This window comes from Lampetra fluviatilis, chromosome 13 (genome assembly GCF_964198595.1).
Source record: "Lampetra fluviatilis chromosome 13, kcLamFluv1.1, whole genome shotgun sequence".
Taxonomy (NCBI): domain Eukaryota; kingdom Metazoa; phylum Chordata; class Hyperoartia; order Petromyzontiformes; family Petromyzontidae; genus Lampetra; species Lampetra fluviatilis.
This window is the reverse complement of record NC_136287.1, coordinates 12,773,128-12,908,178: the sequence shown is the minus strand read 5'-3', so window position 1 is coordinate 12,908,178 and position 135,051 is coordinate 12,773,128. Positions and strand designations below refer to the sequence as shown.

The window sequence follows — 135,051 nt, the reverse complement described above, 5'->3', positions numbered from 1 at the left end:
AATCCAGACAACGATTAAACTGGGTTCTCACGTGTAGTGAGTTGATGGTCCCAAGCCAGTCACCATTTAACGCACACCAACAATCTTAACCTGACTAAATTCCAGGTCCGAAAATAAAACGTTTCGGTTTTTCACTGTCACGTGATGGACATTGCAGAAATCTCATTGGCAGAGTGGGCAAGGAAGTGCTGCCCCCTACCGTGTCGTGCAGAATGTCAATTGAAGGGATCTCGGAAGAAGCTCTGTGATGTCCAGCTCCGTGGGCCATTCTCGAGCACGTGGACTTGCACTCTGCTCTGACGAAATGTGAACGATCCAAATGGTGATTGTGGCCCCTTGACTTACAGCTGAGAGCACAATCGGAATACAAGTGGGGGATCAGATACATAATATGACAAAATAGATGACGAACTCTTAATTTCTTGGTATACACGCACATGATGAATGCATGCTTTAAGCTATCGGTAAAGTCTTTTGTAGTTGCAGTTCAATGGTATTTCTCTGTCTCTACGGAAAATGATGTTGCAACAGGAGCACACGGTATGTTTCCCATGTCGTGCGTTCTTCCTGTCTCCTTACTCAGAACAAGGCGTTAGTAATGCATTTCAAAAGGAGAGGTCATTGCGTCCTGAGTTGAATCTACGGCCAAACATATCAATGCCAACATGTTATGCTAATGAAGGGCATGAGTTATATTAAATACCAAAAGTCTACTTTGCTACAATGAGAAATGTAGTAAAAAAGAAATTTTATTACAATAGTTAATGGTCCGTTTCACCGATTGTTCAATTCAATGATTATTGTGTGTGTGTGTGTGCGCAGAGTGGTAGTTTTAGCGGTTGCTGTGCTGCGCTACAAACCCGGTGACCCGAGTTCGATATCCGGCTCACGTCCAACACCTGTGATGATTATATGAACCGCTCCTGGGCCTCCCGTAGGTTGACTCAGCCCAAAAAGAGTACCTGCTGCGGTGTGTAAACATCAGCACTAGGGAGACAAAGGCGGCCGGGCGTGGTGCTGGCCACCAACCCCCTACGTGGGCCGTGCCGGCCTTCATAGGTGCTGCTCACGAACAGCACTTGCCCCAACAGTTTGTTAAGGCTATACGGGAGATCTTTGTACTTGTCTTCTTATGGAGATATGTAGTAGAGCTTATGTAACCGGTTGGGTGGAGTTGTGGTTTGGGGGCTTAATTCACAATCTGGATATTGCACGCTGAAATACGCGACGAACCCGCCCCCTTGAGTTCGATTCCTGGCCAAGGCGAACATCACTGACGAGCGACATCTGAATCTATTCTGGGCTCCTCACCCCTTCACTGACCTACGCTGACCAGTGTGGTGAAGTATGGTCAAACAAACCCCCGTGACTGACACGGCGTGGGGAGGGCTTAATCCATCAGTGGATTGTAAAAGTGCTGTAAATTATAAATATGTAATTCACATAATCTGATTTCGATTTAGACTCTGTCTTCTCGACAGACCTGTTCTCCACCTGAGGACGGCTGCTTGCGTTGTGGCCGAAACGTCGTGAGAATTATTTTATTATGTTTTATTTTTATTATTTTATTATTTCCATTCTACGTGACTTTACCGAAAGAACCAAGAAGATCACATAATCTGTTTTATATATTAACCTAGCCTGTTGTCATAATTCTGGGGCTGATAAAATTAATTGCACTTTGCATAAAACCAACGGTGTTTATTCTACAAAAAAACTGATCCCGGCCATAGCAATGTGGAATTTCCACCACAGGCTCAGGGCACCTCATTTCTCATTCCACCGAATAAAAAAAAAACATAGTATCGGCACACTTGGAAGATTGTTGCAATGCACAGAGTGATCCAACAGTTTATCAAGGTTTGAGTCGCGCTTGGTCGCGTGAGGCTGACAGGTCGACTGCGGCAACTCGGGGCGAGGATGAGACTTGGCGGAGAAGCTTTAGCGAAGGCCCGGCAGACGATCGAACCGGAGGAAACAACGAGATGAAAAACCGGCACGGAGTGGAACTAATCGCTGACTGGGCAAGGAACGCAAAATGTAAAAAAACTGAGTACACAACAACAACAACAAAACCCCAGTGGCGCTGAAATTGGACGGGACAGAATTTGGATGGCGGGATTCAAAGAATGGGATGGACAAGCAGCTACGCTGAGACTAAATAATATGCAGTCGGATCGAATTACTGTATCGAGCCAACATCATCACCACCACCACCACCACAATAAGAGCAGTATGGATGAAGGGCGCAGCGTAAACTGAAACCCACGGGCAGCTGTATCAACTCGAGCAGACGCGATAATGGAATACGAATCGACTTATAAACAACTGGAGGGAGCCAATACATCGATGTTGCTTGTGCAATAACCGCAAACAACAGAGACGAATAGCGGAAGTGAACCCTTCCCATCAGCAACCGTGAAATAACTCGCCGGGATGCAGAATGGGTTACGGGACAGCAGGGTTTATTTACATTCCTCAAAATACAGAGTTCCGGGGGTTGTCCGTCAACCCCCCCACAGTCTTCACAAAACGAAACGAGACTGAGTCCGAGTTGTACATTAAAATGAAATGCATCGACAGCGCGTATACAAGAGCCCGGGGAGTTTCAAATTCCGACTTAATCACTCTGCTACCACTGGCAGCTTCCCATTAGCCACGACCGCAAACAGCAACCAGATCACGAGGTCTTACCCCCCCCCCTACTTACAAAGATTCCGTATGGTTGTAGCTTGCTGCGAGCTCGTTTACAACGGATATTTATTTAACAATAAACTACAATCCTCGCATCGGCGTATTCGTTGTGCAACTTGTGGCAACCAACAAAAGAGTTGGTAACGAACTGCAATGACTGAGTTTTTTTGAATTTCCCGCCTCGAGCCCTGTGAGTGCCGACGTCTGGGATGAAATTCGCGCACCCGGGCACCGTTAGGATGGAGCGCCGCTTTGTCCCACCGCTCGGAGTTGTTTGTGATGCTATCGATCGAGGAGCCGGCGTCTACGATCCTACAGCTCGCCCCGCATGCTCGGACGCTCCTCGTGAGAGTGGCACACCCGGTGGGCCAGTGAACAGCACGTCCCAGGATCAACTGTCGTGACCTCCAGCGCTCACAGACACTCTGCATGTGTGTTGAACTTCCTGCGCACGGTACGTAGCCAGACTGTGCTGATCGGAGGTGCGGGGGGAAGGACAATAAACGAAACACAATGATGGACGCACGTCAGGAATGCAGGACAGTAGTCATCCAAACCTTTTGGAGGAAAGCGAACAATAGTTTAAAATTAAACACAAGCCGGAAATACAAAAAAAAACCTCCTGTCTTGCGATTGATATGAAATGTTTGTTTGAGAAATTTCACGAGCATCAATAGTGCTGTTGAGCGTGTCATTTTATGACACGGAAAGAAACGACGAGGGTATGATCAGAAAACTTACGCAAAATGTGACTCAAGCACAGCACGGAGCCCGCTGAGAAAAATGTCGCGCAACGGGAATCATGGCGGAAGCTGTAATTCTATTGCCGGTCAGTGGAAAGGAAAAAAAAATTGCTGCATCGCAGGAAATAGTGGCACAAAACATTCCACACTTATTTACCCGAAACCTGAATTGCAACGTGTCGAGTCCACGCATTCCACGTGGAGTCACGCCGCTCGCTAGCCGGCACGAGGGCAGAGTTGAAGCACACAAGGCGCCCTTTAGAATTTCCCCTAAATTCGCGATCCGTGTATCACGCAACAGAAATGTGTGGACAGCCGTCCCACGGTATTGACGGAGATGAGCAACAGACGCACTCCTAGAACATGCCAGAGATTTGCAATGTTAGCACACTGCTGTCTGAAGTCACCGGAGTTCTATTCCGGGCCACGGATAATCATGAGCGGTGAATATTATCTGAACCGGTCCTGGCCTCTTCCTTCGCCAACTCGAACAAATCAGCCCGGTAAAGTTATGGCCAATAAACCCCCACGAGCGACAGGGTGTAGAGAGACTTTCAACCAGCAGTGCTTTGACAAAGGACATTACATTTGGGCGCCGCGGTGGCGAGATGCAAGGAGGTCGTGGGTTCGATCCCGACTCTGAGCTTGGGCCTTACCTGGTTAAAAAAAGTTACTTCATCTGTTTGTATCGAATTGTTAGAGGGGCCTCCTACAATGTTTAGCCATACGCGGCGTGTTCATGAAATCTAAGTTTTCTGCAATGAGCACGGCAATATTGACCGTTGGAATCGTATCTGAATTTATATTTATAAAGCGCCTTTGATCACGGCGCTTAACATAATAGTAAAAAACTGTATGAACAAAGTAATTATTAAGATGGCAAGGGCGTGCATGGGATGAGGGAAAGGGTGGTCACGATAGAGGGGTGCGTGGGGGTGAGGGGAGAGGATAAATAGAGGGGCGGGAAGAGAGAAGAGGAAGAGAATGGGCGATAGAGAAGAGGTGGAGGCTTTAAGAGAGGGGCGGAACGAGGTCTTGTGACCCCCATTTAATTATCTAAAACGTCATTTGTTTAGAAGTAAGGTTTATTTAAAACAGAAGTGAATATGCAAAAGAAAAACATGTTCGGGTTAAATCAATTGGGGGGGGGGGGGGGGAGGGGGTCGCAAGACATCTGGACCACCCATTACAAGTTCATTCCAGTGGAGGGGTGCAAGGAGGGAGGACTGGAAACGAGATTGAGCACACGGAGAAGAAGGGACAGTTCAAGTTCATTTATTAGGTATAGCCCTGTGAGCCATTCGGCTCTTGAATCGGGTGCAACCGCAACAAACAAAAAACAAAAACATGAACAAAAAAACATCTTAAAGTGAATATGTGACTAAGTGCAAACAGAAAATCCAAGAAAAGACAGCAAAATATTGCAGAAAACAATCACCGTACACCAACACTGTGTGCAAACATCCCAGTGGGATGCAAGTCAAACAACCAACAACAGCCACAAGACAACTTAGATTAAGGCCATCAGTCTAACTCTGTACTACAACAAACAAACATGGCTAAACCAATACACTTTTCGAAATCACCAAAATAAAGCCATGAAAGCAATGAAACAGTGACAGAGAGAGAGAGAGAGGAGAGAGAGACACACACAGAGAGAGAGGGTTGGGAATGAAGATGGCAAGACGGAGCATAGAAGGAGACGAGAGTTGCACACTGAGGTGGGGCAAGGCCATGGAGCGATTTCAAGACGAGAGTCGGGTGTTTGAAGAGACAGCGGTGTCAGGAGACGAGAGGCCGGGGGAGTTGAAGGAGGACAGGAGAAGTGCGACACCACGTGTCTACGCTCTCGTTGTGGTCTTCGTCGTCGTCCACAATTTGAAACCCAAATTTCGTTCCCAAAGCAGGGGAATCACATGCCGTGTCAACCCATTACGGGTTACCCCGCAATCTTGTACAGCGAGTTTTCTGGTCCATACGGCGTACAGCCGTTTCAATACGGGCACAAAAAAAGTGTTTGTGTTTCTCTCTCGTGATGTGGCTTTGTAGGATTAACGTTGAGACTGATAAGGAGCACGGGGTGATCAATAAGGTCTGAATTGTTCTGTAACATGGTAGGCACTGATAAGGGGTTGACAGCTATGGAATTATATTTCCAGAGTATGAAACAACGTATCACATCCCCTCCTTAGAATGCAAAGGTAATGTCAATCTTGATGTGAAGCTTTCGTGACTGCAGGAATCCATATTCTTTGGTTCTTTCGGTAAAGTCACGTAGGTTTTAAAATTAAAAAAAAGTAGTTTTTGTTTTATTTTATCATTTTTTGTTTTATTTTATTTTTCTACGTACGTCAATTTACATTTATTTAATTTTATTTTTTGTTTTATTTTATTTTTCTACGTACGTGACTTTACCGAAAGAACCAAAGGGTAAAGGTAATGTTCTAAGCAATGGGCCTTCTTCGGAGCATTCAGGGCAGTGTCTCCATGACGGAGACGAGCAGTTTATTTTTTGGGAAATTAAAGCAGCGTTTGATGGACGTCATATTCTTTGGTTCTTTCGGTAAAGTCACGTAGGTAGAAAATTCAAATAAAATTAAAATAAAATTATCAGGCGGAGAAGACCGCTTGTGTTGCGATCGAAACGTCGTGGGTTTTTTGCTTTTATTTTAAATTTTATTTAATTTTAATTTAATTATTATTTTCTATCTACGTGACTTTACCGAAAGAACCTGCAGTCACGAAAAGTTTTAAGTCAAAATTGGATGTAGTACGCGAAGAGCGGTGCACGATGCGAGAGCGCCACCCAGTGGCCGATGGTTGAAGAGTCGACGGCATCGAAAGGTTTTGACGTTAAAGTTGTCATTGTATTTCGCAAACGGGATGACATACAACCCGCTTCTCGGGGCATACCCCAAGCGGTACGTTTGTGTTTAATTCGCCACGCTGATGCTTCCGTTTGGCCGGTGTCACTGCTGTTGTAGCACGGGAGATGCGTCTCGTGACAGCGCACCCCGCCACGCAGACGTGCCCTGCCGATATATATGTACTGTATTTGGTTGTCTAGCTTCGTGTGCATGTGAGCTCAGCGTTTGGCACGCGCCGTGCTGCCGACTGCTGCAGATTCAAAGCGTCGGTGGATAAACGAGACCACGTGACCGCAGTTTCGCGATTGCTTGGCTTGCTCCCAATCCGGTCCCGGGTCGATTTCAAGGTGGCAGTCACGACTGCCCAACTTCCCCCTCTCATCGCACTCTAACCCCCTCCCCCACACACTCTCCTGCCTCTCCCCTCTCATCTCACTCTACCCCCCCCCACGCACTCTCCTGCCTCTCCCCTCTCATCTCACTCTACCCCCCCCCACGCACTCTCCTGCCTCTCCCCTCTCATCTCACTCCCCCCCCCCCACGCACTCTCCTGCCTCTCCCCTCTCATCTCACTTCCCCCCCCCACGCACTCTCCTGCCTCTCCCCTCTCATCTCACTCACCCCCCCACGCACTCTCCTGCCTCTCCCCTCTCATCTCACTCTACCCCCCCCACGCACTCTCCTGCCTCTCCCCTCTCATCTCACTCTACCCCCCCCCCACGCACTCTCCTGCCTCTCCCCTCTCATCTCACTCCCCCCCCCCCACGCACTCTCCTGCCTCTCCCCTCTCATCTCACTCCCCCCCCCACGCACTCTCCTGCCTCTCCCCTCTCATCTCACTCCCCCCCCCCACGCACTCTCCTGCCTCTCCCCTCTCATCTCACTCCCCCCCCCCACGCACTCTCCTGCCTCTCCCCTCTCATCTCACTCTACCCCCCCCACGCACTCTCCTGCCTCTCCCCTCGCATCTCACTCTACCCCCCACACACATACTATCCAACCTCTCCCCTCTCATCTCACTCTACCCCCCCACGCACTCTCCTGCCTCTCCCCTCTCATCTCACTCCCCCCCCCCCCACGCACTCTCCTGCCTCTCCCCTCTCATCTCACTCCCCCCCCCCACGCACTCTCCTGCCTCTCCCCTCTCATCTCACTCCCCCCCCCCCACGCACTCTCCTGCCTCTCCCCTCTCATCTCACTCTACCCCCCCCACGCACTCTCCTGCCTCTCCCCTCTCATCTCACTCTACCCCCCCCCACGCACTCTCCTGCCTCTCCCCTCTCATCTCACTCCCCCCCCCCACGCACTCTCCTGCCTCTCCCCTCTCATCTCACTCCCCCCCCCCACGCACTCTCCTGCCTCTCCCCTCTCATCTCACTCCCCCCCCCCCACGCACTCTCCTGCCTCTCCCCTCTCATCTCACTCCCCCCCCCCACGCACTCTCCTGCCTCTCCCCTCTCATCTCACTCCCCCCCCCACGCACTCTCCTGCCTCTCCCCTCTCATCTCACTCCCCCCCCCCACGCACTCTCCTGCCTCTCCCCTCTCATCTCACTCTACCCCCCCCACGCACTCTCCTGCCTCTCCCCTCGCATCTCACTCTACCCCCCACACACATACTATCCAACCTCTCCCCTCTCATCTCTCTCTACTCCCCTCCACGCACTCTCCTGCCTCTCCCCTCTCGTCTCACTCTACCCCCCCCACGCACTCTCCTGCCTCTCCCCTCTCATTTCACTCCCCCCCCCACGCACTCTCCTGCCTCTCCCCTCGTTAATTGTTTTGCTGTTTCTGGTTCGGTTTGTCATTTGTAATTTCTTGAAGCAACTATTTTTGTCACGTATTTATTTGCCGTTTAATAGCTGTAATTACTGTGTTTTTGTGTTTTACTCTGTGATTTTCGGTCAGACGTAGCTCTGTTAGTTTTTGTTATTTCTGCCTTTCTTGATGCAGTAAAATCCTGGAAGGGAAGGAGCCGATCCTTGTGGTGCCGCGCAGCTACCTGAAGAGACGGGACACGGAATGGGGTTCGTGCCCGGGCCAGATCGGCGCGGCTCGGTGTCGTTTTACAATCGTTTTTTGGAAATCGGAACACAAATTGCCGAGCTTTGTATTTCAGTGGGCGCGCAATGTCAGGCGATTCCTGGAAAATGCTGGGCACGTGCACTGCGCGTGTGCACTTTGCTGGTGTTAACCGAGCAGAACATAAACACGGACGGATAAAACTGTAAGCGGCATCCTGTTGCGATAGTTTTGTTCGCACGAAAGAGGAGGCGCACAATAAATGCATCCCGGTCTCAACATATTCGAGATAACAGGCGTTATAGATATATAAAAATACACATGAATATTTTAAAAAATATATGATTTGAAAATGTTAAACCAACCGTGTCACCATTCAATGTAACTGCTTATTATATTTAATATTTTACTTAGTTTATACTGTAGATATATCTGCCTATGTTTTGCTTCGTGATCGTTTTTATATATGCACCGTAAATATTACTGTTACTTTAGTTCTTTATACAATGGTGCCAGGTTCCAATTGTTCTGTGCACGTTTCCTGAAAAGGTAACGACACCCTCGTGGAAAATAACGGAATCGGACACGCACAAGCCAAAGAGAAACGGCGACCCGAAATGTTTCCACCGTGGCTTTAATAATGCAGCACGCCTCCCAACATCCTACAAAACAAGCCACGCCGGTGGTCGGCATGGTGGCCGTCCATGCTAGAAGCAAGTGAATCGATGGTACATAGTTGTAAACACATGTGTTGTTTTAACCCCCGCTGCGAGACAAGTGCTGATCAAGCTGCAGCGTTCAGCTCGGCGAGGAGTGAGGCTACCGCACAAACAGCGATCGGTCAGCATATTTCTTTGCAACCTCAAGCATTTTTTGTTGTTGTTGGTAATTCCTCCTAAAGGTCAAACAAGTTCCGTAACCAACCGTGGTGGAAATGCGCGCAGAAATACCCTTTTGGTACCGTCCACCCGGCCGTCTAAATGCGTGCTACACAGGTCGGCAGGTTACGTTTGGTGGCGTAAAGTGTTGGTCCACTCCCAGGTCTTCCAAGACGTATGAGCCAGGATGGAAAAGTAGGCCAAATACTCTGTAGAGGGGCTCTCTAGAACGTCTCCTAGCAGATGGTTTTCTGTCAGCAGTGGTGTAAACATGGATTTGCAGGGCTGTACCTTTCATATGTTCCACCACCTTATGTCAATCGCACTGCATTGTAACGGAACAATAGATAGCTATTCATGCTAGGGAAACCGTCCTATTTCGGTGCTGTGAGGACAGCTGGCATTGGTGACTTATACATCACCTGCGGACCGTACACTAATTTGCGTCGTGTCTTGAAACACTATAACCACTGGGAATTCCAAAATGCAGGGAAATGGTTAACATTTCGCGTGTCACCTACGTGTAAAGTCAAGTTATAAAATTAGATATGTTATAACATCGAAACAAGGTCGGATGGACTTTCCATAAATAATGTGCAATATTTAATATATCAAAGTCAGCGTCTTCCCGTGAAAACACCCTCTGATGGAGGGCATGCGCATATCTAGCAACACTGCAGAAAGTGCTGCTCGCGTCGTTTAACAACACTCAGTCAATCCACTGCTACACGAACACCTCACCCACTGAAATGTTTATAATAGTTGTAAACGGATTTTTTTTTCTTTCATCCCATCTTTTTTGCTTGATAATTGTTTCTGAATGGTTGGGGATTGATGGCCACGTCAGTCAGGAGCAGCCAGTAAAAGCCACTTTGATCTCCGTTGAGGATGTGGGTCAGGAATGGGAGGTCATCATAAAACCAAACCAGATGGACGGGGCGTTATCTCGGAAACCGCCAACTCGTTTAGTCATCTTACAGCCATGCGATCTTGGTTGAATGACATCATCGCGTTATTCTTAGCCAGCCAATGTCATGAGGCCCAATCGGTCGTGCGACGGTGTTGGGCGTTTTCGTATTTGAAAATTAGTAAATTACGTAGGACACTTAAACTTTAACTCGGTAAACAGTTACATGACCCTTTAAATGTAGACCTGGGACCACTCCTGCTTCTGTACAACGCCCTCGGCCCAATATATTCTGAGATGTATTTATTTGTGATTGCTTTGACAATACTGTACGCTGTTGCTATAAAGTCACTAAATCTAGTGGACAAAATCGCATAAATTGGCAAAATTGCGCGAAGCGGTGTTGGTAGGGAGTGTGCTCGGATGGACGACCACCACGATTAACAGTAGCAGCAGGTCGCTATCGACTGCCACTGAGCTCCCGCCATCGGCAGATGGCAGTGCAGCAAAATCCACTGTGCTCAGTGCACGGGACTTGTTGACTTCCCTCCTCCCGCCTGCACCAAACCAGCATTGGCCGGCGTGGCTTGACATGGCCAAAGAACGCACAGGGCATACAGGGAGGGGAGGAGATTCCTGAATTGTTCACACAAACCCAACAGTGTCCCCTTGTGCCGACACACTGGTTCCACCCTTGCTCATGTCAATGTGTGCAGGAGCTAATGTCGAGGTCTGCTGCTTGTCGCGACGAGAGGGGCTTCGGGACGGGAGAGTTCGTGGAGTTTTGCTATGCCTCCGTTGTAGGAGCGCAGGCTCCTTCAAACGGTCCATAGTTTGGGTTGCAGAGGCCACAATCGCACTACTGTGGCTTGTCTTTAATCTTCCGTTTAAGATGTCTGCATCGGGGTGTTGATGTTGGCCGTCTGGAACGCTCTTCTTCCAACATATATGGAATCCACTACGGGCTATGCACTTTGAACTCATCTAGCTTGAAAACGCATCTCTTTAGAACTGAGTGATCTGTCTTTAGAACTGCTTTTAGTGTTTCAGTGTGTCGTCCTTCCCCTGCACCTCCAATTACCACGGTTGGCTACGTACGGTGCTAAAGAAGTTCAAAATACATCGACCAGTGTATTTGAGGAGGAATGTCAAACCTAGGAGGTTTGTGATGTTTGGGTTCGAAATTAGGTTTTTTTTTAAATCAGGACGTCCGCGTTGTTCGTGGTTGGGGAGCGGTGGCGCAGTGATTACAACCGACCCACCTGAGTTCCAACGGATAACATCGGTGTGGCAGCGAGTGATATTGTAATCGAGACTGGTCCGTCATGGGTCCTCCCCTAAGTTGACTCAGTCTTAAATGAGTAGTCGGCACGGTGTCTAAAATAACAGTCGTGGAGAAAGAGACAAATGCGGCCGGGTGGAGTTCTGAACACACCAATCACCTCGTTACGTAACCACCAGAAGCGTGCATTTAGATTGATTTGCTGCTACACCTCTCCATATACAATAAGTGACTTTGTTCAGCTGTCATTTGTGGCCAGGTCGCTTCTGAAAAATAAGTTAATACCTCAGTGGGCTTTACCTGGTAATATAGAAACACTGGTTTAGTTTTACTTGTACATTGTTTTGAGTGTTCTGTTTGTCTTTCCTGTACTTTGCCGTCTTGCTGTGTGTTTTTTTTATATTGTTTGTCGTTTTAACGTTCTGACCCGCCCCTACTGGGCATCTGTGAAAAAAAATTGCTTTATAGCGCATCGGATTCCTCCAGTACATAAATATGCATTTTAATGATAGGTGCTTCGCTAACAGCACTTGCCCCATCGGCCTGTGTACGCTACACCCGTGGGAGGGGATCCTTTGTCTATACTCTTAGGTTTTTTCGGTAAAGTCACGTAGGTAAAAAAAGATGTATATAATAAAAATAATAGAAATAATAATAGAAGTAAAATAATTATAAAATAATTATAAAATAATTATTTTATTTTTACTAAATAATTATAAAAGAAATATTTTCTTTACATTATTATTTTTTTTATTTTACCTACGTGACTTTACCGAAAAAAACCTAAGAGTATGAATCCTTGCAGTCACGAAAGCTTCAAATCTCGATCCTTTGTCTGTTCTGGAGCAGTCTGAGACGCCAGCTCATCAGCGGCGGCGCTTCCGCTCCAGGGCTCGCGCGAAACCGCGGAATCACGGATCTCGGAGCGGAGTTGCGGATCACGGAGCGGCGATTGCTTTGCCAAACACAATCCCGATCCTCCGATCCGGAAATCCACGCCGCGTCTTTTGCTGTGTGCGTCCGTTAACTCTTCTCGAGGCTTTAACGCGCAATGGGCGACGCTGAGTAACTTGGCGACGATTTGTGGGAACGACCATCACGGAGATGGGACGACGAGATTAGTTCTTATTCTTCTTCTGTCGTACGGCACATTGTGGAAATGCAAAGGTGGTTCATCGTGGTCCACGCAGTGTGAGGACTTCAGCGATACCGCCAGGATGTGCATGGATGAGAGATCAATTCCGATGGACTGTGGTTGGAGGCCATTCATCCAGCAGTGAATAGTCACTGTGTGAACTGCGTTGCAACACAGGGACACGTCCCGTGCCAACATGCTTGATCCGCCGTTGGATGTCGATTCACTTCGAGCGTGGAAGAGTAGGCCAAAAGCCCCATGAGAGAGGATTTCTCGAGCTCCCCTCGATGGCGGAGGCCCTTATCCGCCAGCAGTAGCCCGAGGAAGCAATTTCAGGGCTGCACCTTTAACTTTCTCCCTGTACCATTGTACAGTTAATCATTGTCAATTATGGTTGCTTCAAGCCATCTTGTATCTTTTACTGAACACATTGACATTGTTAACACATTGTCAAAGGTTCGCACGGGGTACAGCAAATACGCTGGACTTCTTTCGCACCGTACATACCCAACCGTGGCTGATCGGAGGGTGTGGGGGAGGGACACAACTAAATACATACACAAAAGCAGTTCTAAAGAAATTAATTTAAAAAAAACATTTAGATTTCAAAGTGCAGAGCTACCAGTGGCTTCCTAATATCGGACACCAGTTTTATGGGGAGCGGTTTGCGGACACAATCGGACACAAGTCTTTTGACTTTGATTCCCAAACACGGCTCTCCCTCTCCCCCAATCTGTACTGAAGCATCATCATCATCAGCCATTGTCATACCACTCCTGGATGAAGGCCACTCGCAATCCAGCAATGCGATCATCCGCCAAAAGCACACCAGACGAACGATTCCATGGCTCCATCTCCACGCTCGCGTTCTTCGTTTCCCTGCTTATTATTCTCTAGTACAAACAAAAAGGCACGGTAGTTTGCTCAGCCTTTGGATGACCAGTACCTGTTGCTGTGCGCAAACATCGCCACTGGGGAGACAAAGGCAGCCGGGCTCACAACACTTTCGCAAACGGCATTGGCCCCAAACAGCCTGGCGTGGTTAGAGGCTATTCGTGGGATTTTCCTCCCTTTTGCTTCTTCTTCTTGTTGTTGTTGTTTGTGTATTAGCATTAGTGACGTCGCCTCGACAGAGAGGGCGTGCTACACTCTCTCTCTTCCCTCCTCTCCCGCACACACACACAGACCGGACCCATCACGCTTCACACGCCCCGCCCTCTCGCTCACACACCAAACTCCACCGTTGCTCGGCTTCAGAAACAAAAACGGTGGTTCATCCTCCCCTCCATCCTTATTCAACCATCATCATCGTCTTCATCGTCCTGCACCGCCGTTGAACCATGGTGTCGCGCCGGGCCCGCGCCTTGTACGACTTCCAGAGCGAGAACGAGGGCGAGATCTCCATCAGGGAGCGAGAGGTCCTCACGGTTTTCAACGAGGGCGTCGGCGACGGATGGTTCGAGGGCACCAACATCCGAGGCGAGAGAGGTCTCTTCCCGGCCACGTACGTGGAGTTTTTGCCCGACGACAACGACGAAGGTGACGGTGGTGGCTGTGGTGGTGTCAGGGATGTGGCCGGGAGCCAGCGAGGTGGAGTGGCCTCATCGGCTCGCGATGGGAGCCTGGCGCAGACCTCCGCCACCACCACCGCCACCGCTGCAGCCTGGAGCGCCAGCAACCAGCAGCAGTCGCACAATTTCAAGACTTTTTACAACCAGGTGAGATACAGAGAGAGAGACCGAGAGATAATGATAATAATAATGTGTTTGGGATTTGCGACGTTGGATGTGGATTTTTTTTCCTTTCGGGTCTTTTTTTGTTTGTTAAAATGATCAACTCCGATGTTTGAATTGGTGGCAGCAGCAGCAGCAGCAGCGCTGAGTTCAGTGACGAAGATCTTCAACCCAGCAGTGGATAGACACCGGCTCAATGGTGTGGCCATGCAATGGGTTAGAACACGCAAGCACGTGGAGCAGTCAAGTGCACACGCCGGCAGTCTTGTCAATACACTGCCGGGTGTGGGGCTTGACCATACTTCACCAAACTGGTCAGTGTGGATTTGGGAAGGTTTGGTGCATAGCGATGGCTGTTAGCCGCGTCCTCTTCTGTCCACAACGCCTATTGCAGCCCTGCGTGTTTACGAACGTGGTGATTGCAAATCTAAAAAGGACTATCCAGGCTTAAAACCCTGCTTAGATTCTTACAACACCCGGGCGCTGTCCGGGTAAAGTGTTCGTCGGCAGATAAGACGGCAAGCACCAGCACCATGGCGCCTACATCATGGCAGTACTTAAACAGGACTGTGCACATGCAGTGTAAGGATCTTCGTCACGGCGTCCCGAGTTGTGTAACTAACGGAGTTGAGTCACTAACGGAGTTGAGTCACTAACGGAGTTGAGTCACTAACGGAGTTGTATAACTAACTCCGGCATTTATGACCGAGAGTTGTCATCGGTAAAGCCGTGAACGAATATTATCACCGTGCTGATCTTAATAACTGGTTATATATTTTAAAAACTCTTGCAAGAACCCTCTCTGCCCCGTCTTTTGAGTTGAGAAGCTGCTGGGAAGCGTTTAAAAAAAATCTGGATGCAGTAAAACTTAATCCATATGTTTGTTTTAGTCTAAAATGTGTGTGTTTCAGTGTCTTTGTGTGTGTGTGTGCTGACTTAAGTGTTTCTATCTCGCAGAATATGCTCCAACAACAACGCTAGGCTTCAGAGGATCCGTTGTCTTTGTTGTCTCTGTGCGGGGAGTGGTGGTGCAGTGGTTTGGGGAGTGGTGGTGCTGTGGTTTGGGGAGTGGTGGTGCTGTGGTTTGGGGAGCGGTGGTGCTGTGGTTTGGGGAGCGGTGGTGCAGTGGTTTGGGGAGCGGTGGTGCAGTGGTTTGGGGAGCGGTGGTGCAGTGGTTTGGGGAGCGGTGGTGCAGTGGTTTGGGGAGCGGTGGTGCTGTGGTTTGGGGAGCGGTGGTGCTGTGGTTTGGGGAGCGGTGGTGCTGTGGTTTGGGGAGCGGTGGTGCTGAGGTTTGGGGAGCGGTGGTGCTGTGGTTTGGGGAGCGGTGGTGCTGTGGTTTGGGGAACGGTGGTGCTGTGGTTTGGGGAGCGGTGGTGCTGTGGTTTGGGGAGCGGTGGTGCAGTGGTTTGGGGAGCGGTGGTGCAGTGGTTTGGGGAGCGGTGGTGCAGTGGTTTGGGGAGCGGTGGTGCAGTGGTTTGGGGAGCGGTGGTGCAGTGGTTTGGGGAGTGGTGGTGCAGTGGTTTGGGGAGTGGTGGTGCAGTGGTTTGGGGAGTGGTGGTGCTGTGGTTTGGGGAGTGGTGGTGCAGTGGTTTGGGGAGCGGTGGTGCAGTGGTTGGGGAGTGGTGGTGCTGTGGTTTGGGGAGTGGTGGTGCAGTGGTTTGGGGAGTGGTGGTGCTGTGGTTTGCACACCGCCGATGCGAAAGTGCCGTGTGTCTATACCATTTATTTTCCTCCTCTAGGTCGACTCAACGTTAAATAACGTGCTATTAAAAGAGGGCCAATGGCTCAAAACTTTACATGTTCTTTTGAGGCAGTGTTATTGCCGAACGTATTGAATATTTTGTTATTTGTGCTCGTGCACCTCTGCCCATGCAGTATCGCCAATCATTGTAACTTGAATTGAGTCCCTGGTGTATAGAACAAATAGCTCAGCATTGGTGATGCAAAGGCGGCCGTGAGTGGCGCTGGCGATATCAGGACCTGCCCCGAAAGTTTGTTCAAGGCCACGTGGGAGATATTTGTGATTTCGGTCTGTGTGTAAGGGCTGGGAGATTCACTACTACAGAATGTTGGTATATGAGGGTGGGAGGGGAATTCACTCGTGACATTTCATGGGCAATTTCTAGTTGGGGTACTGTAATGAAATTGGTTTTAACATGGAGGGAACCTTGTTAAAGATACTCAATGTAATGTCTTTCCACTGCAACCAGATGCGATACCATTGACAAGTTTTCATTTGCAAAATTTAGAGGGTCACGAGGTTGGTAGACTTGTAAAAAAATAACGTATTTTAGACATAAAATTGGTGGATTTTACTTTGAAGAGAACAGCTGATATTTTAATAATAAAAACAAATTTCGTGGTATTCATGAATGTTATGATGGCAACATGTTTAAAGTTTTGCGACCGTGAAAGTAGATGACGTATCCAAACCGCCATCGTCGTGCTGTTGTGCATATCATCAGCAACAAGCTCCAGCAGGCACGTGGCCCCAGCAGCCCGCAGAGCAGGACCAGGACGACTGGGATGCAGACTGGGACGACAACTCGTCCACCGTGGACAGCAGCAGCACCCACGGCCAGTTCGGGGCCAACGGCACGGTCACCTCCGCCCTGGGCGTCTCGTCGCTGTCTCGCTACGTGAAGGCCGGCGGCGAGGCGTTCATCTCGGGCGACGTGACGGGCTGCACCGTCAACGTGGGTGACCGCGTCCGCGTCGACATCACGGACCGCGGGCCGGCGTGGCCCGACAACCCGTTCCCATTCACCTGCTCCATCGAGGACCCCACCAAGCAGACCAAGTTCAAAGGCATGAAGAGCTTCATCTCCTACCGCCTGACGCCCACGTTCACGGGGAGGGCGGTGAGCCGTCGTTATAAGCACTTCGACTGGTTGTACGGTCGCCTGGTGCAGAAGTTTCCCGTGGTGTCGGTGCCCCACCTGCCCGAGAAGCAGGCGACCGGGCGCTTTGTGGAGGACTTTGTTCAGAAGCGCAGGCGGGGCCTCATCCTCTGGATGAATCATATGACGGGCCATCCGGTGCTCGCGCAGTGCGACGCCTTCCAGCACTTTCTCACGTGCACCGACGAGAAAGCGTGGAAGCAGGGCAAGCGAAGGGCTGAGAAAGATGATGCCGTGGGAGCCAAGTTCTACCTGACCATCAGTGCACCGCCAACGTCACACCTGGACCTGCAGGACGTCGAGGCACGGACCGAATCTTTCAGAAGCTTCTCCAAAAGAATGGATGAAAGTGTGGTCCTGCTCAATGGCACGGCTGGGGAGATGGCACGCAAACATTGCATTGACTACAAGCGCGACTTTCAGAAGATGGGCCAGGTGTTCGAGAATCTCGGACAGTCGTTTGAGCAGGATGACCAGCACTATTCGGACAACCTCACCAAAGCAATCGCCCACACAGGCAACACCTACGTGGCAATCGGGGAGCTATTTGCACAACAGCCACAGCAGGACCTCCAGCCCCTGATGGACGTGACGTGCCTCTACCAAGGACTGCTCGCCAATTTCCCAGACATCATTCACATACAAAAAGGTGTAGATTGTTTACGTCAAATCTTTTCATATACAGTAGCTGGCATTGGCGTGAAGAGAATAACCTAAAATGCTGCTGTGATATTTTTCTATTGTTTAGGTGCCATCAATTTTAGAACCCTGTCAAATTGGTACTGCGTTGTCCCAGTATAGCAGTGTTCGTCATTTGTCACGTGTAATGTGATAACTCTCGTCTAATCTACCATGTGCTGTTGCTAGGCAGACACTTGGAACAAAGGGAATACATTTGCTTATATAGTTTGAATCTTAAACTTCATGTGAGGCCTAACTCAAATAACTATATTGTAATAGTTATCATGACAAGCTTGCCTAAATATGTATAAACTAAAGTATTTTATAAACACCATTTTAGGAATTATAATATATTTCGTCAGGCTTAACAGCACATCATAGTTGAGATTTCTACCAGCTTGAGCAGTATTTCTCCACTCCAGTCCTCGTTTATCCCTCGCTGGCTACTCGTCTGTGAATACCAATTATTTATATTCACATGCAAATGATGCCACTGCACACTGCAGGAACCTCACGGCATTGGCGGAAGTTGCATCATGCCCCCGATGGTGCAACTTGCAAGAGGCCTACAATTAATAAACACTGGACTACAGTTTAGTTTCCTCTCCTTGAAGCCCATTATATAAGTTCTAGCCAGTGGTAGAACATTCCAAATGTATTCTATATAGCAACATTTTACATATTTTTATTGTCTTTTTCGTTCACTTTATGATTTTAAAACAAGGCATGACTATTTAATGATTTATTGACATGAAAGGTGCACTGTACCACACATTTGTTGTAAAAGTTATCTGACCCTCTTAAAGCACCTATAACATACGTAGCTCACGACTCAAAAAGGGCGTTTTATTTACTAAATGCTAAAAATACAAAAAAGTTAACATTGCAGTTCATCATAACCATGGCAACCGGATGACATTTGAAAAAAAGCAATGTCCTTTTCACTTAAGAATATCAACATGTGAAGTGGATAATAATTAGAGATATTTTATAATTCAGCGCAATCGTTTCTCCGTGTGGCCAACAGGTGCTGTGGCTAAGGTCAAGGAGAGCCAGCGGGCAGCCGACGAGGGCAAGATGGATGCCGGTCAGCTGACGGAGGTTCAAACGCGGACCAACACGGTGTCACACGCGACCCTAGCGGAGTTCAACCACTTTCACTGCACGCGCGTGAAGGACTTTGGGCAGATCATGCAGCTCTACCTCCAGCAACAGATTGCGTTCTACCAGGCCATCGCCGGTCGCCTGGATGATTCCTTACAGAAGTACAAAAATCTGTGACGGAGCATTGTTGGCGAGGACCCTGCTCACAGTGGAGGTTTGTGACGAACGCTGCGGACTTCCGTTTCGAATTTTCTGCGGTGCCTTTGTGGACAAGGTGTCCTGAAAACAGGTTTAAACTTGGACACGCACTGACACGTACTTTTGTGCCTATTGTAGGACCTGAAAGCCTTCGAGTTGAAAATGTTTCGTAGGCGAGATTTTCAAAGCTGTTGTTTGCCAACGGAAGATTAAAGAAAGAAAGAAGAATCAATGAAGTAGTAGAAATCAAGCATGTAGTTAGGGTTTCCTTACCCCTGTTGCGCGTGACAAATGATGCATGAAACAGTTAAGCAAAAGCATGTATTCTGGACGTATTTAATGCCATATTTAGTGTCGCATCGTACATTTATCACGGGTTATGAAATACGCAGGCGTTTTTGTGAAATGGCTCTTTGTAGAAGGATAAGTCAGCTGTTGCATACTAAGCTGTCCCTCCACCCACCCCCCTCAAACAGCAGATGACCCAGGGAACATGTTACGGTATTTCTGATTTTTCAGTCGATGTGGAAAATTGCAGCCGTTTTGCGCCTTTTTAAAAAAATGAAAGTAATGTCTTAGCACAAGTCGAGGCTGCTTCTTCGGTCCGCCTGTGTTGCTCAGGTCACGTTGACCGCAAAGAATGTAAGAGGGGGGCGATTTTAATCGCTCCGCGTGTCACGGGACGTTTGCAGTCTTTGACCCCCTCCTCGGCTTTTCCTTGGAAAGAAGAGGTGAGGAAAACACGGTGTGCTTCAAGCTCGCCTGCGTCACAGTGGAGTCTGCGATGTTCAAATATCGACCCCCCCCCTCTCCGCCCACTTACAGGCAATGAATTTCAAATGACTTGAGTGTCCGCAGTAAATTGAAAATACAAACTCTCAGATACTGAAATATTATAACGGAATGTGCATACGAGTTATCATTTTTTTTCTCTCTCAACATTCTGTGCTGTACTTATTTTAATACTCGTCTAGTGCACGTGACTCCACACATACTCCCACCCACCCATTAAAGTGACGATTCCATGTAATTCCTAAGACGCTTGAGATTTAAAGGGGGTTCCGTGTTCGCCCCTGGCAATGTGCAGTCTCGTTGCCGGGGTAACACAGAGACAACACACCAACTCTGCGTGTTCTCATGCGGGTAACTTTGGCATCTTGTTGTAAAACTGCAAGTTTTCTCACTGATAAACCAAAATAGCTGATGACAGTTACAAAAATATGACTTTTAAAACACGGTGTTCTAAAGCCTTATATAACCTGAGCCTCGTCACATATCTTTTTTGCTGTACTAAGCACCTTTAGATCGCCGTTAGCGGCCACACTACTACTACATTGATGCCTTCTTTGCTCTTACACAATCAATACATGTTTTAATTCAGTATAGCGCACTTCACGAACAAAAACCCACAGCATAACGGAAATCAAATTCCGTCGATAACTATGCGGCAGTAATAAGTGATGAAAACATTCATCACAGAGATTAATTTAAAATGCAATGCTATAGAGTGTAAAACAAGTGAACGATAGCTCGCGTAAGCGTCTTAATCGAGCTTTAAAAACCGAAACCTTTGGCAACTCCCATACGGAAACAGGCAGCAGCAGAGTTCATCATTTGGGGGTGGGGGGGGGCGAATAGCTGAATGCACCACCACCTTTGTGTTTTTTTAAACCCTTAGGGTAAGTGAGCAATCCTGCATCCTGGTCGCGTTGGTATATATACAGAGTTAAAAATATTTACATATGAATGGGCCAAGCCGTTTAATGCTAGGTAATAAGTGTGACCTTAAAATCTATCCTAAATCTCACAGGAAGCAAACTTCGGGCTGCCAATACCGGCGTGATGTAATCATGTCTTCCTGTTAAATCCCCAGGAGCGGAGTTTTTCACAAGCCGCAGTCGGGTCTCGCACATTTCCGTGAATGCCAGAAAACAAAGCATTGCTATAAGCAAGGATTGGATGTTATGAAGGCGTCAATCTCTCTGCATATTCCATGGAAAGAAAGCATAGAAAAATCTCAAGTAGAAAATACGTCTTGACACAATTTAGTGGGAACGGTATGAAGCACATGTAGTTAATTTTGTCCCAACAACTAAATAGATCAGATCAAGCTGGCTAATAGAAGCAAAAACTTCAAAGATATGATCTGCTTTCACATGGCCTGAGTAGCTTTATGGCTATTACAGAACTTATCATCTAGGTAGAGTCTTTTATCTGATATGATTTCTAATATGAATATAAAGTCATCACAACCCGCTGGTAATTGTGTATTTATGTAGAACTCCAGCTTATTAGTTTAGCGATCGTTTTAAATAGAACACAAGGATGATTCTTATATGTTTATACCATAGTTGATGATCTATCTGAAGACAGAGCAGCTTTATATTTAATCAGATTTTTTTTTCAGGTGAGATATAAGAACTGTAATTGAGTAATTTTTCTCCATTCACGTTCGAGCTTACAGCCCGCACGGTTAAGCTCCCGAGCTGTATCATGAAACCACCGGGATGACCTTTTGAATTTATGTTTTGTTCTTGTAAGGGGTGCCTCGATATCCAAAATAGTACTTAGGGTGGAGCTGTTGAAATGTCTGCGAGTACACTACATTAAATAGGAACTGAAGTGGAGAAAGCTTCCAAGAATTTCCCAGCAGTGGAAGAATTGGGACTTGTGTTTTCATACAATAGTCTTGGGGGTTTATTTAGGCGAGGTATTATTCGAAAGTAATAACAAAATAGACTGAGGTTGCAAGAATCGCTGATAAGACAAATTCTGGGTGTCAAGACCACGAGTGATAATTAGATCAAGTGGGCGACCGTGAATGTGCATCGCGGGGGCTTCATACGTGTTCAACAAAACCAACAGTGCTCAAAAAAACTCATGAAATCCTTTCCAAGGGGATCTCCGTCCACGTCAATATGCACATTGAACTCGCCAAGAACCATAATTCTATAATGCTTGACAGCGAGCATTGACAAGAGTTCACAACAATAGAGAGTTTGGTCTTTGTCGCTGATAAACAATTCCACCTTAAGCAAGCAAGCAAGCAGGTCAGCTGGCCAGCAGCTCGGGCACGCAGGCAGGCGTGGCAGCTGCGGCAGGCAAACAGTCAGGCGAGCAGCCCAGATAGGCACGCGGAGAACACAGGCAACCAAGCAGGCAGGCAGATAGACAGGCAGGCAGGCAGGCAGATAGACAGACAGGCAGGCAGGCAGATAGGCAGGCAACCAAGCAGGCAGGCAGACAGGCAGGCAGATAGACAGGCAGGCAGACAGGCAGGCAGATAGGCAGGCAACCAAGCAGGCAGGCAGATAGACAGGCAGGCAGCCAGACAGGCAGGCAGATAGACAGACATGCAGGCAGGCAGATAGACAGGCAACCAAGCAGGCAGGCAGATAGACAGACAGGCAGGCAGATAGACAGGCAGGCAAGCAGACAGGCAGGTCAGCAGCCCAGGCAAGCAGGCAGACATGGCAGCTTAGGTTGGCTGGCAGGTAACCCAATTCCTGCCGATTCCTCCGATGTCCCTCCAGCTGGTGGCTGAGCGCATTGTTCCCACAGGGATTGCTCGGTGAGCCCCGTACCCCCAGCAACGCCCTCAAGTCTCCGCTGGAAAATATATCCATGCATCGTCCTTCTTCCCCTCGCAGTGTCCGAAGCGGTCTCTTTTGTGACGAGCGTGTTGAGTCCATCATGCACGGCATAGAAATGTGCGGCGCACTTGTGCACGTCTCCTCGATGACCTCCGGGGCCCAGCTCAAGGTCGGCATCTGCCGGTGGTCTCAACATTCATTGCTTGGCGTTGTCAAAGATGGGGCAGTGGGGCTCACCGTAGCCCCCCCCCCCCCCGTGCCCCCCCGTGCCCCCCCGTGCCCCCCCGTGCCCCCTCCAATGAGCCGTCTTGTTGAACATCGCGGTGCTGTTGTGGAAGTGAACGTGACCTTGGCAGCCAGCTTGCCGTCGTCTTCGTGGTTACAGAAGATTGCTGTGCGCGAGGGTGCCGGGGATCGCGTGACGGCTGACCGACCGTGAGGGAACCAGGGTTTTTTGCGGAAGGAAACAAATGTATTGACTGTGCTGCGTGGGTCCATCAGCGAAGAGCTGTCGTCTCGCAGCCAGGCGTGTCACGCAGCCCGTGTCTTTATTGTACGAGCTTTTGTAAACGGAAGTCTCGGTGTGTGTTTGGCAGTCGCAGAAGGTAAGCTTTGTATGGCTGATCATGCCCCCCACGTCCTGTCGGGGTCCTTCTTGGAAGGTGTCGGCTTGAACTCGATGCACACCTCTACTGTTATGAGAGCGGCAGCGATTAATTACTCTGAGAAAGCCTCACCGATGCACCTGGCTCAGGAGTCATGGTTTTTGATGATTGGCCAAATACGAGTTTGCTTGTATTTGTAAATAATAAGGAATGCAGTAAATATGGGGAGGGGGGATAATCAAACAAGGGAACAACATTCAAGACGTCACGAAAATATTGTCGGTGGCCAAGAAGCTCCTGTTGGTGCTTTCGGCATCTTTCCAAATGAACTTGCTTGCCCCCTAAAGTGGTTCTCGCCGTACATTGGCTCAATCTCTCCTTGGTCCCCCCCCCCTGCCCCTCTCCTTGGCCTGCTCGTGATTGTTCGTGCATCATCACGTTTGGCAACGGCTCCCAATCGGCGCCCCCCTTCGCAAAGCGGCTACACCATCATCTGCATTTTGCACAATTGCTGTGTGTGTGTGTGAGAACAGAAAGCCCTCGTGGGGTCCGCGCTTTGAGGTCGCCACCGGATTTCATTGCCATCCTGAACCCCCAATTCTGTTGTGGAAATGCCACCCATCCCAGCAGGCTGGCAGGGAGGGCAAGACACACAGCGGCTAATAATCCAAACTAAATGTAGGTCAACGTGTAATGGAGTTAACACGCTTTTGTTACGGTGGTTTGAAGGTTTTAGCAAAGTGACGAAGGACACAACACTCTGTTGTGAGAATGCGATAGTTTGGGACGTGTCGTTAACAGGTTCTACGAGTATATTGACAGAAAACGTTCTGGAATGTGGCGAACATTTGGCAAGTAATATCTGAACCAGTCCTGGGTCCGTCTGCTCCTTCACCGATTCACACTGACGACCGTGGTGAAGTATGGTCGAACAACCGTCACGACTGACATGTCCGTGGGGAGCCCATGTGAGTTGGCCAGCAGTGGGATGTTGGAGAAGGGCTCTAAGTTTGTTTAATTAAGTAAACAAATCTATGCATTGTGGTTTACTGTATACAGTATTACTGTTCTTTGATACAGGCCATTGTACAGTTTACTACAAACATTACTGTACTGTACAGTTCTGTATGATTCATACAATTGTATATTTACATTACGTGTAGTAGTAGTAGTACAACGCTGTGTGCATGCCTGCTGCTAGGATGGCTTTACTATTGCAGATGCTGCAGTCGGAGTGTGTGCAATGGGATTTGAAGTGGGACCCCTTTTCTCGGTATACTGAACCCTTTTGTCCAATGCTTGTCCTGTGTACATTATTTCCCCGTTAAGTCCGCTCTGTGATGCATTGCTTGCACGCTTGCAGATTTTGAAACAAGTTCTCCCATTCTCAAGTTATTGCCTACACGGCAACATAGGTTGGTGGCTTTTATTGCGCCCTGAGCCACGAGAGTGATAATTATACTATCATGAGCGCAGTAAAATATTTCAATTCGTATTTTTCTGGATCCAATTGGGGGGGGGGGGGGGGGTTTCAGTGAAGATATTCAGCAAGTTACAGTGGTACAAGCTGCGTGAGCCATTCCTTGACTCGTTATTTTGACTATTTGGCTGCCTATTGTGGGGGGGATAATCTGGCGCCCTGGAAAATATTCCCTGGGAATGTTAAGCCCTGGCTAAGACCAACAACAATGTTTTATATCATCGCATGAGAGACGTCTTAACTCTCAATTGGGACTTGCGCCATCCCTATTTTAGGACATTTGACGCCATCGAATCGCCATTCGAACTCGAGTGGAGATGTGGCCCTTGCATTGTGGGCATTTACACAGACACACACATCCAATTTATATTCAGAGTCAAATCAGAATGTATTCATACTGGAGGTATCCGATGAGTTATAACACTTTTTTTTATAACAGATATCTAGTGGGAGCAGGTAAGAACGTCACAACACCAATACAAAACATGATAGGAGTGGAAAGGTAAAAAATCTCCCAAACACATACAAACACAACACTAAGCTATCCCCATCCTACCAGATGAAGCCCACCGAGGTATTAACTTACTTTTCAAAAGTGGACCTGGCTACAAATGATAGGTGAACGAGGTGGCCTTGTCAGTTGGACATTTATAGCAGCAGAATAATCTCATTAGTTAAAACGTGCGTTCCTATCGGAAGTAAGAGTAGACGTGTAACGGATGTCGTCAACTCATTGGATGTCGATGCCCTGGGCCCTTGGTGGTACTCACAAGGAAGACTTCAGATTTGTTCATTAGGTTAGAAAAAATACGGTTTATATTAAAGACCTATCCAGTTGAGGTTTTTTTCCCCCCCCACCCCCCACCTAACACATTGCTATAACATTAGATTGTATTTAAAGTAATCCCACCTGGTGTCTTGTTACAAATGCTGTCACTGTTACATCAGTTCTTGGATTTGAGTGGGCACTTGCAAACACTATACCACGGCGTGTGTGCGTTGTAGCTCTCCAACGCGTTGTAGCTCTCCAACGCGTTGTAGCTCTCCAACGCGTTGTAGCTCTCCAACGCGTTGTAGCTCTCCAACGCGTTGTAGCTCTCCAACGCGTTGTAGCTCTCCAACGCGTTGTAGCTCTCCAACGCGTTGTAGCTCTCCAACGCGTTGTAGCTCTCCAACGCGTTGTAGCTCTCCAACGCGTTGTAGCTCTCCAACGCGTTGTAGCTCTCCAACGCGTTTGTAAAATTGTACCGCCTGCCGTTGAACAAGACGCCTGGCATATTTTTTCCACGTGCCTCTGAGCTTGTTCGGGAGGGGAGCTCCATTCAGTTCTTCTTTCTATTTTATGAAAATGTAATATTTCAGTTCTTGGATAAGTTCCCGGCACGTGGAGCGAAACGTCGGACATCACGCGGAATAACACGCGGTACAATCCGAAAAAATCCACGAGGAAGTCGTTGCCAAGTGCTTGTCGTCCTGGTATCGCGATACATTGCCGGCTGTGCTTGAGTGGTCAGAACCTAGGCAAGTTGTAAATAAGTCTTCTCGGAGTTTGCAGGAGAGTTGTTTGTATGACTGTCACATGAATTAAGTGGAGAACTTAACAATAATCTCGTGTTATCGGAATAAGATAAACTGTCTGCCTTTCAGAATATCTGTCTTTTCAAGTAACCGATTCTGTTAATGCCCTTTTGTCCGGGTTTTTTTCTCGTATTACATATTTAGATTTTTTAAAAAGATAAAAGTGCAATTTTTTATTGCATTGTGCAAGTCACAATGGATTTTTTTTCTTGTGTTAATATTAAAACCATTTCTATAAATATATAATCATGTTACAATTTCCTACTTATGTGATTTTTTTTTTGACACAGGGTTGTGTAACTGCATGCTGTTTCAATGAGTTGAAATAAAGAGATGTGTATACCACGCGTGCATATTTTAACTGCAGTATGTGCCTGATGTGCACGTGTACAATAATTATTGTTGTGACTTTCCCGAACATGTAATTTTGCTTCATGCAAAAAAGATCGAAGGCGAATAAATTCTGTAAAAAAAAAAGCAGAAACGTCTCGGGGTGTTGTGTAGAGACATGGGAGGGAAAAAGGTGAAATACAACGATGAGAACGAGGATCGATTATGCTATAAAGATGAAAATATGGTAACAGTGCTACAAGAACACTGGATGAGGATGAAATATGCCAGGAAAATAGGAAGGTAATTATCAAGGACTTACTGCTGCTTATTATTTTACCAGGTTAGGCCCACTGAGCTCAATCGATCTTTCTTCAGAAGCGACCTGGCGATAGCAAATGATAGCTCAACGAAGTGGTTTATCGCAGTGTGGAAATGTATAACAGCCAAATACTCTTAACGCACGTTGATTCTAAATGGTGGAGGGAAAACCCGTATATAAAAAAATCCAAGCGACCACGGGGAAAGAGACGTGAAAACTCTAAATAAACAGCAGGCATCAGGGTCAGGACCGAACCCAGGCCCTGCTTGCATACCAGGCGAGGGAGTTAACATCCTGCCATCGCTGGCGGCACCGTATCGGTTGATGGGTTGATGCTGTGCTCGCTGATCCACGACAATCCCTGTCATTCTCATTCAGTAATGTATCACTCTTATCGCTTCGACCACCAGTCATCGTTACATGAACTCTACGTGAAGGACTCACTTTGACTGTTTCCTCTGGTCCGTACTGTGTTCAACTATTGCACCTCATTGTAAGCTGCAACATTTGTCTTTCCTGAAACTGAGTGATTTGACTATGCTATACCAGCATCCCTTTTGGCCGTTTCGTCTTGCGCGTACAGTACTGTGTTCAACTACCATATTTGTAGGGAGCAAAATATCCCTTCCCTCCTGTCCTCGAATTGATGGATGTTGGAACTACTTTCCTCCACTTCCTCTGAATAAACATTCTTATCTGCTGTGTTGTCGTCGTGTGTGCCCTCCTCCTGCCTTGCCGCGGTTGATAGGCCCTTCTATTTGGCAACCGTGGTAAAAAAAAGTGCGTCGTGTTTAATTCCTTAATTTGGACGTGAATAGTGAATATTGGTAAACGGAATATCTACTATTGCAAGAAAGTAGCTGTGCAATAGTTTTCCACCACAGGATTCGCCCAAACGCCTTTGCCATATGTGGAATGCATTCTGTCTCCGCTTGCATTCCACACCGTGGAATAAGATCTAAGGTGGGTGGGACGAGGGCTCAGCCGGGGAAACGTCAAGAGAGAGGCGCAATTACACCTGCAAATCATGTTCCACATTCCGCATTTGAATTGACAGCCAAGTGGGGAGAGGTAATTGGAAGTGGTTGGAATTTTATACTGTTTTCAGGGTGCCACCCAGCAGCACAACCCACTCCAAAGTGAAAGAAACTTTGCAAAGAATGTCTACCTGGTTTGCCCTCTTGAGAGTGGCGTTCCTCGGAGGGATTGGCGCATTCTGTTATCTCCGTTCCCTTTGCTTGAAAAAAACACGTGGACTTCCCTTACAGTAACATCTGCACTAGCAAGATAGAGAAAAGGTAACGTCGGAATTTATTTTAATGAATGAATATAAAGTATAGTTGTACAAATTTGACAAGTACATCAATTCCCGCCAATATGTCAACACCAAATGCAAACTTGGGGCAAGGCTGCAAAACAATAACAACAACAGTCTAAGACAACACTCCCTCAATTACATTGCACATTACAATTTAACAATCGATACACGTTTATTCTAGATTTGAAGTTTTCGTGACTGCAAGGATTCATATTCTTAGGTTTTTTCGGTAAAGTCACGTACGTAAAAAAATTAAATTAATAAAAGTAAAATAAAATAAAAATCACGACGTTTCGGAGGCAACACAAGCTAAGAATATGAATCGATACACGGGTAAATTTCAACGTTACAAATCACGTTTGCGTTGAAAGTCAAACCATCTTGTTTCCCAGCTGCTGCAGAAACACAATAAACGTGGAGCTCACGGTCAAGCTGATAACGCAGCATTCGGGCCAAAAGGAGTGAGCAGATCAAAGCGAATGTGGTCTCCCACGCTGGGGAGTGGTGCTGTCACGGTTCGTGCGCTTCACCACGAGTCCGGCCAACACCAGTGACGATTATTTGAACCGGTCCTGGGAAATCAGCCTCAAATGAGTACCTGGTGCGGTGTGCAAACATCGCCACTAGGGAGACAAAGGCGGCCGGGCGTGGTGTTGGCCACCCACCCCCTCGTGTGCCGTTCCGGAATTCGGAGGTGCTCGCTAACAACGCTTTCCCAAGAGTCTGTGAAGGCTATATGGGGGATCTTTGTCTTTGCCACTTGGTCACACATGCAAATGTATACGAAGCATGCAGAACTCACATTTGACTTCGAGAAAACATGATCTCAGTTACTGGCGTGCATGTGGCTGTGTTCAAAAATGTGCTTCTTTCCTCTGATGCCCATGCAGGTTTCTATAGAAGTGTCGGTTCTATGTGTGTACGACAAATGTAATTTACACTGAAAAGGACAAGTCAAAAGATGTGGTTCTTTTATATTCTTGGTTCTTTCGGTAAAGTCACGTAGATAGAAAATACATTTTTTTTAATAAAATGTAATAAATAATATAAAAATGCAATTATTTTGAATTTTTATTTTAGTTTTATTTTCTATCTCCGTGACTTTACCCAAAGAACCAAAAATATGAATTCCTGCAGTTACAAAAGTTTTAAGTCAAAATGTACGTGGTTCTTTGTTTCCTGATGCACCTATATCCACCATTGTATTAAACTATTGCAAGCATCCACATTTACAACATAAACTAGTCAAGAATGGTATTGTTTTTGTGAGATACTTTAATGCTGAAAATAAAGCCGTACAGTCGCATAAATTAGACACGTGTTGTAAGCTAAATACAAGCCACAATTTTTGCTTCTTAATAAAAAAAATTAAACCTCTGGCCGGTGAAATGTGTTTTGCTCATGTGATGAATGCCTATTGTGGAAAGGAGGTTTCCATTCGGGTGAGTGTAGAGCTGGCGAGTTTCCTGGTTTTACATGGATGCGCCTGCCAGCGGTCATATTCCCATTGCCAAGAAGCGTCCAAGTGAAGGGCTGCAGGCAAGATATTTGCTTGCATTGCATCGCACAGGGGAGTACATTTGTCATTCCTGAGATTATTTGTAGCTGAACCAAAAAAAAGCATGAAAACGAACCGAGCGTGAGCCAATGTGCCACGAGAAAACTATGTAAGGGTTTGCAAAACAGGCCGGGGAAGGCATTTATATTTACAGTACTTCTCTTCATACACCATGGGATATGAGGCTACGGGAAGGCATATACCCGAAGGTTATACTGGTAGAAACCTCCTGGTTACACCAGCCCACAGGGGATTATTGTGTCCGTCCGTCCGTCGTGCAGGGAGGGGCTGCGTGGGGAGGGAGGGGCTGGGTGGGGAGGGTGGGGAGGGTGGGGAGGGGCTGGGTGGGGCTGGGTGAGGAGGGTGGGGAGGGTGGGGCTGGGTGGGGGGTAGGAGGGGTTGGGCTGGGTGGGGAGGGGCTGGTCACTCCGTGGTGCCCTTATAAAACTCAACGTTTAACCTACTCACGCCGGCTTGTGCCCGCCCTCACAGTCGGGCATATTTGCGGAATACACCACGCCGCCGTTGACCCTGGCCATTGACCGAGCAACCCAACGTTCCTACCAGCTCCCTCTGCAGGAATGTGTTAGACATCGCGTTGACCGTGGGGGGGGGGGGGGGAGTAAGCTGGCTTCGTTCGGACAGGACACGTCGCGAGAGAGTCACTACCGAGCGAGCGGCAGACAAACGTGTGCTGGTGCCGCGAGGGACAGTGACACTTCGGGGAGATCTTTTTTTTCCAGCAGTGGGAAGGATCACGGCTGATGATGATGATGAAATCACATTGACGGCGCAACGTAAAGACCAGCATCATTCAGGATCTGCAGTCTGATGTTGGAAATACTGCATATAAATTATCCATGAAGTTACTGTGTTTTTTTTTTACATCGAAGTGTGCTGAAAAGATTAGGCAAAGTAATTTTGCAGTGTAATGATGGGGGGCCGGTCGTGGCGGTGCTGTTAGCAACACTGCGTCATGAACTCAATTATCTCAATTGAATTCCCAGCTAGGGCGAAATCTGAACCGGGTGGCCGGGCCTTCTTCACCGACCCACGCAGGCCAGCGTGGGGACGTATGGCCAAACAAGCCACGCGGCGTAAAAGATGATGTTGGGAGGCCTTCACGTAGCATTCCATTGACAAAGGGCTGTGAATTATTTGAAAACAAACCGTGTGAGTGCCACAGTGGTGTTATGGGTGGGAGAGAGGGGTGGGAAGTGTGGGATGAGGCCTGAGGAGGTATCGAGCTGCCGCAAGTTTCTGTTTTCATTTCTTTAGAACTGCTTCTTGTTGTGTTTCGTCTGTTGTCCTTCCCCCGCATCTCCGATTAGCACGGTTGGCTACGTACGGTGCGAAAGAAGTTCAACATACTGACATAACTGTTTGAGGAGGAGAATGATGTTTACGCAAGAGCAGCCATGCACCATCTTGTAAGCACACAGGAAATCGCATGACTGGACTGAATAATATTTACAACTTCAGAAATTCCAAAGTGTTGATCATCAGCAGGTGAAGAACCGATCTCCTTCAGAGCACGTCGTCAAAAGGCGAACCTTACAGTGCAGACTGTAGAAGTCTAAGCCAGGAGTGGGCAATCGAAATAACAAAAAGAGTAATTTTGTTTCGAATTCGGTAGAAGAAAAAAGAAAACCCATCCCAATATTTCAGGAGCCGCAATGCGCGTGAATATAAGATGGTGGTCCTCCTTCATAAACGACGTAACGAAGCAGGAGTCCTTAAAGGGCCGCAGATTGCCAACTTCTGGTCCAGGTCATCGCACACATCCCAACACCGCCTCACCCTGGGGCAGTTCCTTAAGTTTGGCTGCTCATTTCAGATAGTACTTTAATACTGGTAGGAACCTCCTGGTTACACCAGTCCACAGGGGATTATTGTGCCCGTCGTGCAGGGAGGGGCTGGGTGGAGAGGGAGGGACTGGGTGGGGAGGGGAAGGTGGGGAGGGGCTGGGTGGGGTGGGGCTGGGTGGGGAGGGGCTGGGTGGGGGGCTGGGTGGGGAGGGGCTGGTCACCCCGTGGTGCCCTTATAAAACTCAACATTTAACCTACTCACACCGGCTTGTGCCCGCCCTCACAGTCGGGCATATTTGCGGAATACACCACGCCGCCGTTGACCCTGGCCATTGACCGAGCAACCCAACGTTCCTACCAGCTCCCTCCGCAGGAATGTGTTATGTGTCTGCCTTCGTCACGTCGATTGTGAAAGTGCGCTAACATACCAAGCAGCATTGGCTTATACTAAAAGTTAATGATAAATCCAACAAGTCATTGAGGAATCATCGGAAGGCTTACAGTGTAACGCTACTTTTCAACTGACACAAGTTAAAGGACTCGTGATGAAAATTAATACCCAGTTGATTTCCCGTCCTGGCATTTACAAGGATTCTTTTGATCCATTTAAAGCAATCTGAAACAATGAAATAGGCGAGCAGCACAAACTGTAATGTGGACCCAGGGCACTCGAGATGATGCAATTCGAAAGCTTTCTCCAATAAACCTTTTGCACACACTGCCATATGTTGCACTCAGTCAATCGAGGGCGTTTGGGGCGGTGACGTGGCCTACCGGTAGTGCCTTTTTCCATTAGGCGTAGAGGCTTGCGGTTCGAGCCAGGAAACCAAACCCGGTTAACAAAGCAGTAGCGTCAACCAAAAAAACTATGTAGTCAACCGTGCTAAATCGGAGGCTTGACTCGAAAAAAAAAAGATTTCGAAAGGTTATTCCAAAAAAAGAGTAGACCATCTGTGCCAGAGTCGTGGTCCAAACTGTCTAAATTCAAAGACTACTCATGAAAATACCTACTTGAGTTAAAGCACCCAGCAACATTTCACCTCCTTATTGTGAAGCTCCTGCCGACTGTACTCGTCTGTGAAGCGTAGCGCATTCACGATATAGCCTTGCACTAGAACGTTGGCGTGAATACCGAATGTGGCAATGGTTGATTTGGCTGAATACAGTTTGTCATGAAAATATTCAACCAAATTAATAGCACGTGTATGTTAATTATTTTCCGTGTCCTTTCTAATGGATGTTATATTTGTTTAATGTCATATTTTGTCTGTGTTGAGACGTACGCTTAATTTTAAAGTGATACCTGGGTCTCGAGAATGAAAAGAACCCCCGGTGTGATTAAAATGTGAGTCAACGTAGAAATAGTAATGATTAAACAGTAGTGGTCTGAATGGAACATTCAAGATAACCCACAGTGCGATTGTGGCCATGCATTCCAATCTATGGACCAAAAACGAAACCACTATCGCCTGGGCTCTTTCAACCGAGGAGGAATAACAAAACAACACAACCACTCTCCTGTAGCCCTCTCATTGTGGCTAACAGACCGCGACGCCGGTATTTAGCTCCCGAACATATCTCCATACGCAAGATTAGGAGAGTGGTTTAGAAATGGAACCACTGCCACTAAAATACAAAACTATGCTTCTGCACTGTCACGACAGCATCTGCAAACATGCCAAGGAGAGAACTGGCTTGCCTTACACAAATTCACGATCGCAGATCCTTCATTCGCACCTCCGATGAGCACGCTTGGCTACGTATAGTGTGAAAGAAGTTCTACATACGTACATTCATTTTTGGAGATAATGGGCACACGTTGAGACACCACATAATGGGGAAGTCAACAGTGGTTGTCCTATGGATAGACCTGTCCCTGCCATAGAAAGTGGAAATTTCACCGCTGGCTCCGGGCTGTAAACAAGAGATGAGCAACGCCTACATGGTCATTTGAGCCGGAAGACACTCGGAATGGTCACACACTGCAGTAGACACCTAAGAATTTTTGAAACCACAATGGATGTAACAGTGAAGTGTTGACGAATGTAAGAAGTATGTCCTACATACACACTCAACAACCAATGATTACGAATAATAGTCTTGATACAATGGTGCCGTTGAGTCATCGTGTACCCAAAACCTCTTCCTCCCACCTCTCGCCCAAACCTCAAAGACCGCTATTCGCTCTGTTCCATTTCCTTTCCTTTTGGTTGAGAACAGCAGGAATATATTTTGACTTTCTGCTGTGATGAATATGTTTAATTCTAGGTTCAGAGCGGCATCTGCAGAGCTGGTCTGTAAGACACTCTGGGCCCCATTCGTGTGGAGTTTTTGGCAATCATTGTGCTTCGTTTTTGTGGAACGATGGCAGTTTTTGTGGAAAAATCGGCTCCTTTATGCAATTCCAACAACACTGACATCAAATTCTCCAAATTAAAGCATATTTTTTTGCCACTCCCAAGTCTGCACTTTCAGAATGGCTTAAAGTCGACAGGATCGTGGTGTGTGGATCGAATTGAGCCAGGCGATTGCAGAAATGTTATGCTAAAGGGCCGATACTTTATGGAACCACTGCAGTGAAATTAGAGTAAACCTAATCTTTTTTTGGGACGTAATTTTTATTTATTTATTTGGCCAATGAAACCGGCACAGAGTGACCAAGTGTTGTGCATGGTTACACAGGGTGTTACACAACCACTGTATGGCATACAGAACTTAGGTAATGCTGCGTCATGGACATTACTAAGCTGTGGCTGAAATCTGTACACTGTGAAAATAATGTGTGCACTGTGAAACACGGTGATGACAACATTGCCCAGGAGGCTCTCTGGTCACGGTAGCCGCCTGTCCCGGTATTCCCAGGGTCGCCCTCATGTTGAGGTACAGTTAGCTGCTGCCACGGGAAATCTTTCGCTCAGTCTTCCCGGGAAGACATTAACATTCCTGGTTTCTGTCGGTTGTGTAAAAAAAGAAAAGTATACACCACTCAAGACAATGCACGTATATCTAAGTTCGCCACTCTTCCGGTATGTTGAACTTCTTTCGCACAGTACGTAGCTAAACGTGCTAATCGGAGGTGCGGGGTAGGGCCCAACAAACTAAACACAAAAAGACCGTTTAAAAGAAATTTGTTTATTCTTTCCATGGTATGTCCTGATTTGTTTGTACATCAGAGGTGGCAACCCTGTTATCCAGCCACCAAATTGAAATCGATGGACGTCTCTTAGTGACTCATCAAACGACCTACAGTATACCACATTACTTGCCAATTGTGCTCCTGGAATGTTTAATTATTTTCAAACCATATCAGTCAGCCGAGCATTGCATTTAATCAGAACATGTAAAAGAAAACGTACAGTTCCTTATCAATCCACTGCTAAATAGAGGCCCTCTCCCGTACAGTATCAGTCATGGCTGTTGTTTGACTGTGTGCGTTGATGAGAGGGCCCTGGACCGTTTCAAGTATCACTTAACCGTGGCCAGGAATCAAACTCGGATGGTTGGGTTCATAGTGTGCAGTGCTGCCCAGAGTACAGCCACGTGATCTCATGCGTTGGTGTGATGGCTTCGCGAAGCGGCAGATGCCTCCCTGCGGTAGCTGTCAAAGTCGACTCCAGTGGGCGAGCGAGTAAGCTCTCAGGGCTCGATGGTAGATATCACACGCCGCTGTCAGGTCTTGAGTGCCGCTCAATCGAACCATTGGCAGGAACGTGAGCACAGCACCCATCCCCCTCCCATGGCCTGCTGCCCCCAGCCTGGGAGGTAATGAACTGTTGTGGGTCTGCCCCCACACCACTACCCCTAAGTGCCTGAACATGTGGAGGATGGGGAAAGACTGCCTGCCCCGCCAGCGCTGTCAAATGCTTTGCCCTTCCACGAGTAGATATTTTTAGGAACTAATTCTGGATAGATTTGCAGACTTTGAGAAATCACATCGAAATAAAATATGTATTTTTGTCTTTCTAAAAATGAAAATAGAACCCCTCTTTCGAGACGTCCGGCCAGCGTGGAGAGAGTAGGCCAATGACATCCTCTAGAAGGGATCTCTAGAGGAAATTGCAGGGCTTCCACCCTGATCTCATGAAAATAAAACGAGGATACAATGCGTTAAGCGCAGTCTCTTCATCTATGATAAAGATGTCTAGTTTAATTTACGTATTTTTTTTTATGGCAACAACATCGCACGAAGCCTCAAGTTTACAATCGCCATCCAATCCCTGGCCACTGTCGACCCAGAACACCGTGCAAGACTTAGCCTGTGAAGCTGCCCCATTGCCTGATGGGATACTAACGATGGTTTTGCTATGCGGGTGTTCAAGTTGCTACCACAAGAATGTGCCATGTCCAACAACGCTGGCTCAAGGCCAGACGTGGGGATAAGCGTCACTCGAGAGCGCATACAAAATCATTTTAGGCTTAATTTCAAACAATTCATTCCTCCTAATGTTATGTCCCGAGACGAAGACACGTTGCAGTCTGACATGTGCAGCTAACAGTGCATCACCCCGTGTCAGAGGATAGATGCAGAAGACAATACCACGTAACTCCTTCCGCAGACACTCCTTCTCGAAATACATCTTCATCCACATTAGGTGTGCGCGCGTTTAGGAGCCCTGACAAAAAAGTTGTTTTAATGAATGTCAATCAAGCGAACAAAAACGAATCAAGTTTCAGAGCTCAAATGCAGCCAATTTCGGTGAAAAGCCACAAAAGGATTTGTTTTATTACCAGAATTTCGGCGGCCGCCTTATTCTGGATTCTAGCCGCGTCGCGCCGCGCCCCCACTGATGTCCTCTTCTGCCTTCCCCCCAATGTGTGCAGATACTACTGACGATTGTATGTAGGGTGTGTTGGTATATATATATGTGCCTACAAAAGAGATTAATTTTTTTGGGAGGGTAGTGATTTTTTTTTCTTTGAGGGGGGGGGGGGGTGGGCGATAATTGTTGTGACCCTTTTGGATCAACATTTTACCCCCACATTTGGAGGGAATTGGGGGTTCACTTTCTATAATTTTAATCAGGCCTTCCAAAAGCAATGGCGGAGCCAGGATTTTCAGGTAGGGGGGGCAACCCCTCCAGCAATGAGAAATGATAGAGGAGTTGTTAGTAATTAAGGACTTGTCCCTTGCTTTTTTTTCGACGCGTGTGTGGCGATGGCTCAGCCATCGATCGAGGGTCGAATTCGAACCGCGTTGTGTGATCGGCATCGCGCTCGCTGAAGGTGAATGACTTCAGCGAAGTCGTGTCCTGTAGACGCAACTGCGCACAATTCTGCGAGTCACTTATAACTGCTTTTCCGTTACTTATTGCCAATTATGGACTCAGACTATTGTCCTGTCAAAATGCCGATTTATTACTAATACACCCCAAAATCCCTCATTTCGATCGGATAATTGGGGGGGGGGGGGGGGCACGTACCACCCCACACCCCCACTGGCTCCGCCAGTGTCCGAAAGGCTCTCTTATAATCTAGTTGGCGGACAAAAAGGGACAGACAAACGGAACGCCGGGCTTTTATAAAAGATAATTATTGTTGTTGTTGTGCGCGGTCACTGATGACCGGTGTGAGAAACTCCGCTCGCCGCTGAACGACTGACGGCTGCTGAGTGCGCGACTCTCAAACCCAGGCTCTCAGCGGCGCCTGCTTAGTGCTCTGACCGACGGGAAATGTGGCCGCGTCAGTGTCTCTACTTAAATAACACAGCACGACTTTAGCCGCAAAGACGAGGACCTGTGCGTGCGTACATCCCTGGGTTTGTCTACGGATGAGGGTACTGTGTTGTATTTAACACGTTACACTGCATTCAGTCACGTGGGACACTTGTTACAATGAGACACGCAACGTTGTTTATTATGTCTCGTTCAAGGGGATAAAACAAACTCGTCGACACATTCGTCAATAACAAGTGGCCTGCAGAGGAAATTGAGACCAGAGAGACAGAGAGGATACTCAGAGTTGGAGACTCCACTTTACACCATGGGGTCCTGATCTAAAATAAATGTTTTAATGATGACCAGTTTTTTTTTATTTCCATATGAATAGTTACCTAACAGTAGCTCTTGAGTGAACAGACAAAGCCTTAATAATCAAAACGTATTACTTCTCAATAAACGACGTACAATTCTGTAGAGTAATTTAATATTTTAAAAGTACACTGCAGTAACCCTGACTCCATGACTTTTATGACAACTTTATTAATATTTAACAAACATTCGGCTGCTTTATCACTGGAAGCACCAACACTTTGATTAAATATTACAGCGTCACCTCTACCTTTTGGCTGTTACTGCCTTTGCATCAATCATAATTAATGTCTGGACATGTGAAAATATTTTTTATAGCTCATCGGATTCCTGCAGTACAAATACATATTCTGATTCTGATGTCCCTCCCTACAAAAAAAACAAGTAATACATTAATTCTAGATTTGAAGCTTTCGTGACTGCAAGGATTCATATTCTTAGGTTTTTTCGGTAAAGTCACGTAGGTAAAACATCAAAATTAATAAAACTAAAATAAAATAAAAATAAAATAATATAAAATAAAATAAATATTATTTTATTTTTATTTTATTTTATTTTTATTTATTTTGATGTTTTACCTACGTGACTTTACCGAAAAAACCTAAGAATATGAATAAGTAATACATTCATAGGAACCAAGAAACAATAACCAGATCACACAATTCTATATCTTCACTGGTACCACCTCTGGTAATCCGATTACCCTAACACATTAACGATTACTGTAATGCGACAATCCCCAGCGCTCCCAAGGGGGCATAAGGTGACTCGAATTCACGTCCGTGCTTCCGACACGAGCCGTCTCTTGTCACGCCAGGGGCAATGATCACCGTGTCTGCGGACCGAGCGTGCAAGCACACAGCTGCTTGTGATAAAGAGCAGCTTCGGCATCCGAGTGTCGCGGTGTCTCGGAATTTCGACTCGAGCAGTCGTATCCTGAGCCTGGCAACAGCAGCAGCAGCGAAACGCCTCCTTACAGCTGTCAGCCGTAGTTGGGCCCAGTGCACGTGACCGTCATTCCCCGAGCCACTTTGTTATATTGGTGCGAGTTGGATACAAGATGGGAACAGCTATTTTAGACTCCTTCTCATTAAAGCGAAGCATGCAAGGATGACAAGTTATGTAAACTTGTAACGAACGTCACGCATATTTTTCTTTATGCCTGTAAAAATAATTGTCTAAATAAAACGTTTCTACTGTAGTTATGAAAACATCTCCTACATGCAAATACCATGTCTGCCTTGAGTGTAAAAGAACGATTGTTTTCAACTTTTGAGAGTTTATATTCTTTGGTTGTAATTGTTTACAATATTCTCACAGCCCTTTGTGATGAGACCTCTGACATGCTGTGACCATACTGCACCATGCTGGTCACGGGCCAGCATGCCCAGCACAGCTCAGCATGGTGATGTTTGTTACCAACCATGGCCGGGAATTGAACCGATAAGATCCAGGTTTCATAGTGCTGTGCACAAACCACCGTGCTACCGATTCCCCCAATGCTTTGAAATCATTCATTGTGCGGGCCGTATTTGAAAGGGCTTGTGAGATTTTTTTGTTTTTGATGATTTTGTAATTTTTTTTAAACAAAAAAGCTGGAGCTGCAGCTATTTTTGGTATTGTCGAGTAAAAGAAATCACCCCCATACGGCTGACGAGTCGTTCTAGGCACGTGCGGCTCCAGCTGCGGAAATATTTTCAAACCCCTCGTTTAATAAATACATCAGGACTCGTGAAGCTGCGAGCAGTTGACTAATCCAACCATCCGACTGCTTCCTTTAATGGGTTTCTGAACGTCAACGTTTAATTAGATTGGTGCACTCTGTAATTCATTGCAGTTATGACTGGGGACGAATCAATAATCTTGCGACCGGTTCACAGAATCCGTCACTGGGCGGTGGTGACCCTGAGCAGGAATCGAACCCGGGTGGCAGACTTCGTAGCGAACCACGAAACTACAGTACAGCATCCCATCCCACCCCAACAAAAATGTAACGATCCATTTGGAACGATCAACCTCGCCACGCGAGCAGATTTCATCGTTCCGTCTCCGTCCGCTGTACGTCCTCCTCCAAGACGCGTTCCATTCCTAGGCAAGTCAGCCCGGCGCTCACCGCGGTTGTTATTCTTGACCAGGGCCACTCAAGTATGTCACGTTGCTCAAAAGTAACTGTTTAGCCACGCGGGGGGAGGAGGGGAAACGGCAGTGAGTCATGTTCACCGATTTTCCGTCACGCGAATTCTGGCAACAATAATCCCAAGCCGACACCGCTGCATTTATTTTTCCGTGGTTGTTGTTGTTGTTGGTTTTGTTTGTTTGTTTGAGCCGCTCTGAGCGTCGTTGTAGAGCCCCACTTGTATGATGAGGAGGAGGAGGCGGCCACCACTCTCCTCGCACAATTTACTCCTGCTGCTGCTGCTATGGCGACAACCAAAAGGGTTTGAGCTTTGTGACCATTGTACTCTAAGCCGGCAGGGAAGGGCAGCGGAGGGAGTTGGATCCTCAGAGCATCGGGAATGCCTCGGGCGCGCCACTCACAGTCACGCTCGCGTTCGAAGATGCAGCGGTTGCGAGTCCCGACGAAAGAAGCAGCAGAGATGGATCATTCTACCCGCCCCATGGTCGTTTTGCCCTCCCCAAACCTCTCTCTCTCTCAATGTATGCGTCCGTCTCCATGTCCGTTGTCGCTGTGTCAATCTCTCGATCTCGCCGGTTGGATGCCTCCCATGTCTGTAGCTCTCCCAGTGCCGGATTATCCCAGGAGCAAAAGTAGCTACTACATATGTAGTACTACATTAGTAGCTACTACATATGTAGTACTACATTAGTAGCTACTACATATGTAGTACTACATTAGTAGCTACGGGCCCCGCACTATTGAAGGGCCCCGCGCTAAATGGTTTCAAGCTATCAATTCCGGTTCAGTGATTCTGCACTTGCTTTATTACTATAGTACTATACCGCCTTCAACTTTTATGAACGACTGGGTGTTTAAGGTTAGCGATTTGTCGTATTATCTGGCTGTATAGCAAATGAAAAAATACAATGACTTTACTATGCAAGCAAAAAAAAGGTGTGTTTTCATATTGATGTATCTTTTTATGTATTTAGGGCCCCTTTATAACATATGCTCCAGGCCCCGCACTAGCTTAACCCGACACTAAGCTCTCCCCATATCCGTGTTTCACGTTGTTTGTCTCAATGTAGGCGAACACGGTGTGTCTCTCTTGTCAGTGTCTCTGTCTCCATTGTCGACATCTTTCTCTACAACTTTGTGAGTCTCTAGCAATGCATCTAGTATGTGTCTTCATCTCTCTCGCTGTGCCTTTCCCCGTCTCTGCGCCTGTCACTGCTGATCACAGTTGTGGATCGCCAGGTCTGTCTCATGGTCTTCCTCCGTCTCTGTGTCTAATCGTCTCCAACCCGCTCTCCGATATGTGCATCTCACTGTCTTTGTCCTCCGTGTCTTTCTACTCCGTCTCTCTCTCTCACCGTGTGTCTCGCTGCGTGTCTCTGTCTCTCTCTGTGTGTGTGTGTCCCTCTCTTCCCATCTGCCCAGGGCTTCCACTCAGCGTTGAGAGGGGGTTGGCCACTTGATTCGAGTTTCTCACAACCAGTGCAGGCAGATCCGTTACTTCCCAATGTGAAGCCGTGAAGCAAAAAAAATGACGCTATAATTACTTGGGATTAATATGAATCCTAGATTCCACACCACTGGTGTGTTGGGAGGGAAAGACGAGACAAATCGGGTTAAGGCAAAGTCATATTTCTTTTGGAGACAAACGCAGCTCCATTGTTGTCGCAGCCTTAGCGACGTGGAGTCTAGACGCCGCAGAGAAATCAGCCACATTTCTGAGAAATCTTGCCGCTTTCCTGCTGCGTCTTGTTACGAAACAAAAATCCCTGAGAGAAAAATAATAATAACCATACATCACCGGCACTTCTCTTTAAGGTAACAGTGGTTATCAGACTTAGTGTGGTATCATCGGGGCGAGTTTATGCTTGAGTTTGCTGAAGACGTCTGGCCCCTAGTCACTACTCATGTGGTCAGTAGCCCTGTAAGAGAATAATTTAACAAAACAACCCTAGTAAATAAACGGGTTTAATGTAATAGTTTCGACAGAAACACTAGCGTGAAACTGTAGTACAGTGTTCATGTGAAACGAAACAAAGCTGCCATGCTATAGACATCCTGGGGACGCTGCTGCTGTAGTTTGATGGAGTTGCTTTAGTGTGTATGTTCAACTTCTTTCACACCGTACGTTGCCAACCGCGCTAATCGGAGATGCGGGAGAAGGACGACAGACTAATACACAAAAACAGTTAAAGATAAATACGTTTTCAAACTGGATGATTTAAAAGTGCATAGCTCACCGTGGCTTCCTAATATCGCAAGGAAGAGCGTTCCAGACGGTCGCAGAAGCACATTCGAAAGCGCGCGATGCGGTGACCCTCTTTGTTCGATGGCGAGCCAAACGTTTGGCTGTTTTAGCGGAAATACCAAATGAATTTACACTGAACCCGAAGAATCTTCATCACGGAGTATTACGTAAGAAACCTGCAAGTGATCCTCCCGAGTTTGATTCGTGACCACCACGAGCACCCTCCATCAGTGGCGAGCGATGTCTGAACCAGTCATGTGGTAGCAGGGGCCACAGCTGCATTTTATTGCATTTCTGTACAGCCAGCAATGAAAACGCCTTAACAGCAGAGCACGCGTTTGTAATAAACACAGCAGTTACACAGCAAGGCTCTTAAGATACAGAACTGGGCAGAACTTGAGAACTGGCCGTGTATTGCCAGCAGCTCAACATATTCCACGAATGCAGCCACCCAACCAATCGCAGTGTTTGAGAGGTCACGTGTGTTTTTAATTCTCAACTAATTCAGATTTCTTTGGTCATTCAGCTTCCACGCAGCTTGAACGCCACGCAATGCACACACATAGCGATCCTACACAAAGAAAGTTCACCCGATTGATTTTGAACCGAGGTTATTTTTGTTGTTATATTTACAACAGAAAATGTCTTCTGAGTTGTTTTTATTTTCCGCTAACAGTACACCCGAATATTCTGGTCACTAGCTTTGAATGTGACGTTCAAAATCAATACGCTGTCTGCCTTGGTAAGTGACCGCTTGGGAGTGGAATCCCATGGGAGAGACTCTCGAGATTCTGTGAAACATTTCCAATAATGTAGCAGCTGCGTACCAGAGGCGGCAGATGCAGTCGTGAACGTGGCTTTTAAAAAAAAATCTAAGGCTCGCTAAACCAGAGCCCCATCAATTTTCAAAGGAAAGCCTCTCGAGAAACATCTTCTCACTTTCTATCATCCACCCAGGATGAGAGGGGACTCACAGGCAACATATTTGTGACACGAGTGGTATGTTTTGTCGTTTAATTCAAGGTAATGTGGTATTTATTCAAAAAAACGGAACACAGTTTCGCTTGTATATAGGCGCTCTTCATGCAGAGCATCCCAGAATGCATCACAACTCTTGACAATACAGAAAACCCCGAATGGCCACCACTCCAACTCAGGGCTGAGTAAATGTCCTTTAAGTTTTGACTGAAAATATTCGACTGTGCATGCATTCTTGGGATGGGGCTCGAAAGGCAGGGAGAATAACAGCTGAAGATGCTTGCCTGTCCCTTCTTGATGTTTGGTCACAGCACAAACACAAACGTCACAGCACCAACACAGAGCTCACAACACCTGCAGACTCATCACTTGCAAAGCGTTAAAAGCTCACTTGCAAAAAAAAAAGACCAGGTGACCACCAGAATGAAGTCACCTGTTTCACAGCTGATAAAACACGTAACCGTTTATATGCAGTGAAGCACGTGAACTTACAACGTTACCGTTGTGGATAACTAAAATCTTAACTGACGGTAACGATTTAGTTGTGTTTCCGCATATTGTTTTAACATGCAGTGTTTTACAATGATAATGACGCGTTCCTTTTTTACGTAATCGTGAGAAGCTGGATTTCTTTAACACGCGCCTCTTCAGTAGAGCGAGGATTTCTCCACAACTCTGGCTGCCGCCTGATGATGCTGGTTGTAATTATCGGCTAAACGTCACAGTACTTCAATTGTAAATGTTGTGGGGTTACTCTCCAACACACCGGTGTAGTGCCGTACTAGTAATGAATTAGCACGTTTTTGTTTACGTGACAAACCTTACTAATTGGCTGTGTCGGGTGGTGGCGGGTTTAACAGCACATTTAAATATTTACGCGATCTAACCCAAACGCCTCTCTTATGGATAATATTGATCGTGAAAGTCCACGTGTTAAACGAACATGCCCGCGGCTGAATCACGCAGCGATTCGGCCACGGTGTGGACAAGTTGTTACGATTCAGGGAAATAATTCGATAAACTTCCTTTTCGTATAATTTGTGTAGTGGGTAAATAATTGGAGAACTTCTTGCGAGGCAACACGATGTTTATTCGCAATCTGGGTACAGGTCCCTAACACGAAGGGGTAACGGCCCCTTCCACCCGATACCTAAGGAGGTGAATGGCCTCTGGGCTACACGACCGCCCAACACTGGGACCACCCTGCACGTCTTTGTATCCCTCCGGCTAGGGGGCTCTAGGGGGCTCTAGGGGAGGCTATCCCGACCCGGCCGTGCCAAGGTGTACGGGTCCTGACCTCTGGTCCGCTCAGACCCGGCCCTGAGAAGGACATCGGGAGAGGGGAGCCCCAGGGTCTCACCACTGGCCACACTCAGCTCCGGCCCTGCGAAGGGCAGCGGAGTTTGGGGTCCAGGGTCTTACTGCTAGCCCCATGATGACTGAGCCGGACCCTTGAGAGGTCCGGCTTATATTACTGGTTCGTGGCTTGCTCCGCCCTAGCCACGCCTCCCTTCCAGAACTTTCTGGAAGGTGACATCATCCCCCGGTCCCCCCTCCCGGGGTCCGGGGGATTGTGTCCCAGGATCGGCTTCCCAGGGATTGTCGTTGGCCCCTTTGGGCCACGGTCACCAACTCTGGCGTGGCAGCGCTGCCGCCTCCTGGTGACGAGAACGGGGAGCTACCTGCTAACAGAATGGAGAGTGCCGATTAATGCATCTACATTTGTACCACTTTGAATTGTCTGGTACCGTTTTGTTTGTATTGCCTCGTTTGTTCAGTTTTTTTTTCTATTCACTCCATAACCCCGAGTGTAACACGGCATCTAACTTGCATACACCTGTAGAGGTATTCGATTATTACGTGCACAATTAGATGCATCTACTGTGAGCATAAGAAATAGATTTCAATCAATCAATGCATCATTAAATGTATAGCTTTGTATTCAGTAGTAAAAGTGAGATTATATTAAGGACACGTACATGTTTTTTTAAACGATAAATATTTTGATATAAACATTTTACTTTATATTCAGAACGTGATGGTATAGTTATTATGCCTTAACATGAGGAACACAGTGAACACATCAAATCCTCATTACTTACAGAAGACACTGACCCAACGGAGCATCGTTCGGTCACGGCACTGCCACTTCCGCAGGTAACCCACAGCATGATCGAGGATCGATGAACTTCTGCTATCGGGACACCAACCTTAACACTTGATGCAGCAAATCTGGCTGTGACGGCCCCACCTGATGACGGAGACTTGTGTTGCCTCCGAAACGTCGTATATTTTTATTTTATTTTTTATTAATTTCATTTTTTACCTACGTGACTTTACCGAAAGAACTACGAGTATGAATCCTTGCAGTCACGAAAGCTTCAATCTAGAATCAACACACCATCTGCGGTACAGCACACGTTTACTGCAGTAACATCCGCAGATCGGTCAGATTTTGGACACGTGTTCATAATGTTGGTACCCATCACACACACCACGCGCACCTAACGATTACTCCACCTCAGACATTTATTGTGCAGCTTCATGGCCAATCTGCAATGCATCCGTGATGTCCCTGACTCCAGCTCGGCCACGTGGTTCTCCGCTCTCCAAGCTTCCGTTGGGATCACTCGCCTAATGGGTCTGCTTCTCATAGGACTATCAGCAATGTCTGTCTTGCTGCCCTTGAATCGCTTGGCCCACTCTCACACGCGAAGTCGTCGTCCTTGTATCCAGGACACAAGCTCCGATAAAGCTCAACAGCCTTAAATGCCAACGATCACTGTAACTTCGGGCGCAGCTTTCTGTCCGAGCATGTCCACTCACGACCACTGGACCGCCTCCACAGGTGACATTATTTGACACCGCTGTATGCAACACGCAATTTTATCAGCATTATGGACTTTCCATAGCGCATACCGTGCTTACACATTGTATAAGAAAATACGCAAAAAAGTTAATCATTTGCTTTGATAATTTCAAGACAGTGGTGACAATTGATAGTAAAACACTTTAGCAGATGTGATTGTTAAGTACATTTTTGTTCCATGTCAGAATCCACAACACCCGCGCAGATGGCAATGTGGGATCGTGCCTCACAATTAGAAGTCCAAGGATTACCTCGGCTCATCACGCTCCAACGCACTCATCCACAATACATGTTTCTTCAAACCAAGTGTCTTTATTCAACAATGTGTGTATATGGGGAGGGGGGGTGCTCATCTCCTATAGCAGCCCTGAAACCGAGAGTGGAAATTCCACATTCCTTTGGTGAAGAAAAGTCTCTACATAGAACAACCAATGCTAAATAGCCACAAAGTGGTGTTTATTTTATACACCTTGAAAGACTGAAGGGTGGAGTCGATGACCACCGAGTGGGACTTCAACTCTTGACCTTTCTATTGTGAGTAGACCACCTTGTCACAGAAGCCCCTGGCCGGATATTATATGATTGTAAAAAAAATAACCCGAACAATATGTGGATACGACTTTTTATAAATATTTAGTTTCCCTAAAATGTTTAAAAAACAATCTCTGCATTGCATAACGATTGCATAATACAGCACCGGTTATCGGAATCAAACAAATGCCTTTATCGAGACTGGGCGGTGGTGCAGTGATTGGCGCACTCAATCCTGAAGCGCATGACCCCCGAGTTCGAATTCCCGGCCGGACAGCCCCTCTCACCAACCCGAGCTGATGTGCCCGCGCGACGTACGATCAAACAATCTCCACAGTCTCAAGCCGTGTGAAGGGCCTCCATCTAGCAGCGTGTGGATATTATACAGCGGGCCGTGCGTATGCCGTGAATACATGTCGGTACGATCATTGTAACCGAGTGATAAAAACTTAGCGATTGAACTCTAGTTCCCAAATGGAACTGCCTCGTTCTGTATATAGTGTCGGTGTCAAATGAGCATGCTCTTATTTTTCGCGTACAATAACGTGGCACACCCTTCAATGGGATAACGCACACATTTGGAAACTTGGCTGTGACGGTTGCCAATGAATGGAACTTTGTGCAGCCCGTGAACCCTTCTCTGTCGTTAACAGCACCCGGTAGGTAACCTCCCTTCTTGGCGGACAGTTGTGGCACATTAGGAATGGATCACCCTATAAAGGAACACTGATTTCGACGACGAAAGAGTCACTTTAATTGAGCACCACTGGAAACTGGCTGCAAACGTATTACCCCATAGCTTCCCGCTACCACCAATGCCAACAACTGGCGAGTGTGAAGCGGCAGTTCTAATCGCTGAACTACGACCTCACACCGGCCCCTAGCGAACGAGCGGCAATTGGCAGCTGGCGTGGGGCCGTTTCCTTGGGCCGACTCGACCTGAATTTGAGTATCTGGCAGCCGTGCGTGAGAAAAAAAATAAAACAAACCAAGTGTGTCGACAATGGCTGTTGAAAGCACATTTTGAAGCCAATACAAGTCGTGGCAGAGACACCCCGGGGTTAACTACAGCCCGAACGTGACAAGCACAGCACAGCATGTAACGACAGATGACACCGCCAATTCGTGCATTGAGCATCCTACCACGGCATATGCAATACAGATCCGTGCATAGTCATGCTCTCTCCCTTCGTAGGGAACAACTAGTGGTATTATTGAAAGACATCTTACATAATAATAAAAACACTGGTGTAACAAAGGAAACTCTCAAGGCATTCCGAGTGGAACGTAAGCGGTTGAAGAGAGCCTGGTTTTTATAACCCTTGAAATAATTATGCACCGAAATAAACATTTCCGCTGAGAGAAAAAACTTGCGTCCCGCTTCAATTTCGTCGGCCGTGGTGTTGCCTGGCCAACCACAGGTATATCTGCGGGTCAGAATCAAGGGGGCTTTTGGCTGGGGTTGATTTGTGGCTAGGGACGATGAGGCCACAAAAGTTGGTTCATCAACGACAAAACAATTTGTCTTCAGCCCCTTTTATACTCGGGCCCCTTAAAAAAGTTGACCGCCCGCCAAACACCCAGCATAATGAAGGCAGGAAACCCCCGGCTGATGATGAGTCTGTCACCTACCTTACTTTCCACAGTGTTTTTCCGCCAAATATTTTCACGTAATCCGATTCGTCGAGTAGTCGCACGATAATCGTTGGAGTAGTCGATCATTGACATAATCGGGATAGCTCAGCTGTAGTTCGATTCAATAGTTTACCAGAGCACACGCGGCCACACGTTAGCCAATGCTGGATTGCATAAATCACCTGAGAATTATATTCGTGTGTATACAGCGAGCGCCTAACGGATAAACATTGACTCACTGACTACCTTTTCAGAGGGTTTTTTTTGGAACGTAGAGTATAATTTGAAATATGTATTGGCATAAACAAAGACAGAAATGTATAAGCCTATTCATGTTTTCGTCTGTGGAGTTTCTAAAATAATTCTCAAAATGTGGGTAGAAAACATATACAAATCCAGATTAAATATTTAACACTTATTTTCTACACTATATCGATATGCTGGTCAAAGTACCTTTCTGATATCCCACCTAATTCTACTTGCCCACTAAATGTTTATTGGCATTATGTTGCTGCATTAAACATTAAAATTGTATAGTACCATAAAATTGTATTGCGCATTCAATTATTAAAGAAACATATTTGGAGGGCAGATTACTGAGACAGGTATGAGAGTGAGCACCCAAAGTCTGGAGACAAAGCATACGGTCTCAAGCCAGATCGTGGCATACTTTAAGAGTTGTGTATAACCACTGCAAGGGAAGTGGGATCTTGTGGAGAGAAGCAATGGCAAGTGGTGGTGGTATCAACAGCATTGGCCATGATGAACTCTTATTTTAATTAAGGCATAAATTTGTATCTCTTGCAGAGCAGTGCAACAACGGCCCCATGGAAGTGGCTACCACAGAGCTACCTCTGATATGTCTTCAAGTGACCTATCGTCCATACGGTAGGAAGCAGCATTTTCCCACCTGTCTTCAACTGAGAGTAATGCTCATGAACCACCAACTCTCTACACTTGAGAAGCTGATTTAATCATAGGCCTGGAGTTGAACCCACGGCCTCAGTGGTTGCCAGCTCAGTGCTCTGACCTCTAAGCAATCCGGTCACCCCCACTCATCGTGACCTCTTAACCTTGACGATTAAAATCCACATACAAAAATAGTAATAAAAAATTACGCTTTCACATGGGATGCGGTCGGTTAGCCCAAGACCACGTTGACTGGCAAACCAAAATAACAACAAGAAGTCCAAGTTTATGTTTCCGCTTCTCTTCTACAACGCTAGGTCAACAATAACGATGATGAGCAATCCAATGTTGGGACAATATTGATGCGCAGTGATGCTAAAAACGATTCCAAATGTATTGTAAAATGCTCACAAACGCTACTCGGTATTTGCTGTATATTCTTATACTATCCGGTAGCATTTGACAGGCAACACCCTGCTGATGATACTCAGTAAAGCGAATCCTTGTGAAGGTCGGCCCGAACAACACTAATTTTACTGGGAAAACATTGATCCGTAAGGAGCTTTGTTTCGTTGAACACATGTTGCTTCATATCGGTAATTACGTTTGTCACAAATTCAAAATGTGGCACCTTTCATAAAAAAAAGTACAAACTCTCTATTTAGCCACTGATAACACTGGTCAAATTATAACGCTTTTCTTTCTTTCCTGCCCTTTTTGACGGCCGTATTTTTGGCAAAACGCTCTTTGCACAACGTTTATATATATGTAAAAACAAAAGAGAAATGGTACCAACGAGATATGAACGTAGACACACCAAAAGAAAAGCACAAACACAGGCTTCGTTCTAATATGCGGCCGTCGTAATGCCACTGGTTTGGTTGGCTCCAGCCAACCGCAACGGGCGGCAGCAGCAGCAGCAGTCCTCTAGGCAGAAGGCCCACCCGGCATGTGTTCGGGTCAATTTACACGAGACAAAACAAACGGAGCGGACGCAATCGCCCATTCTCAACGGCCCGCGAGAAAACACGGCGGGCGGGCGGGGGGGTCAGGTGGGGGTGAGCGACCTCCACGGGTCCACCTCGGTCGAGCCGCACCAGAAAGGGGGCATACGGGGGTGAACGCCGCGACCCCGCATTCCGCCCCCCCCGAAACGGAACGCTCCGCCTTCCCGCGTCACACCCAGTACTGGTTCTTGCGCAGCGAGGGACTTGTGGCTCGGCAGTACTGCAGCATGTCGGCGTTGAAGTGGCACCAGGTGTACGGGAGGGCGGTGGGACTCGGGGGTGGCGACGGGTTTGCCCGGGCATCCGCCACCATGGCCGCCACGATGTCGGCCTCCGCTGACGGCGATCCTCCGCCGCCGAGCGCCGTCACGGTGACGGTGGGCACCGTGGGGCTCCGCTCCGTGTGGCCCACTGTGAGCAGGCGGCTCGGGCCCAGGTTGTTGGGCTTGAGAGCCCGGAAGCCCTTCGCGACGTCGCGGCTCCTCCTCCTGGCGATCGCCAGCAAGGCCAAAGCCGCGATGATCGCGAGCGCGACGGCGGCGACGACGACGGGGACGATGACGTTCAGGTTTCCGCCGCTGCCCTCGTCCACCGACTCCGCCGCCGCCCAGTCCAGATCGGGCGACGACGACGACGGGCTGGGGTCGAGGGCGTCGTCGGGGTCGGCACTGCTGTTTTTGTTGCGATTGCCCCAGCGATCCGAAATTTTGTTCCTCCATCGGGGTGCAGGCCTTCTGGCCGGAGCCTCGCTGTAAGGGGACACGGTCGCATTGAATGGCAACGCCGCCTCCTCCGTGGCCACGTTCGAGTCCACGGCAGTAGTGCCTCCCGTGACAGGGGGGGTCACCGACGAATCGTGTTCTGAAAGTGCTTCGAGGTGCGACGTTATATTGGGCACTGCGGAAGGATCTAGAGGCACTATGCTGTACGCAAACTCACCCGCCGCTGGCTGGACCCCCTCTGCTCTCAGCACAAACCTAAAGGAATCGTTTGCTTGACGCGCATCCGTTAGGTTTACGTCGCCGACTTCCAGGAGGACGAGCCCCATCTCGACGTCGCTCTGGGTGAAACGCGTCACCCCCCGTGCGTCCCGCTTGCCGCGGAGCGAGCGGCGCGTGAGCCGGCCGTGCCGCGGCGGCCGTAGCACCTCGTAGTGCGGCATGTGACCCGTCAGGTTCGCCAGCTCTCGCGCGTCCAGCATGTCCAGATTCACGGGGGTGGCCGCTCCGGCGGGTAGTGCCAGGTCCGCGGGAATCTTAACCAGGGGCATCACCGCAATCTTGGCAACCAAGCCCGTGACGTTGCTCTCGGCGGTGAGGGCACTGAACTCGAAGTCGTCCTCGGATGCCGACATGTTGGTCATGCGGTAGGCCAGCGAGCCCGCGTCGATTTCGGTTTGCGGGAAGGTGTCCACCCTGCTGCCGTTGAGCAGCAAGAGGCCGGCTTGCGGCCCGCGCGTGACCAGGTACGTAATCTCGGCGCTCTGCCCGTTGGTCTCGCCCGCGAGGTGGCCGCGCGTCACCACGATCGTCGCTTGGCCCTGCACGAGCTCCACCACGCTGTGGTTCACCAGCCGGATGGACAGCGGCTCCACCGCCAGGTTAAAGAGGGTGAAGAGCGGGCGGTGGACGCCGTCCGTCACGCGGAAGTAAAAGACGCCGGATGCGGGACTCCCGTCCTGCACGAACACCACCCGGCCCGCGTCCACGTCCGCCTGCGTGAACTCGCTCACGGCGACGCTCGGGCTGTCGTTGAACGCGACGCGCCCGTTGTTCGGTCCGCTGATGATCGTAAACTTTAATTCAGGCGCGGGATTATCCAGGTCGACGACTTTCAGGTTGCGCTCGGATATCGTGGCGGTGAAGCCCTGCACGACGCTCAAGCCCGGCGTCTTGGTCTTGAGCTCCGGCGCCCGGTCGTTGACGGGCAGCACGTCGATGAGGAAGACCTCCTCGACGACGAGCGAGTCGCCGGCGTCACTGCTGCCATCCGGTCGGCCGGCGCGTTTGTTTTTGGGGTTGGGAAACGCGACGAAGGTGAAGTTGTCGCGGGCGTCCTCCGAGCCGTCGTGCCGATAGCGCAAGCCGTGGCGGTCGAGGTTCGCCTGGGAGACGTACGGCTTCTCCTTGGTCACGTTGAAACTGCCGAGCCAGAGGAAGCCGTGGCGGGGCAGGACGGTGACCTGCAGGTACACCTCGTGCGAGCCGCGCAGCTCCTTCGCGAGCTTGGCCAGCAGGTTCGAGGCGTCCAGGTTCGACTTGTTTATCGCCACTTCTTGGCCCTCCACCACCGTCGCTCCTGTCAACACGTGGACAACGAGGGACGTGATGTCAAAGGGAGCGTAAGAACACGCGGGTGTATTGGGAAACACATTTCCGCGGAGAAACACCCCAATAGAGCACTTGAGCAGTCACGGTTGCTCCGACAAGTGTCCCTCGATGGTTTACGTGAACGTTACGTAGCTCAAGAGTGGCGGACGCGACACCTTCGTCACAGGCAGCACGACTGTGTTGGCTCTGGAATGTTACACCGTTTACAGGTTTTACGTTCTGAGTACGTGGATGTATGCGTGCGTGTGTTCACGGCACGCGTTTATTGTGCCAGCGCACTACGCCACGTATTTTGACGCCTACGTTAAAACTCCTGGCCAGGGCAAATGTCAGTGGGTAAAATAGTGTCTGGGACTCCCCTAGGTTGACTCAGTCTTAGACGATTTAAACGGTGTGTAAACAGCACTGGGGATACGAAGGAAGCCGGCACATTGTAGACTGCACCGTCAGACAGGCAGTAATTGTGGCGAGTTATTCGCAACTGCCCTCCAGTCTATAAGGCTCAACAGGGGAGCTGTTTTGTGTATAAATTAATGGGTTATATATGGATGGTTGTAGTCACTCACGATTGTCCAAGTAATAAAAGTGCATGTAACATGTGCCTGTACTCCGTCACAAATATGGTTCCGCAAGCTGTTTCCAATCTTCAAGAAAACAGCTGAAAATAGTCCTGCCCTGTGTTAACACGTGCAATCCAGCGAGACACGATCGCAAAGTAAAGTACAGTTCCATACGTGGCCTCACCCAAAAATATATTATAAATCCCGTATCTTCCATTTACAATCATACTCACATACATTCTCTGTACACTGCGGACGTACCGTTATATTACTAATTATTTTTCTAACATTTCAATGTACATTACATTTAAACCTAAACATATACGTGTTTTATTTCCACCCGACCTCGTGCAAACACGTCGTTGGTGGATTAAGATTGAAAAATGAACACGAGGAGTGAAGCGACTAGTGTCTTTACACGTTTAAAAATGTTCCCCAAGGAAGCGCACCATCGCATGCTGCACGTGTGAAGGTGGGATGCCGTGCTTAGGGCAGTTTGGGACAGCGTACATCATTTAGCGGTTGCAGCAGAAGGTGTAACAGGACCCTCGATCGTCTGGATAAAGGTCGGCTACTCTCCCGCAAGGAACGACACTGCCTGGTGGTCCAGCGCTTTGTAGAATTCGTCGCTGCCTCATCTCTGCCTTTGTAAACCACCACAGGCAAGAGATATTCTCAAACGTCAGGGAATGCTGGTTGAGGATGCTATTTGCGATCCACGATCTTGCTTCTTGGCTACAATATCGGTTGAATTGTGCGCTGCAAAATAAACCCTCTTTCTGGTGAACTTATTAAATCACAACTGACGCAATGAAATCAACTCTGCTGCCATTCTCTCCCCCACCCCTGCTCGATATTTCATGAACCTCGTTCTCCGCCTCCATGAAGGGACCCGCACTGAATGGTCTCACACCTATCTGGATTGTTTTGGCCTCCGAGAGGAGGTTTGGTATTTCTTTCAGCCACTCACGGTTGGCTCAACAACCCATTGCTGAAAGGGAGCTCACTGCTGGAAGACATCTACAGCATTCGTGCATTGGCAGACTCCTCGAATGCCCAGCGATCGTCCCACATTACGGCGATGATCAATCGCTTGCAACCCCCATGGCTAAGGGCCCACAACCCGCGTAATTATCTTCAATAGCATCCCTCATTTACTCACTGCCACTACTGCTCCTGGTCAAGGTCTCCTCAAATAGGCTCAACAATTTTCTGCGCACGAAGGCTCGTTTTTTTCTTTGCCTTCATTTGGCATTGGCGTTACTCTCGCGACTGACGAACTTGTTCATAATATTTACCGTGTCGCACGTAAATTAGCGAGCGCAGGACACCGAGTGTGGACAAAGCCCCACAAAACGCTGTGAATACGCAGCCCGGTTCGCGTGCGAGCGTGAAGTGGCGAGGCAAAAACCGAGTAAACTTTTCAGAGTGCCACCATCCTCAAACGAGCATTGGTGCCATGCTCCTTTCCATTGGAGATCCTGTGCTACAAGTGGGCAGTGTCGCATTTCCACATGTCTTCTTGGTGTGACGTCAAAAGCAGTGATACCACGTGGGGAGGTCTTGCAGAAGAACAGCCGATTTACATGTACGTTTATTTTTAAGTTATGCGTTTACAATGTATTACGTGTGCGTTTTACAACAACAAAACCCATCAAAAATACATAAATGTTTTTTTACAAATTAACGAGATTAAACCCAACATTGGCAAATGAATCATGCCATAACCTGGGGCTAATTCGAAATCCGTTTTTTCTATTTCTCTTGAAAAGATGTATCTAATTATTTATTTGGATTTTATATATCGATCGCGTCCCATTTTGTCAAGATGCTCTTGACGTGCAGATGCAATATGTAAAAATCCAAATCGCTGTAGTTTTGACAAAATCGCGATACAAAAAAACTCCCATTTTGCTCTTGAGCAAAAAAGGGGAAAATGTTCCAGTTACATAACGGTGGCACGTGACAGCGCGTTTCATGCCCGGCACAGGAAGTGATGAGCGCAAGAGAGCATGGAGCAGAAGTCGAGCACGTGTGGTTTTTGCGTTGGCTTACTTCTCGACGCATGTGGTTTTAAGCGATGAACGTTCGAACTATTAAACGAAAAAACTTTTTTTATTTTACCAGGTAAGGCCCACTGAGCTGTAGCTCTTTTTCAGAAGCGACCTGGCCACAAATGACAGCTCAATTAAGTATTTTATTACGTGGAAATTTATAGCAGCTAAATACTCAAAACGTATGTTTCTAAAGGTGGAAGTAAAAACCGGAAGACCTGGAGAAAAATCCACGTGGTCACGGGGAAAACATGTAAACAGAGTTGGGATCGAACCCACGACCTCCTGCATACCAGGCGAGGTAGTTAACATCTCACTACCGTTCTGCATTTCTCATGTCTGTGAGCGCACACCAAAGCTAATCATTTTTTTCGTAATTAAAATTGTGCAAGGATATATTTCTAAATAGTATTTGAATTAAATGAAAATCTCCGGACCTTTAATCAGGTCAGAGTAAATGTAATTCTTGTGTAAACACGTGGTGCCTTCTGGCACAAATCTGCCAAACAAAAGCACCATCACACCAGTACCCATAAACATAACAATAGACAATTCCATACAGTGAAAGAGATAAATAAAATATGTATAGTTGTTTATAATATACAAATAAAAGCAAGTTGTAGCTGTTGTATTTGGTGACATGCACAAGTTAAAATCGCGAGCACATGCAGTTTTAACGTAACTGAGATCAAATAAATTCCCAATTTCCGTCATGAACGTAACAAAAATCTCAGAGTATTTGCTGTGGGACAGCGCCACACGGTGCTGGGTCTGGGGAAGTGATTGCTGCGAGACGCATTGAGCGGATAGCCAATCCTGAAATTACTGCCAAAAATTACCGCTCGCTCGCTCGCTCGTGTCTCAGTCCGTTTGTCTGGTGAGGGTCGCGGCGGCAGCGCTTTGAGTAGTGGCGGTCCACACCTCCCTACTACACTACACTATACACTACTACACTATACACTACTACACTATACACTACTACACTATACACTACACTATACACTACTACACTATACACTACTACACTATATACTACTATACACTACTACACTATACACTACACTATACACTACGCTACTATACACGACTACACTTTACACTACTACACTATACACTACTATACACGACTACACTTTACACTACTACACTATACACTACTACACTATACACTACACTATACACTACTACACACTACTACACTATAACTACACTACACACTACTATACACTACTACACTACACACTATTACACTTTACACTACTGCACTATACACTACTATACACTATACACCACACTATACACTACTACACTATACACTACTATACACTATACACCACACTATACACTACACTACTATACACCGACTCTAGCTCTTCCTGGGGAATTCCCAGGCGTTCCCAGACCAGCCGAGCGTGTCCTGGGCTGGCCCCGGGGTCTTCGCCCATTACATACAGTATAATAATAATAATACAAATTGTAAGGGTAATTACGAGTAATAGCATTACTATTATTACTCACCTGCTCGTGCCATGGCTAAGTAATTGCTCTTATTATTCGCAACAATACTGCTACTGATTATACATAATTAGTGAAAACAAAAATCCCTGGCCTAAGTCACATTAGACCTTGTTTACGAATCGGTGTAAATGCAAAATGCCCCAACAGCCAAAGGAAAAGCAATGTGTCAAGGATCCAAAGAGTAGTTAGAGAAATGTCCCAAGCCACTTGTCATGGCTTCCTTTTCTTTAGAGTTAGTGATCACAACCGCACATTAAGATCTCTGACGACAGTTGCACATCTTGCGACTGTGTGTTGATGTCCCTGTCGCCTGCGCTCTACACCGTTTAACGCACTACGGCGTGGTCGTTTTTTTTGTACGTGCAAGTATAATTTTTTGCCAACGTGCACCCAGCAGTTGCGCTTAGACGAGGAAAATAACACCGGATGCAGAACACAATGCGGTCTGCGTGGCAAAGGCGACGCTAGGCACAAAGTGTCCCGACAAAAACAAGCACGATGCAAAAGCTGTCTCGCGCACTTTCTGTCGTAGCGTCTCGTGAGCAACAATCAACGATGACAAGGACCTGCCCTCTCTGGAGAGAGACGCAAGTAGAGCTAAATGTGTCCTTACAATGATTAAAATGGATGGACGTGATGTAATTAATTGGCACGTTCTGTTTACCTGACAACCCTTACTAGTTGGCTGTGTCGGGTGGTGGCGGGTTTTAACGATGCATTTATATATTTACGCGATCTAACCAATAGAACCTCTATTGTGAATTTTACATACTTTACAGAGGGTGTTTCTGTGTTGCAGAGGCTTCACTGTCTTCTTTGAAAATGTCTCTCTATTCTTCACCCAATATTTGTTTTTGTTAATCCTCGGGGCTCCACAGAGGGAACATTTTACAAGTCTCTGGCCCCGGTCTACAATGGGATTTGCGGAAAATAAAATGACAGCTTAAGGAAAGGGGAAGCCTTGACAAAGCAGTCGATTGACCATGGCTAAAGAAGACTGATGATGGTAGAAAGTGAAAATCTGGTGCATATATTATCAGAGCATGTTTGTGTGCAAGTTCACCACAAGTACTACGTGTGGTCAATGCAGACTTGATGCCTTGCAAAAGGTATCAAAGTGGTGTTTGAGCATCTTAACACCTGCTTTATTGCTCTATAGGGTAAAACCTATTATTATTTTCCATACTTTGACATTGGCGAAAAGGTCCCATAGAGATAAAACTGAATATTATTTATTGCTCCGACGATGCCGAAATATGCCCCGCTACTGAGACACGACGGTGGTGGATCGTTCAGTGGTCGGCGTGTGTTCGCGTGAACGCGCTGCGATCGTCGCGCACGGTCACCTGTTCATAATCAACGTTTTTGGGTTTAGATCGCGTTATTTATAAATGTGTCATAACCCTCCACCACCCGACACGGCCAATCAGTAAAAAAGTGGCACGTTGACAAAAGACTGATTGGCCGTGTCGGGTGGTGGAGGGTTACGACACATTTATAAATAACGCGATCTAAACCCAAAAACGTTGATTATGAATAATATTGGTCGTGAAAGCCTACGTGTTAAACTGACGGTCACCTGTGTTGGCGAGCAGCACGCCGCTCCTCCCGGCCGCGTTGTCAAAGGACACGCTGATGTGGAAGGTCTGTGCGGGCAGCTTGGAGGGCGTTGACGAAGCCTGGAAGACGAAGGAGTCTGTGGTGCTCCACTGCCCCATGTCGCCTCCCCGATGCTCGTACGCAATCAGTCCCTCCGCCACCTGGCCAATCACAAACGCCGCTCCGATCAGCGTGGTTGGCTACGCACGGTGCGAAAGAAGATCAACATACGTGCATACATAAGTTGCACTTTGGCTACCGCTAGATGGATCGGGGCGTTATCACACCGGTACTGTTGCCTTTTCGCAGAATGAAATCTGAACAAACTGCCACGTGGTTACGAGACATTTCACCCACAACAGACTAAAGGTGCAGCCCTGCAATGTCTTTGCTCACGCCACTGCGGGCAGAAGGGCCTCCAAGATAGTGAGGCTCTAGAGGGCCCCCGATAGAGCGTTAGCTGACCTACTCTTTGATGCTCGTCAGACACCTTGGAGGAAGGTGGTGGCAGCACCCACGTTTTAACTCGCCACACGTGACGCGACTGTTTGTGCACCCATTGATATGGATGGATGTGTGTATGGGGCATTTAAGAAACCTCCCCATTGTTTCAATGGGAGATCGAACCGGCGACATCACCTCTGGATTGTGAGTTCGGTGTGCTAACCCGATACACCGGCGGTAGCATCCCGTATTTTTTTTCTTCCAAAAGTATTTTATGAACAAAACGATATCAGGTACACAACACAGAGGATATGAACGGGGGGTTGACACCAGCACCAAACACATTTCGGATTGCAGTGCAATGGAGACCGGTCTGACCCGCATGTTTCAATAAACTGCTTCAACAAACTCTACAACCCCGTGGTGTCTTCCGAAGCTCCAATACTTCTGTAGGAGAAGGAAAAAAAAGGGAGGTTGGGGGAAGGAGGGGGAGTGCCTAAATGCCCTCATGCAGCATCCCCATAATTTAAAGAGACACTTTGAATGGCCAATAATTATGCCCCGAAAGGCCCAAGCAGAAATGGCTTCGGGTTTACGCTTTTGTCAAACTGCAGTGGAGTGCTGCAGCCGCCCGCACCTCCGCTTGGGTGAAGCTGTCTACGGCGGCCGTGGCGTTGTTGTTGGCTCCAGTCCGCACGATGCGGCCCAACCCGGGCTTGTCGATCACGGAGTAGACGACGGAGCGGTTGCTGGGGAACTTGTCGTCGTTGGTGACCACCTTGAGGTCCTGCTCAGTGATAGCGTGCAGGGACCCTGGATGGGGAGTGTCGCACACACAGAGAAGCAGAGGCACGCACAGAGCGTCTCGTGACTTGAGTTTACAATTGCCTGGAACGTGCAGCTCGATAGCTCTGCTGTGTGGGCTTTACCTGATAAGATGATACAATGGTTAGGTTTCATTTGTATATTTTTAAGTGATTTGTTCAGAGCATGGGATCTCCTTTGCCAGTACCAAAATATGATAATAGGTTTTTCCCCTTTTTTCTGGCAACAAAACAGTTGTTAAGCTGTTAAAACACCAAACTGAAACCTTTTACAAGGAATCACGTCTGCATTAACCACAATGCTTGTGGTCAGAATGCAAACATAAAACATACTCTGATAATATATGCATTGTCCTTGAAACTGATTGGTGCACACCAGAGACAGCTTTCTTTTGAGCCTCGTCTCAAACGGTGCTAGACCAGAGGACGCCAAAAGGCGAACTTTGCGCTCCTATCGTGTTTTTGTACTATTTGTTGTAACGTTCTGACCCCGTGTCGCGACTGGACATCTGTGAAAAAGAGCTTGATAGCTCATCGGATTCCTCTAGGATACATAAATATTCTGATTCTGATGTGTTCATCTAATCTCTTTGAAAATTAGAACGTGAGACTTGTTTTGTATTTCAGAATTGGCTAGCTGTGTGTTATGGTCAAAGGCTCTTCTTGGGAACAGAGAGAGTGGACATGTTGATCGAGTAATAGTTGGGGGGTGCACTTTACAGACATTAGTGTAAAGTGTGACCTTCAGTGATATGTCAATGTATCTGCCCTCTCTCTATCGAGAAGAATAGCCATTGTCTAAAATGTACGACCATTACATAAATCTCCAATTAATATTAAGTTTTAATTGTGAACATAGCGAGTACTTTTATTTTTTTTTATTTGTTATTGTGCATCGCTGCCAACACATCTCCTTTCCGCCTTGTTTGATTCAATGAGTTTTCGCACCACAAGCAAAGAAAAATCTGGATAACTTCCTCATTTCTTTTTTTCCAAAAATGCATTCGAAGGCAGCAAAGTGTCAACATTCATATGCAGCTCAACGGGAAAATATAAATGGCAGGCATTTTCTATATACCACAATTGATTTTACTGAAGCATTTTCGATACATATGTGACGAATATTTGTTTAATCCTGATTTGCTCACGAATATCAAGCTGCTGCTGCTGCTGCTGCCGGATGAACTTTGCTATATGTGTGAAAATAAACGAAACAAAACGTATCATTTTTTGTCGCCATCAACCGTTAACGCGACGCGCGTGTCCACAAGGGCACGGGATGTGGCGACACTAAGGGCAAGAGTTCCGCGAGCGTGCCAGGGCCCTCACCAGGATAGACGCTGAGTCCGTTGTTGACCTCCACACTGAGGACGAGCGGCTTGGCTGTGATGCTGAAGATCTGACGAGCAGCAAAGTTCACTCCATCCGTGACCTGGAAGTTGAATCCTCCAGAGGTCGCTCCTAATGGCAGAGGTGAGGATATGAAATCAAATAAAAAAACGATGTAAGCTTTAATTAAAGCACGTGGGTACAGTACAGAAACATAGCCAGCTGGAGTGGCCAGCTGGAATAAGGCATATGTTTATCTAAGTATAGCCGAAGCTCAGCTCAACCACATTGGCAATAGCATCTCTTTGTAGCACAAGACTCCTCCGTGACAGAATCCCTGTCAGAATCCCATTCAATTTCATGCAGATTTTAATGGAGCAATCGCCTGGAGAGGAATCGCAATTCCTGTGGGAACCATCCAGGCGGGATTCATATGAATCGAACGCGAATTTCTGCAGGAATCGCATCATAATAGTATTATTACAAAGGACAAACAGGCCCGCACTGGCAATAGGGCAGCAGTCCGTCGAGCAAATGGCTGGAGGGTCGGTCCATTCTGAGGGCCGGTCGGCCAGTCTGTGTGGGGAAATTGCAAATGTGATCAGACTAATAAAAAACATTTAAAAAAATTAAAATATTGTATTACCTCTAATGTGTATGCCTCATTGCTTATTTTACACTCTCAGTTCACATGAAGTCCTCGTATATTCACCAGCTGCAAAACATCTTCCTCACCAGCCCCCCAATATGTATTTTTGGACCCAGTCGCAAATGGGCGAACGAGATCGCACGACAATTTGGGCCCGGTGTGTTTACAAATTTGCCTTGGGAGCAATTTTTTGTCAAAAGTGCCGCCACTGCGAGCGAGCGACGCAGAGTTCCGTGACGCGGAGGCCTCACCGCGGTGCGCGAAGACGAGCGAGCCCGAGTCGACGTCCGCCTGCGTGAAGTTGAGCACCGGCTGGTTCGGCCGCTCCCGCAGGGCAACCAGGCCGTTGCTGGGAGGAGAGATGGAGTACGCCAACTCTTCCGGGGTGGTGTCTTTGTCCTCCGCCCTCAGGTCGGCTGACGTGATCTCCGTCACGGAGCCTACCCACACCTGCCAACGCATTTGGATGCGCTTTTACTTTTACTTTATGCACTCACGAATACCTCCGGTTTGTTCGCCATTGTCCAAGCGCTGGAAAAACCAGAACAAATTTCCAAAAAAAGAGAAGGGACTGCCCTGAAATTGCTTGCTCATGCTGCCACCGTTGGTGGAAGGACTTCCATTGGAGGGAGCTCTAGAGACCCCGTGTTGGCTTCACCTTACACGCTGGCCAGACGTCTTGGAGAAAGTAGGAGTACCCACACTTTACCCCACCACACGTAACCTGCCGATCGACTCACTTTGGTGGACCCATTTACACTGCTGGGCAGCAGGCGGGAGGAATGAAGAAACTTGCACCGCTGTTTCAAATGCCATGCCAGGTGATTGACCCGGTGACCTTTGGTGAGCAAGTCTGGTGTGCTAGCCAAACCACAAAAATCAACCTCTATAGAAAGTAAACCGATTCGTACAGAAAGAACACGAGACAATGTTTATCCAGCCACAGCTGGCAAACGACTCTTTTTGGGGCATGCCACCCTCTCTCTCTCTCTGCAGCTGGGGGCTCGGTAAGCAGAACCCGAGGTGTTTCGGTGGTAGAATCGCCTGACAATTTGACGATTCGTTTTTTACGTAAGTGTGATGTATTACGTTCGCACGACATTCATTAACCATTCAATTAATTTGATCCGTTAATTGATACTAAATTGACTCATAAAACGAAACCAAAATACTCGATGACTCATCCTCCTCTCATCTGCTCAATCGAAGGACACGAATGAAATCCTCACAGCACTAACAGGTATCCACAGCTCTCGGGAACATCCCGCACGATGTAGCCGCGTAAAGCACCAGCGAGTGGCACGGTAGCTGGACGAGCACACGGCTACGCCGCCGCGAACTCACGCAGCCGGCCAGCTCCCCCGCGAGGCTCCGCGCGACGACGCCTCCTCACCTTGAGGACCTGGTTGGTGGTGACGACGGGAGGCTCGTCGTTGACGGCGGAAACGGCGACCGGCACGACCGTCGGCTTGCTGCGCTTGTGCAGTTCGTCGTCGACAGCCACCAGCGTGAAGTTGTCATCGCGGGTCTCGCTGCCGTCGTGCACGTAGTACACCAGCTCTCGCTCCACCTGCGCAGACGCAGCGGCCGCGGGGGGGGGGGGGGGGGGTGGAGGGGGGGTGGGGTGGCCGTGGTCATCATCGCAGAGGCCGACGGTGCTGACAACCGTTCCCGATACAAACCAGGGGTGCGGCGATGGAGCGGTGGTTAGCGCATTGTGCCGTTGTGAAGTTGCTATTGACTATTTTTTTTATTTACCAGCTATGTGGCTCTATTTTTCAGAAGCGACCTGGCCACGAATGATAGCTCAACGAAGTGGCTTATCATCACGTGCATAATTATATCAGCCAAATTCTCCTCCTGCATACCAGGTGAGGTGGTTAACATCTCCCAGCTACCGAGGCGCCCAATCGTCCGAGAGCTTCCCGCCTCGACGACCTCGGCCTCGTCACGGCGAGAGGTTCGACGCCGAGGAATGGCCCCCGCACCTGCCGACTGGTGAAGGCGGCGAGGGCCACTCCAGGTTGGTCGACGCCCTCCACGCGCCCGTGCTTGGGCGGCTCGGACACCCGGAACTCGAGTTGACGCCTCGCGAAGTGGGGGCTGTCGGCGGCGACGAGCAAGGCCGCGGAGCCGCCCTCGCGCACCGCCAGCACGCCGCCGCCCGGCAGCCGCAGGGGGATGAGGCGCGGCAGGACGTCGACGGCCACCAGCAGTGCCGGCAGTGGCGCTGACACGCCGTTGCCCACGTCCAGGGAGAAGCTGTCGTTAAGCTGCGGGGCCGTTAAAGAGGTCGGTGGGTAGGTGGGTAGGGCGGGGAGGGGAGGGGAAAAAAACACGAATTTTTGAAAATATTTCGCCAATGTCTTTAATGTTGATCATTCTGTTGCCGGACGGTTGTTTGCGGGTTTATAAACCCCGGTATAAAACTATTTTTTACCATGTAAGGCCCACCGAGCTATATAGCTATTTTTCAGAAGCGACCTGGTCACAAATGATAGCTCAACAAAGTGGCTTATCACGTGGAAATTTATAGCAGCCAAATACTCTACACACAATTCTAAATATTCTTCGTTCTTTCGGTAAAGTCACGTAGAAGGGAAAAAATAAAATAATAAAAATATAAAACAATAAAAAATTATCACGACGTTTCGACTGCAACACAAGCAATCATCAGGTGTGAAATCCACAGCAAGAAAATTTTCTTGTGGAAACAATTCTCACGACGTTCTGACTGCAACACAAACAGTCATCATCAGGTGTGAAATCCACAGCAATAATTTTTTCTTGTGGATTTCACACCTGATGATGATTGCTTGTGTTGCAGTCGAAACGTCGTGAGAATTTTTTTATTGTTTTATATTTTTATTATTTGATTATTTCCCTTCTATGTGACTTTACCGAAAGAACCAAGAATATGAATCCCTGCAGTCACGAAAGCTTTAAATCAAAACTTTTCTAAATGTCGAGGGAAAAACCAGAGGACCCGGAGAAAAATCCATGCAACCATGGGGAGACACGCAAACTCCAAATATACAGGCGTCAGGTTCGGGATCGAACCCACGACCTCCTGTATACAAGTGAGGTAGTTAACATCTCGCCACCGTGATGCTACCGATTGATAGTGGCTAATTAAACACGTGGTTAATGTGTTTAACTTCGGAGAATGACCGTAGCATTATTACGTGTGCGGTCGGGAGGTTGCCCAGCTCCCTGGGCAAGAGGAGATTGAGGAGAGTCCAAGGCTGGCTGGCTGTGAGGCCGCTAGAGGGTGCTATAGCGGTGATCCCCGACCGACTTGGTTGTGACTTTCAATTATTTTCATTGAAGGACGTTTACAGTACGCGTCGGACTCTCCTGCCATGGGAATGGTGACTGTAAAACGACAGTAAAACTGATATTTTAATTCCCAGAGCTGGAATTTTGTCAAATGAAGTGAAAAACCACCGGTTCCTGATGGTGAAATATTGCCATACGGTATGGGGAAGCCTCATAAAATATGACACTCGAGGGCACCCCATTTTGTGGACACGTAACACTCACACGCCACTCACTTGAAATTCACCACTCACCAGTCATCAACCCAGCTGACCCTCACCACTCACCCGATACCAGTCACCAATCACTGGATGCTTGACATCGGAATATTAAATATATCGGCTGTATATCACAACGCTCGTATACGTACCATGGAGGGATTGATCCAACCTAGAAATGTTGCCATTTATTTCTGCTCGCGCGAGACCACGAGAAAGCCATCGAATGCCAAATTCAGGAAAGCTAAACCTGCGAACCTCGTGGTTTGGTGGGAGTCAAGACTTACGACGGTGGAAATGCCGCCTTGCCCTCGAAATGGAAAATGTCACTCAAAATGGTGCGAGCGAGTGCCTACCTGTCCAGGCGAGGTGTGGACGTACTGCACGCGGTTCAAGTTGACGTCCAGCTGCGTGAAAGCCTCCAGTTGCTGCGCTAGCGAGCCCTCGTACTGCTCCTCCTCCTCCTCCTCCCCGTGCGCCACCAGACGACGCAGGAAGCCGTGCCGGGGCGGCTCCCTCACCGTGAACACCAACTCGGCCGGCGGGCTCACTTCGTGCGTGACCTGCCGCACCGCGGGAACGCAGCGACAACGGGCGCGTGTAACTCGCGCTGACCAAGCGTGGAAGGGAAAGGTAAGGGGGCGCGGCCCGCAGATGTCTCTCCTCAAGCCACCGCTGGCAGGAGGGCCTCCACTAGAGGGAGACATTTTGGCAACTCTTCCACGCTGCCCACAATTGATCTCACCACATGCGAGCTGCTGGCCGACTGTGGTGTACCCGTTTATACTGCTGGGAGGAGAGGGGGTGAGGGTTGGATTTAGTGGGCAATTTTACTAATTTGGCACATGGCTGACTCTCTTTCCACCCTGTGAAGCAGACAGCGTGGTATTTTTGGTTCATGAAACCACAAAATTGACCAGGACGGCTGCTGGCATCGATCTGTGAATCTCTGCAACAAGTGTAAAACGCGCTATCGCTTCGTCGTCAGCCCCGATGAATATCACACACACTTTGTCATCTCTGCGCCCTGCACCGACGCTCGTGCTGAACTTTGCAGGAGCATCGCTGCAGCAATCGCCACCGCCGCCGCACCTGAAGGCTGGCGCTGCCGATGGACACGGGCTCCTCCTCTCCCACAACGAGGCTCGCGTTGCGCACGACGGCGGGTGGCTTCTCGTGGCTCTCCAGGAATATGCGAACGGACAGGGAGCCCTCCACCCGCATCTCCGCTCCCTCGCCGTGCCCTCGCAGCTCCACGACGAATCGAAAGCGATCGTGCAGCCCGCCGCGGCCGCCGTCGTGCCGGTACGTCGCCCTACCCATCCGCAGGTCGCTCCGCGTGAACGACTCGGCCGGGTGGCCGTCCAGCAGCAGCCGCCCGTGCATCGGCGACTCGGTCACCCGAAACGCGACGTCGCCGTCGTCCCGCACGTCCACGTTGGTGTCGACGCTCAGGTTCGCCGCGGCGATGGCCCGCGAGTGTCCCCTGCGCACGAGCAGGCCCGTGCCGTTGTTGACCCGGACGTACGGCTCGCTCGCCGCGACCTCCAACAGCGCGGTCACCTGGTGCTTCCCGTCCGACACCCACAGGACGAAGCGACCCTGGTCTGCGCCCCGGTGCGCGAAGAGCACCCGGCGCTCCGCTAGATCTCCCTGGCGGAACTGGTAGAGCTTCTTGCCGGGGTCGTCCTCCGCCACCAGCTCGCCGTTGGGGATGCCGCGCCTCGTGTACACGAGCGCGGCGTCGTCCGAGTCGACGTCGGCGTCGTGGTAAGCCAGGTCGGAGAGGGTGAGCAGCTTGTGGCCGTTCCGTACCACCCGGAGCACGCGGTCCACCGTGCGGGCGGGCTTCTCGTCGTTCCGAAGCTGCACCGTGACGTTGAAGGCTTCGTTGAACGTTGACGAGAAATTCAGGTCCGTGGGAGTGGCGGAGAAAGTGAACCGGTCTTCGGCGGTCTCGGAATCGTCATGGATGTACATGAGCCGTTTGTTCACTATGTCCTCGTTTGTGAAGGTTGTTACGTTGTCGTTACTATCTGCAGAGTCGGAGAGGTTGATTTTCTTGAGTTTTCCATGCCTTGGGCTTTGTTTAATCTGGTAGCGAAAGTTTTGTGTGTTTAGGGTTTTCAAAAACAGCTCGTTCTTCGTAATAAGTTTTCCCTCGCCTTCTACGACGCTAAGCCCATTGTTAGTAACCTCAATTGCCTCGGAATCGGCTTTTATTGTGAAACGAAAACTGTGCAATTTGGACTTGAGGCGCTGGGCCACAACGTGAAACCATACGATGTCTTCCATGTCGGACTTGGCTCTTTCCTTTAGCAAGTAGGAAACGCTTCCACTCCTCACGTCGCGCTGCGTAAACGACGCATTGGCCATCAACTTCACGTCTCCCAGGTACAAATGACCTTTAGCGGGCAGGGTAATGATGTCGTACTTAATGTCTGCGTCGCTCACTTTGGCCCCCTCCACTCGCGTCTGCAGGTTCTTCTGCGTCAAGTGCGCTCGCTCGACCTTGTCAAGCTCCAAGGACCTGTTGTTCACGACCTTGAGCTTCGCCGGACTGACACGGATCGCGAATTCCTGCGGCTCCTCCAAAACCTTTCCGAAAACGGACACCTTGAATCGGAAGCGATCGGTGACGCCGGCGGCGATGTTGGCGCCATCGCTGAGGGCGTAGCTCACGTGCTTCCTCTCCATCGCGCGCTGCGTGAACGACTCGGCCCTCCTCCACCTCCCGTTGGATTCGTACAGCCGCAGGATTTCCCCGTGCTTGGGCAGCTCCGTGACGCTGTACTGTATCTCCACGTCCTGGTCCGCTGCGTTGGTGCGCACCGAGAGGTTTGCGGTGAGAATCAACGCCGATCCTTCCAGCGCCGACACGGATATCCCGGTGTTGTTCTCCACGCCAAACTCACCGGGGATAGCGAGGAGCCGGAGCACCACGGTGTTGCTCACCTTTTCCCCGTCGCTCACGCGCAAAGCGATCCGCGAGTTCCTGATCAAGCCGTGGTGCACAAAGTACACGTCCCCCGCCCGCATGTCCGCGTATGAAAAGTATGTGATGACCTTGCCCGGTTCCCGTGTGCTCTCCAGGTGACCGGCTCCCGCGTTCAAGTTGCCCAGGACGGAGATCTTCAGCTCGGCGGCGTCTGTGTCCGCGTCGATGGCTTGCAGTACGTCCGGGGTGAGCTTTTTCCTACTTTGTTCCACAAGCGTGAACAGGTTCCCGGTTGGAAGCACCAACTCCGGAGGATCGTTTACCGGCAACACGGTTATGTTAAAGACGTACCGCTCCTTCAGTCCATTGAGGACGACGTCGGGCATTTTATTCCTGTTGCCGGTCACGTAGAGCTCGAAGGTGAACGTGTCACCCGGGGCCTCGGAGCCGTCGTGCACGTACACCACCCGCTCCTGAGACACATCCAGGAGGTTGAACACCACGTGCCCTGCGCTCGGTGCATCTGACTCAGTCTCTGGCACGGCACCGCTGACCTTAATCTTGCCGTGCCACGGCCCGCTCAAAACTCTGAAGAACAACTGCGATGGTCGATTTCCCAGTGCCTGGAGGTTCACGTTCGTTCTGATATTTTTGTAATTCAAGTTTGCTTTCCCCCCTTCCGGTAACTCCAGCTCGTGCAGGAGCAGAAGAGGAGGCTCCGTGGGCTTAATGGTGGTGGAGGTAGCGGCAGCCGTGGTGGCAACAGTGGTCGTTGGCGCCTTTGTCGGCGGCGCAGTCGGCCTCGTGGTGCCCTTAACTCTCCGCGGTTTGGTTGTCGGCGTGACGGGCGCCTTGAGTTTGGCGGTCGGGGCTGCTGTCGCCACGCCGTCCCGACAGCCCACGGCGATGTCCTTGGACACCTGCACGTCCTGCAGGCTCCGCCGCTCCCCGTCCACCCTCAGGTCGCGCAAGCAGCCGCGCAGCGACCCGCCCATTCCTCGGCTGCTGCCGCCCCTCAGCGAGACCAGGCCGTTCCTCCGCGCCTCGGCTCTCGTGCTGGAGTCCACGCCACCGACGAACAGGGGCTCGCCGCTGCGCCGCAGCTCCAGGAACTTGCGGGTGTCAACCACCACGAAGCTCTCTGTCACGGTATTGTTATCCACCCTCAACGTGACGTGCCGGGCGGTGAAAGCGAAATGGACGTGGTGCCAGCGGCTGTCGTTCACCATGGTCTTGGGACTCATGACCACGGTTCTTTCGCCGACGTTGAGGAGTGACCACAAGCGGCCCTCGCGTATTTCGAGCGCTGCAAACGGAGGATTTTTGCCCGCCCGGAAGTGGTAGAGCAAGATGCCACTCTTGACACTCACGCGCACCTGGAACTCAAAGACCGCCTTGCCGCTGTCCCCCCAGACGGGTGGGAACGCCAAGTATGACCACGGGCTGAAGAAGCTAACGGCATCATCGGGGTTGGCCTCAAACTCAGGGCTGCAGCCTGCCGAGACCTCGTGCACCGTCTTGTGACCGGCGTACGACCGCAAGGACGCCAGAATGTCGTGCCTATTGAAGACCGCTTCCTCCACGCAGCCCCTGAAGGACTGCACGCCTCCGCGGCCGGTGAGGTAGGGCCGCTCCAGGCTGCCGATCCCGCCAAGCAGAAGGCCGTGCTGGATGTTCAGCTCCTGCAGCTGACCTGGGAGGCGCGCTGAGCTGGGTGCGCGGCCGTCCACCGTCATGGTAACCGCCTCCCCCTTGCGCTGAACTCTCACGCGGTGCCACTCCAGGTCATTCATGCGCACGCCAGGCTCGGTCCGTAGCACGCCCTCTCCGGAGCCCAGCTCCATTCGCAGCTGCATCCGTGCAAAACATACGAGGAAATGGGGAAAAAAGCATTAAACGTAGATTGCAAAAAAAAAACGTTAAGAGCATCAGTGTAGTAAATTGATTAAAGATGTAATGCCAGTTCAACGATCCAATCCCTAATACTGCAGAGGTGTGTGTTTTCGTTGCTGTTTCAAATGAACAATATCTACAATACTGTAATTTGACTATACAGTATTGCAGTTTGTCACCGTTGTATCCCAGACCCCCTGGACTTGGCATATGCCTTTGAAAAGTGGACAGCGAACATGTGTCCCTGCCAATAAGTGTGCATAGGTTATTTTTAACTCACTGGCTAAAAATACAGTTGCAGATCAGCGGGAGTTCGCCGCAAAGGTTCAACAATGTCAATGTTATGGAGGCCTATTTTTCACTGACTCTCCCTCGACTGTGGATTGCTATTCCATCGATTAAAGATGTTACTTTCTGCGAGTGTAAGGATGGAACGCCTTTGCCACTAAACACCACTGTAGATTCACCTTTACATGTTAATGTTGGTAATTGGATTGTTAGCGCCCTATCCTATGAATCCAGCGAGCTAAGTTCGAGTCTAGGCCATGGCTAACATCAATGGTGATATTTTAAGCAGTATTGTGCAACCGCATCACCTGTCCACGTTGATCAGCGTGGTAAAGTACGGTCAAACACTCTCCATGACAAATACGGTACGGGAAGGCCTTTTCAAATATGTAAACATTCTTATTTTAAAGGACAATTAATCTTCATTAAGCATGTTATTCTCCCTCAAAGAGAATCTGTGAATACAGAGATGAAAGGCAACCCATTTTCTGGGATCCGAACGATCTATTCGTGAGAGATCAGATGGTGGACAATGCAAAGCTGATGCTTGAAATGCCGTTTTTGAATCGTATTTCAAGGTGTGTGTTTTAAAACAGTATGAAGAGAGTGATTGACGAACGATAAACAAAGCGCTTACAGTTGTTAAAACAAGTGGTTTAAGGCGTGCAGTGATCCCTCGATCGCTTACAAGGTTTCACCTGTCATCCGGTACTCACAGCTTTCCAGTGCATTAGGTCAGCCCAGATGTTTGTGCTAGATTAGTTCATCATATCGTGCTGTGCTGCAGAAACAAAGATGATCCCCTGCTGTGGGTGGGCTAACTCATTTGCTCACTACACATGTAATAAAGATTACTCCCCTCGATTTTGTAATTTAACGTGGCCGAAAATATTACGCACATTATAAAAGTCTGAAGCAAAAAGTACCAAATTACACTGGTCAACAAAAAAAAAATTCTGGTCTGTTGCAGCTGTTTTAGACTAATTTCAGGGTGCTGATTCCAAATCTGATCTCATATTTGCTCTATCACATCTCATTTTTATGCTATCGGCACACCCCATTTTCATTGATTTTACCCCAAATTAACTCTGTCACTTATGATTGCAAGTTGTTGCGAGTCAGTGACTGCTTTAATGTTAAAATATGGTGCTGTATTTTTAGGATAGTGTGTTTATAATATCATTTTATGTAGATATCCACATTTATTTAATATTTTTCTTCTGCAGTTTTTATTGAAAATGCAATATTTGATATCTCAAAAAACCTGATGTGATAGACAAAAACTGATGCCAGATTTGGAATCAGCACCACAAAATTACATTAAAACCGTTGGAATACCTTATGCCAGAAAAAGTGTGTTGAGCAGTGTAATCCCAGCCTATTCGGGATGTTGCAAGAACAACAACAGCAACGTACAAATTCGTTTATTTTCCTGTGAAACAAAAGTACTCTCCCAGGCGCCCACCTGCAAGCGCCCGGCGCGTAGCTCCAGCAGGCAGTAGTCGCTGCTGCCTGCGGCCAGGAACAGCAGCGCGTTCCGCTGGTGCGTACGGAAGCGCAGACTCAGCTCCGTTTGGTCAGACGCCTCGGTCAGCAGAAGCTCCACGTAGCTGTCTCCGAAGAACGAAGCTGCGTGCACGCAACGCACAAGAGTGGCTTGAACAACGCACGAGAGGGGCTTGAACAACGCACGAGAGCGTCTTGAACAATGCAAGAGAGTGGCACAGCGCATGATAGCGGCCTAAACAATGCATGAGTGTGGCCTGAACAACGCACGAGAGTCGCTTGAACAACGCACGAGAGTGGCTTGAACAACGTATGAAAGTGACTTGAACAATGCACGAGAGTGGCTTGAACAACGTATGAAAGTGGCTTGAACAACGCACGAGAGTGGCTTGAACAACGCATGAAAGTGGCTTGAACAACGCACGAGAGTGGCTTGAACAACGTATGAACGTGGCTTGAACAACGCACGAAAGTGGCTTGAACAACGCATGAAAGTGGCTTGAACAACGCACGAGAGTGGCTTGAACAACGCATGAAAGTGGCTTGAACAACGCATGAAAGTGGCTTGAACAACGCACGAGAGTGGCTTGAACAACGTATGAAAGTGGCTTGAATAACGCATGAGAGGGGCTTGAACAACGCATGAAAGTGGCTTGAACAACGCATGAAAGGGGCTTGAACAACGCACGAGAGTGGCTTGAACAACGCATGAAAGTGGCTTGAACAACGCACGAGAGGGGCTTGAACAACGCACGAGAGTGGCTTGAACAACACACGGGGGGAGGGGGGCACCCGGCTGTATGTATCCTTTTAGTGGCATTTTAAAAAGTTAAAGGCCAATAAGATTCACCATCTCATTCGTAAAGGGGGCATGTGTAATAATGAACAAAAATATCTAATGCATGACGCTAATATTATTCTGTAATGACATTATATATTTTTCTTCCAGAAATCTGATTGGAGAATAAAATATTAACCGTCACAATGAATAATGACATTCATTACAACACATGTTTTCACCATTTATGCGTATTGGGCTTTCTTCCAAATGTGAAAGGGGATATCTGGAACACACTGTATATTAATATAGTACATCTACTATAGATATAGTACATCTACTATATTAATGCACAGTACTTTATATTTATCTGCAGGCATCTGCTTATCATAACAAGATCCCTGGGTGATTTGTCTCTCTGCAGCATACTTTAGCCCTTTTGTTGTTTTGCCAAAGTTTGAAGTGGAACTTTCACATGTAATCAGCAGTCCGTCACGGGACACCACGCCTCTTCCAGACAAACCCATCATTGTGTGCACACCAGTTGCTTCACACACGTCTCTCACACAGCTCTGGCACAGTGCATTAACGAGGTCACAGTGGACATGCCAATTCAATTGAAGATGCTTTATTAAAATAGATACACCTCGAAAGATAATTGCAGTGACATTTTACATTTTTTTGTCAGATTGGAAAGCCTTACGGTAATCGCATTACACCTATACGTGTGAATGAGTACAGCACCCTTTATGCTTTTCTGAAAAGCTTCTGAAAATCAGTTTCTGCTCCGACACCTATTCGGCAAAATATGTTTGAATACAACTGCAATGTAGCAGGCCAATGAGCGTTTCAACTGCGTTTAGAAATGTCATTAATTCACGGTTTTACTTGCGGAATGACTCATTCGCCTACAAATTTAGCCACGGAGTTGTTGCAAGAACTATCACAGCCGAGGCTCTGGAGCAATCGGTTCTTAGCCTGGGGTGCACAGGTGCGAGATGCCCTTTCTGGGGGTGCGAGATACGTGCAGATTTTTTTTTAGAAGGCAAATAATCGAAACAACAAATTAAGCACGTACTGTAGTACAACTACTTTGTTTCCACAAACCCTCTGTATTTATTCACATGATGCATGTTGTTAGCGATTGAGAACCAAAGTGGCGCAAGGCTGCAGTAAAGGTTAAGAACCGCTGCTCCTGAGCAAAAACGGCTCGAGAGCGAAAGGTAAAACCGCCGATCTTGTGTTGCATGCCAGGAAGGCATGGGGTGTGTATGAGAGTGTTTACAGGGTGGAAGGTGGAGAGAACTGTGGTTAACGCATTCCTCCCATTCACAGTTCACACCTGTGCCTCCACGGGCCCCAGGAATGCTGCCGCTGTGGCTTTCCAATGTTCCGTTTCCCCAAACACGAAGCGACAAAGCTGGACACAAAGGGAAGGTCACGCGATCCTCGTCCTTGACCCCCTCTCCCGATTTGCCGAACGAAATGGTGCTGCGTGAACATCTCGGCGAGCTTCAGGAAATGCATCGTGAATGAAGAAGGCGAGCGTCACAAACCGGTGTGGAGAGGTTCGGTGATAGGAATATATATCTTCGAAGACATATATCTTCGATTTTTGTTCGAGTGGGGCGTCATACTTGGCATGATATTTATCACCAGTTGCTGGGCACGGAGCCGGAGGCATTCAAGGCAAAGTGGCCAGCGAATGAAGAGTATTCCGGTTTAACATAGAGTAGTATAAAAGTAGAAACTTTTTTTTATTGAGCAAAGTTATAGGAACATATTTTTCAGTGAGTAAGAAAGCCAGAGGCCCTATCCTTGCAGATGAGGGCAGACACCGCACGGCAGCAGCTCGGCAAGGAACGCCTGATGCCAGACACGATTACACGCTTTGGAAAAGTCAAAAGAGATAAACACGGATTCTCCAACATGCTCACAACACAAGAGGTCCAGATATGAGTTCCATTGGCTAACATACTTACATCGAGAGCATGCTCGTTGGAAATGTTACTGATGGTCATTCACAATTGATAATAATGACTCCAGGTGATAAAGAATCTCTTTATTGTTGACAGATTCAGGGGCTAGACAATTTGGAATCACAAGAAGTGGATCGCCCTTTTTTTTGTTGGCAAGAATTGAGATAACTTCCAGATTGTTGGTGCAATATGTCTGCAGCATGAGAGCTCGAAGAGCCGATTCAGAACTGACGAATGTTCTGGAGTAAACATGTTAAGCACAACACCTGGTATGACGTTAGGAACCACAAACTCTGGAATGTGTTATACTGTACTCAGACAGTACAGCGAGGCTCAAGTTGCTTCGTGCGATGGTTAGAATGAAACCACAGTTGGTAAGTTATAAATCTGGCCTTCATAACACGAGCGTAATGCAACATAATCGGCAATTATTTTCCCCTTTGCGTAAAAAAAAAATTCACGGACTCAGACTCATCCATCGTATTTTAGCGGAAATTAGTTTTTGCAGAAGTTGTTGGAGACTGCTGTGGCAAAGGAGAAGAAGCGGTGAAAACCGACGGAAATCAAATGCCAGGTTTTTGCAAGTGCAGTTGATAAAGTGGAACCTTGCATGCTTGATGACAGGTCTCCATTTGTGCTTTTTCGTCTTTTCATTCGTTAACCCAGAAAAGCCTCACTGACACTCGAGACTTGCATTAGAGAATACCTGCACATTCTCTGGGATAGAACTAAAAGTTCCGCACAGATGGATTCACAAACCCTTTGTTTCCATACTGCAAACATTGGTTGACATTGGGCCAACGTCCCACAAACGTTGACATGTTTACCATGCACTGTACATGCCAGAACATAGTTTGTAGAAACTATAAAATGGAACGGACAATCTTCACTCCGCTTGGCAACCCTCAATTGGTCAGTTGTTTGAAATTCCACATCCACACTCAAGCTTTGCACAGATGGATTCAGGAACATGCTTGCCCTACCTCGTACGCTCTTTGTACGGCACTTCTGAACACATATCATGGTTTTAACTGACACCAAACTATTGCAGGAGAAGAGAGTGCTGCTAAACTTAGCACGTGTCAGCGTCCTCCTCGCTCAACCATTACCACCAATGTCAGATGCAGTTGCTAGAGAGCAGTGTGAATGATTAAAAAGAATATTAAATTGCTGGCATGCAACAACAACAACAGTCACGACATACAAGGCCCATATCTGAGTGTTTAGTTTTCGGTTTATCAGCCAGCAAAGATGACCTAAGCCTCTGACCGAATCACACGGAATGCACCCGGTCTTGTTAGAGCTCACAAGTAGAAGCTGGATTTTGGCCTGGATAGTGCTTGGATGTGTGACCACCATGCGCACACACGGCTTGTGATAGGCTCCGACGAAGAATTCGTTGTGAGCAGTAGATCGGTGAAGGCAAATCCATTGCTGTTGCTGTACTGCTACGCTCTCGTGTCTATATTGACTGGCTTCACTAACCCGCACTGACCAGCGTGGTGAAGTATGGTCGATTAACCCCCACACAAACCGCACGGCTTGGAGAGGCCCCTCATCCAGCAGTGGATTGACAAAAAGGGCATATGTGTGTGTATGTGCACGTAGAGAGGTGCCCAAAATGTCCTCAATTCTAACTCGACAGCCAGTCAAGTTGACTGCAACGTCTGTGAATGACCTCCATCTCTCGACAGGTTGGTTCTAAGGTTGCCACCCGTGTTGTTGGGCAAGATGCCCCGAGTTCCACTCCGCGTTACTGGGAGCTTCTTCAGGAATTGAAAATTCTGACATCGCGCCGACCAACATGAAAACACAATCCCGGCTGATATTCTGCAAAACCGCGACAATCTACGGCAGTCGTTTGTCAGCAGAGGTGACCACAACACCAGAGACAAAGATTTCCTCCTCCCCCCCCATAGCCTTCATCAGGCTGTTGGAGCAAGTGCTGTTAGCGAGCACCTATTAAGGTCGGCACACAAGGAGGTGGGTGGCCAGCACCACGCACGGCCGCCTTTGTCTCTCTTGTTGTCGGATGTTTACACAACGCACCAGGTACTCATTTGAGGCTGAGTCGACCCAGGGGAGGCTCATGACCGGTCACTGATGTTGGCCGTGAGCGGGAATCGAAATCGGGCGGCTGGGTTCGTAGCGCAGCGCACTAACCACTACACAACCTCTCCCCTCGACAGCACCACCACCACCATCAGCACCACCCGAACCAACAACGCGAACCAGCAAATGTGACCACAACACCACCATCAGCACCACCCGAACCAGCAAATGTGACCACAACACCACCACCACCATCAGCACCACCCGAGCCAACAACGCGAACGAGCAAATGTGACCACAACACCACCATCAGCACCACCCGAACCAGCAAATGTGACCACAACACCACCACCACCATCAGCACCACCCGAGCCAACAACGCGAACCAGCAAATGTGACCACAACACCACCATCAGCACCACCCGAACCAGCAAATGTGACCACAACACCACCACCACCATCAGCACCACCCGAGCCAACAACGCGAACCAGCAAATGTGACCACAACACCACCATCAGCACCATCAGCACCACATGAACCACCAACACGAACCAGCAAATGTGATCACAACACCACCACCACCATGAGCACCACCATAACCACCAACGCGAACCAGCAAATGTGATCACACCACCACCACCGCCATGAGCACCACCATAACCACCAACATGAACCAGCAAATGTGATCACAACACCACCACCACCATGAGCACCACCATAACCACCAACGCGAACCAGCAAATGTGACCACAACACCACCATCAGCACCACCCGTACCACCAACGCGAACCAGCAAATGTGACCACAACACCACCATCAGCACCACCCGAACCAACAAGACGAACCAGCAAATGTGACCACATCACCACCACCACCATCATTAGCTTCACCCCAAACTCACCGCCCAGCGCAGGGTCGCTCTGGCTCAGCGCGGTGACCACGGCGAGGGCGAGAAGAAGACCCCCCCGACTTCTGGCCGCGCGTTGTGAGCCCATGGCTGGCGTCTTGAGACGTGGGGCCGTTGGGGGGGGGGGGGGTACGGCCCTCTCCTCCTCCTGGCCGGGCGAGGCAGCTTCAGGCCCGGGCAGCTGGGGTCGCTTCTGATCCTCCTCCTGCGTTGCCAACTCCCTCGTTAGTCATCAAAAGAAACTGAAAAGAAAGGTCGCTAGATAGCCCATTCCTCTCTCAATCTCATCACTAGCGGTAGCTAGCAGCTATGCTTGATCCACTGCTGGATAAAGGACTACCCAAGCCGTCAAAAGGACAGTACTTTTGACAACTGAGCACGGGTTATCATCATCGCCACGACACACGCGCATCGCCAACACTGACGCGCTTTCCTTCAGCGCGTATCCAGCCGGTGTGTTCGCTCCCTGGCCTACATCGTTGTGTTTGTTGCAGCTATAAGTTGTAGCCCGTCGCTTTAGAAGTAACGACTGCCGCTAGAGATGTATTATAACCCGCAGCGCACACCAGCAATACAAAAGAAAAGAACACAAGTCGCTAACATCTACAGCGACGAATAAAAATGTGGCTCGAACCAACGTTGGAAGCCACACAGGAATGCGGACGCGTGACGTTAAAATCCGAGCCGGGCTCGGGTGGAGGGATGCGGGGGGACACGCGGGGGGCTGCCCGGTGGAGTCCCGTGGGGGTCTTGGGGCAGAAGGCGCCCGTGGGTCAAGGGGTCACTGGTGGCTGCGCAAGGGGTCACCAAGAGGGAATAGCAAGACGAGCTACATTTTGTTGTTGTTGTTGTTCGAATTGGGTAAAATACAATGAACAATTCAGTATTTCGAGAGCCGCAATGTAGAAATACGAGACGGGCGGTGATTCTTCATACACAAGGTCACGAAGCAGCCCTGGCAGTGGCGACACGAGCGTGGGGCATGCAAGGGGGGTGCCTTAGCCCCCCTGATGGCCAAAGATACGAGTTGGGGGCCCCCTTAAAATCCACTATGAGAGATGTTTTCAACAGCAGTGTAAAAGAACAACAACACTCAATTAAAACGCGGCTTAAAATGTCCTTCATGGTAATACTTTAATTTACATACTCTTTGGTTCTTTCGGTAAAGTCACGTAGTTAGAAATAAAATAATTTTATTTAAAATAATTATATTTTATTTAAAATAATTATATTTTATATCTCACTACGTGACTTTACCGAAAGAACGAAAGAGTATGGATTTCTGCAGTCACGAAAGCTTCAAATCACTTTAATTTACGTTACGCGTGTTATTTGAATTTATTTAGAGCGCTAACGTGTTGGCGATCATGCGAGACAAAATCAAATATTGGGGCACCACATCTGACCGATTGCCGCACCAACAACCCCCTGAGCTGAGAGTGGAGCTGCTATGTCACTGGTGGGTAGGGCAGTGGTTCTTCACTGATTTTCAGACAGGGGGCCACTTTCACCGATTAGACATCGTCAATGTGAGGGCCGCCACACATTTGAAACCGTTGGGGTTTGACAGCACGATGATGATGGGGGGTGTTTTCACATGTTGTGTATTGTCGGGGCCGCACTATGAAGAACACTCATAGCCCAACACCAATGGAGACTAGGCTCTAAGAAAAGCTGTCTCGGGTGTGGACCAATCAACTTCAAGGACAGTGCATATCATTATCAGAGTTGTTTATTTTTGTTTGCATTTTGACTGCTTGTGTTGTGGTTATTGCAAACATGATGCCTTGTATAAAGGTGTCAGTTTTGTACCAGTTGAAAGGGTAAAAATCTATTACTATTCATAATAAAGGTTTTTGGGTTAGATCGCGTTATTATAAATGTGTCGCAACCTTCCACCACCCGACACGACCAATCAGTAAAAAATGTGTCGCGTTAACAAAACGCCAGTTAGTTAGCTATAAATCTTGATGAGAACGCCAGTTAATTACTTATTCAACCCACCGGTGTGTTTGAAGAATGAATCAACAACATTTAGAATTTGAGCACGACGTTTCGCTGGTAATTACATCCAGCATCTTCGGCCGATTTGCCAGAATAGTGAAGCCATACACCTGCTTCTGATGGCCATGTTGGGTGGTGGAGGGTTGTGAAACATTTATAATAACGCGATCTAATCCAAAAACCTTTATTATGAATGATACTGGTCGCGAAAGCCTACGTGTTAAAAGGAAGAACACTGTCAGGTCGGGGATCATCCAGAAAGGGGAAGAATGAGGGTAAGGGTAGCGACGAGACACGGACTCTTGAGTTATGCATGCAAGTTACTTTATAGGCGAGCAAATATGTATCAAGAGTATATCATATTATAAGATTCTGGTATTGCATGCGGAGCTCTATAAGTAACCTCTGTTGCCCCTATGGTTTGGAATTCTCTTCCAACAGCCGTGCGTTTGATGTCGATTCCCTGCCCTTGTTCAAATCCGGGCTCAAATCCACGACTGCCTGCCTCTATGTGTACAGAGGTTATACTTAGATCGTGATTTCAAATTGTATTGTACTGCACGAGACGTGTTGTCACGCGCCTGCCCCACAATGGGGTTCTTGAGTAAGCAGCCGACGTTTTGGGCAATGGCCCTTTCTCAAAAGCCATTGTCCGGAACGTCGTCTTAGTATTTATGTTTTCCTCTGAAGGCGGTATTATGGACAAAAGTCTTCAGTTTTTGCTATTTGTGTTTGTTTACCGCTGACAACGCATTTTCATCAAATAATTTTCCATATTTCTGTTGCTTTTGTTTGTCGCTGATGTTGATGACCTTCACTCTGAGCAGTGCCGGATTAAGCTAGTGCGGGGCCTGTAGCATATGTTATAAAAAGGGCTCTAAATAAAAAACACGTAAATATTAAAACACATATGTTTTACTTGCACAGTAAAGTAATTGCATTTTTTCATTTGCTATACAGCCAGATAAAACTACAAATCGCTAACTTTAAACACCCAGTCGTTAATTTAAAAAAGTTGAAGGCAGTGTAGTACTATAGTAATAGTGCAGAATCACTGAACCGGAATTGATAGCTTGAAATCATTTATCGCGGGGCCCTTGAAAGTGCGGGGCCAGTAGCTACTACATATGTGGCTACTTTTGCTACTGGGATAATCCGGGACTGACTCTGAAGCTGAGTGGTCGCCTTTGCCACCAACTCAGCCTCTGCTGCCCATTGGAGGCTTCCTGCTGCCAAACCACCCCGCGTGAACTGGCGCTGTCCGCCAGTGCTGCCACCTACTGCCCGCGGTGCGCAATGACGATTGACGATCACGAGTTCGCATGGCCAATGAAGATCAACCTTCATTTCAGCATCCTGTACCATTGACATGCTGATTTTCTCACATTAGCATTACTTTGTCGTGCTCTTGCTCGCCCTGTAATCCCTCTAGCTTGAAGCAGTCCACTACCCCTCTCTCTATCTCTCCTCCCTGGCTCCTTCCCCCCTCTCTTACCTATAAAGCCTCTTGTTACAGCAGCCCTTTTGCCCACTTCAGCAATTGTTTATTGCTGTGGTTGTCCCACCTGATGACGGACGCTTGTGTTGCGCCCGAAACGTCGTGATTTATTTTATTGTATTTCTACCTACGTGACTTTACTGAAAAAAACCCAAAGAGTATGGATTCCTGCAGTCACGAAAGCTTCAAATCAAGATTAAATAACTGCAGGGATTCATATTCTTGGTTCTTCCGGTGAAGTCACGTAGAAGGGAAACAATAACATAATAAAAATATAAAACAATAAAATTATCACGACGTTTCGACTGCAACACAAGCAATCATCATCAGGTGTGAAAAAAACAGCAAGAAAATTAGAAAAACCGCCACTTTTTCTAATTTTCTTGCTGTGACTTTGTTGTTTGTTTATTATTTTGGCGCCATCACAGCTTGACCCCCTCCAACCCCCCCTCCCTCCAACCCCCCCTCCCTCCAACCCCCCCCTCCCTCCAACCCCCCCCTCCCTCCAACCCCCCCCCTCCCTCCAACCCCTCCCTCCAACCTCCCCCTCCCTCCAACCCCCCCTCCCTCCAACCCCCCCTCCCTCCAACCCCTCCCTCCAACCTCCCCCTCCCTCCAACCCCCCCCTCCCTCCAACCCCCCCCTCCCTCCAACCCCCCCCCCCTCCAACCCCCCCCTCCCTCCATCCCCCCCCTCCCTCCAACGCCCCCTCCCCGCGAGCGGTGACGTCACGCGCGCGCGGCTCGTGACGTCACGCGCCGCCGCCATCTTCTCGAACGGCTTTGACGATCAACGGCGACGTTCGCGGCAGCGGCGGCCACCTCCACCACCACCACGACGGACTTCCTTTGGGACAAGCACACGGGCGTTGCGGCGCACAAGGTGAGCGGCCGCTGAGGTTACCCGTAGACGACGGCCTATCGTGCGCTGCGCACCGATGTCTTTAATTCAATGCGTAGGAAGAGGAGGGAATTTTATTTTAAATAAAAACCGAGAGACGTCGCAGCGCCTTAGAACTAAAAGATGGCGGCGGTTGTAGCGGGCGGGATCTCCTCGCCCTTCTCCGCCACCCGAAAATTTAAATGTTAAATTCTTAAACCTCAACGGAAACATTTTTTTTTTTTATAAACCATTAACTAAAACGGTTGTCGCCATGGTTTTGGCAAGGCTGCTGCCGCTCCCCGTTTAAACTGCGGTTGTTGTAGAAAGGAGGGCGGATTGCTGGGGCTGTGATGATGATGGAGCCGTTGTGGGGCCGGTCGCGGTCATCCATCGGGCCGCGGTCGATACCCTGCTGGGTGAAGGCCCTCGCCACGGCATCCTCCCACCCCTCATCCGTGTCCTGCTGGAGTGGGTTCACGTTATGGCCGTTTTGTTTAGCGCGCCATCGCACACGACGTCTTTTCTGGAGGTGGCGATGGCTGTGGTTGATGTGATCATTATGGTTGATGTGATAATTATGGTTGATGATGGTGATGATGAGGTGGTTGGTGGTGTTCGTGGTGTGGATGGTGGTGGTTGTAATTCGTAGTGGCCCGTTGGTAAAGGAGCGAGGCTCACAACTGCCAATGGTCTCTCGCCACCAAACACAGCATTGGTTTGTCCATCTGCCAGTCATCTCGGCCGTTAATCTCATAACACTTTGGCCACGTGGCCTCGAGGTGCACCTAGCTTGGCACAAGAACCGTGTTGACGTCACTTGTCACTTAATTGGGGCAAATATGGCAGTGGATTGTTGGGGGTATGAAGAGGAAGCACTGAGAGCTGTTATGTAACTTGGGAAACTTCTCGCTCGTCAGTAAAAACACAACGTAATTATATTTACTCCAGAATTCAGTGGTACTGTACTCTGAAGTTCTCGAATATTCCATTGCCTTATCGGTGTCATCGTACTTGGTTGGATGTGGCACTATAACCACAAAATGCGAAACTTTGTTTAACACGTAGGCTTTCGCGACCAATATCCATAATAGAGGGGATTTTTTTGGCTCATGTCGCTTAATTATAAATGGGTGGTGACGGGTTTAACAACACATTTACGAGATCTAACCCAAAACACCCTCTATTATACCAAACTTGCAATGTTGGTGTAGGGGGGGGGAGTTTTGTTTAAATGCCCAACTTTTGTATGCCGCCATTTGCCCACGTGGTCCTTGAGGGCAAAGCCGCACACTGGGAATGTTGAGAAAAATGTAAAGCCTAATTGTGGGTTGATGCAACCCATCATAATCATCTTCCTGGGGTCGATAAAGTGAGTGCCACGCTGTGAGAATTAAACTGGTTGTCTGATGGAGATGTTGCTTCTCATAAATGTGAAATTTGCTGAATTCCAGCTGTCGGCGTATATTAATTAGCATGACATGCTAATTTGAGCGGGGAAGCGCTTTGAATTTACTTCCAAGGGCTTTTTTCTATGGTTAGTGGGAACCGCGTACTAGGTCAGTGTGGACATGTCTGAACATTGATAGAATCTGATATCACTTCTACACTTAAAATCCAAATTATCCACACTTCTGCCATAGTAGTCCCCACTTTACTGGCATAACTTTGCCTCACCTGTTTTGCTAACCTCAACAACAAACTCAATCTGCTTCCCCAGCCATTCTAAGGGCCCTACTTTAAATTGCATGCATGATAGAACTGTTTTGGCATGTCCAACCTTGATTCATACCTCGGGTATCACATGTTCTCGCAGCTTGCGGTTTCCCAATGAGAACATGTTCTGAATAGCATCGTGGCCAATCTACACCGCACCCGCTGCTAAATACTGAGTTGCAGTTCAGGACATTTGGCCCTATTCAGCTCTTCTGGTCTGTGCAGTTATATGCTGATCCGCGTTGCCCATATCTCCTTTCCTTAATTTTTTTAACATTGCTTATACATATGCATGCAAGTCTACTCATCGGCCATATACAACCTTATGCAAGAACTCCCAATGGTTTTCTTTTTTTATTACATTTTCACTGACGCCTACGTATGATGATTTCACCACCTTCGTGGAGCTATGAGTGACATACAACTGCTTTTGAATAGCATGCTGCATAAAGGCAGTTGTTTACACAGTTTTACACGAACTTGTGATTTATGATGTAACGAAAAACAAGGGTATTTTAAAGTCTACTAGAAGCCACGTTATGGCCCCTGTTTTTATTGCAAGATCACGTGCTTCTGATTACGAGGCTTTCCTTTTTAGAATCCTGCGTAATAGACCTTGCCGCCACTCATTGAAACTAAAATAATACCGGAAAGAAAAACTGTTTTTCTTTTACCTTGGAAAGTTGTACTTGTACATTCCACTAATTTTCAAAAGTTGTACGCTTAAAAAAAACTTCCAATACACTGTAAATACAGATGATGCATTAACGACGTCCTCGTGCGCGCAAATGTGTCGCATGGTGCTCGTTTTTTTTGTATCCCTGAGCCAGTGCTGGACAATCTAAATATACATTCGTGGGTGGCAGTCTTCATCAGTTAAGAAATGTTGATTTCATTGGTACCATAGGCCAGTCTTCATCAGTTAAGCAGTGTTGATTTCATAGGTACCATAGGCTAACTTATCCCTGGCAGGTTGCGCTCTGGTGAACACTTGACAAGCGATGTGGAATGTGGGCTGTACTGTATATGGCTAATGATGTGTTTTTTTATTTGTTTAAGATGCCTCACCCGAAAAGGTTTCGGTCATCGGACCGAGGCAGCAGGGACAGTTACAGATACAGAGACGATTACAGCAGCCGCAAGAGGCATCGGAGGAAATCCAGTAGCAGGGAGCATTCTCCAAGACGCAATCGTAATGACAGCTGCTACACAAAATCGCAGCGTTCTTTCAGGTAAAACATTTTGCCGTCTTAACCAGTTTGTGTAGCAACTTTCACAATTTCCCACAAAGTCCTAATATAGTGGCGATTGTTTGACTGTTGTGTTCTCCCGTCATGTTCCTTTCCGTAAACGTTAGTGCTGGGTGATTCCTGCAGGAATGTTATGTTATACCATGTTTCTATCATGGGCGATAATTTTATTGGTGTTTCCGTTTGGATACCTGAAGCAGTAAACATTTTACATTCCCAGCATGTTCATACGTCATCTGCTCTTGACTTCCTGCAAAGCGCTATTTTATCTGGAAGGATTATTAACAATTCTAATTCACAACCTTCTGATTGTGATCTGAGTTCTTGAAACAAAGTGCCACCGCTGGGTGACTGTTTATATAAGTGACACAATTCTTCTCTTTCAGCTATGTTCGTTCATGCGAGCAGAGAATGTATGACGACAGATACTACGCTGACTACAGAGGGGACTATGTAAGGGATAGAGGTGAGGGTTTCTACGAAGAGGCCTTCAATTTACCCCCTCAGTCATTCGATTATCGTCACCGCTCTCGTGATTACGATCACGACGAGAGCTACCGCAGCAGCCGGCGACGGCTGAGGAGGAGAAGACATCGCACACGCTCGTACAGTCGCTCCTCCTCGGTGAGTACTTTCTCGAACCGTCTTTGCTATGTTCAATGTAGATGCTCGCTTTGTTCAGGTAGCATGCCTTAGATATTTTTTCACGAGGGTTCAGTCGATGTGAGTTCGACTGCTTGTTCTCTTGTTACAGACACGAACACAATGAAAAAGCGAAACTAGTGTGTTTTTTATATAGATTTAATGAAGAGGGATGTTTTTAATTTCCACTGTGGCCTTCAAGTTTGCAGCTCATGGTGACTTTGCGTTCTATTTTAGTCACATTTAATTACCTTGAAATAGTCGAGCGAAATGTGTTTGTTTGCTCTTAAAGTATTGGCAAAATTATGCCTTTGATCAAATCACCTGGAATGTGCCCGATCTCATCAGATCTTGGTTGCAAAACCAGGTATTGGACTAAATAATGCTTGGATGGGTGACCACCATGCATGACAGGTTGTTACAGGATGTGGGGCTCAATGGTGGGCAGAATAGGTGCAGCAAAACCAGTTGTTGCACTATACTTCTATGTTGCCATATCAATGCTCCTGCCTTCAACCTGCATTGACCAATATGGTGAAGTATGGTCAAATAACTTATTATATTGACCGCACAGTAAGAAGGCCCTATCATCCTTCATTGGATTGACAACTTTAGGGCTCTATATGTACATTGAAATGTAGCTTGCTACAATTGCTTTTTGTGAATGAACCTTTAATTCGGAAAAAAACTAGAAGTAATTTGAAGACTTTTAGTTATCTTGTCTGTTTTGGTAAATTTTGTTATTTGAAAAATAATTCGTAATTTTTTGTAACTTATTCTAAATTTGTAAGGTAAAATAACTTGTATATGTGGACTTTGCACCCTTACTCAGTTTTCATAACTACTTTATCCATATTCAACTATAAAATTGCAGTAAATTCCATACTAAGGCTTTCACGACCAATACTATTAATAATTGGTTTCTTTTGGGTTCAGTCATGTAGGTATATGTCAAATAGATCTATAACCCTGAACCACCTTCCAAAGTCAGTTGATGTTGTTTCTCAACAACCATCCATGTTGAAAAAGAAGGGAACAATTTGACAGCTGTATACAATGATGGTTCAGTCGAGATTACAACCAGCATCATTAGTTTGCAAAACTATTTGTAGGCACATTTGCACGTGTGACAACGCGATTTGTTTGACTTTGTCACGTGGTGGAGGGAATAGCTCTAATTGAGATGCCTGCAAGATGTAACTCAACGGAACCCAATTGATAAAATTATAGTAGTTAACATGTTCAATTATGCAATGGCCACTTATGGTGTGTAATAAAAACTGGCCATTTCAGGTTGAAAGCTTTAAGGCAGCGGTTCGCAACCCATAGATCTGGGGTGGCACAGGCTGCTTGCATAGATGTACCGTACATGAAAAATGACTGATTCATTGTTTAATGGGCCCACTACTTCCTACGCTCAACCGAGTTTTATAAACTCTATGCATTGAAGAGGGACATCCCAACAGCCAGTGTCACTCTATTTTTTTGACTTTGGAACAACATCCGCAGCATCTGCTCTGTCTAATCTACGATGGTTGACTTGGCCAAAACTGCCTCCTGGCAATAACGGGTACAAAGGTGCCTCCTTCCAAAAGATAAAAGTTACTATCCAAGAATGGTTTTGTGTTTTTTTAAGCTAGGGTGGTGGAAAATAAAGGGATGCTTATTGTTGAATCCAAAGGAAAGTAAGTGGTGAGCTTGGGCAGGACACATCGCTAAAAGTAATGATGGCCAATGGTTGAGACCGCTGCTGGAGTGGGCAGTCGAAGGAGGGATCGTGCCCACTTGCAGTTTGATCAATATGTTTGACAAATGTACACTGCCAACGTTGAGAACCACTGCTTTAAGGAATTTCTGCCTTTTTAAAATTTTTTAATTCGTTCCACACGGACCTTAAGCAATTCAATTTGGTTCATATGTTTTATACTCATTAACAAGCAATTTTAGGTTTTGGCATAAAATCATAAAACAGCTTTGAATAAAAAAAACTGAGATGAGGGTGTTTTATGTATTATAACTATTAACAAAATACACTGTTTCTTTAGTCAGTTATTTGTTTTTATTTGCTTTTACACTTATACAATTTTTGTAATATGGAAGATATTGGTTAATGATTGCTATTTATTTCACTGTTCTGTTAATTGTAAGCACGTGAGGTATGTAATGGTGTATGGAATAGTGATGTTTCTTCACATGTGCCTTGCAATATCCTTATTGTTACATCCCATGTACCATATGACATCGAATGATTGGCAAACCGGAAACTCGCGGGCTACCCACCCTTGAAAATGTGCTTTGATGCCAACACCGGGCCGTACGTGCTGCCGATTGTGTGGCCTCGGGAATGGGTTGGATGTTGCACGGCCTGGTTCAGCGGAGCAAGCAGAGCACCAGGAGGGCAAAGAGTGTGGAAGATGATGAAGATGGCCATCTGATCTATCGGATCGGCGACTGGCTACAAGCGAGATGTACAGCGTTTTTCGTAACATTTAGTGCTCTTTAGTTGCATAATGTTCCCAATGTACAAAAAAGTTGTCTTCTGTCTTTAAATATGCTGTTAAAGTTAATATACAATATGTGCTATCTGGTAGATAAATGAAGCTTGATTATATATGCGACAATCATAGGAATGCAATGTCCAATACACTTATCAATCAGAGCCATTCCATGTCAACTCGACTAAAGGTCCACACCTGAACATCTGAGATAAAAAAAAGCATATTCATGAACATATTAACACGCCCATTATTTTAGGTCCCTGTGACAAAAATTGGCCAAGATATAAAAATTATTTAATGGGAGATTTTTTTTTAATTAATTACACCCTCAGGACAATGGGCATATCATATTAATGTCACATTGATGTTTATTACTCACGAGTGATAAACTTGGATATGTAATAACTTCCTTTAATAACCCATTACCCCTTATTAATACTAGTCCACTGCATCAAGGTACGGTAGTTGCTGGATATAAGCGCATCTTAGAGAAGCACAGCTTTGATGTATACAACATCCTTACACTTGGGGGGGGGAGGGAGGCAGTGGGAAACTTCTGAAACAAGGACACTTCTGATGTAAGCAACATCCGACTTTGCTCTCAAAAGGGGGGGGTGTGCTTATATCCAGCAACCACCGTATTTGACATTTTTTCATAGTTATATAGTTGCATGATGGGAAGGTTGTTGGCTTGTATCAAATGCATGACATGACAACAGATTTGCACATATTGGCCAAATGTGCACAGTAGTGAGCGATCTTATTCGATTAACAGATTACGGTTGGCTGGAACCTCGCGAATGTTTGCAATTTTTACAGTATTTGTTATTTATCGAAAGAGAAAATCAAGCATAAAATAAGTTACGTCATGCTTCTTTCAGATATTTTGATGTGAAACATTAAATACATGTTTTTATTTTTTTAGATGAGATCATCAGTACCTTAGGTGAGGGTACCTTTGGAAAAGTGGTCCATTGCATCGATCATGACCGGTAAGCTTGGTTTGTATAACCAATAACTTTATTTTATTTTGCACTGGAGTAAGAGAGTGCCACATGGCTTAGTTGTGCTCTGTGTTTTGTATTACAGGGGGAAAGCAAAAATTGCACTTAAAATAATAAAAAATGTAGACAAATACAGAGAAGCTGCACGACTGGAGATCAATGTTTTGGAGAAAATCAATGAGAAGGATCCACGAAATAAATAGTAAGTGTGATGCATTTACGTTTCGTATGAAGGTTTGAAAATAGTTTTTTTACGTGCCCTTTTTTTCATGTTAAAGCACAACAAGTGCTTAACTTTTTAATGCAAATAAGCATTCGGATATTTTGTAACGTTTTAATTTTTCAAAACTTGCCGTCTTGTTTGTTGCGAAACACTTCTGAAAACGGAATCCTTTTGTGTGCTTTGCAGTCTGTGCGTACAGATGTACGACTGGTTTGACTACCATGGGCACATGTGCATTGCTTTTGAGCTGCTCGGCCTGAGTACATTTGATTTCCTCAAGGAGAACAACTACCTGCCATACCCACTGCACCAAGTCAGGCTCATGGCCTACCAACTCTGCTACGCCATCAAATGTAAATATATGAGCGTTCGTGCATTTGAGGCAAACACAAGTGTTATTTGTTTGTCAACACGAGATTGCTTTGATTTGTATTTTTTATGCAATCAGTGAGTGAGTATTGACTTTCTGAACGTAGAAACACTTGCCAAAGGTGCTGAAAAAGATGTAGTGAACTGGATGTTTATATAGCATGAGGGCATTGTGATCGTGTAGAAATGAACCTTTTGGTTGAGTGCTAAATTACCCAACTTGAGTGGTAAATTCAGTTTTGCCCATCTACAGTGGTAGATGGCGTGTTGGTCATATCTTGTGAAGTTGCTCTGTAAATATGAACGAGATTAGTAACATTGAGCACCATTTTGAGTATGGGGGGAACAGATTAAAAATAATTAATATATTGATACAAACTTTGTAAATACTTATCCCGGGAAAGTTGACCCATAAATATTTAGTTTGCAAAATACTAATGTGTTCTCTTTGCCTTTGCAGTTTTACACGACAACAAATTGACCCACACAGACCTGAAGCCTGAAAACATTCTGTTTGTGGATTCAGAATATGACATCAAATACAACCCACAAAAAGTATGTATGTTAAGCAGTTTGTGCATTTGTTAACGTTAAACATAAAGAGTGCGAGCACATTTTTACACAGTAAAACACTGTTAGTCGGTGCTGAGTAATGCAGGGCCATTAATGGGTAATTGATGACGTGGATAACGAGAAACACATGACAACCATTCAACAAAATGATTACATCATGGCAGGGGCATATAAAACTGCTGAACATCGGTCTAACCACATTTATCGTTCTGCACTTTGAGACATTAACATCATGGGTGCATTACGTATGAGATTAGCGTGTGCATTTTTTAAACCTATACACTTATTTGAATGTGTTTTTTATATTTACAGAAGCGGGATGAGAGAACTGTGAGAAATGCAGACATTCGGGTGGTGGACTTTGGAAGTGCAACCTTTGATTATGAACATCACAGCACTATTGTGTCGACAAGACATTACAGAGCGCCAGAGGTCCTCTTGGGTGAGTTCAGTTGCCCGGTAAATATTTTATGTCAACATTGATTATTGCAGTGCACAAACATCAACTCTTATCTCGCTGATTTAATTGTGCGTTATAATGAAGGACTGTTATTTTGTCTTTTATTAACAGAGCTTGGATGGTCGCAGCCTTGTGATGTCTGGAGCATCGGATGCATTGTTTTTGAGTTCTATTTGGGGTTCACCTTGTTCCAGGTGCGACATATATACAATTACACTTTGCATATGAGTGTGGCCTGCGTGTCTACATGCATTGCAATACCTTGTGAATTTATCTTATTCTGCAGACTCATGACAACAGAGAGCACTTGGCCATGATGGAGAGGACCTTGGGTCTGATTCCTTCTCGCATGGTCAGAAGGACAAGGTAATTTTCTTCACTTTTGTCACGTGTAGTTTGGAAAACGCGCAAGCATTCAATATGCGATGCATGTTACCGTGTTAATGAGATGACCGTGTTCTTAGAAATGTTTGTTAGTAATGGTGAAAAAAAGTCACCAGTCGTGATAGCACCTTTTTGTCGACTAGCATTTGACACGATTCAAACTAAATTATAGCTTGGTCACATCAAATTATTAGATGTTGACAACTAACCGTATGCATTGAAAATTGTTTAGCGTTGTGGAGACATCACTAGTTGTCACTTAATGTTTTACCCGAGAATGCAATACATCCTGGGATTCAGTTGGAAGTGAGTTTTCATTTCTAATGCTTGGAACAAAATTTGTGCTCTATTGACTCTAATGACTGTTACTACAGGAAGCAGAAGTACTTCCACCATGGTCATCTGGATTGGGATGAAAACAGTTCTGCTGGAAAATACGTGCGGGAAAATTGCAAACCACTGAGGGTAAGTCTATTTGTGCTTGGATTAACATTTTAATTACCAGTGAATGCAAATAAACATGATTTCTATAATCATGGGAATATTGTATAGCTTTATGTAATTGGAACGTATGATTTTAGTTATAATATTTACAAGAGCTGATTTTTTTTCCCTTTTGGCTGTCATAAAATTAACGTGTTTTCGTTAAGCAAATCAATACAAAGTACCCGAAATGTCTAAGGTTATTAAGAAACTTAGGTTATTCATACGTTTTTCATATAGCTGTTGGCACTGTTTGAAAAGAGGTTTGAGACAGGCTTTTACGTAAATAACCATATTTATAAAACAATGTTACTTTGAGTGTAGATATTGACTTGATAAACCTAACAATCCTGGTTGAAGGCCCTCGGCTTGATGGATGTGTTTTTTTGTGCATTGAGAGAGAAGATGGGCTTTTTATTTTATTTGTCACTCGCACAATGCTGTACAACATTGCATTTTGTGTTTTTTTTAAATATAATCCTAACTAAAACTGCCATGTTATTTAACGGGTTTGTCTCTTCTATTCCCGCAGAGGTACGTAGTGTGCGATGATGCCCAGCACCACCAGCTCTTTGACCTGATTGAGAAGATGCTGCAGTATGAGCCGTCAAAGCGCATCACGCTGGGGGAAGCTCTTAAGCACCCTTTTTTTGACCTGCTCGCACAGGATCAGCGCTCAGCTGTGCGGCGAGACACTCCGAGAGACCTGAGCAGATGATGTGAAGCCACGACTCGCTAATGGACACCCACACCTTGTCACACAGAGGCATTTTAGGGTTACAAGTGTGGTCCATTTTTATTGGAATTCCTGACAGTTAACATGTTTTGTCTTTTACATGATGGTGCTTGGTCTGGTTAGATGGATTACCTTCCTTGTTTCTGTATTTTGCATCAGTGTTATGTCACAAAATAGCCTTTGCTGCTGGGTTTTTTTTGCCCCAGATTCCTTTATTTAGCCGGTGACAAAAGCTATTTTTAACACTGCTTGTCCTGAAATGAAGCTTTTGCCATTCTATTTATTCAAGTTATGAAATACCAGTTCAGATGTTTTTTCCCGATCATGTAAATAACATACTAGCTTAATTACGTTTGGGTAAAAAAAACCTTTTTTACTTAAATGTAAAAAGAACCCAGCAATAATTGGTGTAAGTTCAGAAGATAAATGTAATTTTTTTGTTATCTACAAATTTAGGCTGGAGGAGCTGAGTTATTTATGTGTGCCTTGTTGGGCCATTTATATGTCATTCTCATAGTTTAAATGTGAGCTCTGCACATATGTACTTTTATATTAAACGCAGATATACAGTTTCTGTTTTATTGGTGGCTTCTTGTCATACTTTTCATTTCTAGCAGTGGCTGAGGCTAATGGCCAATATTCTTCAAAATCATGAACAAATGCATGAATCTAGCCTATTGTTGAAAACCGGGTTAACGTTACAATAGTAAAATGTCCAACGAATAATTAAATAAGTAGGCTTTCGCGACCAATATAAAGGTTTTTGGGTTCGATCGCATAAGTATAAACAACACCGTTGGGCTGAAGTAACTAATTGGCGTTTTGTTTACGTGAAAATCCCTTACTAATTGGCTGTCGGGTGGTGGAGGGTTACGACATACACGATCTAACCCAACAACCTTTATTATGAATTAACTTGTTTCACTTATTGCTGGATGCTTCTGACACTCGTTCATTGGGCATGCCTGCTCTATATTCTGCAAACATTAAATGCTAATATCTGCCATATCCAAATGGACTGCCATGTCAACACGCAGGCTGCAACGGATAAGTTGATTTCATGCTTTTGAGAGAATTCCAGAAAACGTGCGAATTGAAGAATGCAGAAAAGGGTCCTATCTACAAACTTGTCATCTGTCTGCCAAAATTTGACATTTACGAACAATCGCTGTGTGAATGCCCCCCCTCCCAGTGTTGTGCGTGAGCTACATTTAACTGGCCGATGCACAACGTTGCCGACATTTGCATCGGCTTGTTGGATGTACATTCATGCGGCAGTGTGTTCTTTTAAACATGCATTTAAGATTTTGCTTGATTTCCCAGTAGGCTGCAATATGTATGCAGCTTCCTTGTGTACGCAGGCCAGTGTGTGCGAACACGGGAGTTCATTTTGAGAACCCTTGAATTGGCCTAGAAATTAAACCGGGATGTAATGTGTTATATAGCCCCCTCCCCCCCAATTCAATGAATTGTGATTCGGCGTCACCAGTTGCATCAATGTCGCGTCCCCAAAAGCAAGAGGTTTATAACCTCAAGGGGTGTATAACCCCTGAAGAGTTTTGCACCTGGTTAAAGGTGAAATAAAAATTGCATTAAACAAACTCTTACGCGGTTCAATACTGTACATACTACTTTGGTTCTTTCGGTAAAGTCACGTAGAAAAAAAAAATCAATAGAATACGACGTTTCGATTGCAACAACCATCAGGTAAGAATGAATGAGATACAACTTAGAAATATAATACAATGCAACACAGTCGGCTAACAAGCCAACACCCCACCTAGTTGATTACGCTCTTCCAAAGAATTACGGTACCACTGTCGAGGCCTTAACTCGGCGGAGGAGGGGTTGGGGCAGAGAGGGGGGGGGTAAAGGACAGAGTTGTGTGGAATTCCGGACCATAGTGCCCGGAGGAGAGAATGGACTAAACAAACCAGCACGGCATTGTTTGGAGAAATAAAATCGGAAGTTTGAGAAAGTAAAATTAGGAAGTAATGCATGCAACAGAGTCGGTTAACACGCAACACAGCCTGGTTGATTACGTTCTTCCAAAGATTGCTACATTAGAAGTTAAGTGTGAAACAGACAAGCGAGGAAAAATGTCGAGAAATAGGACGTTTGACAAATTTAGTAAAATTACAGAGTAATGCAATGCAACACAGAGTCGGCTAACAGTTAACGCATAGCCTGGTTGATTACGTTCTCCCAAAGATTGCTAAATTAGAAGTTAAGTGTGAGTTGTGAGGAAACCCCGTAGAGGTGGTTCAAACTATATTCGACGCTTTCGTGACTGCAGGAATTACTCTTTGGTAATATTTTTCTCATTTATTCTTACCTGATGATGATTGTTGCAATCGAAACGTCGTATTCTATTTGATTTGATTTTCGACGTGACTTTATCGAAAGAACCAAAGAGTAATTCCTGCAGTCACGAAAGCTTCGAATCTAGTATGTATAATGTTGCTATATCATTAAAATAGGCATCGTTTCACCCCAATTATATGACCACAAAAGCGGTGTACGCATCCAGAGGGATACCTAAGAATATAGTGTTCTGGGAGTAGGTAAAACATTGAGGCACGGCTCTACAATTGCTCGCGTCACTGTTGACGAAAGGGTCGATTTGAATGACCTCGAGAGTATTCTGGAATATTCCTTGCTGGCAAGACGTCTTGGACAAAATGGGAACACCCACGCTTTACCTCGCCACACCTGGGCTGTTCGACTGGTGTATTTGTACTGCTTGGGTGGGCAATCGCTGTCGGGAGAACAGAAGAACCTTTCTTACAAATGCCTGCAAGGTGAGCTGAGTTTATGCAAAGAGGTGAAAATATGCCCACGAGTCACCACGAGTAAAATCAAAGCGGTAAACACAGTTGCATGCCCGGTGAGTGATGGCGAGAGGCATGCGAGACCATTGTTGAGACTTGCAAGAACGATTATTCGTGTCGGTCACAAATTGGGGAGGGGGTGGCTTCAGATCTCGGCATAACGAGTACATAAAGGTGGGTTAAGTTAAATGAGGCTGGTGAGAAGAGAAGAGACCTCGCTTTGGCATCGCGGTGATGCCGGGATGCAGTGTGTGTGGAGGAGACGCTCTTGAAGAGGGGAACTAAGGTCAGTAACAAGCAAATAACTCGGGGCTTGCTCAGGTTTGGATGTGACATGAATTGATGTCACTTCAAGTCTGCATTTTCTTCTATGAATGCGAATGGCCGTGGTGAGCAGTAATTGATTTCATACACCTCGGATGAGCACGGTTTGGCTACGTACGATGCGAAAGAAGTTCAACATACAAAAAAGAATGTTAACCGTTGAGAAAATAAAATATTCTATGAAATCATTAAAAACGGATGTTAAAAATACTATTTGATCAGGTTGATGAGAGGCTTCACATGCAGTCCGCATCACTGTGTGTTGTTAAATCTTAATTATCTTGTCTGCGCTAACGTTTATCTTGTGATGGGTTTTCTCGTCATTTAAAGATTTTGAATTTGGGCACAGTATTTCCTTCTACTACACTTAAAACAAATTTACTGCGAATGTTCGGCTCTGCGATATCGCTGGCTGATCTGCCTACAGAGCTGTATGCTTTTTGTATGTATGTAGCCAACCGTGCTAATCGCGCAGGTTACGATAACCGCGATATGTATTTGAAAGGCGAGATTCGGTGCTATTTCAAAAAAGATCTATCCAAATTCCAGGTCCAGCGGGCAGATGAGAGAGCCGCAATTCCTGGCGTGATTTCCCCAAGACTGGACCAAAAGCTAAACCATGCGACCCACAATTCCAGTCAATTAGGGGACCAACACATAATTCCCCCCTCCCATCCCTGGTGAGGAAAACAAGGTGAGTCGAACCCCTGTGCTCATGTTAATGTGTAAAAAACACGTATTAGGAATGCACCCAATATTTAGTCAAACGGTAAAGATCCTCAATAATCAACGGTTCGTCACATGCTAGAGTACTGCCCACGTAAAGAAAACAAAACCTGTTATGGGTAACACAATGGGAAAAAAAAAACATTGGCAACCACAATACAACAGCACACAAACTGGCACATTCAGAATTGCCCTCGTTAAATAAGAATATACTAGAGGAATCCGATGAGCTGTAAAGCTCTTTCAAAGATGACAAGTAGGGGTGGGTTAGAACGTTACAACAAACAACGCAAAAACACGACAGAAGTGCAAAGTATAGGAAAGGTAAACCACGAAAAAATACAACTTTTTAAAATATATTATTAGGTAAAGCCCACTAAGCTATTAGATTATTTTTCAGATGCGACCTGGCCACATGATAGCTCAACGACGTGACTTAACACGTCGAAATTTAATTTTTTAGTAAATCCTCTTCTATAATTGTATAGCAATACCATCAACACAGTATAACAATAGGTTCCCCCTTTTTTTCTGGCAACATAACAGAAACCTTTTTACAAGGGATGATGTCTGCATTCACCACAATACTTGTGGTCAGAATGCAAAAAAACTGATAATATATGCATTGTCCTTGAAACTGATTGGTCTATACCAGAGACAGCTTTCAGTTTCAAGGACAATGCATACATTATCAGTGTTTTTTTTGTGTGCATTCTGACCACAAGTATTGTGGTTAAGGCAGACATGATTCCTTGTAAAAAGGTTTCAGTTTTCTTGCCATAAAAAGGGGAAAACCTATTCTTATATTTTGGTACTGGCAAAGGATATACATCATGAGGCCTCCTATGGTGCCATAGGGCCCATTGGAGTATTGTAGTCTTGCAATTCTTGTGAGTGATCATCATCAGCCATGATCGATCCACTGCTGGATGAAGGCCTCCTCAAAGCGTCGCCATCTCTCAGTCCTGCAATGCTACGAGTGCACACAAAAAGCATGGAGAGGTGCATGCTTGGAATTCCGCTGACGGACAAAAAAGAGGGAAAACGTGGATTTGAATACATATGCAGGTTGTAGACGTCATACAGTATTGCCTTAAGAAAAGTAAAGGGGCTTGGTCAAGATACTTTGCTCGGATCGATGGTCGCCGGTGGCTGAGACTAATGACAGTGTAAGCCGAATGAAAGAACACTCCCAAGAGGACACCCACAGCAGATATTGAGTGATGGGATGGGTGTGCCAGAGCTTGATGTATTTTGTATCACATTATTTTATATTACGAGGATCTGTAAATAACAATAATAATCATGACTTAAAGCTTTCGTGACTGCTGGAATTCATATTTTTTGGGTCTTTCGGTAAAGTCACGCAGATAGGTTCAAAGAAAATAACAAAAAATAACAAAATACTACGACGTTTCGATCACAACACAAACGATCGTCATCCTGATGACGATCCTGATGACGATCGCTTGTGTTGTGATCGAAACGTCGTAGTTTTTTGTTATTTTTTTTGTTATTTTCTTTGAACCTATCTTTGTGACTTTACCGAAAGACCCAAAGAATAACAATTATCAGTACATCGTTAATAAGGACATGTAGAGGCAAAAACGGGCTGAGTGTATCTAGATATAAATGTGCAAATTGCGGAGCAGGGCGTTGTGGGAAGAGATGTGTTTATTTAAGACGGTTGGTTTTTCCAACATTATTAAGAGGACAAAAATCTCATTTTTTTGTTAAAATAGTGAATTTGAGGCAGAATGGACATCTGTTCGTGTATTGGTAAGAGATGCGCAACTTAACAAAACGACAAGAAATACACTTCTAGCTTTGAGTACCAGCATATGTGGAAAATGAATAGAGTAATGGAAAAAATATAGTCGGAAATTTGGAAGTTTAGAATTGAACTTGGTATAAAAACAATTGAGAAAATATCGAAGGCTTTGCTGATGATGGTGAGAAATATGATTGTGATTGGCAGGTTGGAAGGGGCCAAATATACTGACGGGACTTTACCGAAAGAACCAAGAATAGGTAACTAGAGGCCATGGCAACATATATTTATTTAAACAGGCGGAATAAGCGATGGTGCGACACCATAATTGCAGACCTTAAAGCTTTGTTGTTGGCTGGGCAGCAGCCCTGGTATGATGGCATTGGTGACATTTGCTATGAGGACCTCTTGATCTTAATCTAATTATTTAATCGTATGGTATTAATATAACTTGTCAATATTTTATAATGAAAACCTAAAATTAAGCTGGTCTGTTTTTGATAATGTAAAATAAGAAATGAATGAAATATTTTTGTTGCCCCAAATGTAATAATTTGCACAATTATTTGAAGACTAAAATGTGTACAATCTAAATGTACTGAAATAATGAACATAAAGGCATATTTATTTAACGTACACGTTAAGAAAAAAGTATATAATTCAGGATTAAAAAGCCCAATGCTTTTTTCAAAGGTGGTTCTCTAGACAGATTCCAAAGAACACAGGATGAGATGTTACTATCCTTTGTGCAAGCACTTCCAAGAGTTCATGAACAGTGAGCCTGGTGAAATGCAAGTGAAGATAGGCACGGTAGACGCACACGTAGGTGATGTAGACAAAGGTTTGTATTCACCTTGGTAACACGGAAGCTTGAATGTCACTCTTTGAGTTACAATTTGTGATTCAAACAGAGGACAAGAGAACATTCAAGAAAGCGTGACTTTTTTTGTAAAATCAACAGTTTTCCATCGTGTAACTATTACCGGTCATTGCTTGAATATATTAACTAACGATACAATTAATGAACGTGCAAGCATCTATCTCTCCATTCAGAAATAAGATAACATTTCAGTCCAACAGCCTGTGAGCCTTCTCGAGTAATGTTTACCCAGGAGAATTTTGTTTAAGGAGACACTTTGTGGACCAGTTTTGATTTGTCATGAGTTCAGTTGGACTTGTTGCAACAAGAGCGTGTAGACTTCCACGTGTTCTAGGCAAGAGTCCAGGGAGCTCTGGGCTCTTTTCAGTACACAACAGTCAAATTATTATATATTTTAATTGTGACAAAAAAAATCTTAACAACTAAATATATGCTGTCAATATTTTTCGCTTCATCAATACTGCATTGACGTGTAAATACAACATCCACCAATTTTAACTAGCAACAAATAGCTTTTTTTCTTCCCAATCTCGTTAATTTCATCCCTGCTGATAATTTGCGACCCGCCGTAATTTGCACGCGAAGAAATACAATCGGCGTTCGCCGACGTTGTGATTTTTTTGGGAAGCACGTTTTGGCGCGCGGAGTCCTTCCTCGAGCGAGAAGCTCGCTGCGCGTGCATTCCTGGCGAACCGAGACCTGATGAGACTCGTTCAGCAGAGCGCGCCGACGCACTGACACCATCACATGTCAATGCGGCTGAGGCAATGGTCGAAGTCTGCATCGGACACCCACAGCGCCAGCACATGCATTCGAAACAGCGCAAAGTATGTTCGAATGCGCATGGCTACGCGCGAGCAAGTCCGTGTTTTGACATGGCCGGTTGGGTGACGACGAATGTTTGTTGCGAACGCGTGCGGCATGGGAGGGGTGATTTCGTCAACTTGGCCCCAAATTAAGGTGTGAACTCGCACACTTCTTGTTGTGAGTCAATCCTTCGGCCACCTTTTCCCCAAGTGCCTCCTGGCGCGAATATGTAGCCCTGCCACTTTGGCCGAAGTCCACCACGAGTATGGAGAAATCGGCCACTGCTACCATAGAAATGTGGAATGTCCACCACTGGCACATGCCTTCTAACATTGTAAGAGGCGTTTGGTGCTCATTGGGGCATAGAGACACTTTGAAACCACAGTTTAAATAGAAAATACTTGAATTACATCATCAAATTGAGACTGTAATATCAAAGTTATTGCTTCACAACGCAATATCTTGAAATTATGTTAAAATGTTTGTGAAGTCATTACATGATTTTTGAATGGTGAGCTTTGTAAGTTATTCTATTTTAAAAAAGGTAAGACCGGGAGCAAGTGAGGGCTTCACCATTCTGGAAAATTGCTCGATGATGCTGGATGTAATTACCAGTGAAACGTCGTACTCAAAAATCGTAAATGGTGTGGATTCACTCTTCAATACACCGGTGGGCTAAAGTAGTGAACTATTTGTCTTTTGTCAATATGACACTTTTTTACTGATTGGCCGTGTCGGGTGGTGGAGGGTTACGCTACATTTATAAATAACGCGATCTAACCCAAACAACTTTATTATGAATTATTATGAAAAAATTATATAGTTCATGTATAAAATGTCAGCTCTTAATATGCACGGAAATATGTTAGTAACGGACACGTATTTACAATGTGACATTTAAACTCTTAAATAACTTAAAGCACAGCAGTTTAACTATTTGTTTTACCCTGATTGTGTTATCGGCATTAATTTGTGAGACAGATAATCCATTGACAACTGTCAAGTGGCACGCGAAAGCTCAGCTGTTGTCAACACCTGATGTCACACGACGTTCTCACATTTCTTTTGCTTTTCAACATTCCAGTCTGCTGAACAAACCAAATCGATTGGCAAATTTTCCCCACGTGACAATTGTATTGTATTGGCTCTGTCAGGTGGTGGAGAAAAAAACATCATATCTACACGGCCATCTAACCCAAAAGAAACAAATTCTGAATCGTAATATTGGCCGTGAAAGCCCACATATATGTGTGTACATCTCACACAGCAGTCTGTTCGAGAACAGTCTTCAGAAGCAGATCTCAGAGAAGTACGACTGAGATCCCTTGCAGTGACACCCTACCCAATCTTGGGGGCAGCCTTTTTTTCCACCCATCCAGCGACAGTGTCAAGTTTCTGTTGTCCAATAGTCAAACTGGTACATTTTTATTTATAGAGTTGGAATTTAGCCAAGTTCAGTGCAATAACAGATTTAATGCGATGGGTTTTTTTCGTGTGTGCAATCATTGGTAATTGAGACCAGCAACTCACTATACTGGATTTGGAGCCAGGATATCAGCAGTGATACGCTCAGTGCTCTGATCTCTGAGGCCAGCATGGAGAGTTTGAAAACGAGGTTTGGAAAATTGTTGTGAATTACTCGGAGTGATCTTTAACAAGGTTTGTGAATACAAGCCAACACCATAATGTGTGCCTGATCAACCAGAACATGTATATTTCACGATTTAATTTACATGCCAGTTAATAATGTGAGAAAGGTGGACATGATTGTTGTCTACGGTAGGTAGTGTGTAGTGTGTGTTTGCAATCCTTAGTGCAGTGCATTATTACTTCGCTTTGTCATGCTTTTATTTTATTTTCATTAATTTTGATGTTTTATTTACGTGACTTTACCGAAAAAACCTAAGAATATGATTCCTTGCAGTCACGAAAGCTTCAAATCTAGAATTTGTTATGCTTGTTTTTTAGAATCTAAACCATTACTGTAATAATATGTATAAACCTTAAAGAGATAAATTCGGAAACAAACCCCAATTAAATTGATCGCTCCAACAAAAAAGTTTTTTTTGTAGATGCCTAAAAAACACGTGCGCACACGCACACAGCCGACGGTGCGAATTACGACTCTGTAACCCTGGGGAGCAGCGGCGAGACAAAGGAAGATGTGAGACGACAACCGGAGAGCGCCCAGGCACCCATCTGCCCCGTCGTCGTCAGCGTCGCAGCGGCAGCAGCAGCAGCAGTGCAGCGGGGGACTCAAGCAGCAGCATGGAGCGGTTCAGGTCTCGACTGCGCTACAGGACTCGAGAGAAGCTCAGGGGGCGGCTCCTCGGCCAAGATGCGTCTCCCATTCCCGACCCCGCGCTCGTCGGCTTCTACCACCAAGACGCCTCGCGAATGTCGGGACAGAATCTCGTGGGTTTCTACAGGGAGGCTTCGCCCATTCCGAGCCCACCCCTGGCGGCACTCTATCGAGAGGGGTCTCCCGTTCCGGACGACGGCGCGTACGGCATCTTTAGGAACGTGTCGCCGATTCGCGACACTGCGATGGCTGGATTTTACAGAGAAGGGCCGGGCCTCCAAAACGCACTGCAGGTCGGCCCTTATCCAGAACACTTGGCCCTTCATGACCCGACCATGTATGGCTTTTACAATCAGGATGCACGGGTCCAGGATCCCGGGTTTTATGGGCTTTACCGGGAACTCTCACCGTTACGGGACCATTTGTACCAGCCTCAAATGGCAGAGGCAAGCCCCTACAGCTTCCTCCAGGAAACTGCTCCCGCCAGCGAGTCTATGTTGAGCAGGTTCCATCACGGCAGCGGTGTTGAGTTTGCAATGCCGTATACCCCTTGGGAGAACCTCCACCTCCAAGACCCAAGGCCAGAGACACCGCACCAAGCCTCCTCACTGCCACCAACAAGCCTCGACAGATCCTCACCATCTGCAAGCAACAGCACTCCAGAAACGGGGCAAATGGCTCAGACTACCCAACCCACCAGAACACCAGCACACGGTGCCGGCGTTGATTTGGCAAGGTCATTAACCCCGCGCGAGGCTCCTCGTGGCGAAGACCCCGTGTTGGAGAACCTACGTCAAGCCTCCTCAATGCCAAGAACAACTGTTGACACGTCCTCACCTTGTGCAGGAAAAAGTTCTCCAGCAGATGGGCAGAAACCGCAGGCCACTCAAGCACCCAGGATACCAGCTCACAGTGCACGTGTCGCGTTGGCAAGGTCGTTTGTCTCTCCCGAGACTCCACAATTTCACGGTCTAGGATCAGAGACAATGCATCAGGCCTCCTCAATGCCAAGAGCAAAACCTGATCAAAACGTAACCACTCCGTCTGCAATGAAGACCACTCCAAAAGACGGGCAGAAACCTCAGGCTGCTGCTGTTGATTTGGTAAACCCATACAGCCCTCATGAAGTTCCACAATACCAAGACCCCATGTCAGAGAACCTACGTCGAGCCTCCTCAATGCCAAGAACAACTGTCGGCACATCCTCGCCTCGTGCAAGCGAAACAACGCCAGAAGATCGCCAGAAACCTCAGCTGACCCAACCCACGAGACAGCCAGCACAGAGCGACGGTGTCGAGTTGGCGAGGTCGTTCTCCCCTCGCGAGGCTCCACAATTCCGTGACCCACGGTCCGAGGCACTGCCAAGGACGAATCTCAACACATCCTCACCCTCTGCGAGCAAAATAACTCCAGAAGATGGTCAGAAAGCTCAGATGACCCAAGCCCCCGGGACACTAAAAAATGCATACGCCAAATCAAAAAATCCGAGCCAAGAAGAGATTGCATACCCTGTACACAGCACACATGCAACAAACGTAGTTACACCTGGCCCAAAAAGCACTAAAACCATACCACCGGACAGGGACACTTTGCCACCAGGCGGAGACAATTCAGACCTTCCGAGCGTTGGTTCTCGACCGGCTGGTGCGATGGGTGCGCAAATATCGACTCCAGAGGCTCCCTATGCGGTCATAATGCAAGCAAACAAGCCGCAGAGGATGCCGTCGCCATTCAAGCAGCTGGCCAACAAGCTGCAAGACATTAAACACGCTGCCTTCACTCGCAGGCCCACGTCCTTCAGCGAGCTCACTGACGCCCTGATAGCGACACGGAAAGTTGGTGACCAAACATCGCTCCATCTCCACGATGCTGATGTGGGCAAAGCTCAGAGGCAACCGGATTCCAGAGAGAGAGAAATCCCTGATGTGACGGTAAGCTGGGTGATTGTACTATGCATGCTCTTCGGGAACAATTGGCTCTGTAGATCTTAAGCTGATGCAGTGGCAAGCGGCTTCCCTGGTCCTGTTATTGGCCTCAACTGCCATGGACTCAATTTAAACACGGTGCGAGTAGAAGGTCATTGTGTCGCATGAGCATATCACTGCATTCTGATTTCAAATTCCAAAGTGAATAAAATGGGATAAATAACTTTTAATAAAAACAACACCAGAATATAATACCTAAGACAGTTACTTAAGTTGGAGCGAGATCAAAATGGTAAAAAACAATTGTAGCCAATAACAGGTTGGAGTAATGTTGTAAAAAATAACTTATAATTTCAGGGGGCCAATATGCTTATCCGGGTTCTTTTTTTATCAATACACACCTGCTGTGACATGAATGAGAAACATGGACATTGACAATGAAATTGAACAAAAGGTTGAAAACTTCACAAAGAAACAAAGGTGCATGATTGGAATGACACCCGAGAGACGTAATGGGGAACACGTGGATTACAAAACATGCGCAGAGTTAGAGACGACGTATCGACTGTCAAGGAAAGTAAGTGGGCTTGGACAGGACACGCTGCTAGATGGGATGGTGGTCAGGAATAATGACGGAATGGTAGCCAAAGGAGGGAGCACACCGGAGGTGATGGCCACAGCAGAGATGTACACCGAGTGTGTTACACTTCTTTCGCCACCGTACGTAGCCAACCCGTGCAAATCGGAGGTGCGGCGGAAGGACAACAAACTAAACATAGAAAATACGTTCGAGAGAAATTAGTTTTCAATCTGGAGATCGAACGATGAGAGTTTCCAGGTTATAAATGTTGCATCGCTGGTCCGTCAGAGATGTTCATGGCTTGAGGAGGCCTTCATCCATCATCATTATTATTATAAAATCCTGAATAAAAATTTCCCAAGTGACCTAAGTGATCCGGAAGGATTGTGAATTGCAACAAAAAAGTTTGCTCTTATCTCAGTTAAAAATGGCTGCATAGAAGAAAAAAACCCGACTACACGATGAACATTTTTTGATGTTGTTGATTGGAAGTACATTGCACTGCTCTCTGCATGTCACGGGTCCGGCATGAACAGGGCTCGGCAACCTGCTGCTCCACAGCCGCATGCGGCTCCGACAGCTTCGTGAGGTCATTTATTAAGAAGGACCACCTTCTCGTATTCACCACACAGTGCATTGCGGCTCTTGAATATTGCGTTTTTTAAATTTTGGTTGCCGACCCCTGGGCATGAAGCGTGATGAGCAGGCTTTGGGAGATGCCCTAAAATACCTTGTTCACTCACTCTTGCTGTAAGGCATTGAGGTAATGATACTCCTTCTGTGTACGGTCACTCGTTGAGATTCATTAAGTGTTTTGCCAGAAGCATTAAACAAAAATAGGAACAGCTGCGAAGGGGACAATATTGAAAATTCACATCCGGTTGTTGAGAAGTGTGGGATTTCAGCATTGATTATTGCAGACAGTGGCCTTCTCTTGCAAATGGGAAATTCTTCACGTCCTTGATGTCCACCGTAGAAATGACTGCGGGGTGCAGACGTTGGCCTGCCAACCCATGCAATCTGGCTGTGCTAAGTGCAACGACCATCACGCCGTTCAGCCCCTCACTTAACGTGCAAATCACATTTATAGCTGTCGCCGCTTTAAGATTTTCTAATTTGATGAATACGTATTTTTTTTTACTCTCCATTGTTTTTGTAAATTCAGCCGAGTTGCATTGAACAAAAAAAAATGCACCAGATGGCAACAAAATAAAAAAACATGATGGCACATTCGATGTGAATTGCACACGCGTTTGTGTGTTGTTGTTGTTGTTGTTTTAGGACGTCCGTGAAGCAGACAGTGACAAAAATAAACCCAAAGGTGACGAGGATAGATCTTCTCCAAAGCTGCCCAAGAGGGCATCGCCCAAACCCAGCCCCAAGCTGGGAATCAGGCGCAACAGTGGCAAGATGTCACCCATGATGGGCAAAAAATTCTCGCCGATGCTCGAGAGGGCGGCTGCCAAGGGCTCCCCGAAGCTCCGGGATCGCTTCTCAGTGACCGACGATCCGGACAACAACCCCAAGAACAGGAACTACCTGCGCGCCATGGTCATGATCCACGTGCGCCGTCGGACGGGCAACGAGTCGTCTACGGAGAGGCTCAAGCGTCTACGCGACGGCACTCTGGACGTGCTGCAGCTTGCGCCCACCGACGCCACCTTCCCCGCCCGCGATGGTGCCACCACCTCGGAACCCGCGCCGCTGCCGGCGTCGCAACCTCGGGCAAAGCGCGAAGGCGAAGCAGTGGTGGTCCCGGCTGACGGAGGGCAGCAGCAGCAGCAGCCGGATGTCTCGGAGGAGGAGCGCCGAGGAGATGGCAGCGCAGCCGGGAGGCAGAGCGAGGTGCCGGGCGGTGCCACCTACGGGCTCCAGCGGGGTTCGGCATGGAGCGGAGACCGCCGGCTGGACCCATCCTCTCGCGACAAGCGGGAAGCTGCTCGGGGTGGCACAGCGGAGGACGTCGCGGCAGGCAAATCCCTCGGTGAGATGCGCGCCCAGTGGCTCCCGCCGGCTGACGTTCTGCGAATCCGTCGGCAATTTTGTTTGGCGACTCTGGCTCCGCTGATTGACAAGCCGCCGGGAGGTCGAAATTTCAAACGAATTTCTTGGGAATTGCGTTTTGTGCTAAGTTTGTTGACCTGCTCCCCCCCGCCCCCACGCGGCACCTCAGATTAGCACGGTTGGCTACGTACGGTGCGAAAGAAGTTCAACGTAAATACATGCCGAGTTTGCTCACTTAAACAAATGCTGCATGATAATATTGGTCTCGAAAGCGAATAGGCTGACGACTAAGAATAAATACCGTATTTTATTTGTTATTTTAGCTGTAATGCTTGAAAACAACACGTGATGTAAAGTTTGTGTACGGAACTGTTTAATGAGGTAAGTAACTCGAGGTGTACAAACACTAAAGGTGTCTGTTGTGTCAGTCCATTGCTGGATGAAGGTAAGGGGCCGTCCATAAATGACGTCACGCACCTAGGGGGGGGGGGGTGTTTAGACATTTGTGACGATGCGTGACGAGGGGGGTGGTTTGAGAAATGTGACGTCACATCAAAATGCGCAACTTTAAATAAATACAGACAACACGTTCTACTTAATTAAATAGACTTTTTAATAAATGTGTTCTCCTACAACATCAGAGTGCAGCGCCACATTAAATACGCACTACAATGGCAATAGCTTAAAGCGATTTGAAGCATGTTTTATTTTATTTTGGGGGAGGGGGCAGAGCTTTGTGACGTCATACTTGAGGGGGGTCTGACTTTTTGTGACGCCGTGTGACGAGGGGGGGGGGGTAAAAAAATCGTCCAAAATCGCGTGACGTCATTTATGGACGGCCCCTAATGCATGCCCTGTGTTCTTACAGACGATGTCACGGCAGGCCCAAGGAGGTCTCTACAAGAGCCTTGGCCTGAGAAAACCTCCTCCTACTTGCAGTCTGCAGGAGATGTCCGGAGGACATCCCCTCCAACCACCAGAACTGGTGAGCGAACCAGGGCTCTGCTTTACAAAATGACTTGCGCGATTGTATTACAATTTAACTTCGAAAAAAGAGTCTCGCCAAGTCTCAAGACTTTTTCAAGAAGCCAGCTGAGGATATTGGCCATTCTCTCGTTTCGAGGTATCGTTGCGTGCGGAGGAAACCTTGCGCCTGAAGACAGCTCGTGCATGTGCACTAAGCATTCGTGTGGACATTCCATGAAAGTCAGACGATGGTGGTGATACACTGGTCTGACTATGTGCGCCTTTAAACCTTGAAATCATTGCAATCTGTTAATTCATGAATGAATTTATATAACGGTGAACGTGAACCTGTCTGTGTGCATGTATACAAACATGCATGCGGTCACGTGACTGTGTACACGTTTGTCTGTGTGCATCATGCGTGCATTTGTGTGATGCTCATACTTTTAGGTTTTTTTCGGTAAAGTCACGTAGGTAAAAAAAAAATTACTAAAAGTAATAATAGAAATAAAATAATAAATCACGACGTTTCGGAGGCAACACAAGTCTCCGTCATCAGGTGTGTAATGTTGCTTGTGTACGTGCGCACTTGTGTGCATGCATACGTACGTTTGTTTAACGCCTCTTCTGTATGTGTGTGTGTGTGTTGGGATTTGTGTAATATACCTTGTTGTGTATGTGCAAGTCTGTGGGCATACACCCTGCATGCATATGCAACCCTGCTTGTGCATCGACACGTGTGCATAGACGCGTGTGTGTGCATGCATACGTACACACACACACTGTTATCGACACCGCAACTGGATGCTACAACACTGTCCACTGCACTGCAACCCCCCTTCTCACCTCATCTCATCTTTACCGATACATTTTGTATTCATAAAATTAGTGGTTTTCTCAGAATCTTGGATGCTATACCTCGATGGGTGTTCCCAACCCCCACTTCGTCACCGATAACAGAATTACTACGCTATTGCAAATTCCAACAATGTCGTGTTTCCTTGCAGACGATGTCAGGGCAGGCGGCCCAAGAAGGCCTGTGGAAGAGCCGTGGCCTGAGAAGACCAGCTATGTCCAGTCTGCAGGGGATACTCAGAGGCCATCGAGATTGATGGACAGGAATGAACCTTCAACTAGACCTGGTGAGAGGGTCGTGGGTTCAATCCCAACCCTGATACTTGTCTATTTGGAGTTTGCGTGTCTCTCCCCGAGGTCCTGTGGGTTTTTCTCCGGGTCCTCCAGTTTTTCCCCTACACGTTTAGAAACATGCGTTTAGAGTATTTGGTTGAGCTCAATTTCCAAACGTTTAGCCACTTCGTTGAGATATCATTTGTGGCCAGGTCGCTTCTGAAAAAGAGCTACATAGCTCAGTGGGCCTTACCTGGTAAAATAAAGATAGTTTCGTTTCGAGAATTGAGGAATATTTACAATAAGTATGGCTTGACTCGGGAAGTCTTACCGAACCTTAAGACTTTTTCCAGAGGCCCGCTTTTAGCATTTTTGGCCATCGCGATCAACATTAGTGTGGACATTTTTATCAAAATCTCAGTCGAAGGTGGGTTGGGTGCATTGCTACAATCCAGGGATTCTATAACTCTTTTGATGATGATGATGATGTACGTTCTACTTGTGTTTTTTAAACTTCTGTCTACAAACACATGAGTGTGTGCGAACATACATACATACACGCATACACATTTATCTTACAGTTCATGCGTGAATGCATTTGTGTAACGTTGCTTGCGTGTGCCTCTCTGCGTGCATGCTTCCGTGCACAGGTACTCATACAGAGCCTTGGCCTGAGAAGAGCAACTCCGCGCAGTCTGCAGGGGATGCCCACAGGCCATCGAGACCGATGGACAGGAACGCACCTCCAGTCAGAACTGGTGAAGGAACGAAGGCCCCTGAGAGTCTCAACACTTTTTTTTTCTAGGGGCTTCTTGCTTAGCCTGTTGGCCATTGTCTATCTTGAGTATTTTTTTGCAGGAACTCTGAAAAAAACTCCCATACATTCATAAGGAAATTGATGTGTGCAATGTTGTGTGTGTATTTCTGAGTATGTATGTATGTTGAACATCTGTTGCGCACCGTACTAATCGGAGGTGCGTGGGAAGGACAAAACACTAAACACAACAAGCAGTTCTAAAGAAATGAGTTTTCAATTTAGAATGAGTTTTCATAGCATGCATGTATTTTTGTGACTATGCTAACAGCACTGTTATGACTACACGGGGGGCGAGGATCTTGTCTTTGTTTGGTTTGTGCGTGCTGGTACGTGCATCCGTGTGTGTTCTGGGCCTCCCCCAGGTCGACTCAGTCTCAAATGAATACCTGCTGCAGTGGGTAAAATCATCGCAACCGGGGAGACAGAGGCGGCCGGGCGTAGTGCTGGCCACCCACCCCCTCGTGTGCCGTGCCGGCCTTCATAAATGCTCGCTAACAGCACTTGCCCCAACGGTCTGTTAAATGCTACACGGAGGGGTGGGGGATCTTTGTCTTTGTGTGTTCCAGTGGAGGGTGGAGGACCTGGAGGCGCTGGCTCCCCCGCCGCGCCGGCGGGCTTGGTGACGCTCTCGGAGGGCGACTCCGGGCACGACGAGAGGCGGTCGCTCCGCGTGCAGTCCCCGGACGAGGTACCAGCGCCCTTCGCCGCCGTTGCCGGCGACGAGAACCGGCGGCCCCCACGGGACCGCTCCTCTGTCGACGTCGTCACGGACGCCGAGGTGCTCGCACGCCTACCCACATTCGCCCGCCGTCGCGGCTCCGATCAGCGCGGTTGGCTACGTACGGTGCGAGAGAAGTTGAACGTACATGCAGGGGGTGCTTCAAAAAAAATGTTGACACTTACGAGAATTTGCAGCAATAGCACGGGAAATGTGCCTCTGGGCTCTGGAGACCACCTGGGGAAAATTCCAGGCGTGCATTGACAATAAAGGCGAACAAGTAGAGACTCTTTAACGTTTTGAAGCTATTAACATACGTTTGTTATCATGTTACAGTGTATTATCCGTTCTTTTCCAATTTAAAACGATAGTCCCATATAAGTGTTAACATTTTTTTAAAGCACCCTGTACATCAGATTCAGAATATTTATTTATACTGGAGGAGGAATCCGATAAGCTATAAAGCTCTTTTTCACAGATGTTCAGTCGGGGCACCGGGTAAGGACGTTACATCCGCACGACCTGGCAGGACATTGGGGGCATCCTGGCATGAGGAAATTCATGGAAATGAGGAGCTTTCATCCGACCATCTCATAAATTCACTCATTTTATCCGCGGGAAAGGGCACGGATTATGGCTCCTGCGTGCATAAATGTGCCATGCAACTCTTGCAATCTGTAAACAAAAATCTTGAGGTGACAAGGGGTGTGCTGGAGTGAGGACATTGCGGGAATCTAATCTAAATAACGGGTGCTGAGCACATGGCCCAAAGGTGCAACATGGCAAGCGACCAGCAACAAACAGCACTGGTATAAAGAGTCAAGAGACAAAATGTTTCTTAGATTGAGAAAGGTCGTGAGAACTCAGGAAAAGAGCTGAGCAGTGCGTGGAATGAATGAGAGCGATACAGTATTTGGACGCGCAAAGTTTGGTGTGCGGAACGCGGTGTGGGTGAGAAGAAGCGGTCACTCAGCTCGGGCTGCAACAGCCCTCAGTGTCCTGAAGCAGGAGGATAGTGCCGGATGCAGCCACATTTGCAAAATGTGATTGGCAACTTCGATCCTCACCTGCGTAGTGTCGATAGTTCAATGTTGATCTGCTGTGTGGTGTTGTGTTGGTGTGGTCTGGGGCTGTTTTGTTCTTGCTTTTGCTGTCTTTCCAAAGCTTGATAAATCGGACTTATATTCTTGGTTCTTTCGGTAAAGTCACGTAGAAGGGAAATTATAAAAAAATAAAAAAATACAAGTATTTTTTTTTATTATGGGTTATTTTATAATTTTTATATGTACATTTTTATTATTATTTTATTATTTCTCTTCTACGTGCCTTTACCGAAAGAACCAAGACTATGAATCCCTGCAGTCACGAAAGCTTTAAATCACAATTTAAATCGGACTTACATAATTTTTTTTATCTATTTATTTATATTTCGTGACTTGCTTACCTTTTTCTCTATTTGGCACCCCTATCGTGTGTATTTGCATCGTTTGCTGTTCGAACTCGCTGATCCACCCAGACTGGACATCTGTGCGAAAGAGCTTCATAGCTCATCGGATTCCTCCTGGAGTCTAAATAAAGATTCTGAGTCTGATCATCCAGCGTACCGGTCACCTGCTCTAGAGGAACACAATTCTCAAGCCAGTCACAGCAACTCGTTCACGCGTTCCCCTTCCAAATTCCACGGGAAGGTTTCACATCGGCCACGCGTGTTGTTCTCCCTTCAAGGCTCGGCCGGGGGAAAAGCGACGGATGGACCCTGGCTGGAAAAGTCGTGAACCCGAAAGAAAAGATGAAATGCAACGCGAGCCATCGAGGAAAAATGGTCAGAGTGGCAAAGACGTGACGTATAGCCGTGCAGTTCCACCTGGGGCTTACGAGTCGCCTGAGAAGAAGCGTCCACCGGCGACTTCAAATGAGCCGAGGGCGTTGAGAGAGAGAGGAGAAGACGACGACGATGAAGGGAGATCCCTGATGCCTCAGGCAGTGGCTGAGTCACCGCAAATGCCGTACTATGACACCAAGGGCGAGAGAAACACAAGGCCTGCGGAATATACACCGAGAAGAGACGAGGCTCTGATTCAGCCACCGCGCCCGCAATTACGACAAGAACAACAACGACAACAAGAACAAGAACAACAACAAGGACAACAACGACAACAAGAACAGCAGCGACAACAAGAACAGCAAGAACAACAACAACAACAAGAACAACAGCGACAACAAGAACAACAGCGACAACAAGAACAACAACGACAACAAGAACAACAAGAACAACAACGACAACAAGAACAACAGCGACAACAAGAACAACAACAAGGGCAACAAGAACAACAACGACAAGAAGAACAACAACGACAACAAGAACAACAACGACAAGAACAACAAGAACAACGACAACAAGAACAACAACGACAGCAAGAACAACAACGACAACAAGAACAACAGCGACAACAAGAACAACGACAACAAGGGCAACAAGAACAACAACGGCAAGAACAACGACAACAAGAACAACAACGACAACAAGGGCAACAAGAACAACAACGACAAGAACAACAACGACAACAAGAACAACAACGACAGCAAGAACAGGAACGGCAACAAGAACAACAACGACAGCAAGAACAACAGCGACGACAAGGACAACAGCGACAACAAGGACAACAAGAACAACAAGGACAACGGCGACAACAAGAAGAAGAACAACAACAAGGACAATACGAACTCATGACGCAGCGCGGTCCTCCTCCGCATGCCGAGCAGATGCATCGTGGGGGTGGCGAGTGGCTGGAGACACGACACGAACCGGGGTCCGGCGCGAAGCGAGCGAACCTCCCGGGACGAGAGGGCTCACCTCCGCCACACGGCGAAGCGGAGCCGGAGCCACGACCTTGGGGCCCGATGGCCACGGACAAGAGAGGCCGCGAGCCAGACGTGTCGGGGAGCCTTCGTGCGGCGCGGCCCGAAACCGGCCATCAAGGATCCGACATCGACGCGGAACACCCGGGCAGACTGCCATCGACGATAATTATCGGACCGGTGAAGTACAAAAGGGGTTCCTTGTATACGTCAGACGGCTCCGACAGCGACTCGGGCTCCAAGGAGCACCACTTTACAGAAGGCGCCACCGCAGGGTCTTCATCCGTCGAGCCGCGTCCCCCATCGGAGGGGAGCCGAGCAGAGAGACTCGGCCAAGGATTCTCGACGCTCGCCCTCGGGCACTCACCGAGCCAAGCACTGGCACGACCACCGACGGACGAGCACGGCGGAGGCTGCGTCTCGGGGCACGGTTGCGCAGGCTCCGCTGGAGCAGCAGCCGTGCAGCCGACACTCCCATCGCATCACGTTCCCCAAACGACCATCGTGAACGTTGTTATAAAAAGACTGAACCGCTCTAGAAACAAACAGGTGAGGTTGAGACCGGCAAAAGCGCACACGGATTGAAGCGATGCGGGGGAGACAAGTTGCAATGCGGTTGATATTTTGGCTTAAAATTCTATTTTTTTTATCTGTTCCAGATAAAAGGACTTTTTAGCTAAAATGCAAACTGCCTTTGCCTGTTCCCCCTCCGCATCGTTTAAAATCATTTTGTATTTTTTTGTCACATAGATAACGCTTCAACGGTAACAAAAACACGATAAGGTAAAATAATTTAGTGCGGTACATGATGTGTGTGTATATACGAACTCTAAAACGATGACAATATAATAGTATATTTACACTGACGCACACATACAGCTGCTAATATCACAGCATATCCGAAGAAGCAACAGTATCTTCACAAATTCAACACACACATCTATAGCAGTAATATCTAAAAATACAAAATATAGATGACAAATACCAGCATTGGATTAGATATTTTATTTACTGGCTGTTAAATAACCAAGCATGGTGTTTCAGTAACGAAACAGTAAAGTATGATAATTATTTGACTTTATATATAACTTTATCAATACAAAGTGTCTTGAGGCACTGCACAGAGGAATTCAAAAACGAGAGGTGATAATACTAATACTACTAATAATTATAATCTAGTAATGTACCGCAACATAAGAGCGAAACACAAAGAATCCGTGTGCTTTGTACGTAAAATAAACATCGATTATACACTAATAAACACGAACAGATTAATTACGATTCATAAACAGCCTTTTCCTAACCTTTTAATCCATTGGTTAGTTAATATTACACACAGAAGCATTTTTTCCCTATTCATCGTTAACGCAATGTGGATACATTTTATTTTTTCAAACGTCACCCGTAAACTCTGCGGCGAGATATAAAACGGCAGTTAATTCATTTCAACGTCATTCTATTTTGAAGGGGAGACATAAGGATGAACACGAAGGTAGAACCAAACTAAGGAGGACCCTAGGCAATAGCGCTCCATCAAAATCGACATCAGCAGCAGCAGCAGCGATCCAGAGGCATCCCGGCGATGTGCGCGGCAGCAGAACAAGCTTGTCTGCATCCACGCAGACTTACCGCGAGCTAGATGCGTATGACACGAAGAGCGACTCTTCGGATAACGAGGAGTGCACGGACGAAAGGCCGTCTACGTCTGTCGCGACGCAGACCGTACCGGGGGTTGCTCGCGGGAGGGGAGAGGAGGCGCTTGTGGGCAGTAGCGGTGTCCAGGAGGCTCGTTTCTCGCATGTGGTGAGTCCTCGACAAGTCCAGTAACAACAAACACTTAATGTAGTTCATTAAGGGTGAGATACTTCTGACAATGTGAATATATGTGTGTTTGTATGAGCTGTGGCAGGATTAATATCAATTTGGGAGGAACGTAAGAACAGGCATTTAATGTTATTTGAGGATTTAATAAATAGATTTTGCGGTCATTAATGCACTGCTGGATGAAGGCCTCCCCTCTCCGGGTCGGTCGTGGCGGTCGTTTGACCATACTTCACCACGCTGCTGGTCAGTGTTGGCTGGTGAAGGATAAGTTCGCGATGTCACTTACTGTTGGTTAGCTGTGGCCAGGTATCGAACTCAGGTTACCGGGTTCATAGTGTAGTCCAATAACCACTGCACCACTGCTCCTTCCAAACTCAATTTTATAGCATTACAGTATATTCCTTCATTAAATAGAGTTTAAAAATAGTTAGAACATTATTATAATCTCAGAGTATAAATTACTACTCTGCTCTCAAGGCAAACCGCAATGTCGATACACAATTCTTAAACTACCTTTTGACAGAATGTGGATGTACGATAGTAAGACATAAACTTTCAAAAAGGTAGAGATGCTACCATGGTGTGATGGTGAGCACACTGGACTTGCAACCCACATATCACCGGTTCGATCTCTCGGCACGGCAGTTGACACGGTGGGGGGTTAGGTTTTCTAAATGTCCTCACCTCTGTCCACGAAGCCGTGGAGATGGTTTTCGTGACAGTCGATGGGTAGGTCGGGTGTGGTCAGGCAAAGATTGAGCGCTCCCACCTCTTCCTAGGCATCAAGTCAGCGTGGAAAAGCTCCCACTAGTTTAGGTCCTTCAGCAGTTGTGTGACCAAGCAACGATAGGGCTGCACCTGTATTTAGTTTTAATGAGGCGAATTGTTTTGCAGGATGGGCGAAATGGAAACAAGCAAAGACTGCCGCGAGCATTAGGCAGACAACTGTGCCAGTGGTACACAAAGGGAAACTCCGGCAACGATGTCGAAGATGCCAGAGAGAGCATGGACTCCCACGACGATGAGCCGTATCTGTCTGCCGATGATTTCCTTGCCGAAGACAGCGCGACAGAGCGTTGGGAGCAGAGTGGAGCAGAGCGACTGACGTGGAAAGGGGGACTGCTCCTGATACAGGGATCGGATGAAGCAACGGTTAAAACAATTCAAACGTCCCCAAAAAAGGCACCACAATGTGGCCGAGAATATTTGCAGCATGGCACTAAGGAGCAATTGAAGGTGCCTCGTGAACGCGGCCTGTCTCCCAAAATATTTGAGTCGGGAAAAGCGGAAGCAGGCGCCCGGACGAAGCAAGGTCACGCGGAACATCAGCGGAGCGCGAGACAGCAAACGGAGAGAGGGCAGCAGCGGGATGCAGGGGCCAGCTCCGAGCCGTCGCCAAGGCTGGCGGCTCAAGTCGTAAAAGAGCAACGCGGTCGGTTATCGGTGTCGCGAGAATATCGTGCTGAGGCTCAGCTGACTGCGAGCAAAGCGGCGTCGCGAGACCGAGCACACTTCCAAACGGAGGCCGCAGTCGCTGTCAACGAGGCTGAGAGTGCGAGGCCGGATTGTAGCCACGCGCTGCACCGAACGCAGCCGATGTGGCTCGGTAATGTAGCCGCTTCGATGAGTTCAGCTTTTACGGACGAGTCAACGCAAATGGGAAAATCGCTAAAAGGTGGCGAATTAAAGTCGAGCGTTTCCACAGTTTATTCGGACGCAGCCGACAGACTGATGCTGAAAACTCCACGTTCAGGGAAGTGTGAAAGGCAAACGTATGTGTCATGTATGGAAGAGAGTGAGTTCAGAAGAGACCCAGAAGATATGCATTTACAAATGTTTCACAAGTTGAGCGCAGACCAACGGGACAGCGGTGCATTGAAAAGCTTTGGAATGTCCAGAATGCAAGTTGAGTTAGAAATGCAAGAGGATGTGAGAAGACAAGATAGAGACTTGAGATCGGAAGTTGATTTGGAGATTGATGATGCTGGGAGGTACAAGGATCGCACGAATTGGCAAGTGCAACGTGGACCGAGCGAAGTGATGGATCTGAAGAACGTGAGTTCTTTGGAAGAACACGGAGGAAATAGATTAGTTGGACAAGCCTTACACTTTCCAGATGAGGTATGTAGAATGCGTTTCCGAATAAATGCAATATTTTTGTCTTTAAATTTACGATTAACGTGATAAATGTGTCACCGCAATGCAAGCATAGATTTAGATGTCCAATACAAATACGTGGGGGTGGTGCTCTGGTGAAATGGTCAGCGCACTCCACTCTGAACCCTGTCACCGCGTTTCAATTCCCCGTCATCGCTAACACGACTCAAGCTCTGCACCCATCCCATCACCAACCTGACCTGACCAGCTTGGTAAAGTGAACTACGATTTGAACTATTGAACTATTTTTTATTTATTTTATTTTACCAGGTAAGACCCGCTGAGCTGTGTAGCTCTTTTGCAGAAACGACCTGGCCACAAATGATAGGTCAACAAAGTTGCTTGTCGTGTGGAAAGCTACAGCAACCAAATACTCTAAACGCACGTTGATTCTAAATGGGAGGGAAATAACCGGAAGACCCGGAGAAAAATCCACGGGGATCGAAACCCACGACCTCCTGTATACCAGGCGAGGTAGTAACCATCTCCTAGCCGGTAAGACAACCCCTTACTACCAGCACGGGATGGTGTACAGTGCTCCCCCGTAGTGGAGGGCCATTCTGGCAGCAGTGGCATTAGGAAGCAATTGCAGGGCTGCACATTCACCTTTTTTGTTTAACTGATTATGCACGGAGTGGGGGGGGGGTGTGGTTGGCAACCTGTGTCTGTGCGACCTCCGTGTGGACAGGAGGAGTGTGCGAGGCTGTGGAAGGTGGTTGGCTGCTTGGAGGAGCTCGTCCTCACTCTGGACAGACACATCCCGTCGCTGGGCCAGGGACCAGAGGAGGCCACCGGTGTGGGCCCGCAGCAGCCTGGGTAAAGGCGTTTGGTACACGTGCAGCGGCGTCGGTCGTGCTAATAGCACCCCACGCGCCCGAGGCTTACATTCAGGAAGCCTCGGCTCTGGCAGCCGACAATAAAGACACCGGCACTCGATGGTCTGAAGCAGGGGCGGGGAACCTTTTTGTCTGCCAAGGGCCATTTGGATATTTATAACATCATTCGCGGGCCATACAAAATTATCAACTAAAAAATTAGACCGTTATATTTGGCCAAACGTTTAATTAACTCGCCCCTAATGTGATGGCTGGGACTGCTTCTCTTTGGTGAGGCGTGTGATGTTAGCTGGTATTGATGATGTTGCTACTCGCAACTGCTTTTCCAGATTTGCTCCTAGATTGATTGAATTTCGAGTCCCGCCTGCGGTTGCCTTGGCAGGGCCACATCAAATGATTTCGCGGGCCTTATACGGCCCGCGGGCCGGACGTTCCCCAACCCTGGTCTCAAAGGTGGGCGGCTACAATCGTGGCAAACAAAAACATCGTTGAGGACCCGACTGTGGATGTGCCGTGATTATCTCTCTCACGACGGCTGTAGACCACACTGGGGATGTGCGTACACGTTGTTCCATGAATGTACAATTCAAGAATCACCAGTCTACGACTGTGGTAAAGCCCAAACCATCCAATGCATCACCGATGAGTGCGCCATCCATTCACACCTTGGCGGCATTGCTGAAATCCACTCAGCGTCTACTGCCGCCTTGGATTGGTTGAAGGACCTTAACATTCAACTAGGACATCATCGATACAAACTGTTGCTTACATGCCATGCGAAAGAAGAAGAAGATAGCATCACACAACGCTGTACATTAATTATATTAAAGCACCAAATCCCATATACAGTCACTACCAAGCGAATGAAAACTCTACTACCAATAAACAAAACATTCTTAGGAAATCGCACCAAAATGAACGGAGTAAAAAAGTTATTATACGACCATATCAGTGCAGAGATTAACATCATTTCGCAATGACAGACGCTGATTTCTGAACCCCGTAGGTTGGTCGAGGCGAGTGGAGGAGACAGTGAACTGGGAGAGCTGATCGTGGAGGAGAAAGAAACATGTTCAGAGGTAGCTCGCTCCTTCAACTTCACCTTTCACCTTATTCCAATTCACACCTCTCGCACTGCTTGTAGACAAAATAGTTTTGTGTCTTGACTTGTGAAGTGTTTTTGAAAGAAAAAAAAACCCAACAACAAACTCAGTCTCTGGTGTGTGTGTGTGTGGGCATTCGTGGTATCCTCATCAGGTCAAAAGTTACTTGGAGAACCTGAGCAAAATGATAAAGCGTCACTTGAAAGCCACTCGCCAGAACGCTGCGGGCACGGCCAGCGGAAAGGTAACGAGCAACGGCCGTCGCGAACTCCTCTGCGTTGCCGGCTACTGCCGCCCGTCGCTCTCTTTGCCGACGTCTCACGCGCACACGCGCTGTGTTTCGTCTGTCCCGGATGAAAGGAAGCCATCACGGGCGTGCCCTTGCCGCAGCTTGGCACGGAGCTGATAGAGCACTACACGCACTCCATTGCCAAGCTGCTGGAGTCCTACCTGCACGCACAGGTACCCGTCACCTGACGTGGGGCGCGCTAAGGTCGTCCTGGGGTCACGTGGACTGGAATTCAGGCTCACGGTGGATTTAAGACATGGGGAGTAGAGCGTGGAGCTCAGGATCAGATAGAGTGGGGGTTTGGAACGCTTTAATTGAATACATCCCATTTCAATTGGTAATGTGCCCATTGGATTGGATAAGCGATGGCTATGGCCATCAAGTGACTGTGTGTAGTATGCAATGTTTTACTGCAAGAATTCACATGAGGGTCACTTGAAAGGGATCTCAGGGGTAGTTCTTTGGGATCCAATTCCACGGGCCAGTCTCTTAATATGAAGGGCCGCGCTTCATATGAAGGGCCGCCTACCCGGCGACGGTAGCCGCGGCCCGTGGCCAGATGAGCAACGCCTCCCTCCAGCTACGAGCCGTCCACGCGCAGCCCCCGTAGCTGAAGAAGCTCCCCAGAGGCGCCGATGGAGGCTCCCTCCCAACGGGATCCTCGTCGTGTCCCACGAGGGTCGAGCGCGAGTGGGGTCACCGACGCCGGGCGCCCCTGCCCGTGACGCCGCACGTGGCCAGCTCGACGCCGCAGCCCGACGACGCGACGCCGGTAGCACGGCCGGAGGGGGGGGGGGGGCGATGCTGGGGAAACGGCCGTGGAGTCGGTGTTGATGCGGTGTCGATGCGGTAATCATGCGATGTCAATGTGGTATTGATGCAGTGTCAATGCGGTATTCATGCGGTGTCGATGCAGTGTCAATGCGGTATTCATGCGGTGTCGATGTGTTATTGATGCAGTGTCGATGCGGTATTCATGCGGTGTCAATGTGGTATTGATGCAGTGTCAATGCGGTATTCATGCGGTGTCGATGCAGTGTCAATGCGGTATTCATGCGGTGTCGATGTGTTATTGATGCAGTGTCGATGCGGTATTCATGCGGTGTCAATGTGGTATTGATGCAGTGTCAATGCGGTGTTCATGCGGTGTCGATGCGGTATTCATGCGGTGTCAATGTGGTATTGATGCAGTGTCAATGCGGTATTCATGCGGTGTCGATGCAGTGTCAATGCGGTATTCATGCGGTGTCGATGTGTTATTGATGCAGTGTCAATGTGGTATTCATGCGATGTCGATGTGTTATTGATGCAGTGTCGATGCGGTATTGATGCGGTGTCGATGCTGTATTCATGCGGTGTCGATGCGGTATTCATGCGGTGTCGACGCGATGTCGACGCGCCGTCGGTGGTTGCCGTGCAGGCTGCGCTGATGACCGCCTCGTGGAGCAGCGTCGCCCAGAGGCTGGAGTGTGAGTGCCTGCAGAGGAGCTACGACCAGGCCTTGGCTCGGCTGCAGCAGATCAAGGTGAGACTGCCTTGCAACTACCCTGCACCTCCGATTAGCACGAAATAAGTTCAACTCACATAGAGACAAGCTAGGCCGAACCGCTCGGGGTTTTCGGGGTTCGGATTGTTCGGATAGTGTGGGTAACAGAGTCAAGTTAACCCTCAAATGGGATTTTAGTCCGTGACCATCTGATTTGTGACTGACGCACTCTGCCCCAGCCAAACGGTCAAAGAAGCAGAGGCTGAAAATACCTTGTGATTCATACTGCTGTACAACTGAAGCATGCGTAGCAAGCCAACAATTCAGGTGATAGGCCTTATTCAGCACATTGGAAAAAAAGGGGAACATGGAAGATAAAGTGTTTGTCCATAACAAGTGTTTAAAAAAACTGTGATCATTCATTGATATGCAATGTCTATTTTCCAAGATTACCTCTATCTGAATATTTAATTTCACATTTTGAAAATGGGCCGTGACACTGACAGCACAGTTTGTTATCTATGTATTTAGTTTGTTGTCCTTCCCCTGCACCTCCGATGAGCACAGTTGGCCACGTACGGTGCGAAAGAAGTTCAACACACATACATATTAGAGTTGAGTGACTCAAACCCTGCAGCATTTTCAGCCGTATCTCAATGCATCGGTCAACCGAGGCTGTCACTCAAACCTGACAGGTGCACTTGTGTTGTTGTTGTTGTTTTTTACTATAATTGCAGAATTCTCATGGAACCGGTGCTCGTGTTGTTCAGGTGGAGGTGATCGGAATCGAAAAGGAGATCGAAACCACCAAGGAGCGCGGCAGCGACATGCGGGACAGGCTTGACGCAGCGCAGGCCGAGGCTCAGAGGATGAGCAGTGAGATCCTGGAGATCAGCGGGGTGCGGCTTGCCATCATCGTCAACATCGTCCTCTTCATCATCATCATCGTCGTCGTCGCAGATCATCTTAAATTCATTATCAGCCTCATGATTCTAGATTTGAAGTTTTCGTGACTGCAAGGATTCATACTATTTGTTTTTTTTTGGTAAAGTCACGTAGGTAAAAATTTAATAGAATAAATGAAAAAACAACTAATTCAATCACGACGTTTCGGAGGCAACACAAGCTTCCGTATTCAGGTGGAACCGTCACAGCAAAATACTTGATGCAGTAATTTTGCTGTGACGGTTCCACCTGAAGACGGAAGCTTGTGTTGCCTCCGAAACGTCGTGATTTTATTTAGTTGTTTTTTCATTTATTTTTATTTAATTTTTTAACTACGTGAATTTAGCCTCATGATAATTTTCAGCACCTCCAATTAGCACGGTTAGCTACGTACAGCACGAAAGAAGTTCCACATACATTATCATCATCATCATTAGCCTCGTCAATCATCATCATCATCATCTATATATATATTTTACATTTTAACCGTGTACCTCAACGCACATTACCCATCAATTGCCATCGGCCACGATGGTCTCGGGGCCAACAGGGATTGGCCACCTCAAATCTATTTACCAGCTCACGTTCAAACACAGCCTGAAGTCACATCTCTCGGAGCCGGACTCTGCCAGCAGAGCTCATGGTGGACTGAGACAATGGGTCGACTCGTTCCCTTGGCCTTGTCAGTCGAGCTCTGCCAGTGGGAACCTTGCACTCTCTCGATTTTGGACATTCAGTTTCAAAAAAAGTTATAAAACAAATACTTAGTTCGTAAAAAAAGTTCGTTATTAAAAAACGTTATTCCATCCCTCCAAGTCATGTTTAAAGAACGTTGAGAATTGGTTGGAGCCAATCTCCACGAATGAACCTGAGGTGGTGGTGACAATTTTATGCTCTTATGGTCATTAAAAGGTCAGCCATTAGACAACAACTGCGGACGTCCGCAGCTTGATATCCCCAAACCGCAAGCCTAGTTTGCAAAGCTACGTTGTAAAAAATGAAAGTAATTAAACAGAACAGAGGTTTAATTACTGCTGCGAGTTTGTATCAAGGCGCACCTCATGCTGTGAACACAATCATCGAAAACACCTTTCACACTCGTCAGAAGGGTGGTCCAAGCTCCCAATAAACTTGAGCTTGGGATGGGCTGACGGCTGGCGGTGTCAGACTGGTTGTGGGACTTCTTTGGATTCTTTTTTTCATTCTCAGGAGCTGAGGGAATCGGCCAAGGAGTGTGAAGCTCTGGAAACAGACCTGCAGGCTGTCACTCAAATAAGCTCAGAGGGAGTTATAAGGTAAATATTGTAACGACTCGTCAAATACACACCACAATTCCTGCGCAAATAATAATTCGGGCTACTGTTACTCATCAGCTATATTTACTGTTCAGTCACTACCAATATTCACATTTAAGTGTGACGATTTCAGTGCTTCAAAGGCCAACGTTTTTGAATTGAGTATCGAGTGGCCAATCAGGGCTCCTGACCTTGCGTGCTGCCGGCCGGACCCCGTGACCTGGCGCGTGCGTCCCGCGCTCGTAACTCCTCCTTCGACCCTCCAGTCACTTTGTTTATCGCATGTGGAGAGCGCCTTTATCGGTGTCCCTTACACAAAGTTGTTACGATTCAAACGCACCATCGTCAACGGGGAAAGGGCCCTCTGCGGCTAACATGAATTGAATTGCAGAGGACCTGGCTGGGACAGAGCTCTCCTGGAGAAGCGAATCAACCTTCTCAACGACATGCTGTCCTCGCACCAAAAGAAGATCCGAGACCTGGTGGCCCAGGTAGGCCACGAGCAGCGTGCAAATCAATAAAAGCTACCGAATTTCTGGGAGGCTCAACCGAGAGCGCGCGACGAGATGTCATCCCCGCCCACTTTTACATAACCACGCCCACAAAATCGCTACTAGCCCCGCCCAACTTCCCGAAGGTGGCCCCCATCCGCTGCTGCTCATAAGACCCCACCTACCCTTCTGCCAACCCCACCCACTGCTTGGCTAGCGCCCCCCGCCCGCCACCCCCCAACCTTTGCCCATAACGTGAGTTGAGCACGAGGCCAGAAAATGTTAAACCAGGGCAAAATCCTGATTTTCAAAAATGCTTTGGGGCAACTGGGACAGGCGGTCTAATAAACAGGGCTATCGTGGTGGCCAAAACAGAACGTCTGGTAGGCATTCAAAGTAAAATTGCGTGCGGGGAAAGGTGGGCATTAGTCGTTCGCGAATAGAGGCTTGTTTCATCCACTGACCCCACGGGAGATCTTAGGGGCCTTGCCACCACACAGCCAATGGAATATACTCTTCATCGTGACCACCTTCACATACAGAGGACACTAGCCCTGATGTCATGAGTCCTTCTCTAAGTCCACGTGTGTGAATGTGAACCCACGTTTCTTTTGGTGTGTCCGGCTTCTTGCCTCAGATGGAGGGGATGAGGTCGAAACTAGGCGAGGAGAAGATGACAAATCATCAACTGACGACGGAGATCTCGCAGCTGAAGTATGAGGTCAGACAACGCTCGAACGCGACGGATGCAATGTCACAATTGAAATTAGGGATTATATTACATTGTTGTTACTGTGACGTGTCAGTGCGCAGCTGTTATTCGGCACTTTGTAGATGATATCAGCATGGCTTTTTTACTCAGTGATACAGTTAAATGCTGTGGCTGACAGTCCTTTCAAAAGGCAGCCAGTCTGTGTTATTGGAGACGTAAATTTGTTTTGCCGTGATTGGGATTCATCAGCATGCCGCAACACAGCGATGTACTACCACTGAAAGGCCACGGATTCAAATGGGCGATGACTGATTAAATATATGGCTGTGTGGGTAGCATCACTCTACAAAATAGTAATGCAAAGTGGGTATGTGGACTTCCTGACATGTAGTCGATATAATGATTCATTCCCTTTGCTATTCATCACAATTGATGTTAAGGAGAACTCACTTGAACCTCGTGCCAGTAATTTTGCATATATTGTTTTACGTTACGTTAAAACGCTAAAAGATAGGGAAAGTCAACACTTTGGATAATCAGGGTCTATCAGGAATAAGATAGACTATCGTAAAAAATAAATTAATAACAAAGGCAAGAACACTCTCGTATGCATGCAATGCATTTTATTTTATAAATGTTACAAATATATATACATTGAATAATTCCGAACTTAAGAGATTCGAATTTATAGGGACTCCTCTACCTACAAATGAGTTCGGTTCCAGAGATCTGTTCGTAAGTCGATTTGTTCGTAGGTCCAACTTTACTCCAAACATATATCGTAAACACGGGGAATGGCTATAAAAGTTGTATAATCTCCTGTAGATGTAGATGCCACTGGTTCTTCACGTTCTGCAGATGTAGATGCCACCACCGCCATCTGTTGCGTGACGGTTGAACTTATGCCTCTCGGTCTGAACAGGCAGCTGGACATACGGACAGGTTTGTTTATATCTCTGAATGTTCGTAAGTCGAATGTTCGTAAGCAGAGGAGTCGCTTTACTTAGGCAAATGTAACACGAGTTTCTGCTCCTCAGATCCACGAGATGAAGTTTCTGGTGGAGTTTCTGGAGTCTGAGCGTGAGCTGGAAAAGAGCAAATTGGCCACAGGGTTTGTTGTTTATTCCCCCCCCCCTCATATAATATGTTCGTGCTTTAACTACGCACACGCCGATTGTCAAAAGCAGAGGGACTTGTTGTTTGGGCCAGACAGTCCAATACTCTGTGCATCCCACATCGTCATCGTCATCATCGTCGTCATTATCATCGTCATTATCATCGTCATTGTCGTCATCCTGAACTCGTCCTGGGCCTCCCCTAGGTCGACTCAGCCTCAAATGAGTATCTCGTGCGGTGTGTAAACATTGCCACTAGGGAGCCAAAGGGGGCCGGGCGTGGTGTTGGCCACCCACCCCCTCGTGTGCCACCGGCCTTCATAGGTGCTTGCTAACAGCACTTGCCCCAACAGTCTGTGAAGGCTATACGGGGTATCTTTGTCTCTTGTCAGTTGAACCTGGGGGCACTTGTCAACGCTGTGCCGCTCTCTGCCCAGGTGGGATGGCGTAGAGAGCAACAGCGGGCATGCGACGCCAGTCGTTCCACCTCTCCCAGATGTCGCTGCCACGCCACCCACAGCCGCCGTTCCGAGCCTGCCCGGCCTGCCCAGCCAACCCAGCCTGCCCGGCCTGCCCGGCCTGCCCGGCCAACCCGGCCTGCCCAGCCTGCCCGGCCTGCCCAGCCTGCCCAGCCTGCCCGGCCTGCCCTTCACGGAGGAGGCCATCGAGGAGCCCATCGTGGAGCTGAGCGTGGCGCCCGACGTGAGGATGGGAAGTGAGCAGGCCCTGGAGGTGGACGGCGATGCCCTCTCCTCCAGCAAATCTGTTCAAACTGACCACACGGAGCCCGTCCTCGTGATCTGCAAGGAGGTATGGTCGAGGTAGTGTCAGGCCCCCAAAAGAGTCCAAGCGGTTTGGGGTGTTACCAAGGGCTTGATGTCATCAGACGAACATAACACTGGGATGAGCTTTCATTTTTTTGGACGTGCCTGTATTTGTGCCTGGCCCCACAAGCCAACCCCACTTACACGCATCCATCCACCCACGTGCCCACCCACCCACGCACACACCCACCCACCGACGTGCATGCGCCACGTCCCGTACGGTGACTAGATGTGCCGGCCTCTTCCGCAGGAGCTGGACTGGGACGTTTCCCCGCTGGATTTCTTATTCGACCACTGCGAGCGGGAGAGCGACCTGCTGATGGAACGGATCCAGCGCCTCGACTCCTTTGTGCGCGTGCACATGGCGAGCAGCCGCTGAGAACGACCGAGAGAGCGCGGCCCCTTTGTGGTTGTTGGTGGTGCCCAAGGGTACCGCGGGTAGCTACGGCTAAACCAGGACTTAAGCCCTCCGCACCGCCTCACCCCACACACCGCGTTGTGCCTGTTTATTCGCTCGCATCATTCAAACGCAGCCTCTGCAGGAAAACATCTCTGAGCCAGAACCGGCGAGAGCGGCGCAAGGTCACGGGTGCTGTTGTCCCCCCCCGTACTTCCAATTGGCACGGTTGGCTACGTACGGCGCGAAAGAAGTTCAACATAAATACACAAACATAACACTGATGTCAAGTCCATCGCCTTGCGTTCTCTTGTGTTTCAGAGATTGATATTCACATACACACATTTCACTTACCAATAATTTTTTAGTATATACTTTAAACAAAAAATCCACCCCCACAAATGTATTTCAGCACTCCCCCAAACATGTTTTCTCCCACCGTCTGTGATGTGACCCTCCCCCCCCCAAGAGTCGTGCACACACACAGACACCCGCTGGATGTACGCGCGTACACGCCGGTGCAGATGCAACTTTTAAAATTGTTGTATACCCACTAATCCTGTTTGATTAGAAAGTAGCTTGCAGAGCTCCACCCTTACCTTTGATCTTAAACGTTTCAGTTCTCAAGCGTCTTTAATGAAATGCTGGCTTTTCCATCTCTCCACTATGCGCTTAGGCTTTCAGCTGCGGTGCAACGTGAGTGTTGAAAGTTTGCTACTTAAAGAAAAACGTACTAAATATTATTTTTGCAGATGTTGACAATAATAGACATGCAAAATAATAAGTGATGCAAAATGCCAATATTAACATTAACGCCCGTGCGTGCATGCCGCTGTATGCATGCAGTTGCTAAGGAGTTGAAGTATTAACAATGCTTTGTTTTAAACTTCCGATTATTGTTGGCCGATAACAGCATGCGTGTTTGTGTGCGTGCCAAGAGTAGTTGATTGGGTTACATGCTAAGGGTATTACGTAAGATTATAATTGGTATGATTTGGATTTTGCAATTAGAGAAATTATTATGCATCGTTGTTAATTTACAATGAAACACGAGCATGACAAATGAATGGCACCTCTTATAGCATGCATATCGAATATTATTAGATTTTAAAAAAGTGCACATTTGTATTGTCAATTGTTGAATAAAACACTTCATAAGATGTAACAATTCGTAATTGTTTATTTTATTTTATTATAAATATTGTATACATAGTTACGGGGGGGTCATCTGATGGCGCAAAGGTCAGCACGCTGCACTACGAACCCCGGAGTTCGATTCCTGGCCACACCTCATGACAGTGGGGAGATAAATCCTAATCAGTCCTGGGTCCTTCCTCCTTTGAACCTGCACTGACCGGCACGGTGAAGTATGGTCAAACAACGCCCATGACTGGCATGCCAACTCTGCCCAGATCCAGGGGTCAAGGTGACCTGAAATAACTTCATGAAACTCTCTTTGGTAAAAAATAATAAAAAAAATCGGCGACGTGTCCTGCCCAAGCGCACTAACTTTTCTCATTCAAAACGTAACATTCCTTAATGTCCACTATCCTAGCTTTAAATACATACCGGGACCACTCTTGGAAGGCAGCTGGTAACTTTTGGAACGAGGGGCACCTCTGTACCAGTTATTGCCTTGAGGCAGCTTTGTTCCAAACTCCAAGCGTCGTCAAAGTTTTAACGCACTTCCAACGGTTGCAAGCCGCTGTGGGAGTCATTTGAAAGTGTCTGTACGTAAAAGACATTTCATACACTTGCGCAGTGTTCTTCATTGCAAGGCCCGCGGGCCAACTGGCTGCTGCCAAACCCCCAATGGGTTTCAAATATGTGGCGGTCCTCACGATGATGATGTCTTATCGGTGAAAGTGCCCCTCCAATGTGAAAATTAGTGAAGAACAATTTTAGTGTTGCCGGGTTCAAGTCCGCAGTCTCGAGTAACTACAGATGTTTATGCATGGAGAACAATCGTCCAAGGGTGCGTGTTTCACGTGGTTATTTTATTGATAAATGATAAAAACGACGATTTCAAAACCAGAACGGTTTGCGGCTTCCACTAGGCCCTCGTGGTGTCGAGGCTGCCTCTGAAGCAGGAGAACTAGGTTCGAATTAGTAAAATGTTCGAATTTTAAAAGATTGACGATGTAGTGACGTTACTTCAAACGTCACGTCAATGCACGTGATTACGTCACGCTCAATATGAATCGGTTTAAAAAAAAGTTGTCAGACTTTTACACAAATCAGATACCGCCAGAGAAAGTCACTACACCACGTGGCGTCCTGTGACGTCACCACCATTCCGTTGCTGAGCGGGGAGCACGTGGGGCTGCCAGCCATGGAGTCGAGGGTTCAAATCCATGTTCGTTTTTTACTTTATATATATTTCATCAATTTGAATAATTACTATGAAGTTAACATTTAAATAATTATTTTTGTAAATGATTTTAGTACATTTGAAATAAAAATATGATAAACAACGACGATTTAATAACGGGAACATTCTAGAATTGAAGTTTTCGTGACTGCAAGGATACATATACTCTTTGGTTTTTTCGGTAAAGTCACGTAGGTAAAAAATTTAATAAATTAAAAATGAAAACAACTAAATAAAATCTTAATTTTGGAGCTTTCGTGACTGCAGGAATTATTATTTGGTTCTTTCGGTTAAGTCACGTCTAAAGATAAAATAATAAATTAAAATAATGGCATATTACGACGTTTCGATTGCAACACAAGCAATCATCATCAGGCATAAAAGAAATAGCAACAAAAATCTAATGTCTGTCTATAGTTTTCTAGTTAGATTTTTGTTGCTATTTCTTTTATGCCTGATGATGATTGCTTGTGTTGCAATCGAAACGTCGTAATATGCCATTATTTTAATTTATTATTTTATCTTTAGACGTGACTTAACCGAAAGAACCAAAGAATAACTAAATAAAATCACGACGTTTCGGGCGGAACACAAGCGTCCGTCTTCAGGTTCAGGTTTGGGACAACGTAGCGAAAGCACAACCGCTTAAGTGTGTCTAAGAGATGTCTAAGAGATATCTAAGATATCTCTTGTGTTGCGCCTGAAACGTCGTGATTTAATTTAGTTGTTTCAATTATTTATTTATTTTTTACCTACGTGACTTTACCGAAAAAAACAAAAAGAACGGGAACATTCCCAATGGCAGGTGCCTGCACAGATACAAATGTGAAGGAGACCCTGAGCACTCATGGCTAGAGGGGTGCAGGAGGATGCGGAATCAATCCGTGGTGACCTGGGCCATAGGTGAAAGAGTCCTGGGACGTGAAAACAACTTTTTTTTAGGATAAAAAAAACTTTCAAACCACAAGGGGGCGCTGTTTCATCGCCAGGTGCGCAGTTGTATTAAATTGCCGATTGAAAGTGTAATTTAATTGAAGATAAACGCACTTAAACCGGGGTTTCAACGTAACCAGAACTGTTGGTTTTATACAAATGCAGTACTATCTGCCCCTACAACTCAAAAAGTAACGTGGAAACGGTAAATGGAAAAAAAGTTTGCTGGAAATTGGCATTAAAAAACTGTTTTCACGACAAAAACTGTTATTTTAACACTCAAATTCGACCAAAAACATGCTTTATCTTGAAAAAAAACAAGTGTGTAATATTACCAAATAATGCAATTGTAGTTGTTAAAACCATTTAAAGGCACACAACAGTAATCAGTGGTAAAGTCAAATAACCCCAACGACCCCGCACATTGTGAAGCCCTAAGAAGTATCACTGCCAAAAATGTCACCCATGATGCACATTTTCTTTTTAAGACAGTGTTAAAAAACGTGTTTGATGACCTATTTATGATTATTTCCGCTAATGTAATTTGATGGTCACTGAAGTCAATCTAGAAGCCTCTAAAATGTACAAGCCAACCAATCTCTGGAGACGCAAACCAGCAACCCCTCATTTATGCTCAGATTGTTGGAATTTTCACCCGATTTGGACAGAATTACCATTCCTCCATGATGATCATTTGTGAGATTTAAAAAGCGATTGAAACCCCATTCAGATGCTCCATGACCATCACACACATTGTTTGTTGATATAACATACACACATAAAATATGATACAAAGTTAAGCAGATGACAGTGTGCAGGTGGAGTCATTTGAGTATGTGGAATGTGCTGGCAAGTAGCTTCATCATCAGTGCTTTTTCACAGAGACCCATAGACTCACAGAGAGATCCAGACTCACACAGAGGCCTATAGACTCACAGAGAGATCCACACTCACACAGATGCCCATATACTCACGGAGAGACCCACACTCAAACAGAGGCCCATATACTCACAGAGACCCACACTCACACAGAGGCCCATAGACTCACAGAGAGATCCACACTCACACAGAGACTCATAGACTCACGGAGAGACCCACACTCACACAGAGGCCCATAGACTCACAGAGAGATCCACACTCACACAGAGACCCATAGACTCACAGAGAGATCCACACTCACACAGATGCCCATATACTCACGGAGAGACCCACACTCACACAGAGGCCCATATACTCACGGAGAGATCCACACTCACACAGAGGCCCATATACTCACGGAGAGACCCACACTCACACAGAGGCCCATATACTCACAGAGACACCCACACTCACACAGAGGCCCATAGACTCACAGAGAGATCCACACTCACACAGAGACTCATATACTCACGGAGAGACCCACACTCACACAGAGGCCCATAGAATCACAGAGAGACCCACACGTAGCTTCCCAGGAGAACCGGTCTGGTGGGAAAACCAGCACCGGTGCAGCATCACTGCCTTTGTGCTTCAATGATCAATTAGTCCACCTGGGCGTGACACTGTAAACCCCGAGGTAAACTGTGTTGTCTTCTCAATGTTGAGCATTGAATCGCCACTGCTAAAAACAAACACAGGCTTACTTAGGAACGAAGACCAGCCTTAACATGTTAACAATGATAACAAAACCATCATCTCGTATTATAGTTGTCATAGCCAGACAAAAATCAAGAGGTTAGTATATCTCAAGAGCGCTCCAGGAACTCCACGTTTATGGATGGGGTTGCTGAAATCTGGACCTCTAAATCTGGCAGGAAAAGGCAGGCCATGAGAAAACCATTGTAATAGCCTCCCACTCTGCCGGAATAGCTCTGTGGTATCAGCTATTGCACTTTCCCTGAAACAAACTCGGCTGTCTTAGCCAGTAGTCGGCAGGCTGGGCAGCATCTGGGGAAAGCCATATCATATACAAATGGTATATTGAAGCAACATGCAATGCCTAAAGTCTCTTAATATCCGACTTTTAAAAGAAAAATTCGCACGTATATTGTATCTCGGATACATCTTCAAGGTGCGTAAAATAAAAGGACAAAAAACTAAGATTTCAAAAGTCTCGTACGTTGGAGAAGCTCTTCCCACAAATTTCACGCTCGAAATGAAATTAGAGGAATGCCAGACAGATGCTTTGCATCGTCGCTCGCACATCGCGGATGCGGTCGCTCTGAGAGAGAGAGAGTCGTGTGGCGGTGTGCTTAGAGCCCTCCTGGCCTACTCGGAGCCTGCAGGTAACGCGGGTGCTCTTGCCGACCACCTGCACTCGTCCGGGTTTTAAAGATGCGTTTGCCCACAACGTGACCTGCTGGTGCTCACCTCGCGCTCCGCTCATGAGGTTTTGCTGTACAGTCTGAATGATGCGGGCTTGGTGAGTAGGTTTGACGAAGCTAAAGTTGTTCGCTCGAGTCACCTGTCGGCTTCATATTAATCAGAGCACTGCTACCGTTGCAATAAATGCCACTTTGAAATAAAACCTGGACCATGAATCATCTGATCGACCATTCAAAAGTTTGCATATTATACAGGGCATCCATAAAGGTATCGTTAATTACTAAATAATTATTGTTTTGTATTATTATTATGAATGAAAACGAAGTTTAAATGTCGGCATCATTTGTTATACACTTGTGTTTTTTTTTGTTACCACCAGGTGTGAGATTGAAAGCTGGAGTGATCTTCAACAGCAACACGAGAGATGCATTCGGGAACAATCATAGTCGGAACAATCACAAAGGGAACATTCACAAAAGGAGCATTCACAATGGGAACAAGCACAATGGGAACAATCACAACTGGAATAATACCAATCTGAACAATCACTTAAGGGAACAATCACAATGAGAACAATAACAATTGGAACAATAACAATGGGATCAATAACAACGGGAACAATCACAATGGGAACAATCACAACTGGAACAATAACAATCTGAACAATCACATGGGAACAATAACAATGGGAACAATAACAATGGGAACAATCACAATGGGAACAATCACAATCGGCAACACACATGGGGGATCTCTCCCAGCCTCAAAGCCACGTGCGTCACCAACACCACAACGCCTATGTCAAGGTTTGAAGGGTTGAGACTCGTACGATAAAATGTGCATACGAGCAAGCGTGTGTATGTGTAGTCTACCGACTTCAAGCTGCCTAATAACACTTCTTTGATAATGGATGACACCTCGATGGACACTCTATATACATAGCCAGTCAAGCAGCCAGCCTACATCGACTAAAAAATCATCTAGTCCGCGGCACGACCACAGACCATCCCCTCCCGTCTCACGCTGCCACGAAGCAACCTCTTGTCTTGCACGGCTGCCATAGCGGCAATGGCAGTGACTGCTCGCCGCATCTGGCCCTCTTGAAGGTTTCCCTCTCTGCTGCCGCTGCTGACTCTGGGCACTTTACCGCTCGGCTTGGCCGCGTGGTTTTTCCCTGGCGCAGAATGGCGCGGTAACGGATCATGTGGTTGCTCGATTCTGCGCGCTAACTCCACAGTGTGTCACATCGCGGTCTGTCGCGGGGGGAGGTGGTTGTGGCATGGTGGAGGGTGACTGCGATGCTCGTGAAGGGTGAACGAGGAGGAGCTTCGTCGTCGTCAGTCAGTCGTTGCGCTCGGTCTCCTTGCTGCCAGGTCCAGGCTGGGCCCTGCTGGCTCTCAGCTTTTTCAGCCTTGCCAGGGGCGAGTCGCCGTTCTCGCTCGACGACTCCACACTCCACTGCCTCCTGCGGACACAAATTGCGCGGCGCCACGAGACATTTCATTGCATTCGCTGCTCGCTGCTACACCAGGTGAGATTTATTTTTCTCCGGGAAACATCCATAGTCATCCAAGACAATGGGTCTTTCTCCGAGACCACAAGTGAGCCTTTGCCACGATGCCGTTTCGCATGTTGCGCGGCTTCCCTGGAGTAGATGCCACTTCGCTCTCACCTCACACACATCAGTGCCGCTTTATTTGGGTTAGATCGCGCAAATATACATGTCGTTAAACCCGCCACCACCCGACACAGCCAATTTGTAAAATTTGTCACGTAAACAAAACGTGCCAATTCGTTACTAGTTCAGTAAACCCACAACATTTACGATTGGAGCATGATGTTTCGCCGGTAAAATTACAACCGGCCTCATCAGGCGGCAGCTACGATTACGGATCATTCGCCCCGTCTTACCAACACAGCATTGGCCACAGGAGCAACACAACACAGTGTTTGCCATTGTGGTGTGAGGCGGATTGTGCGGCCAAGCATCACCTCGTCAACGCTGGGAGATGGGGCTGGTAGGAGGGGATGGACACGTTGGGCGTCGACCTCTCAGTCGTCTTCACCGTGCGGCTCTGCTCTTCCAGCCTCCTCTTCAGCGCGGCATTCTGCAACGAGTCATCGGGGGGCATCGAGCGAGCGCCACATCGGACATACCCCCTGGGCCGGATCTCGTTATTTGTTTGCGAGGACACATTTTTATTTCATGTGCCGCTGGCTTGGACGCATTTTTAACACTTCCTCCAAAAAACGGTTGAGGCGTTTGTTTTGGGTAAGGCCTGTCCATCCATCCTTAACGGGGTGGGGAGGGGGCACTATTAATTATTCTGCTAAGATGATTCAATGCAATTGAACCTGTAGCATAAAGTCGTGTCGCTATTAGGGACTTACCCCGATTGAAAAGCAGCCACATTGATCAAAGGGTTGGCAAAAAACTTGGGGACATAAGCCAGAGCTAAAATGGACACGTTTCAAGAATTCAAACGCAATATTCCCTGATAGCTACGAGTCGGCTTCCATACTGCAAATGTATATATGTACGTTGAACTTCATCCGTGCCGTACGTGGCCAACAGTGCTAATCGGAGGTGCGGGGGGGGGGGGGACAACAAACTAGACACAAAAAGCACAAAAAAGCAAATTAAATACTTCTGGGGACAAACACGATGGTGCGTATGCAAGTTTTGTTTTGGATGCAGATTCACCGATGTGCATGCCGACGTGAATCGATGTTCACCTCAGACTCCAGTGTGGCCACCTTCTGCTGGAGGTTCGAAATCACGGCGTCCTTCTGCTGCAGCTCCCACTGTAAACGCTCCACCTGTCGCAATGCGCACAAAGACGAAGCGACATCGTCGTCGCCCGGGGTCAAACTGAACCCCACCCCCTGCTCTTGGCACCTGACGGGCTCGCAAGTGACGACATCACATTTATCCCCACCTCGATTTTAAGACCGAAGCAGCAGAAAGATCTTGCCACAGTTCTGGCTGTCGCCTGATGATGCTGGTTGTAATTACCGGCGAAACGTCACGGTGCTCGAATAGTAAATCTTGTGGGGTTACTCTCCGACACACAACCGGTGTGCTGTACTGGTAACGGTGAGTTTTGTTTACGTTGCAAGCCTTACTGACTGGCTGTGTCAGGTGGGGTTACACGATTTGCATTTTTCATAATCAAGCTTCTTGGTTCAAGTTCGGGTTTATTTTGTTTATTGACCCAGGTGAGAGGTCTAAGAGACCAGGCTAGAGTCTCATTTGCAAGGGTATCATTATGCCCTTACACAACTGTAGTTACCGATTTAAAACAACATCTAGATTTTTGTTTAACTAAAGTCATAACAAAGCCAGCAACACATC

General features: G+C 47.1%; 4 protein-coding genes and 3 long non-coding RNA genes across 8 annotated transcripts in view; 5 read left to right on the top strand and 2 right to left on the bottom strand.

Annotated features, from left to right (window-relative positions):
* Nucleotides 1-13,728: 13,728 nt before the first annotated feature.
* On the top strand, nucleotides 13,729-24,860 carry LOC144935554 (sorting nexin-18-like). Its single transcript, XM_078862325.1, has 3 exons — nucleotides 13,729-14,245; nucleotides 16,726-17,809; nucleotides 18,869-24,860. Exons 1-3 carry the CDS (start codon nucleotides 13,868-13,870, stop codon nucleotides 19,120-19,122), a joined length of 1,716 nt encoding a protein of 571 aa, XP_078718451.1. The 5' UTR covers nucleotides 13,729-13,867; the 3' UTR covers nucleotides 19,123-24,860.
* Nucleotides 24,861-43,160: 18,300 nt separating this feature from the next.
* On the bottom strand, nucleotides 43,161-77,883 carry LOC144935551 (chondroitin sulfate proteoglycan 4-like). Its single transcript, XM_078862314.1, has 11 exons — nucleotides 77,252-77,883; nucleotides 71,500-71,663; nucleotides 66,008-69,703; nucleotides 65,272-65,478; nucleotides 63,368-63,652; nucleotides 62,773-62,949; nucleotides 61,631-61,829; nucleotides 60,731-60,862; nucleotides 59,215-59,390; nucleotides 58,114-58,294; nucleotides 43,161-52,370 (listed from the first exon to the last, which is right to left on the bottom strand). The coding sequence occupies exons 1-11, from the start codon at nucleotides 77,343-77,345 to the stop codon at nucleotides 50,242-50,244; spliced, it is 7,440 nt and encodes a 2,479-aa protein (XP_078718440.1). The 5' UTR covers nucleotides 77,346-77,883; the 3' UTR covers nucleotides 43,161-50,241.
* A 3,625-nt stretch (nucleotides 77,884-81,508) lies between these two features.
* Nucleotides 81,509-92,548, top strand: LOC144935550 (dual specificity protein kinase CLK2-like). 2 transcript variants are annotated; one of them, XM_078862312.1, is made up of 13 exons: nucleotides 81,509-81,641; nucleotides 84,414-84,586; nucleotides 84,991-85,228; nucleotides 87,621-87,714; nucleotides 88,670-88,736; nucleotides 88,834-88,950; nucleotides 89,158-89,324; nucleotides 89,801-89,895; nucleotides 90,226-90,355; nucleotides 90,485-90,567; nucleotides 90,660-90,739; nucleotides 91,132-91,222; nucleotides 91,773-92,548. In XM_078862312.1, exons 2-13 carry the CDS (start codon nucleotides 84,414-84,416, stop codon nucleotides 91,956-91,958), a joined length of 1,521 nt encoding a protein of 506 aa, XP_078718438.1. In that variant the 5' UTR covers nucleotides 81,509-81,641; the 3' UTR covers nucleotides 91,959-92,548. The 2 variants fall into 2 exon arrangements, with proteins under 2 accessions (XP_078718438.1, XP_078718439.1); XM_078862313.1 differs by lacking the exons at nucleotides 81,509-81,641; nucleotides 84,414-84,586; nucleotides 87,621-87,714 and having other exon boundaries at nucleotides 85,169-85,228.
* A 24,797-nt stretch (nucleotides 92,549-117,345) lies between these two features.
* Nucleotides 117,346-118,982, top strand: LOC144935343 (uncharacterized). The gene is made up of 3 exons (XR_013637301.1): nucleotides 117,346-117,411; nucleotides 118,438-118,510; nucleotides 118,689-118,982. It is a non-coding gene; the product is annotated as an uncharacterized LOC144935343 (long non-coding RNA).
* A 3,969-nt stretch (nucleotides 118,983-122,951) lies between these two features.
* LOC144935342 (uncharacterized) lies at nucleotides 122,952-124,846 on the top strand. The gene is made up of 3 exons (XR_013637300.1): nucleotides 122,952-123,040; nucleotides 123,678-123,761; nucleotides 124,790-124,846. It is a non-coding gene; the product is annotated as an uncharacterized LOC144935342 (long non-coding RNA).
* Nucleotides 124,847-125,574: 728 nt separating this feature from the next.
* LOC144935341 (uncharacterized) lies at nucleotides 125,575-126,515 on the top strand. The gene is made up of 2 exons (XR_013637299.1): nucleotides 125,575-125,677; nucleotides 125,942-126,515. It is a non-coding gene; the product is annotated as an uncharacterized LOC144935341 (long non-coding RNA).
* Nucleotides 126,516-132,209: 5,694 nt separating this feature from the next.
* Nucleotides 132,210-135,051, bottom strand: part of LOC144935340 (myocardial zonula adherens protein-like) — an 11,695-nt gene continuing 8,853 nt past the window's right edge. Inside the window, exons 10-12 of the mRNA XM_078861904.1 lie at nucleotides 134,433-134,516; nucleotides 133,689-133,804; nucleotides 132,210-133,161 (exon numbers count right to left, since the gene is read on the bottom strand). Of these exons, the coding sequence (XP_078718030.1) occupies nucleotides 133,038-133,161; nucleotides 133,689-133,804; nucleotides 134,433-134,516 (324 nt within the window). The 3' untranslated portion in view covers nucleotides 132,210-133,037. The remainder of the gene's footprint in view (nucleotides 133,162-133,688; nucleotides 133,805-134,432; nucleotides 134,517-135,051) is intronic.

Excerpts from the sequence above, each read along its gene's own strand:
- LOC144935554 (XM_078862325.1), top strand. The coding sequence starts at position 13,868 with ATGGTGTCGCGCCGGGCCCGCGCCTTGTACGACTTCCAGAGCGAGAAC. Across the intron at positions 14,246-16,725 it reads TCAAGACTTTTTACAACCAG|CAACAAGCTCCAGCAGGCAC; the intron begins GTGAGATACAGA and ends GCATATCATCAG. Across the intron at positions 17,810-18,868 it reads CATCATTCACATACAAAAAG|GTGCTGTGGCTAAGGTCAAG; the intron begins GTGTAGATTGTT and ends TGTGGCCAACAG.
- LOC144935551 (XM_078862314.1), bottom strand. The coding sequence starts at position 77,345 with ATGGGCTCACAACGCGCGGCCAGAAGTCGGGGGGGTCTTCTTCTCGCC. Across the intron at positions 60,863-61,630 it reads GCTCGTCTTCGCGCACCGCG|GAGCGACCTCTGGAGGATTC; the intron begins GTGAGGCCTCCG and ends CTCTGCCATTAG. Across the intron at positions 58,295-59,214 it reads ACAGCTTCACCCAAGCGGAG|GTGGCGGAGGGACTGATTGC; the intron begins GTGCGGGCGGCT and ends GTGATTGGCCAG.
- LOC144935550 (XM_078862312.1), top strand. The coding sequence starts at position 84,414 with ATGCCTCACCCGAAAAGGTTTCGGTCATCGGACCGAGGCAGCAGGGAC. Across the intron at positions 89,325-89,800 it reads ACTCTGCTACGCCATCAAAT|TTTTACACGACAACAAATTG; the intron begins GTAAATATATGA and ends TTGCCTTTGCAG. Across the intron at positions 90,568-90,659 it reads TGGGGTTCACCTTGTTCCAG|ACTCATGACAACAGAGAGCA; the intron begins GTGCGACATATA and ends CTTATTCTGCAG.